Source organism: Ischnura elegans, chromosome 4 (genome assembly GCF_921293095.1).
Source record: "Ischnura elegans chromosome 4, ioIscEleg1.1, whole genome shotgun sequence".
Classification (NCBI taxonomy): domain Eukaryota; kingdom Metazoa; phylum Arthropoda; class Insecta; order Odonata; family Coenagrionidae; genus Ischnura; species Ischnura elegans.
This window is the reverse complement of record NC_060249.1, coordinates 17,901,363-18,034,007: the sequence shown is the minus strand read 5'-3', so window position 1 is coordinate 18,034,007 and position 132,645 is coordinate 17,901,363. Positions and strand designations below refer to the sequence as shown.

Genomic DNA, 132,645 nt, shown 5'->3' with positions numbered 1-132,645 from the left:
TAGAAAAATTATTGGCCCTTTCTAGCCAAGAAAAACATATTAAAAGGCCTAATGTTCCTGGATGAAGATCTCTGTGTCGCTCTTAAAGATGTCTATTATTGATAGTTCAAGCAGTCTAAACGTAGCTCGTACTTTCCGAGTAGCTGCCATCCAGCGGCTGCTATCCTATCTCCTGAATTAGGATCGTGACGTTCTCTGTTCACCCTTTGCGGTTTTTGATGCATTGCACTGCTTTCCTTCGTATTTTATTAAGATAGCGAATTCAGACTTTCTGCGCAACATATTAAGTGCGAAGTGACAATTACGGAGAAGCATCAAGATGGGATTTCAGGCTTTCTCAATGGATAGCTTTCGATGGATTTTTCTCGAGTATTATACCGGCTCAGATGAACGCTTTGGTTATGGACCATCTGATCCTATGTAAATCCCGAAAAGAATTTTTCCTATTTCCAAGATGTAGCCAATTAAATTATAAAGAGGTTCGACGCGACAAATAGGTACATTTGACCGAGATTTCCTGCATCATACGATATGATTACTAAAAAACATTGGTTTCGAAGTTAGCAGAGGTTAGAGTTGTTGTTAATTTTAGTTGTGCAAACAATTCATTTTCCGAAAATATTTACGAAGTCCTTATAGCTTCTTTACATCAAAACTATACGCCATGGTATCGACAACTAAGGGAATAGAAAGTGCTCATATTTTGGGCAGAGGATATTTTGGAGTATACGACTTAACTTAGAAATAAATATTCCCTCTCTTGCTTTTGGTTAAATTGAAATAGGTATCTTCGTTTGACAGATAGAAATCAGACTCGGGAGTATTTTTTATTTTTTTTTTACAGACAGCAGTTACCATGGAAGTCCATTATTAGCGCAGGGAATCAAGGGGGAAGTGCGGTTTGCTTCGTGAACAGACGGAGAGTGCTTGGCGGAAGTTGTAGAGATAAGACATTCGGATGACTACAGTCCGTCTTTTTAATTAGCTAGACAGAAGCATCAACCACGTGCGTCCCTTTCCCAACTGAGGTGAAAAGATTAATTTGGATGAAGTTTCAATTTGTAATCGAGCTGAGGTCATTTGCGACATGAGTGAAGGGCAGGGAAAGTACGGTGGAGATAAACCCGCCGTCGGCATTTACCTGCTCTTTACGAAAGTCGCCAAGGGTCTAAAAGTTAACGACCCACCCGACGGACGGAGTGTTGAACTTGAAGAGCCCTCCTCAAAGCACTCAAGCAGGTATAGGGAGGTCTCTAATGAATATCTTCCACCTCCGGGATTAGAAGCCGTACCCACTATATAGAAAGACAGCACTTAACCCAATATCCTCTAATAGAAGAATCCACATGAATAGAAAAGAATGGAATATTTTATTCTTCCGGAACCAATACGTTCCTTGGCACCTCTTTTTTAATTACATTACTTTAGAGTCAAATACAAATAAATTCCACTATATGTTACAGATGGTTAACATTAATTTATGATCTTTTCTTACTGATATTTTCATAGTGATAAAAAGTAAATCACAAAACAAAAAAAAGATACAGAAATACTGTCTCCTTTGCGGTGTGGTAAAGTCCTCGCCTGCCAAACAGTAGGTCGCGGTTTCGAGTTCCACCTGGGTTAGAGGCCCATATCTAGGGATATGGTGTTTGTGTTGAGCACTATCACTGTTGGATTCCTCGTTGCATAGGCCGTTATTTGCTATTAGAGGACAGTTGGAAATAAATGGAAAATAATTTATGTAAATGATGTGTATAATAACGCATCCATTAATATTGTATGTTGATCATGTTTATACCACAATGGAAGTGAGATAGTTACGAGGCTAATCGTGCTTGGTTATGTAATGATTATTATTTTTTTCAGGTCAACGGGCATTTTAAATAGAAGTTTTAAAAAACTGCCGCCTTTTGGTCCTTTCAAAAATTTGGAATGCCTTTTTTTACGACATAGGAATGATTTGCAAAAAGGTTAACTTAGTAATATGAGGAGATTACATCCGTACAACATTATTAAAATATAAATGCCATTTTCTTCCATTAGTATTCGTATTCAATCATATCTTATAAGTACTGCATTCGCTTTTAATACATTCGTACGTAGGCCCCTTGATTCTATCCACGAATGTGCTAGTTTATTGATATTTCTCTACCTGAAGTTGCTCGCAGGATAGCCAGCGAAACTGTCGTCCAAACGGCAAATGACGTGGAAGAAAACTCGTGAAAAAATGCACAGACTGCATTTTATTATGTTGAGAAGTAATGGATTGCTCTCTACTCATCATCGCACTCAGAACAATTTCGATTATCGATGTAGTCACGCACAGAATGTCAGCATTAATCAAGCTTCTACGCTTCTGGGATCGGGTTGGTGTGGTGGCTAGTGTGTTGGCTTCTCACCCGGCGGTCTCGGTTCAAATCCCGGCAGTGGCAGAGAATTTTCAGAGACTGCCCGATCCCTGCTTGAGTGTTGTGTGGAGGACATTTCAAGCGCAACACTCCGTCCGTCGGATGGGACGTTAAGCCGTGGTCCCCTTAGCGCCTTTCGTTAAGAGCAGGCTAACTCCGACGCCGGGTTTCTCTCCACCCTTCCTTCCATACCCTTCCCTCATGGCGCAAATGACCTTAGCTCTCGGTCGCCTCCTCCAAATACCATACCATACCGCTTCTGCGAAACCAGAGGTCGCGGTTGATACGGTGTTTTATGTTGAGCACTATCTCGGTTGGATCCTTTGTTGCAAAGACCGTTATTTGCTAGTTACAGGACAGTTGGAAATAAATGGAAAATAATTTATGTAAATGATATGTATTACAACCACGGACTTAAAATAATCAGGGTTGGGCACCTGAATTGATCGTTCTTAAGTAGCTTCTGTATTCGAAAGTTTGCTGAAAAAAGATCACTCCCGTACAATCACCACAAAACTCCCTAGATGTTTCGGGCGAGTTACAGTGCTGCCATCTATGAGAATAATTTATCGTCAGCGAAAATAGCGACGACAGATGAAGTGCCCAGTCCTGATTATTTTAAATTGCAACGCATTCATTAATAAAATTGTAATATAGTATGTGGATCATGACATAACAACTAAGCATCGACTCACAAAATGTACTCAAATAGTCCTCACACCTAATGAATTGCATCTTTTAGTGCTATTTCATGTATAATATGGTATAAATTAATCCTCTCCTAAATCATGCCGCGCAATGAATTGAAATAAAAAATATTTATCCATCCGCCCTGGGGCCTTCTCTATGCAGTGCCCTTGGGCCTAACAATTAAGTAGAAGGTTTTGAATATTGCTGAAAACAGACGGTTGGACTCCTAACGTAGGAGGCACATGTATCGTAAAGATGCGCACGTTATGCATGCAAATGTCTCGGCCGTTAAAACGGAGACGTGTGGACTGGCTTTCAAAGAGCCGTTGGTCTCGGGCGAGGGAGTTTAAATAGGGCAAAGGGAACATCTTTATTCCTGCCTCACATCGTTCCCTTGGATTACGCTGGAGGGAAGGTTTTGGGGGACGTTATGCAGATTAATGTCTCTGTTGCTGGTTTTTTCCGTGGACGTGGGAGATCGCGTCTCGCCAGTTTGATAACTTAAGTCAGTCCCATGGAGAGTCCAGTTCACTGACCTCTGACTTCAAATTTAGAGCTCATAATCAAATAGATGGTGGAGGTTAGTCTGATAGAAGAACAATGTATTAATTAAAAATATTTAGTAAAACTCGCTTATAACAATCACGCATATAACGAGGTGAGTTCCCGGTCCCTCAGACTTTCCTATGTTTGTCCTATGTTAGTTTCCCCGCACAAAAAGAGTCAGGATGATACGGAATCTCCACTATTACGAACTATTCTTCGGTCCCTTGGGGAATTATTTCATCTTCAGTAAAGAAATTACGGCCATTTTCGCTTCTCAACTGTTCCATATTTAGATAAACATTTTTAATTTTAATTTATTGCGCTGCGTAACTTGGGAGCAGATTAGTTTATACTATATTATACATGAAATAGCACTAAAAGATGCAATCCATTTGGTGTGAGGACTATTTGAATACATGTTGTGAGTCGATGCTTAATTGTTACGGATCTATCGCTTAATTAAAAACGATTTACAGAATATTAGCCGGAAATCCTGTAATTTATAGTGTAAAATCCTTTATTATGGATATACCAATATCCCTTTTATAATAAAATAGAACGATGGTTCCCTGAAATTCGTTATGTGTGATTTGTACGCTATACATATATTTTATAGCAATTACAAAATTATCCCATAGGGGTCATTCACTTATGCCCGCTATCTCATTTCATATACGGTGGAAACATAACTTACGACAGAGAAGAATCTTCCTCATTCAGGGATTCTCTCTTAACTTTAATAAAATGTGTATGTTTCCACCGACTTCTCTAGTTTGTGACGTCATCAGAGTTTCGAGTCGTTCAGGGAGGACAGCTCTGAGAATGAGTGATCGCTCATGAAAGTGTAAACAGGCGCGCGAGGCCCACGGGTGGCTGACATTCGGTGACCCGCGATGCAGGAGTCGGTGACGTCATCAAGGTACCTGAAAGAGGTTTAAGGCCGCCGATTTCTCGCTGCAAACATCTCGAGAAGTACGTAGGTGAGCGCGAAAAATACGGGTCTCTTTACTTTCCAAGCTCTAACACAGTCGAAAATGAAACAAATTGAGAATTAATGTGAACCATTGACTCTTGGTTACGAAAAATTGTCCATGCGTGATATGATCTCTGGAATTTGCAATTGAAATACCTCAATTCAGGTGCTTACGGTGATACTTGCAGAAATATGCGAAGTATCGTGATTAATATTATATAAATAGCATAAAATATTGGCATAATATATTTGTGTGTATTTATTTACACAGATGGGTGAGGGTACTCAGGTATTCATTATAGTAGCTTGGAAAATATGGCCAATATAATGCTTAGCTTCGTCATAGGACACCTTAATGCGTTATTAGCTAATAATTTCCTTAAATGGGCGAATGTTTATTTTATTACAGCTAATTTGAAACATTTTACGTTCCATAATTTGAAAGATCTATTAGTTTTTAGAAATGAATCACACTTTGAAGCGCTTGGTCAGGAATACATAGTAAAAGTTCACTTGCGAAAATTCACCCAATGGTGAAAAATGGTTACGGTTTTTGTTATATGGTGGTATACGGTTTATGTTATGGTTATGGTTTTTTATGTTATACGACAGAAAGCCAATTCAATATCAAGTAATTACGTTACATTGCCTCCCTATTGGCTAAAATTAGTCTCTACAGAGCTCTCAAGCATAAATGGAAATGCTAGACGAAATGAATTTTTACGACGCTAAAGAAATTTCGTCACGACCGGTCAATCTACGCAATAGTCATCGATGTTACTGCGTATTGAGGCTCCTTGTTTGATCGATAAGAGTGACGAGCTACACAATGCGTACTACGTTCATCCGTCGATTCCCCTTGAGCAAACAGTTTTGTGGCGAAAAAGTGCCTCTCTGGATCCTGATTCTGTTAGTGAGTCAAAAGGCTGCGAAAGAATGAACACGCGATTGCGACTGAGAATAAAAGGCAAGTCCCAGCAGTTTACAAATGGCAGTGCTACTGAATAATAATTAATTAAAATGAAGCTGTTTCCGGAATGTCATTGTGGAATTTTCCCATCATTGGGACAGAATAAATTAAACGCTGCAATTCCATAAAAAATGTTTTATTGCGCGACCCGAGTTTAGTTACGAATTCGGAGTCCATGGGTAAGAATTCTTGGCAAATGAATTATCCCTTACGGAATTTTCACACCTTAACTGTAAAATGTCATCCCGGAACCTCACTTTATTTCAATGTCCTCATAAGAGATAAATCAAGATGCATATCATGACGAACGGATGAAGATATAAATATTGGAATTCGTTTTTCCCTGAACAATAAATATTTTTGATAAATGTTACGTAGATCTAACAAAAGTGCGATCCATGTCTTTTTTTTGTTAACGGGTGGTGTCTTAACAATCACCGCCAAATGCCAATGAAGACGGCTTGCGGTTTAGTTTTTATATGCATATGTATTTATATTGGTTACGGACAGCGTTTTACGTTTTACTCCATATAAATATCGTGTGGCTACGCAGAAAATGGCTTGTTTCATACAGTACTACTTTGGAAAACGTCCATCGCGGAATAGCGACAAACATGGATACGAAAGTGACTTAGTACACACGACCTCCGTCTTCTGTGCCCCAGGGCGGACTTGAGACGTCAACACCTTGTTCGGCAAACCCAGTCTGAGATCTCGGAAGAAGATGGCTTGGCGGTTTTTTTCCATCCCTGCGCGAGTGCTTTTGTGGAGGGCAAGTTAAGTACTGCAGGAACAAGTTACTTTGTACGCAGTCACGCGCACGGGTGCAAAGTTAAATGCACCAAAGGATGACGTTCGCCATGAAAAAATATTTGACTTAGACGGGATACGAACCTGGAACTCCCGATAGCCGGTCAGACGTGTTAACCAGTTCCACCACCAAGCCATTTTCTCAGAGCGAACTTCAGGATGGGTTTTAGCGAACAAGATGTTGACGTCATAAGTCCACATTGTGGCACATGTGGTCGTGCTTACTGAGCCACTGTCGGAGAGAAAAACCCTTATTTTGCCGCTGGTCTGCGACGACGAATTTCAAAGCACTGCAGGAACAAGTGACTTTGTACGCAGTCACGCGCACGGGTGCAAAGTTAAAGACACGAGAAGGATGAAGTTCGCTATGAAAAAATATTTTACTTAGCCGGGATACGAACCCGGATCTCCCGATTGCCGCTCAGACGTGTTAACCAGTTCCAATTTGACTTAAGTCAAATATTTTTTCATGGCAAACTTCATCCTTCGGTGTATTTGGCAATTTAAGTGCTGCACTCATCCCGGCGGGCGGATGAATCACTTCTCCATCGGTCGCTTTTCCTTTTTGGTGGCTAAAATTAGCATAAATCTCGATTAATCACCTTGTAATTAAAAATTAGAAAATATCAAATTTCATCTTAGAAATCATCTTATATTATATAATACCCTAATAAGATCGCAAATTGAATATGGTGCTACTGTGTGGGATCCTTTTGTAAAGAAATACATGGAATTGATGGAACGCATACAAAAGAGATTTCTTAGAGTTATTTTCTACAAGGAGTATAAAGTATACCATTTATACAAAAACCATATACCATATAAAAATTTTCTAACTTTTTATGGACTTATGTCGCAAGAAAGAAGAGTATAGGACTTAAGTTTTTATATGAAATAGTTAAATATGGAAAAGACGGAGCTATTCTCCAGAAATTAAATTTTTATGTTCCGCAATATAAGCCTAAGACACCAGCAAACCTTTCTCATTCCGTTTATAAAATCAAAATATTGTTGCAACTCTCCCCTAATAAGAATATGTTGGGATTACAATACTGTATGTAAACAGATTTATCATGGGATAAAAATGTATTTGTATCTCAGATAAATATCATGATTAAGAATAATATGCCATTGTAACCTGCAAAGTATGCATTGTTGAATTGTATTTAATATTTACTTTGAAGGTTATTGTAATAGTTTAATATAACAGTGTGTTTGTAACTTATTTTTACGTTTTTTTTGGTATAGCTTTTGTAAAGTGTCTTTTGTGATAAGTTTTTTGAAATGTTTTTCCTTGGGTTATTGGGAAAACGTAAAATAAAATAAACAAATAAATAAATACATACATAAATAAAATAAATAAATAAATAAAATTTTCAAATTTACGTTGCAGACAAATGTTGACAAAAGTCAACTTTATACGCAACGAAAATTCAAATATTATATTTAGGTGATCAGGTTGGTGTGGTGGCTACAGTGCTCCCTTCACCTTACGGGTCCAGGCTCAGAACCTTGTGGTGGTGGAGTATTTTTTTGCCATTTCCCAGCTTGAATGTTTTGTGGAGGGTAATTCGCGTGCAGCATATCGTCCGTCGATTGGGACGTTAATCCGTGGTCCCCTGGTTACCTTTCGTTAGGGACAAGCTACTACCGACACCAGGTTGTTTTTTTCCACCCTTCCCTACCCTTCGCTTATGGCGCAAACGACCTTAGCGCTCGGGTCGCTTTCATTCGATCTCATTGCTCTTCCTCCAATTTTTTTTTCTCTCCGGAAGGGGAGAGTAAGACGCTTGTGTGGTAACGAGGGGAAGTTAAGGGGTCAAAGTGAGCTCCCATGACGACTTTTTTTATGGGTCGAGTTTGAGGAGTGTGAGAGCTTTATCGCTTTTCCGTGCGCGAAATGGATTATCGTATCTCAATGCATATGCATCCTGTTCATTTGGAGTCGTCGAGGTGGAGGGGGGAGTTGGATTGGAGGGGTGGTAGGACGGGAGGGGAGGGATGGTGCGAGGCGCGAAGTATTACGTCACTTGACGACGCTAATGGGGAGGGGAGGAGCTCTATTATTTATTTCCCCCCTCCCGCTATCACTAAAGGAAACCGCTTGCGTTTAGATTTTTTTCCTAAATGGCGGAAGCGGACATTCGTTCTTAAAAAATGGAGGAGTAGGAAAAAAACTACAAATCAGTACCCACATTTCCAGAGCATCGATCTGAGTAATTGACTCGGCCTTCCTTCAGTTGGGATGATTGAAAATGCTGTTTCTCGTTCCATGAACACTGGAATAATAATAATTTCATGCTACAACATGTGATGAACAAGGAAAATTATGAGAAGAATAGGTTTCGAGCCAGCAGAATTACAAAATGTATCATGGAGAAAAAATATGCACAAGATAAATAATAACGTAGTCGTTAATAGTTAAGGTGGTACTCAACAATAAAATTTGCACAAAATTTAAAAGATTTAACATCGCAATTAACGGCTGTTTTTAATTCATTCAATTTTCTAATTAATTAAATGACGAAGCCTTTACGGTACTATTTTATGTGTGTGTATTGGCATGGATAATATTGAACATGATGAATCTTGTTCAATATTACCTACACAATTCAATAATACACAATTTAGGTAAGACTTTAGATCGGTCAAAAACAGCAGTCGACTATTACTTAAAATTATGTAGGAGAGGAGGGGGATATGGGAGACAAGTGACTGTGCGTGGTATTACGTCACCAGACGACAGGGGAGGGGAGAGATCTATTATTTATTTCCCTCCATTCTCCTCCGTTGCTGTCGTAAAGGAAGTCGCTCGCGTTGGGATTTTTTCATTTTGGGATGTTGCACCGTGTAATCCATAAATGTCGTAAAATAGAAAAAAATATCCACACATGTGTAAGTTAATATCGTTAGTGCAACATGAAATAAGAGAGAACGGCTTTGAAGATGAAAAAAAATTATTTTATGGAGCCTTAAAAGAGAAGACATGAATACCGAGTAAAAAACTATATACTCATATTTTTACATACTTGAAAAAAATGAAAGTTTTATTAGTGTTTTTTAAACTAAGTTTTATTGCTAAGAATAGAGTGGGAATGACAAGAATAAGATGGCATAGAAATGTAAGCCATCAAAAGGCGTTAGCTGGTGCAAAGCAAATAAAAAACAGTTATACACGGTATGGATGTGCATATGATGATAGTAATAATAATAATTAACTGATTTATTATTCTAGGAGTGAACTCCTTTGGAACATAGAAATTATATACAGCGGTGCGCAATACAATTAATATGGTAATAAACCAATCAGAAAACAAATAAGGGAAGTGATCATATGCATTGCTAACAATAGACATATACAATGTTATAATTTAACAATGAACTGGAAAATAACTGAATTTATAACAGAAAAACGAACATTAAACATACCAATAAACAAATGACACCACTTTTAAAAAGGAAATTTAGCTTAACAAATGAAAAAGAACTAAATTGCTACTACTCACAGAACAAAGGACATTAATCACATCAATAAGCAGATAAATGATTTACATGGCCAGTATTAATGGGTCGCCAAGTCGATAGTAAGCCAATTTCCTAGAATAATGAACGAAATTCAACTTCCTACAAAAAAAAAACGAATGGGAGACTGGGTATAAGATGGTGTGCAATTTAGTTACTTCCCTTTCCGTGATCTATTTCCTGTTTGGCAAATTTTAAGTCTTTCGTCAAAACGTTTTTCTTCGAAATGGACGAGAATATGTGTTCTGTTGTGTTTGTTCTTGTGAGGCAGCGTTTATGAGGAGTGAAGCCGGGTATCAACTTCAGATTTGCGTGTCAACGTTGTAAGTAGCTGGTCTTCCGTGACCTTCCTCCGCTTATCAACAGTTTTCGAAAGTGAGTCAAGATCAAACAAAGCGCTTGGTTGCGTGATATCAAAGAAAAACAAAGAAAAGCATCGTAAATAGATGAGCGTTCTCGGAAGCTGTGAGCCTCGTAATCTAGCAAAACAAAAAGAGACAGACTGGAGGCGATTACGGAGGGGTTATGGGATGCAAAGTTGTCTCGGAAGAGGAAAATAAGACAAAGACGTGGACGTAGGTAGAATATGAAGATATATGTACTGATGAGTCCATTGTGAACGATCCACATGGGGGTTTGACATCTTTTGAATGATTGATCGACGAACGGCATCACTCAGACGAACGATGCCATCTTATTTGCCGTTCGCAATAGAAGTCGGTCGTCGATCATGCGCGACCGTTGTCGGTCGTTTTGTTGATATCGGTCTTGAACTATTTATATTGGTCACGAATGACATCGGTCAAGACTGACATAAGTAGTGACGACGATCAACCCTCATCGCGATTGACTCTTTTAAGCGAATGGTGAACGGTGATCGATATCTCTGAAACGTCCCCCTTGGCACATAGCTAGATGTATGAGTACAATTATACCCTAAAACGTAAAGAAATCACAGCAGGACAAAAATTCCCTAATAAGTTGCTTAAATTCTAAATTTAATACTTTCTACCGTATTAGGCGGATATTGTGCAATTTATTGCTTCCCGGGGCAAGACCTCGGATATGGGCCCCCCCAATATTTTTTATAAGTCGGCGCCCCTGATCGTGCAATGATTTATTTCAATGCAACCATGGGCGCGGAAAATGAAATACATAAAATAATATCCACTCTAAATCTTACCTAAGCTGTGAATCTAACTGCGGGCTTTCCTTAATTTTAGCAAATGTTAAATAATTTAACGGTTAAATGGTGCTTGCGATAAATAACTTGCTTACCCGGAAACTTCTAAAGGCGTTTATACTCATCTCAGAACCAAGAAATCATAAAAATTTAATTAATAAATATTGTTGTTAAATTTTTAATCATAATATTTTGCTACTTTTGTGTGAGCCACGTCTGTGCTCTTGTTTACTCCTGCTACTTCAATTAAAATTTAGCTCTTAGAGAATATTTTTCTCTCTCTACCAAGATCAAGGGAGAAAATATCAAGGTTTTTTGCATTAAAACGTTCTAGAATAGGTCTCATCTCATTCGGGAAGGTATTTCAATATATCTTTAACTCTATTTCGTAAGACATCGTTTCCTTCGTTTGAAGGTGGTTCCCATGGTCACAGTCACTCATCGTGGCGATATTCCATCTTGGGAGTCAATAGAAGAGTTAGATAAGGGCTAAGATAAAATTATGGTTAGAGATGAAATGACGCGTTTATAATTATAATGCTGATTCGATGATTCCCTATGACATTAAAAGAGCGATAGCCGTGCCGTTAAGAGGATATAAAATTTATTACCATACTCATTCGGAAAGATAACTCTTAATTATTGCCCAATAATTTTAGGTGGCTTGATGTGAGATTTCTAATGGTGAGACTCGATGTAATCTTCATGAGTGTGGTAGGCCATTAAATGATATCATGAAGGGATTGCACTGTGATTTTTAAACGATTGGAGTGACGTCACACGAGTAATTTATACCCATAAACTAGACGTGTCTCCATATCTCTTTCAATTTTACTTCTGTAATTAAGTAAATAATGTGCAAAATATTTAATTAAAAAATTGGATTAATTTTTTTCCGGTAGAGCTATTATTTACTTAAGTGAATTGCAATTTCACACCCCGATTTATTTTTAGCTGAGCGAAATGCAATGTCTCTATATTTGTGGCACTTAAGTGAATGAAACGCCGGTTGTTGCTCAATTGTTACCGTGTAATCACACGTTCCTCTTTCCATTCGTATCCTTAGACGCATTTTGTGCATGTGCTGGGTAAAAATGGAAAGGAAACAGGAGTAGAATACATTAATTATATTTTGGATCCCTCCTTTATTTACCAAAACCTGCATGAGTCTTGTAAAATTAATTGTTGCTTTTTGTAATGAACACGTAAGGTGTATCTTTTATCATTCGCAAGACGCACTTAATCATAAGTATGTTTGGATGATTCAAATTATTAATCTCGTCCGTTCGGACACAGTAAAAGTTTCATTCTCCTCCAAAAATTAATCATATTCCTGTCATTTTCTCCTCTACGGTGAGATTAATGGCGGATCTATTGAGGGGGGCAAGGGAGCTAAAGCCCACCCTTACCTTAGGTATCCAATTTAAACTAGATAGAATGGTAATTTTTTCCGACCCCCGCAACTGCTGGAATTTTAACCCCTACTTAGCCCCCCCCCCCCCCTAGTCCTTATCCTGGATCCGCAAATGGGTGAGATAACGGCGAGATTTCTCAAGCCGCTATCAGATATGCCAAAACCACGCTAACCAAGAAACATGCGGCGGAAGCCAGAGCTGCGGTGTAACGGAGTATATTTCCTGATCTTGACCCCGCTTGGTTACGTTGTAAGTAATAATTTATTAGGATTCCACTCCATTCTAGTAGTGTGGTAGCCCAGTTAGTCCAGCGCTCGACTTCTCATCGAGGGGTCTCGGTATCGAATCCTTGGTGGTCATGCTATTTCGCTCCAGTCCGGTCACTCCTTGAATATGCAGCGAACACATGGGATCCACCTCAGAAAGACGTAATCTTTGAACCAAATTGAATACAAAGGACGGCTGCGCGATTCGTCAAAAACTGCCGCGAGCGCACAGAAATCGCTTAGGTACGTTTACATGGACGCGTTTCAGGCGAAGAGACGCCAAAACGGGACCTTTAGCCATTCAGAAGCCTGGAATCCTTCGCGCGAGACGCATCGCCCGAAGTTGAAATCTTCTCAACTTCCTTCGCGCGGAAAGCGTCGAGCTCGCCAAAATGGCTGCCTGCGTGAGTCTTGTTTCTATTGATGAATTTATTGCATCCGAAATTAGGGAGAAATATTCTTACGTCTACAATTTTTTCATTTGTGTTCCAGTTGGAATGGGAGATAAGGAGAACTTTAACATTCCGTCGGGCGCAATGAATCCGACAGGCACAGCGCCAAGTTTTTTTTTCATTTCTCCGTGCCATTAGGCGGCATAGACCCTTGATGCTTAAAGTACCTGTTCGTTTTGACATGCTATATGCAGTATTTCACTTTTCGCATTTACGTAGACAGACCAGTGACGGATTATTCTGCATAATTAAGCAAAATTATGGCACATTAAAGGAAAATAAGTGAATCATTAGATAAAGAAGATAGCAAAATAGAAATCACTGATCTGATAGAATTCACACGCTAAAATGCATTACACATAATACTTAACAGCCTTAAAAGCATGTTGAATCGCACTTCGCTCGATCAGTCCGGGGCCGTATGACGTCATGTAAAATGGTCAATGCAGAGCACGAAAGACATCATGTAAGTGTTCGAGTACACTAATAATGGTGCTTTAAACTTTAAAGGTGTACCACTTAGCCATAATTAGAGTCAATACTGCTTTTTCACATCTGTGCCTGTCAGGCACATTGCGCCTGAACTCAGCAATTCCAATATTGTGCCTGACGAAAGGTTAATTTCTGATGGTTCTCAAAGGTATTCATTTATAAGGCAGAGGAATTCATGAAAAGGTAGTACCTTTACACAAATATTAAACGAATTACGCTGGGAGCCGTGAGAGATCCGGGGGAGTGTGCGCTAGGCTTAGATTGCTCGAGCTATTTAGAATAGATATCTTCCAGAGCGGAACAGAGAACATCTTATTAGAACTCCACTATAATTCCATGTCCGACAGAAATGATAATTTAAGAGAGATATTTTTCCGAACGGATATATATGGGAATTCGTTTTTCCCCTGAGCAATAAAGGACTTTAATAAATGCTAAGCGGAAGTTCGATAGAGGATTTCTTTTTTATATGCAAATGGATGGTATCCTAACACCCCCTGCCACTCGCACACTGTGGTGGCTTGCCGGATAGTAATTAGATGTTGATGATCCGTTTTCGAATTTATTTTCAAATACGGAAGACGTCTCAGGTTTAGCCAAATGCTGACATTGTTTGCAAGTTCAATGAGTGACCACCTACAGCGTTCGATTAACGGCTCACTATTGAAGTCCACTTGCATGAGAAAGATTCATTTTCATCGTGTCATCGTTGTTGCCACGAGTGATGAATGACTCATTAAAACCATTCATTTGAATATCAAACCGCTCTCCGAATGTGGTCATTTTCATTCAAAAATACAGAGAAGTAACCCTCGAGTGAAGCCTTTGGTTAGCCTACAAAATAAATCTCCAAGTTGGCCCATGGAAAACTCGTCTCCCCACCGTGAAGTGTGAAATTCACACGCTACTTCATTCCGGGGTGAGCCCTACCCTCGCCTTTCCAAACCAGATGGTATTGCTGAGTGAGTGGACCATTGTAATCTATTTTCGGCTTTTAGGTTTTTTAGGCGATTAGTAGACTGCCCTCTCAGGATTCTTGCTGAGTAGTTTATTAAAATAAAATTCTATAAGTATTTTTCCTCATAGAATGATCTACCATTACTCCAATAACAATAAATTGGGTTTCGACAGTGGTAGACCGCGTTCCCCTTATTAAGGTGTCGGGATTCTTCCATTTCCTTCCGTACTGGACCTATCTTTACCTTGGAGGAGTCGGCGGGCTTCTTAATCACTATGACACTCCCTCATTTTGCATTTCCTCTCCTTCCTCTTCTCGAGGCCCGGGCGTAAAGGCCCTTAGGCCAGTTTACAAGGTAGATCAACCCATACGTGTTAATGTCTAAATGTATGAGCGCGTGATTGAACGAAACAATGCACCGTATAATCAGTCAACTAGTGCGAATGGATGAACAGGAAATAGAACATTTGCTAATTTGGTTCATGCATTCGTACATGATCCGTTTCAGTCAACCCAAATCGTTCATGCATTCACACATTAACTCCTACGTGTTAATGTATCGTGTGAACAGGCCTTAGAGCCTTATTTAAATCACTAGGCAAGTCCCTTTTTCCGTCGCTGAAACCATCGTCGGCACCGTCCTTCAACCAATCAGGACGCATGGCCGCCAATATAGATTTTAACGCTACGCTTGGCTTTTGAGTGAATAACGGTGGTAAATACGGAAAGCGACAGAATAAGCGATGGGAAACGTGAACAGCCATGTGACCACTGCGAGATGGTCTACGCCCCTTAGTCTGAATATGTGATATTCGGACGACAATGGCTTAATCTGGGACGACTTGACCTAGAGTCTTGATGGAGTTTTAAATAAAAAATATCAGGGGATCACTTAATTCAATATTACCTTAAGAAATAACACTATTAAAATTTTCTTACGATTCGGATTGTGATCGTTAAAAAATATATTTCCCACAGTTCATGATTACATCATGGTACCCAGAATTTTCTCTGTTGCAATCGCCATTGATTTATTACTAAACAATTCACCGAAGTAAACTTCGAACTTCAAATATGAAGTTAATTTCTTATACGTTTATTTATACCAAGACTTTCCGATTTAATGGGATGAAAATATTTTTAAAATACATACTACACAACTTAAGATGGATGAAAATTCCATGTCCATGGTTTGGATGAATTGACTAGCATTTTAATCTTTTTATTAGAATTTGTTCCTTAATTTTTTCTTTTTATTCAGCTTTCTTGGTAGTGCTGAGTGCGGCTAGACTCAAGTCATAATTGTGTTGATACTTACCGCAGGAGTTTGATTAAAAAATCATTTTTAGTAGAGGCGTAGTCGAGGTCGTAATGGCTGTTATGTCCTACCGAGTGGGTTTGAGCTTAAATTTTAGTCAATAGACTTAATTATACCTTTAATGTTCTGAAATATTCGGGAACTATATTTATCTCGTTCCTCCTATAAGTGTTAGAATCGAGGATTTAATGCCGTGTCATCGCAATTACTCTGTAAGCCACATCCGGAGACGGGTTTTCCGGCTTATAGATAATTTTATTCTTGAGGCACAAGTCCAAGGCTTTTATCACCCTATTTTCATTAGATCTCTCTCGATGCGATGTTAACTTAAAAAAGGAGAAATTGCTACTGTTTAAATGAATAAATAATTAGTTAAAGAACCTATAAACTGAAAATAAAAAATTGTTTAGCGCTCAAAAAAATCAATTAATCTATAAATTTGCATGATACCTCGGAGAATATTCAACACGCAGAGTATTTTACCAGCCTAGAATCGGTCAAAATAGAAAAAAAAACATCAAAATCATTATGAACATCCATCATTTTCAAGCCTTTTCTTCCAATCTTGATAGTTTGATTTTTATTGGCCTTACACTCCATATCCAAGTCGGAAATATTCTTCAAGTTACGGGTGTATCGTAAGTTTATTCTTGCACCCTCATCCTTTGCTTTTGAATTTTGAGAACTCATGTTGCTTATAAAAAATAGGGTGGCAAAGCTTACAGCTTCGCCATACAAACAAAGCTTTTGGACCTTTATTTTTTCTAACTTCATCGTTACATGTCATTAATTGCTCATAGAAGAGTGAAAATCGTTTTTAAATTTTGCAAAATCATAATATGCTATTATTGCTCCCTGAATCCGGCTATAAAAGTAAAAGTTTACCAAATGGCTGAGATGCATTCTTTTAAACAAGAAAAAGTGAGGAATATCATAAATATGCTGCCATATTTATGCCAAAGACTTAGTTTCAGAAGCAGAATGAAAATCTTACGTAAATGCTTTTGCATCAGCTTGCATGTCATCAACGGCCACCAATGATCGCGTAACTCAAAAGTCTGATTTTCAGGATTTGCAGAATGACCGAATCAAGTGATATAATGATAATCCTCCGCAGATACATTTGATGAACAATGGGGTTACTTCTACAATCTAAGATGAGCCGTGTAACTTTATCCTCTTTTATTTAGTCTTTTGCTTTACTTTGCAGTTATTACGGAAGCCTGTTAACACTCAGAAAAGCCTAAATTTTACATACGATGCAGCAATGTAACAAGTCTCAAGACCTTCAAAAAATGAGATACGCAGTAATAAAGTTGTTTTATAATTCTTGACGCGCGTAGTGTAACTTTGTTGGTCTTCTTCTGTCTCTTAGATTGTCCATAGTTATTCCGAATGTCTATGTGAAGTGCGACAAAGCACAAATTTTCCGATGCTGCAGGAAAATTCTTAGATATAGTAATGAACATCTGTGGGAGTTCCAATTTCAAAAATGCGTGAAATTGATAAATATTGCCTCTTCATAAATTCTGAAGCGCGTCGTGTAACATTTATGTCCTTTATTTGCTTTTGAGTTTTTTAATAGTAATTTCGGGTGCCTATAATTAGAACTAAGAAGTCCAAATTACTCGATAGAGTAAGAAAAACCATAGGAAATGTCCAACTGGCTGAAGTATACAGCAATTATGAGCAATGGGGTTGCTTCTTAAATCTTGAATCGCGACATGCACATTTTTTTCTTTTTTGCTGTAATCATTGCGTATGTCAGCCAAATCCGATGCCAATAAAAAAGCCCTAATTATAAGATTTCATAAGAAAATATTAAAAATAAATTCGTATATCTACTATATGTAAATACTGTTTGTTTGCGATACTGCCGCTTCTTAAATACTCGTATAAATGCAAGTAGTGGTCCTATATTAGTCTTTTTCTTTGCGTTTTAATTATTAGCAGAGCGTGAAATAAGTGCAGAAATGCATAAAACGTAAGGTAAAGTGAGATATATCTTCTTTACATGACAAATACGTGAAATATGCCCAATATGTTGGTGCTAACATCTCATTTCGCGGCGACAATAGCGCCATTAAATCGCGCACGTGTTTTGGAGGGAGCTCTATTGTTGACGGTAGCCGTGGATACCGGAGGGGATATCGAGTCCAAACGAACTTTTCGGAAGTGCTTGGTTCCTGTTGTGTGCTCGACAGAAAAAAAGGATATAAGTGCTTGGGGGCGAGGAAGTGCCGATATATTAATCTATCGCGACAAGAACCTTTTCTCTTGGGAAGCGTTTTCGTCGCCCCGCGATGGATTGGGAGGAGCGTGAGTCGCACGAAGATTCAGAGGCGAGCTCTTTGGGCCGCTGGTCTTCGAGGGCCACTACAGGCACCGTTCCCAAGGAAGATGTGAAGCCACGCTACATGAGCACCCACGCCCTCCTCGCTCTGCAAGAACTGCGGGAGCACAACCTGCTCTGTGATGCCGTCGTACGCTTAGAAGACGGCACCTCTTTCCGCGTCCACAGGGCCATACTATCCTCATGTAGCTCGTACTTCAAGTGAGTGCTCGGCTTTTATCTCTTTCTCCAAATAATATGTCGTCTCTCAAGGCATACGAAGGGCGTTTTAAGGGGCGTTAAGTGTAACCAAAATTAAAAGTTATTTATGTCGTGGCGAAGAAAAGCGTTCCAGCATTTATGATTTTCATATTATTTACTATTATTTGAGTATTTTACTATTTTTGAAACACGTTCCATCATTTAAATCAATTGATTTGAATCTGAGCCAGGCGTTTATTTTAAATTATGAACCAATTTTTATACATAATGCCATAAAATAATCGCTTCTTTAATTTTCTTCAAGTTTATGATGCTCATGTTAAACTTATTATGCTAGTTTCTGTGTGAACTAAATGATTAATGGCATTAGTCAGCCATTATTAAATTAAATAATGTAATCGCTCTTTAGGAAGATGAAGGCGATCAACGGACAATTTACGCAATAAAGTTCTACCAGAGTCACGAAAATGATCTTTAATATGTGCATTTATGACCGAGTAATTTGCTGTTTTTAAAATTTGTATTCCGTCATTTGTAATAATGGCTTTGGCCTCGGATCAAGCGATTTACATAGAGCTTGAAAACCAATGAGCAGGCACGAAGCAAGAAATTTTGCTTCGAGTGGTGCTTGGGTGCCTATAATGATATTTTGTTCTCAATTCGCACGCATCGGAAAATCTTACATTTATTAATTTCGTTTGTAGGTATAATGAGTAAAGTTAAATTCATCGTTCTTCATTCGCAGCCATCATGAAATGTGACTATATTGAAAAATGGAGTGTAAGAAGACTAATACCCCTGGACTAGTGTTCTCTTCGGTAGATGTATCGCTGGTGGTCCCCGCAAGGGAATTAATTACCCGAGGGAGGGGGTTGCCCCCAAAACCATACCCCTATCAACGTGCCAGCCAATTTGTGTAGTATGCCACAAAATTACCAATCATCCAATTCATTTTGAAGGAAATGGTACTCAAGCTTACGCTTTTCACGTTAAACGCATTAGGCATGCCATTTTTAATCGTGAGTTCAATAAGTTACAACAGTAATTGAATTTTTTTAGCGTTCTAAAAGCAAATCAGAACATGAAAGAAAATAAAACAGAATTTTCTGGAAGTGCATTAATCAGGAACAACTAAAATTAGAATACGACTGTATTTGTTGATTGAGCGTCGAACAATAAATATTTTTATTATAATCGGATAGCATTAACGAATGTTGCCTGAACCTTTGCTTTAAACAAAAAAAAGGTGGATATCGTGGTCAAATTCATTTGAGATAATTACTGCTGCCATTTATGTACTAATAAACGATGAATTTAACTTTCAGCATTACATAAGCGAAATTAATAGCTTATTTAATGATGTTTATTGATTTCATACACTTGCTAATTGACAGAAAGAATCATACGCAACCCTAATGACACCCAAACCCTTACTTAAAAATATTCTGACTACATGCCTTGTTCTAGCCTTCTGTCTTAGTTTCACACATGATATTTATTTTCCGTTTTAAGTGCGTGATTATGTGAAAAAAGATCCAATTTTGCGAATCCCTTATTGCAGGGCCTTATACACGACGACCATCCACTCGGCGGAAGTGAGGGACTCGCTTCTGCCCGACGTGACGTCATCCGCCATGCAGGGAGTCCTTGAGTACGTATACTTGCGACAGCTGAACCTGACGCCATGGAACGTGTGCCAAATCCTGATCACCGCCGACTACCTGTGCATGGACGGAGCACAGAAACTATGCTGCGAGTATATCAGCGCCCACCTGGTGCCCGAGAACTGTATAGGGGCCATGATCTTCGCCAGGTAAGTGATAAATTTGACACTGTAAACCATGCATTTGCCTGAAATGCGGTAAATTTCACATTTATTGTAATGGGAAAAATGTTTGAGGTTCAATTTTTAGTAGAGTCATCCTGGAAGCACATATTCGCATTGCGTTACCCTTTGGGAGGGATTAGGTACGCCATTTTTATCGTGAGTTCAATAATTCACTTCAGTAATTGCATTTTTTAGCGCCCTAAAAGTAAATCAGAACATGAAAGAAAAAAACAGAATTTTCTAGCAGTGTATTAATTAAGAATATCTAAAATTAGAAAACGAGTGTATTTAATGATCGAACATTGGACATTGAATATTTTTTTATCAAAATCGGATAAACGAATATTGTTTTTGGGTATCCTTCTTGGAAGCACATATTCGCATTGCATTACCATCTGGGATGGATAGCATTGACCCAACATCTAGTATCCTATACGTCTAAAACTACGAGGCACCGTGGAGGACACCACCAAGGTGGATGGAACGGAGTGATTCCACACCAGAATGCAGCACTCATCCTCAGGGGCGCAGCCAGGAATTAAGGGTGGGGGGGTTAAGGATCAACCAATACAGGGGTGTGTGGGGGTATGGAATACCCACCAGGATAAGCGGTAGGTGCGAGATTAGTTAATTGCGGAATTTTAACATAAATGGTTGAAAATGTTGAGTTTTACGGCTTTCTGAGGGATATTTTATTAATCCTTACACTATTCTATTAGTAATATCAATCCAATTAAGTAAAATGGATTAAGATTAAAAATTTCTCTGAGCTCTGGGGGGGGGGGGGGGTTTTTCCCCCAAAACCCCCCCCTTCTCTGCGCCACTGCTCATCCTATCCCTAATCAGAAACGCTCTCGTTCGCCGAACTCAGACCAAGTACACAGGACAACAACACGCGATCAGACCAGAAACTAGAAGAGTGCTAAGGATGCGAACATGCTCATCTTCTGGTGCTGTGTCCGTCGGCAGGTCCCTTACGCCAACGCTGTCTACATTCTTTCCTGCCTCCGGCCATGAAGTTTTTCTTTGAAGTCTCTATATTTTCCTATTTTTAAGTTGTCAATAAATTTCAGCCTCCTCCTTCCCCAACTTCTGATCCCTTCCACCGTTCCCTCCAAGGCTGCCTTCAAAATGCCATTCCCTCACAACAGATGTCCCCTTTCCTTTTATTTATTTTATCCATCAGTGTTCTTTCAACGAACATGCTAATATGCAAATAAAACTAGAATTTAGTGATAGATGAACGAAAAGTTTGCGTCGCAGCATCGAGCTTATGTTCGTTTATGAAAAACATGTCAAAACATGCAGATAGACGGTGATAGATAATAATCTTTTCATGGGAAAATATTTTTGTGGCATGACTTCGCGAAGCCTAACAAAGTAAGAAAAAAAGGTTAACGGTGTGTGTTCCATAGTTTATTTTAATGTATTAACGAGTTATAGCAAAAGATTTCACCAAATAGTAAGTATTGACCCTAGAATAGATAGCCAATGTTTTGGTGGTGTCAAAGTGGCGTGGCTTATCCTACTCAAACACCCCCATCCCTGTCACACTTCGCTCCATAATCGGAACAAGTGTTGTCCCCTCCATTACATCCCAACCTCCTTGATCATAATTGCGCTTCCTTTCGGCCGTTTTACCAACTTTTACAGCGCCATACTCACAACCGTTTTAGTTTGAGGAGAAAATTTCCATTTGTCAGCCAAGGGAGTAAATATTTTACAGCTTTTATCTTAGAATCTTCTCTAATATATCACATGACTTAGAATTAACTTTAAAATTTAAATTCATTACAAAGAGTGACCAATTGCTTATCATTTTTTAAATTTAAATTTTGCAATTTTATAATCATCATGTCAGTTTGAGTTTTTATACAAAAAAAGGTGAGGGGGCGTGTTCTCACACTTCCAGCGGGACACGTTTACATATTCCGCTCCATAGCAACTTCTTCCATGCAGAGGCGTAGCCAGGATTTTGGAGATTTAGGGGCCCTTATGGAAAACACTTCAGGGCAAATATGGGTCCTCCCCCGCAAAATGTTGGGATTTTTTGTGTGGAAAACGTGATTTAAAGGACTAAAAAACAGTATATATACTATATTTTATTTATTGAGGCCATCTTATTCGTTTTTGCGCCTCTTTTAAAGGCTGAAGGGGAGGAGGGCAGTTGTAACCCGGAACCCCCCCCCCCCCGTGGTTACGCTACTACTTCCATGCGTAACTGTATATATTTGCATTTTTTATCATAATTATAAATAATAATATTGCGTCGCATAGGATTCATTTCACTACCTCGACAAAGTTACCTATTTGAACGTATATTATTGAACGTAGTTTACAAAAATGATGCCACAAATACACATTTATACTATTTTTAGGCTCTCATTTGAGTTTTATTACTTTATATTTTTCGATTCAATTTTAAATTGTTAGCGTTTAAACCTGGAATTTAAGGCTATGCATCTATTTCATATCCGAAATCCAAATTTTTTTACGCTTAGAAATGAGAATTTTTTTCTTATTTCAACTGCCCGCCATACATCCCAACCAAACTATGCACACTTCCCCTCCGACTTTCTCCTAACAATGATGAGTTGAAAGAAGACTTAAATGAGTGACTCAGGTCCGAAATTTGATCAAAATTGGATAATTTTAACTACTGCCCCGCAGAGCCCTTATGTTAAAAGTTTTTCGAAAATTCAGATAGAATTCGGAAACAAACGCTTTCGGAGATCAAGCCACAATAACCGCGACTATTTCAGTAAAAACCTAAGACGACTACATATAGATTTCAGCACCTTGCAAACGAATTTTATAGCTTATTTTATGAACTCTATAGATTCTGATGCGTTAGAATGGGAAAAATGTCAGTGTTGGCAACCCACATATCACCCAAACCCTCTGCGAATAAAATATCTGCCTACATGTCTCACTGCTGATGTCACACCGTGAAAGAATATCTAAGCTCTGACGACAGAAGAGGCTACCTTCAAGAACGTTTGCAGAGGGTAAGTTCCTTTGTTTCGCTGGACCAAAAATGCAGATCTCTAGTATTGCGAACTTATTCTTGGTAAAACAAAATGTATGTAGGTAGGAGGAATATATCATAATTTAATTCTAGAAAAGGTCAAGAAATACTGTAAGGAATATAAATGCCTAGGGATGCAAAATTCAGAAAGCAAAACGACGGAGGAATGTAATGAGGAGGATGAAAAAAATCAATAGCACTTTTCAATAGCTTACTCATGGGAACAGACAGTATCTCATATAAATCAAAAGAGAATATACCATAAAATAGTAAAGAGCATAGTAACTTGCAGCTGTAAAGTATGATCTCCAACTGTAAAATCAAAAAACCTACCGACCACGGGAATGTGTTAATTCTGACATAGAACATCTGGAATGTAAAAAATTGTGTAAGGCATCAATGATATGGGAGAGAATGTGTGACACAATTGTAGATGTAATAAAAACATGGCAACTGAAGTGGTACGAAAACGGGAACCGAATTTGAAAAAATCTTTAAAAAGGCGTTGCAGGGGCACGAAAAGTGAAGACGAAGGAAAGGCAGAACAAGAAAAGCTGGTTAAATGGGGTACAGAGAGATAAGGATACAAAGAACTGTTGAAGCATCTGAGGCAGGTAGATTGGGAATTAGAAGACGTAGAACATCATAAACCGATACAAACACTAGAACACATTATCTGGGAAAAAATTCAGAGTATATGTTTAGGCAATTTTCAAGTCTGAACCAAGTGCACACGGAAAGCAGGCGATTATGCAATATTGGTATAAGCAGTATGCAAGTTAAAAAGCCCGCTCTTCCTGGGAGATTCAAGAAGTTTCATCTTATCGCACTTCGTAGCGCTGCCGACGACACATCTACCTTCTAGCCTAACGGAAGCGCTCATTTCCCCACTTCTGGGATAAGTAAAAACTAAGTGCTCTTTGAAATTGATAAATGAGATTATTCAAAAGTCCCTGAAGTCGATTTTAACTTCTTACCCAGGGTTTTCGCTAGAACATGTATACATTTGTTGAAGTGATACATACTGCCAGGACTAATTTGTGATAAAAATAAGAGAAGAATGCCAAAAGCGTAAATTTTTAATGAGAAATGGGTTTGTTGCCAATAATTTTGTATCCTTGGGATAGCTGTTTTTTGTACTGCAAAGTTAAGACATTTCGATTGTTCTGCGGTTGTCTTTAGCGTGGATTAAAATCACAGAAACTGTGCATCCACTCAACCAGCACACCAGAGGCTGGTCCCAAACTCGTCGGTGTCTTGCCAAACAGGAGGTGGGAGGTGGGTAATTAAATTTATCACGGCTATTATTCCAAGAAATGAAAACTACGGGAAATAAACGGAGTAGGTATATATACTAACTCAAATGAACAAATATCCGAGCGAACATTATGTTAGGGTTCAGTGAGAGCTTATCATATTTACCTGCACTAAGCGAATCTCACCATATAAAAAAATTGAGCATCTTCATATTAAGTAGCACCAAAGAATAAATAATTGATATCAGCATTCCGAATAATTAACACTGAGAATACTTCCCTCAAATTTCTAGATGTGGTATAATTCATTGAAAAGTCTGTTGAAGTGTTCTGTAGAGCGCAAAAGAATAAAATGGAATTTGAAATAATACATTTTGAAAAAAATATTGCCCAGAAAAAATCGGTATCGTGCGAAAAAACGTGATGAAAACACAACTCTTGAGTGCAAGACATGATTATCAGAACTGAACTGTTTCCATCTGCGCTTTGAGTTTGAATTTTTTGTCAAGGCTCACGTCTTACGGCAATTGGCTCAAGGCTTACGTCCTACAGTCGACCAGGCATTAGAATAGGGTCAGAAGGCATAGGAAGTGAGACACTGCCCTTCAATCACTGCGTGAGCTTTCACTTGCAAATCCTGAGATTTAATGTAGAGACAAGGTGAGAGGGTAGCCTTTTTGGTAGAGCACTGGGGTGCTGATAAAAGGGTCCTTCTTTTTAATCTTCCGGATGCAACCTTCGATATTCCTCAGATAAAAATCCTCGGAGTGCTAGGTGATCCAGTAAAAGGAACTAGCCGTTTACCCTGACTTTATATGAAATTCGCACACATGTGACTCAGTCTGGGGTGAGCACTACCCTCACCAATGCCCAAGCAAACCCTCCGGTATAATCGCTGATTGTGACTGGCAAAAAGATAACATTATTGTTTTATAAATATTATACATGTATTTGTTTCATCATTTCATACGGTATATACACTCTTTTGAAAAACTAATTTCTAATATTATCTTATTTAATCTAAAACTAATAATTAAGATCATCTGGAATTGATTCGTGAAAATCCTCCGGAAGAAATTTACTCCAGTCTTAAACTCAAAAAAGAAAAAAAAACGTCAAAAATTTATGTTATTGTAATCTATACGTCATAAAGGTCAGTCATGCATTTTTGAATTTTTTGAGTGGGACTTCCCTCACCTATCGAAGCCAACCTTCGGGTTGCATCACTTAGTTATCAGAGAGTGACAGAAAGAACCATCTTACAATGAAAGTACCTACATATATCTATCGAGACATCTTTCGATTTCCGGCCTCAGTAGTGGTGAGGTAAGGTCCTCGCCTGCCAAAGCGAAGTTATCCAAGCGCGGTCGAGCCCCGCCTGGATAAGTGGTCCCTATTCTGGAATTGGGTGTTTGTGCCATGCATTATTAATGTTGGAACCCCGTTGTAAAGGTCGTTATGCTCTTTACGGGGAAATCGGAAATAAATAAATAAGTAAAAGAAATACTCTCTCCAAGAAACAGAGGATGATAAATTTCATCGCAGCCGGTCGCAAAATTACTGTGAAGCTAGAAAAGTTTTATCCTTTCCCGATATTCATGAAGGTTTTCCATCAAGTAACACCTCATAAATTGCATTTACTCTCTCTAATATGTATTTTCCGATGCAGGTCGTTCGCTTGCACGGAGCTCCACGCGGAAGCCTTCAACTACATCCTTCGCAACTTCACGGAGGTGGCCGAGAAGAGCGAGGAAATCTTGAAGCTCTCTCTCGAAGACCTGTGCCTCATACTGTGCGAGGACCTGCTCAACGTGAAGTCGGAGTCGCAGGTGTGGGAGTGCGCGCTGCGCTGGGTGGACGCCAACCCGGACGACAGGCGCCAATCGCTCTCCACGCTCATGAGGAGCATCCGACTGGGGCTGCTCGACACGCAGTACTTCCTAGAGAGGGTGAGTCTCTCCTGAAACGTTGCGTTTTCGTTTTACCTGTCACATGCGTTAACCCTCTCTGACCCGGAGCTGTTTCTGGGAGAAATCAAATTTCAAGATTTTTCATTTTGAACACTTGAAAATTTTACTCTCAGTGATAACTACCCTGGTAGCTAAATATTTCGTCATTAAAGTTTACACGGCAAAATAATATTTAGTTTAGATATCTCCTAAAAAGAGCTGAAAATTTAAACATTTTTGATGTTGCTTAGAAGCAACATTGGGTTATAAAGGGTTAAGGACGGATAATGAGGATTCTTCGTTTTTTCTGTTGGCACCTTATGCATTACTAATTAAATTGAATTCCTTGCGCATTATGTTGAAATCAAAGGTAATTGCACTGGTCCAAAATTATTAAATAATTACGGAAAAGTGAAACTAACTTTCATTTCAACATGTCAAACTTCCACTAGGTATATCTCGCCTGAATTGGTTGGACTTATTTATCATGATTAAAAAATATAAACACCGTTGAATACATCTGTGCTTATTTATGTTTTTTTTTCACATTCAATAGGAAACAACCTTAATACAATTTTTCATGAGCTGTTGACTTTTAGAATGCCTACAAAAATTTTAAAAATTTAAATGAAGTTATATTTCCGAAGTTGCTTCCTTCATGTATCACATCAAATAGGACACTTCTAAGACAACTCTAATATACAACAATAAGACAATTCTAACATCATACCTGAGTTATTACTAAAAAATTCCATTGAAATTATGAAATGATGTGAAAAAATTGCACTTAAAAATAGAATGCACATTAAAGTGTTCAGATTTTAAAACCTGCCGGATGAGAGGGAAAAAATGGATTTAAACACTGCCGTTCGCAACGTTCTTAGTAAATATTTTTTGAACCTGGGACTCTTAGATCAGCAGGCAAGAGCTGCAACCACTTGACTACAACGTCTCCCTCAATTTGGCTATCACCCTTATTGCTAAGGTTTATCAACGCAGAATCTAGATAACATTTTCCTGTGTCTATAATTTGGAAATTGCTCCTCATCGTTTGTTTTGAAACTCCTTCTAAAATCGTTTGAAACCCTGCCAGGATTCATTTGGGGATCCGTAAATATCCCGTTGAAAATCTGGTCGGTGTGGAGCCTATAATGTTGGCTTCCTATCAGCGGTTCCGGGCTCACATCCCGGTCGTGGAAGACATGTTTCATAGATTTGCCGAGCCATGCTTGATTGCTTTGCGGAGGGTACTGCGGGCGCCTTTAGCTAAGAGAAGGGTAAAGCCAACACCGGGTTTCTCTCCATCCTTCACTCTTTACCCGTACCTATTGGCACAAATGGCCTAATCTGTCAGTCTACCACTCCAAATACCATAACTCTACCGGAGATACGAGTAAATTGATATAATTCGTTGTATCCGGCGGGACTTCATGGAATCCACTCAAAATAATGAAATGTAAAAAAAAACTTAATAATTCCACACAAATTTAATTTAATTAATTTTTAATTTAATTCTTTAAAATTTAGCTCTCATCGTGGCACGTCATCATGTAGACATGTAGGCGTCACCAGATGATGACGCGCGACGTCCAAACCTTGGTCGTTTAATAGTTAATTTATGTTGGATTATAAAGCTTTTTTTTTTAATTTCATTCATTAGATACACGGTGATACGGTTATAGCAAAATTTTAAAATTAAGAGTTTTGGACTAATGAGGATTAATTAATTATATGCATGTATTGGAATTTTTCATATTATATTTCAATGATGCGGAGCAAAATTCTCTCCAAGAAATATTTGCAAAATAATGCAACATAGCACACACCTAAAAAGCATGAGTATGATGAGATGGCCGCTGCTCATATTCAGGTAATTGGGCCTCGTTCTTGATCGCTGATGACTCAAGGGGTATGAAATCCAGTGCATTTAATATAAAAAAGCCAGCATCTCAGTTGCATTATTTCCGCGAATTCAGAGTCCAAATGTAATTAGGCAGCTTGGAGTCCTCGACCCCCAGGCGTCAGCTTAAAAGCCAGGAAAAAGCAACAAGAAAAATAACCCTTGTGACGGTGGACGTAACAACCTGCGGATTTTTTCGTCACTGAGTGTGAAAACATGCTTGTCTCACGTGTGATAATTGAAGCCAGAAGGCTGTTTTACGGTCGTCATTTCGTTTCACTGCTCGCAGGATTATATTTTCCGCGTAAATGACTAATTTTTTGCTTTTTTTGTTTTCGGGTGTTTTTAGAAATGGCTTGAGTGATTTCTAGAGAATTATGAAATTTATATCATGCCTTTTTGCTCTTTTCCGTCGTGACATTTACCCCTTAGGGTCGTTAGACTTGTTGGGAGTAATTTAGATGCTTTCGCCTACCAAAAAATCTCCTTCAGGGCCGATACCCTTCGTACAGATGAGCGATAATATTTCTCGGGAGTTATCTCCATGACTAGAAAAATACCAGTTGACCTTATAGCTAAAACTTCGGAAACTCCACTTCCTCTTCAGCGAATGACGGGTAAAATAAATCCCCTTAGAATCATCAGGAAATATCTGCCAAAACTATTATTAATAACGTCAGCGTTCATTATTTTATTTTACTTGTTCAAAGTCATTCATACACGAAGCAGGGCGTAAAAAATATGCTGCAGGTATTTTTGCCTAAGCCTCGACGCTTATTTGGGAATCATTCAATTACGCCATTGCTTCCGAAGGGACTGGCAATCATAATCTGTATTTATAGGGTATCTTCATCGCAGCACGAATGCTAGAAATAAATACTTCTAATATAATCAGTAAGAAAGGAATATAGTTCACCATTATAATCACTACTTTGTGGAATCCCCTATTGGATCTCGGGCACTTTCTTTCAAGATCCACGGGACTTGGAATTATTGCCAGGTATACAGTTTTCAAAATTAGAATATTATGAAGGGAATTCTGTTCCCCGCAGTCATTATTTTGTTAGCTTAGTTAGATGATATCCTGAGGGCGGAGGTGAAATCATAGTTCTATTTTAGAGCCTTGATTTAATTTACACATTAAAGTTGATAGATGTTCTGCTTGACGATAGCAAGAATGACTGAAAGAAAGATAATGAAGGTTGAAATACTCAAAAAGGCTGCGCAAATGTTTGAAGGATCGGATACAACAAATTTTTATCCATCGTGGAAACTCTTTAGGTTATCTCCCTTCATAACAAAATATTACCCTCCACAAAACATAAACCATGAGCAAAGAGAGATAATCATACATATTTAAGTGCTTTCATCTGCCAATTAGAGTTCTCTTTGTTGCTTATATTAACTATTAGTAGCATTAAATACTTACTCTGAGCTATGTTATTTAGATTTTCTTATTCGGTGAAAGGTTGTGCCTATCACCATCGAAATTATTCTAATTTACTGCACATACCAAGAAGTAAAGTATGCATTTCTTGATAAGTTAGAGACAACGCGGACGAGACTTGGAAACTTTCTGCTCTCAGAGCCTCTGCCTCTGCTCTGCCTCTACTTTATTCCAATTTCCGCAGAAACTCTTCATCTCCGGCCAAAATTAGTGTCTTGTAACTTTGATAATGATGTTTTGATGGTGGTATATCTCACATCCGTCCCTGCACTATTTTGCTGAAACCGACAAAGATGAACTTTTAGATCTAAGACAACCTCTCGTCAAAAGAATACATAATGCTGAGTAAAAATTGAAGCTTAAAAAAAAACAAAAAAAGCTCTCATTTTTTTAGCATCAGAACGCAGCATGACATACATTGGAGGGACAATAGAATAAAAAAAAATAAGTTTTCGTTTATTAGGGCAGTTCATTGGGCCATTCGTACGATCATGTTTAAAATTATTTTTCAACATATTCGTTTGTGAGCTATACGTTTATTAAATTATAGTTAGCAAAAAATTGTTTATTTATTGAAAGCAAATATGTATTGTCCGTGGTTACAATACTAGGCACGAATTTGGCGGATAACGAAATGGTTCCAGGAAAACGAAAAAATGTGCACGCCGTTGAAGTTTTCCTTCTTTTGGGTACTTGCGGCTTACCCCAAACAGATTAACCTTTGGTTAGTTTAGTTTTCACTTTTTCCAACATTACTTACAACCAAACATAATAGTGCTCTAAGTTTGGCTTTAGCCTTTGCCGCAAATACTTCTCAAATATGCGTTGTCCAAAAAAAGGAAAGAAGCTGAGAAATCGAGGGAGGAGGCATTTGAAAAGTGGTGATACAGTTGAATGATATAAATAAAATAAATCGACCGAATGAGGAAGTCCTGAGAAGAGTTGAAGAGAAGCCTTATGAACACCTTAATAAGGAGGCGGAAAAAACTTTACCGGTCATATCTTGACGAAGAAAGTCCTCGAGGGACAAGTAGAAGTCAAGAATGGAAAGGCAAGACCTCGAATAAAATACATGGAGCAGGTAAAGAAGGGTGTGATGGAGAGGAAATACGACGGTGTGAAAAGATTAGCTGATTGGAGCATTGATTGGAGAGCTACGTCAAACCAATCTCACGATAGTTGAGCAATAATTATTATTCAGTTGAAGTTATTACAAATCCCAATTGTTTCTTACTTCAACTTACGCCTTTATGCTAGCTCCATTTATAACATCTACGTTGGGATGAACAGGTGTCTTACACAAAAAATGTAATGCCATGCGATTGCTTGGATTTAGTCCAAATCTCCTAACGTAGACTTCAAAAGTGCACGTCGCGACGCGTCGTTTACTGGTTCCATTGGAGGATTAAAAAGTTTAGTGTCCGCTGATTTCGCGATAAATGGGAGAGTCGTCTTAAAATAAGCGTATTTTATCCATGGTATCCCTCACTCAATGATTCAACTCGAAGGTTGTTTTATATAGGTGAGGGTAAAGCTCACACCAACGTTAACCACAGGATTGTGAAATACACTTATGCAGGGTAGATGGGTCAGTTCCTTTCACTGGTCGATTTCCCACTTCGAGGAATTTTTTCACAGTGTCCGAAGGTTTCACCTCTGATATGAACCCACGACCCTATGATCAGTAGCCAAATGCTCTACCCACTAGGTTACCACGCTACCACCAATGTATACACTGTTTGTAGTCAATGCCAACTGTGCTCCCTTAGTGATTCATAAGCCTAGCATTAGTTTCAGTGCAGTCGTTTAATTTTTGCACATTAAAAGTACTTTCATTAAATTCATTTCTCTAACCATTCCCTTTCGTTTTCACCTTGGGGAGTTATTTTACTCACCCGCTACATGGCCATAAAAAGTCATTGATTGACGTTAAGAGTGCTAATTAATACTCGTATTCACGCAGGTGAAGGACCACGAGTACGTGGTGGGCAACTACTCATGTCGACCCATCATAATCGAGACGCTTCGCTTCCTGTACGACCTGGAGATGATCACGCAGCGCGAGACGGAGGTGAGCACGCCGCTGATCGCGAGGCCGCGCGTGCCGCACGAGATCCTGTTCGTGATGGGCGGCTGGTCCGGAGGCACGCCCACCAACTTCATGGAGACGTACGACACGAGAGCAGACCGCTGGATTACGGTAAGTCACTCGTTCGCTCTCTTAGAACCATTTTGGGACGAGGAGGTGGTCAGGCCGAGCAGCCAAGCGACGAATCTAACTACCGAACCCAATGGCAGGTGAAACGAAGCTCAAGGGTGGGCTCACCCAAGGGCCGGGTCTATTTAAGTCTTCACTTTTCACCCGCACACCACGGTAGGGGAAGGACAGAGGAAGAAAAGAAGTGCAGGAGCCGCCGCAACGATGAGAGCCCGACAACGCCTCCAAGGAGAGGATATGAATGGAAGGAGTAGGGTAGAGAAATCCCAACGCCGTCATTAGGGCGGCGTAAGCCACAACAAGCGAAACCATAATTTAGCGTTTCTATAGAAATCAAAGATTTTCCTATAAGGAAAAGAAATCCTACGATTTTCCGTAGATTGTGGCAAGTGCAGTGGGCAGTAGTCACCAACACACAGCTCAGTCTGAGTGGCAGTGGCTATGGAGTGGCTACGAGGCTTGGTAGCCAGCCGGTAGCCACAGTCTGGCCACGTCACTGACTGCCCCAGAGTAATAACCTTCAAGGAAAATATTACACTGGTGTAATAATATCCAAGGAGGTAATAGAATTGACTATATCTGATCGATTCCCAACATGTAACATGAGTATTAATGGCTGATCAGTGATCATTACCATTGTACGCGGTGGAGATCAGTGAAACGTCTAGATTTCATCCATTTCTTGTAGCAGCACCAATTAAATCTAGCTACTTACGCCTGGTTAAGGCGTGGAGAGCATGAACTAATAACATTTTCTTCTGAAGTGTTGAGAGTGTGGTGCATTTTGCTATATAACTTAATGCAATAACTTTTAAGGAGATTATTATCAGAGCGAGAATAGAAATGTTGCCGAATTTTTTAACAGTGGGACTACTGGGATTGTAAATATAGATCTCCACCAATGGCATCAAATGAGAAAAGTATTAAATACATTAAAAAACAGATTTTTTTGGGACCTATTCGCCTTTTTTCTCCAGCAAGTCCATTCTTAATGCTGATTATACTACTTTTCAGGTCTAACAACATGATTAATACTAGCCCTACAGCAAACTTGTTTTTTTATCTGAAACCTTTAGCTGGTTTTTTGCTGATGTTCTGGTTCTAAGTAATGATAAAACTCAGTCACTGGTCTTCTCATTAAGTACTACCGCTAATACCCAACCACCATAAAGTTACTTGGACATGAGATGGATCAAAAATTGACATAGGAGCCATATGCAGTGGGCACGGAGGAAAAATTGTCCAAGGCAGTTAGCAAGCTTAAATATTTGATTCCAAAGGAGTACCATATTCATTTATATTATACTTTGTTTCATTCCCACATACATTAAGACATCGAGATATGGGGCCACTCGCCATTCAAAAAAAGTTTATTTAGGATGCAAAAAAAGACAGTTGGGATAATTTTATTATCACATTCAAGGAATCACTGCAAGCCTCTTTTCTGCGATTTTTTGTTATGATTCTGCATAGCCTGTATATTTATAAGTGCCTTCGCAATGTTAGAGAATAGCTCTTTTGAGAAAAGATCGAACATTAATTCCCACCATACTAGGAACAGTGTTGCCCTAGATGTCCCTTATTGTAGGTTAGATAAATGCGGTAATTCATTTTATTACCTTAAAAAGTACTACTATTCAATAGATTTCCCCCTAAGGATAAACACAGGTGAGTGCTCAAATAAAAAAAAAGTTATCAGTAATTTGCTAATAAAGAAGCATTTTATTCTGGAAATGAATTTTTTGATTGTGAAATTGTGTTGTCCTTTGTTGATGTATAATCTTTTGACCTGCCATATTTTATTTTTTGTTTGTGTATTTTACTTTCTTGAGGTCAAATCTGTATGTAAATATAATTCAAATCAATCAACTTATTTATGACGAACACAATTGCAATTGGATTGGTTTAATGCCTTATAGATTATTATTTCGGCGAGCCGGGACTTGATCTGATGAAAAAGACAAAAGACTTTTTTGGGACGCTTAAGTTAATTGTAATGCCTAAGTTAATATAAGATGTGGAGATCACTTTTGCCCCAAGTAAAACGCACCTTTTGAAAGGATAATCTATTTTGTACTGCATTTTTCCGCTTTCTCAAAAACAATAGAGGGAGCCTATCTCCTCCGCGACCATCCACTCCCCACTACTTCTTCCCCCGCATAAGTATTCCATTTTAATAAAAAATTCTAAAATCTCATTGAATTTTTTACCCTTCTTCCCTTCCCCCTACCCAGCTGAGACACATACTAGTGCTTCGCTTGGGTTCTGTGCCTTAAAAATGATTGTTAAATATCTAAACCTGGGGCTGTGTGTGTCTGATTTAAAGTTTAGACCATTAAAAGTCAAGAAATTTTCTTTTACCGCCATGAGAATAGGCCCTCTGTTCTAACTCGTGTCTTTTCTCAATTCACCTCGGCGATGGCGTTGCAGGTGGAGGAAACGGACCCCTCTGGTCCCCGTGCCTACCACGGCTCTGCCGTCATCGGTCACAAGATCTTCGTCATCGGCGGGTTCGACGGCGTCGAGTACTTCAACTCGTGTCGGTGCTACGACGCAGTCGCCAAGACGTGGCGTGAGTCTGCACCCATGAACGCACGAAGGTAAGCATGGCAGCATAACCGCAAAGGGGCTCTAGGATTTGTAAATGGGAAGGAAGACCTGGGCTGGTATGGGGTGGGCTGACTATGCCGACTTTCAGTTTCCTCCTGAAGGCTATATCGAACGCTGGATTTATTCATTATTAACTGTCAGTCAGCAATATAACTATCCCTTAATTAGTATGTACCTGATGAAACAGAAAGGTTTCTATTCTCTCTTAAATTAAGTTGGGAAAACAGAAATTATAAATTTATTATTACTAGGAATTTTATCCCAGAAACTCGAAGAAATTGATTGCATCCCGTATCATTCTTGTATTTTCAATTTTAAGATATATTATAATTTCGTATTGAAAGCGCAAACAGTTTGAAATGGAATTGGTGCTCAACTAGTATATCGAGGAGAAGAGCCTAAAGGTTGGGTTTAACACCCGGTATGAAATCACCTCATCATACTCTCTTAAAGTGCGGTATATTAGAACGCTTTATTAATTAGTAGCATGATTCCGCATGATTGCTTTCAATTCTCTGACGTAAATATTCCTTGTTTATCAATTTTTTCTCTAATTGGAATGAAATTCACCGACAAAAAGTGCTTTCATTTCCTTCTAAAAAAAAAACTAAATGTTCAGATGATGATTCTTGATAGGTAGGGGAAATTTGAGAACATAGTTTTTAAGCTCTGTGAGAATGATAATTATTGAACTGCGGTAAGAAAGCATTGCCAAATGAGGAAGATCATCAGCCCAGAAATTCATCTTTATCGAACACTAAAGGATATGAGCAATAAAAATAACCGTAAACCGGGACAATTTTCCACGTTTTTTTCTTTATAAACTGCTCTCTTGTAAGTTAAGGTACGATAATGGTTTAAAACCATCATAAACCATTAATTTTGGTCTCTACTTTCAAAATGTGTGGAAAATACAACTCAAGTGAAAGTATACACGTTAAAATAATTAAAAACGTAGTTGGCAAAGATTCCCTGGAAGTGGGGCAACTTTACCAACTGATTGTGAGTTATAAGCAGTGGAAATCTCAATAAAAAATGAAAAAAAAGTAACTTTTAACTTCGAAAACTCTTTAATAAGAAGAAAGTTACATAGATATACTCAGGACACTGAAATTGGAATGTTTACAATTCACTAACTTCAATATTAAAAGAAAACTTTGACATTTTCGTCAGAAAAGATAAAGATGCCATGGGTTTCATTGCAAAGAGGGGCAATTATATCGCCTGTGTGATGAAAAAAGTGGCACCTCTCTTGTCTAGTTCGGGCACTAGATGAAGCGCCATAAATAATATTTTTCAAAATCTGGAAAAGTCGTTCCACTTGTCAGACTTGTTCCCCGGTTTACGGCACGCCTGGTATGTTTTATTAAGGGATATCTCTGCTTGTAAATACACCGCCAACAGGCATTTCACCAATTTTCAAATTAATCTTTAATACAGGCCATTAAATATTCATTGCTGCCCACTCCACTGTAGTATCAATTTAATTTTCCTTTTGCTCAATGAAACCTTTCCCCTTTTCCGTCAACCGTTGTTATATCACCTTTGTTGATCTTTTTCGGATTTCTATCTGATATTAAGCAGAAATATTCGATATTTCTTCTTTTACCATATAGAAATTATTTGTGATACTCAGTGCTCAAAGTGAGGATTCTTTTAATTTGTTAATGTAAATTTTATAATAATATCGTACCTACCTATAATATGCTAGGTGTTTTCTGAATGGAAGAAATTCAGCTACTAGTATTAATTTATTTAATTATGTACACGCATTTATATTTAATTTTTTAAATTATTACCGGTATCACAATCAATTAAGTATAAATATCTTAGAATCGAGGACAGCCAACCCTAATTTTATAGTTTCTCTTCAAGTGTAGTCGGAAAAAATCTACTGGAAAGCATTGAACATGGTGAGTAAGTATACCCTGAGAAATTAAGGAGAAGGAAGTGGATGTTAATGAATTATATCCTTAAAAGGAAAAGAATGGTCGGAACCACGAAAAAAGAAATGCAGTCACGCGAGCGGGAAGAGGGAAAAAGGAAGCAAGTTTTTTAATACGCAGATATTATTTAAATCGAGCGATAGAAAAATTAAAAATCTCGGAGAGGAGATGGACAGCGTAATAACGCGATTATTAGCGTTTTCTGAGATACCCTAAATTTGAGGCAGTGTACCAATACTTTAGCTACCAAGACATTTTCTCCTCTTCAGCGTGTTTTTGTCCTTAGTTGTCGAGGTGGTAGCCAAAATGAAAGTGTAACTTTGCAAAATTTTACAGATTTTTACTGTAGGCGATCGACTTGTTTTTGCATGTGATTTGCGAGTTCACATCATGAATAGCCTACCTCTGATCCAGTTACATATAATAAAACTGTAAAATTTTACTTGAATGGAGGCACTAAGAAAATTTCACATTCAAGGGGAGGTACCCAAGAGTTGGCGTTTAAACGTCGCAGTTAGATATAAGGTGGAATTTCAAGAGATATGAGTTTATGCGCAAACGTCTCATAGACCTTAGTTTTCAAGATATTTCAGCCGAAATTACCAGTAAAGATGATTACAATATAGACTTTGATTATAATGAAATGTGAGTCAGTTATTTAATTTTCCGGGAAAAAAATAATTTGAAAAAGTTGTGACCCCTGAACAGATACTCATCGAGACCTTATTGTTAAGAGTTTAGTAAGAGTGCAATGTTAATAATCTTACACTAATTGTGTAGAGGAAAAGGTTTTCCTGCAAAATTACTCTACTTTCAGGAACATCATTAATACTGATTGCTATTATGAAGACTTCTGGGATGAGTGGTAGATGCTCTGACGGTTGCCGATTTTATTCATGTTCTGATGAGATAGCGTCGCAGGCCGGATGCTGACGATTTATTTCTGCATATACTTCTTTGAATAAAAAAATTAATTCTTTTTTGGCCCAAAGAGCCTATGGTAAGCCAAAAAGTACATATGAATATTTTTTACAAGATTTCCTGACAGAATAGGAGTTTTAAGGTGTATGCAAGAAAATATGTGCGAAATCTCTTGCTACTGCTTGACGTACGAGTTATAGTGGCTCGCTAGAGTGTTAACAGAAACGAGGCAAGCAATTAACTTTTTTGAGGAGGGAAAAAAACCGTCAATATTTCGTCATGAGTAGCTTAAGGATTAGGAGACGGATAGAAAAACGGAAAATACGAATCTCTTTATTTCTTCTTATTAGAATATTTAAATAAATGGTTAACAAGCCTATTGATGCTCTCGATTTTGACTGCATTCGTCCCCCTTCGCATTACCAAGGTGTTACGTGAGCGTAGCTGTGCTCGAAGAGATAATCTACGCACTCGGAGGCTACGATGGCCACCATCGACAGAGCAGCGGTGAGAAGTACGACCACCGCCTCAACCAATGGACAATCATCGCTCCCATGAACATGCAACGCTCTGACGCCAACGCTGCCACTCTTAACGGTAAGTGTTCACAAAATAGGGACATTCAGGTTGGGTGAATGATCAAAGCTCTCGTTCACTATGGTGACGGACCACTGCGAAGCATATTATTCTCAGTCTCCCTGAGTGGAAAAAGTTGAGTGGGTGCTAAGTTAGGGATTTTGAATCTTATAGAAAAGAAAAATTGGCCACCTAGAACCAATATTTCAGCTCCCGCCAATCAGCGACGAGTGAGAGACTAGTGTTCGAAATAACTGCTCTTAGAAAAGACTAAGCGCTCACGTTATACTGCTACGAAGCGGTTGCATTCAGGGAAAATCGTACAGCATTAGTAACAGATCTCTGAGCGATGTTACTGGATACTGTTATTGTTATTTGATGATACTTATTGTGAATCAAATACCAAAGATACTATTCGCTCTCCTGAGGATTCTATTACCACATGATGACATATCCAGAATCTGCTATAGGCACGATGTTATCCAGTACGTAAGGACTGGAGAAAAATGCTTACTATTTTTGCTACTTCGGTTTAAATTTGCTCAAGGTTCACGAAGGTTGGCTTGGATATGTGAGGGTATAGTTCAGGGGCGGACTGATCAGGGATGTGTGGTGGATACATGCACCGGGGACTTCTTCCCAGCGAGGCCCCAGGGTCTGTACTATAATTGTAGAAGCACATAGTTGCCAATTACCCAATATTCCAAAGTGCCTCGTGAGTTAGTGTTCTCTAAGGCTATGATTCAATAGTGCAGGTTTCACTTCGTTTAAAAAAATAATTAAACTTTCAATATACATTCGTGTTGAAATACTGCTAGCTTTTTTGGTAGACATAAATAAAATTATGAATATTTTCATTAAGCTATTAGGAGAACTGAAGACAAAGTTACTTCAAATTTTAAAATGTACTCCTTTAAATGAGAAATTTGAAATTCCAATCCAAAAAATTCAACCTTTTTTTCTAACGGGGTTTGCTTTTGGGATCCATAATTTTTGTTAGGGTTTCAGAGTTCTAATAAATAATTGTCTAACTGATAATGCACAAATTCTTCCCTAAAAAGGGTAAATCAATTTTATTCATCATCCTCGCCTGTTCCCATTCCCATACGGTTTCTGTCCCTTCATATCTGCTCAAGACTTATCTATCTATTACATCCGATCTCATCCTTGTCCATCCTAGCTAGGGAGCATCCCTTCTAGTATTGCTCAACTTTGAATCCTACTCCAGCCTGATAGTGAAGCTATAACATCCCTTATACCCGCTTTTTCCCGGTAAGCAAGTCAAAAGCTCTGCGTAAGAGCTTTGCTACTTTTGATAATAGCTTTAAAAAACTATTAGGCAGTTAAAAAAATCTCAGTAAATATTTTAAGACGGTACATTTTTTTATTTTATTTTCAATTTATTACGGGAGCCAATTTATAATTTAGGATTTTAAATAATTGTTTTTGATATAAATTACTTTTGGAACAACGTCCAACTTATAGCTGCTATTCAAAATCCCGTATACCTATAAAAATGCTAATCCTACATTTAAAATATGTAAGCACTATTCAAGGCATAAGCGAGGACTAGCCACCGGCTTACCTTTACGGATTCATCTACAATAGTGCGAATATCACACAGGGGAAAATTCAATTGCCTTCAATCCCGATTAGGACAAATAATTATTCTTTGGTTAAATTTTTAATGTATATTGCAGAATTATTTTACTGGTTTAAGAATAAAAACTATAGGATTCATTTTTTTAGATAAAACTAAAATTTTTGATTATTTGAGTGCCAATCACTGTCTCCTCTATTGTTATATTGTTTCGTGTGCCCATTGCAGGCCAAAAATGGTGATTAATCTACTACACCAGTTTTTGTCTAACTATGGAAAAAGTTCTTCTTTGAGTTAAATATTGCAGTCGCACTTCAGCTTTAGTAAAAGTTTCATAAGGCCTGACTTTGTAAAATTGAAAGTAAGGGACTGAGTCCATGACCTAATAAAGTAACGACTTTTAAATTAGTGCCTCGAGAAAGCCGTTGACGTTACATCGCCGCGTGCGATATTAGAAACGAAATACGGCCTCAAAACATACGCCGTCTCGAGCGAGGAAAACATGAATTTATTGAACGGTTAGTGAGACTCCATGATTAGATAGTTAACAGGAAGAAATGGAGAAGAATATTTCATGACCTTTTTTTTTTAGAAAGTATGCGTTTATGAACGTTGTTGCAAGAGCAAGTTAATTCTTGCTTCACTTATTAAAAGTTTCACCTCGATGCTATGTAACAATCTGTCGGAGAGGCACTATGTCCACCTTAAAGCAGTACTTGAATAAGGCTCCAAAGTTTGGCTAACTTAATAAATAATTCATTTTGGTCAATTTTATACGCACAGCTCATAAAAAAATCCCTGAAATTAGTATGAGATGCGTCATATTTGGAATTCACTTGGAATAATTTCGGTTATGGAAATTCAAAATCAACACGCCAGCTTTTATTTTTAATAATATGAACATGTTTGTATATTTAAGAAGAGAGAACTGGCAAGCAATTGTTGTTGATGGAGGAAAAATGTAATTCAAAAACTGGGAAAAAATCATATGCATATACTTGCATTTCATTTTCAGTGCATATCATGCATACTCATTGCATTATTTGTTGCAGGGAAATGTAACACAAATAAAGAAAAACGTATAAATTATCAAATAAGATTATGGCCAACGAAGCCTGTGTATGCTAAAATGTGGATTAGTATAGTATGCAATATGATAGAAATGGGTAGTGACTGATCATGCTTACGAGAGAATAGGAGTAACATTGTTCAACATTAGAGCCATAAAGTAATAAAGAACGTCTTAGAAAATATGACTGACTTAATATGCATGCAAGAGGAGAAGAATATTTTGATTCATATAGAAAAATTTAGAGAAAATAGACACATCTCCTGTTATGCCTCTTGTAACAGAACGTTGCCTTATTCCGGCAATGAGCTTTACTTATTTTTAACGTTTTTTTCGGTTTAAATACATTGAAAAAAATAGCAAGAAAGAATAAGCCGAGGAAATTAGCCCATCGATGGGTTATTACTTGCCTCATTTGAGCACTTGGCGAAAATAAAATGGGGGAAAACATAATAAAAGGGCTTTTCTTGCTTCAAATCCGACATTTGAGCTTATCACAAGAACCTTTGCTTGGGTCATGTTCAGTATGGCAATGATAGGAAAATTTCACCAATTCACAATAATTGAGTGTAATATTTTATAACCTGCCGCATTAACGGCTACGAAATTCACAATGAGTACCATGCGGAAAAATACCCCCGACCGAGAATGAACCAAGGGCTTTGGTATCCTGGCCGCTGCGCAGATTAGTAAGGTATCCTTGGGGACTGTTTGGAAGAGGACCCATTCAATCTCCCAGAAGTGCTCCCCTTGATTTGAGCAAATGCACAGCGGTACACTTTTTGCAGAGTTCGTTCAACTATAATCTTGTTTATGCTGTGGATGGTTTTAAATAAAGCAACAGACGAAGTGAAGTGCCTGGGAGTTACGATAACCACGAACCTCTCGTGGTGAACACATATAAGAAATATTTGCGGAATAGCACTGAATAAATTAGGATTCGTCAAGCGTATTGTGAGAAGATTTTCGGATGAGAAAATAAAAGAAAGATGCTATTTCGCACTCGACCGACCGCACCTTGAATATACAGCGAGCATTTGGGATCCGGTGCAAGCTTAATCTGTGATCATGAATAAAATACAATGTCTTTAATAACTGCGACAGGCATAGAGACAACGTTACCCAGGAACTAAGCGTATTAGGTTGGGAGCGGCTGGAGACTCGTAGGCTGCCCGATAGGCTTAGATAGCTTGAACAATTGAGAATATGCATATTTATGAGCGACACGGAGAGCATAATATTAGAGCCCCACTATATCTCCAGGTCGGACAGAAGCGATAAATTAAGAGAGACATTCCATACGCCTTTTAGGCGGCTTGTGGGGCAGTATGTAGATTTAAACAAAGCTTGATTGTTTTCATTACTTTGAATGCATTTGAGTTCAGAGTGACCCCTTTACTCTCAATGTTTGCAATATAGGTTTTGCATATGCAATGGTTAGAATTGAATGGTTATGAATTAGGTATGTTGCAAGGTGTGTCCAGAAAATAACGGGTACTAAATGTTTCAATTTCATGTGAGTTTGGTGAGTCCGATTGTCAAAAAGCATTTGTAATATGCTGGTATACATGCCCCTGAATTATGACATAATTTTCAGCTGTATTAATTGATTACTTTTTCTGTGGAAGCCGCTAATGCTAGACTTGTTTTTACGAGCTCGGAAAATTTGGCTCACACTAATAGCTTGTTCTTGAATTTAGGCAAAAAAATGCTGTATGCCTCAACCTTCATATTTGCCAGACATGGCTCCGTGTGACTTTTTCCTATATTGAAAAAAATAAAGAGAACCTCAAAAGGGTTTTACAAGAATAAATGACATTAAAAGGAATCGCTGTTGGAGCTAATGGCTATCAGAAGTTTGAGAAGTGTGTTGAGGATTGGATGAAGGGCTTACCCAAGTAGAAACTGTCTAATGGGGGCTATTCTTAAGGCGGCAACATCAGTATAGACGAATAAATATTTTTTAAACTATAATCATCGTAATTTCCTGCACATACCTCTTGTATAATTTTTGCGCACGGATAAAAATTTTGGAACACTGCACTATGCCATATTTTTTCTTTGAGATCTGGATCGCTCTGCCCATCAGCGACGCGAGCGGCGACTTTTGTAAACACATTTTAATGCGCGGTGTGGGGACAGCAGATTTAGTGGCCGATTAAAGAATCCTCTTATATATTTTCGAGACGCTATCCAGATTCCATGATTCTCATGATGATTTTGCCTAGGTTCTTGGAGCTAGGTGATAAGCCCTTGGAGTCCAACCGAGGTGGCAACTTCTGGGAATATATCGTTCAAAGAAGCCTTCACTATCAGTGACGAACCTCATGCACCTGCATGAACCTGCGCTAAATCCGCGTTTCACGGTATCTCTTATGATTGTGTTTTGGTTTTTTTCTTTGTTCTCAGGCAAGATATACATCACTGGAGGATTTAACGGCCAAGAGTGCATGAACACGGCTGAGGTGTACGACCCAGTGGTCAACCAGTGGACACTGATTGCTCCCATGAGGTCCAGGAGAAGTGGAGTCTCTTGTATTGCCTTCCACGGGTGCATCTATGTAGCCGGTAAGCACACAATCGCTTAATCTTCTCGTTACTTCTCTAATCCATCTAAAATACCTTGCGGTTAACTCTGTATTTCCGATTTTGAGAGAAAATTTGGATGACGTATGATTCACTCATATACGGGCACAGTTTGGAATTTCAATAAATTATCGTAAACGACGTGCAAGTAGCAGCTCATCTGAAGGGCGGGAACGGTTCACTTTCATCCTATTATTGCATTGGCTTTGAGCAATAAATAATTTAACGAATGACTAATTTGAAGATGCAGCTCACTATCCGAATGTTTTCATTCGGGAATACAGAATAGTCCTCAATGGGGGCTGGCCCTGGAGGGTCAGTGTAATTTTCCGAATCCGGGATCCAATTCGGATGACGTCACAGATTTACTCAGATACGGGATTTGTTTGGAGGTTCAATCAGTGCCCATCTATGGCGAGCGAGTAGCGATCCACTCTACGGCCTCAATTTGACAGGAGAGGTTCGTTTCAATCTTTTTATTATTAGATAGGATCGCAGGATTTCTTGGCGAACTATTTGCAGGAATATTTATCGGGTTCTCCATCGGGTCAGGTTTTCCATCGCCAACGTTTCGATGCCCAACTGACGCATCGCCATCGTGACATATCTGCCCGGACGATAATATAAGTCGATCATCAATATGTTGGGAAATAAAAAATGACACGGGTGAGATTCCGAGAAGAATTCCTGCAAATTGTAATTTTTGTTTCCTCAAGTAATTACTCCAGGAACGGTTCATTTGAAAATTTAATAACTCTCCGAATGTGATCATTTTCATTCCAAAATATAGAATAACCTCAGTGGTCTACAATGAAGTATAAGCCGTAATTTTAAGAATTTAGTAAGGCGGCCAAGTTTATCCTCACAGCTTTCATCTAGCCAATAAGAGCACGTCTTGAGCTCGACAGCTGTCAGTGCAGCGTCTCGTCAAACTGAAAGTGGGTGGTAGGTAAATCAATTGACAACAGGCCATATGTTGAAGAACTGAAACTACCTGAAAGGCAAAGTCAAAAGGGCATTTAGCTAAAATAATGAAATAGCGGGGTGAAAATTATGTTTAGGCTTCACAGAAAGAAACATCTCACACCTTATTAATGAAGTTAGTAGCTTAATATTACCTAGCACCAAATAGCAGTAGAATAAGGAATGAATAACATTCTGAGTTGATCTTTCCATTCCATTCGGGTTTTTTCACCGCGTTTGTTCTATTTTAAAGACAACAGTTTCGCTGGCGTTACAGTCAGCGTGAAAAAACCCGAATAGAATGGAAAGATCATCTAACCAACGCCGCGAAAATCTTCGAACCTACAACATTCTGAGTTGGTAACACAGAATAATACTTGTATGAAGAGTCTTTTCACGGAGCATTACAATTGTTCTCGGGCTTCCATCCGGTTGATTTGCTTGTTCAGATGATTCAGACAGCCAACGTTTCGCGCACTAGTTCCTGCCACCTTCCCCCCCACAACACAGTGTGTGTTCTTCGAAGTCGTTGGTAAAACGCCACGAAACAGCCAAGGGTGAAGTCAGGTAGAGTTCCGGTTTTAGGTTAATGTCATTCGTCTGTGCAATTTTCACCATTAATGGAATAATTGACTTTTTATGCACGCATTTGATAAGAAAACCTTATTTCTTCCTTCTCGCAATACGAAGAATGATCCAATTTAACGGCACTGGGGAAGTTGGGGAAATCTGTATTATATTCCCATTATTAAATTATAAATCGCTTCGGTGTATTACCAGTTACCCATTACCGCCGATCGATCGACGGGCGTAGATACGAGTTCAAATATCGAATAATGATTCTTCCCGCAGCAAATTTCATCCTAGTTGTATCCGTACGCGTAACAGCGTATAAAGCTAACTCTTTCATGTAGTGCTTAATCAACCGCATAGTATTTGAGCTTAAATTTTATAGAAACTGTTTTTTTTATCAATTTTCATTTCTTCTCTGCATTTGACCATGGCCCTTCACAGGCGGTTTCAACGGCATATCTCGGATGAGTAGCGCTGAGAAGTACAACCCGACCACCAACCAGTGGCTCGCCCTTCCCGAAATGTACAATCCGCGAAGCAACTTCGCCATGGAAGTGGTAGACGACCTCATCTTCGCCATCGGTGGTTTCAATGGCAGCTCCACCATCCTTCTAGTGGAATGCTTCGACGAAAGCCTCAATGAGTGGTAAGCACCCCTTGCACCAGCCGACGAGTAGCTTAGTGGGAATTTTGTGTCCAAACTGTTGAACCACTCCATCTGATTGATTTTTGACCACCTTCTTATTTCTTGGAGGATTTAATGGGATTTTATTTTGCAGATCTTCAAAGGTTAGGAAACACGCATCTTTACATCCAACATGCGCCTATATATCAATTGTTATTATTTCTTTATCGCAAAAATGCTATCGAAATTAAACAGCTCTATGACGTTGCAATAAGGTCCATTCTCTCCCATCTAAATCTCCCTCATTTCAACTAATTGTTTCACCTCTTTGGAATATTCTTCAACCATAATTTACGCCCTTATGCATAATTGCATTTTTCGTGCACTCTCAAGGTTCGAGGCGGCTGAGTTGAACCTGTTCCGCTCGGCGCTGTCTGCGTGCGTGGTGAGGGACCTGCCCAACTTGGGAGATTACGTGCACCCTCACCGGGACCGCGCCGTTGAGGAACGGCGCCAGCGGCTGATCGCCCGCGAGAGGGCGCGGGAGGAGGCGGCGGCCGCGGCGGCTGCGGCCTTTGCGGACGACGAGGAAGAAGAAGAGGAGGCGCGGATGCAGGATGCGAGGCCTGACCGACAGGATCCCCCCCAGGTGCAGGTAGGCGCATTTGACCGTATGCGGGTGGGCTTTTTAAAAGGTATTTTTGGTATGGTAATCGCAGGGGAGAAGTGGTTAAATAAATGCATATATTGATATCTCTCCGTGTCAATTCCACACAGATTTATTCGGTAAATCGTGGCCTATTTTCAACACTCCCGTGTCATTACCAAGAAGAAATACTCTGTGAATTGAAACGCTTGTTATTTTAACACTGTTAATGTTTTACGAATTATGATATTTATGTTTTCAATGAATAACTTGAAGTTTGTTTTTCGAGAAAATTTTTTATAAAATCATGATCATTTCAACGTTCCACGTAATCGTCTGGTTTACAGTTGAAGTCATCTTCTTCCGGAAGAAGTTGACTTAATTATGAACCATCGAAACTATAATTCATGATTTAATAAAATTTCTTTAAAAAAACAAAGCTCAAGTTATTCATTCAAAATGTTAATAAAATTCCACAAAGTATCGGGGGACTCCACCAGCTGATATCAAATGTTGTTAGGGAGTGGTTGAAGCAAGGAGAGAGGCAATTTTTGAGAAGAGACAGAAAGGGAAAAATGTTCAAAGTAGGGAGGTAAAAAAGAATACTGTAGCTAGAATAAAATAAAGAGGCTTTGAAAACAAACGTCTGACGTTAAAGAAATTTTGTTACGGCACAGCAGCGCTCAAACGGCAAGAATACACCGAATAAATCTGTGTGGAGTAGACTAAGGTACGAATATGTTTATTTAACCCATGACCGTTTCCACTAAGATAGCTCGCACAAAATGGAAGATGTGCGAAGTGGATACCCAAAGAGCCCGGTGGCTATCTTGACCGTTAAAAATAGGGACATTTAGCATAAAACATTTTATGACTTAAACACAATAGTTCAGTTTACAATGTTAAGTAGTAGTGCCTTCATTTCTCTAATGCCATTTGTAAAAAAGATTTTTATGTCGCCCCAAGTAGCTAAAAATATTTTATTTCTTATAAAAATTAAAGGCTCAAATTTTTAATTCATGCCATAACTTAAGGCCGTCCGACTGACGACCATTCGAAGATACGACCAAACTTGTTTTGAAATATCCCTTAAATGAATTCTTTAAAAATTCCACAAAAATCGCACGCATATTGCGGCTAAGTGTTCCTATCATGACAGCATATTAAGTGGTTTCTTCGCAAATTTTATCCGAAATTTTTTAATGTCTTAATTAATTTGTAATAATGCCATTTTTATTGGTTGCTCAAAGGATTGCACGTTTAAAGTAGGTACATATACTTCACAGAGCGATTCTACAAGAGTCGGCACATCAACATTATAGGCTGGATTATGGCTTGTAGATAGTATAAATGCATGTGCACGGGCACACATTGTGCATGTCGTGTCCGATTTACAATCAATCCTACCAACGACTGCATTCGGATCGTTTCCTGCGACGACGTGGTCAAAAGACAAATGTGCCGTTTAAAAAGGTGTGAAGAAATTTTTAAGTGAGCATTTAATACGGCTATAAACTAAATATTTCAATTTCAAAGTAAAATAGTCTTCATGTCTATTTTCATTTTAATTTTTTTTCTACCTAAAACGCTATCAGCCTTTCAGCACTCATTGAAAATAGAAGCACAAAATTTTTATGAGACATAAAACCTGCGCAACCTGGATGTTTGGTTCTTGATTTTAGAATAATCTCTCACCAGGCACTCGGGTATTTACATGGGACGGTCAGCATAAAAGCAAATCACGGTAAGAGGCACTAGCGCTCCGAAAGGAATTCCTGCCCGCCCGCCATGGCCAGTCCACCCTTGGGTATTTAGAGGAAGTGATTGACAACTGAAGGCCATTGCTCTATCGGGAAGGTAGGGTGGAGAGAAACCCGGCGTCAGCGTTAGCCTATTCATAGCGAAAGGGATCTATCCGACCATGGCTTAACGACCAATTCGACGGACGCACTTTATAATCCTTCCACAATGCACGCAAACAGTGATCTGGCAGCCCCTGTAGAATCTCTTCCACAGCAGGAATTGGAACCCGGCCCTACGATGTGAGAAACCAACACTCTAGTCGCTACACCACCCCAATGCCAAATGTAATTTTATTCTGAGGCGATGACCGAGAGGTAGGTGCTTAATTACCATATGCATACACAATCGGAGATCTGTTGCATTTTCAAATGAACGGATTCATTTAATTATTCAAGGGAACAACGGTGACACAGTGGGAACACACTGCTCCCGTAGGCGCAAACCCTTAAACTAACCTATTGCTTCAGCGCCATCGGCGGACACGTGTTGAAATTACAAACGTGTCCGTTTTTCGCTAAAACTGTGATATCATCTGAATTTGAGCCCAAACTCGGGAATACAGGATATCCCTCAAAGTCTCATGCGTACATAGTTTGCTCTATCTTCGAGTGGTAGCTCCTCGGGAATGCACGTTTAGTTCACTGGCCCACTACAAACTACAAATCACCGATATAAACAAAAGTTCTTCTCCAACATACGAGAGTGAGGTGAAAATCTCTCCGGCTGGCAATGAAAGATTGACCTCAAGTTGAAAATGATTTGATGGAGGGAACAGGGTCATCGAAAACTTATACCAACTTGCGGTGAATCTCCTCATGTGCCAACCCGTCCGAAACGAAGAACTTTATGGCCGTAAGATATCGAATTTTATCCATTTAAAGACTTACCGTGCCGACCTTAGTATTGTAGAATTGGACTACAGTGCTCGTCATTTTTAATACGTATGCTTATTTCGTAACACATCCTTTCATGCGAGGAATAGGTGCTTGGTATCATTTTAAAGAATGAATATTGCTTTTGCTTTTTTTCGTTTTTTTATGACGAGGTTAGATTTAGAGATTTACCTTTTTGTCAAAAAATTGAAAAACCACTGTTTTTCAAAAGGCGGATGGCATAATATTGCGCTCGTATCGAAAATCGAAGGATTTCACGTGACGTAATATTACGCCCATAGCACGTAAATTTTTGACGAAAAACTCGCCAGACGTCTTCTACACAAATTCGTGCAAACACACCAATCGAGAGAACAGGTTGAAACTTACCATTCGAACTACTGAGACACCAACGCACATACCCACGCAGAATACAAATGCTGTCGTGATTGGAGTGCCATCTCTGTGTCAGGCCGAGAAGGTTTCACCTCGAGTAACTTACATTGCCATCGAGAAACTTACCATCACGTATTATTCATAGTTCTGTGGTTTTTTTTATTCTTCACTTTAGAATGTTTTTTGCGCTGAATTATCCCAACGGTCAATAGGTCATTTAACGCTATTTATATCCATAAACCGGTCTAAACGCCTATAGCGTTTAGTTACATAATAATGATAAATATAAATAACTTTTCAATTCCACATTAATTTATAAATATATGACTTAGATTTTTAAGTTGCTCGTGATCATCTGGTGATGTTATCACCAGACGTCATCATCATATGGGATTACAATTTTTTTTACTTTTCATTATGTTAAGTCGATTCCATGAAGTCAAGCCCGAGAGGACGAATCAGTTCTATTAGTTTAAAGTATACCGCGACTAGCCACGGTGATAACTTTTGCGGGAGTCACCCGCAATGCACAATCGTACGAAAGATCCACAGCGAAAATACATCCGCCTTGACCGGGGTTCGGGGGCTAAAGCACTCGACCAGAAATCGGGGGATCCGGGTTCGAATCCCGGTCAAGGCGGATGATTTTTTCTCTACGGATCTTTTGCACGATTGCATTGCGGGTGACTCCCGTAAAATTTATCACCGTGTATAGTGCCGGTATACTTGGAACTAGTCAAGAGTGAACACCTCTATGTGTTCTATGTCCGGGCCTGCTCTCCGGCTGTGGCGCTGTGCGCACGATATGGTCTGCTTGTGGCATCATATGCTCAGCAGTCCAGCTACACCTTGTCCGGTAATGCCCAAAAAATATCCACTGGGAAGAATGACGTCTTGGTAGTGGAACTTTAGCAACAGACCACCGAAAGGCCTCAGTATCCCTTATGCTGTATTGGGAATGTTTTCATTTTTTAATGTCTCTCTTTTTTTCTCTTGATAATAACGAAATATACTTTGAAATAAATCTGTATGTTCATCTTGAAAATAATATATTTAAATCGTAGCTTTACAGGATAAAGCTCTTGACCGGGAATCTGGGGATCCGAGGTCGAATCCCGGTCAAGGCGGATGATTTTTTCTCTGTGGATCTTTCGCACAGTTCCATTACCAATTTTTTTTCGAAAACATTCATTGAAAGTCAATTTGCCAGCTCACACTTAAACCCTTTGCACTCACTCACCACTAGGTGCAGGATGTTGATGGAGACGATGAGGAACAGGCTCAGGGGCCGCAGATGGGTCTGATGGACAGGGTCAGGGACATGCCCATTGTTGCCGTGAGACCCGACGAGCGAAACGGTGGAAACGACGCCAATCACGACAACAATGAAAACTTGTTCGGTCCGGGAGTGTTCGTCGCGTGGCTTGCGCAGGACGGGAGGCGGATAGCGTTGCTCGGGCCCGAGGAGGGGGAAGTCGGCATGGTCGCCCTGGCGGTGGACGAAGAGATGGCGGGCGAGGACGCTGACGACGAAAGGGAGGATATGATGTGAAAAGAGGGAGGGACGAGAAAATACGCACGCTAAAGTTGTCGAAAGAAGAAAAAAAAACAACACAACCCGTCCGGTCAAAATGAATGAAATTGGATGCAAACTTAAGAGGCGCGAACCATCATTTTACGATTCAACCGACAGAAAAAAGATTTCCCCGAACATAGTAAGATGTGGTTCAAGGAAAAATTACGATTGGCACAATATATTTACGATAAAAAACTGAATTCGGTCTCTCTACCTCTGACCAGCCAAAATCAATAGAAATTGATATTGAGTGAAGCACAAACCGATTCGAAGGTCGACGGGGACAAAACGAAAGCAGGATCCATCATCATCCATCGATTTAACCGGCAGAAGACAATCCTCCTCCCAAACGCCGCAACATGGGATTCAAGGAAAAAATTTTGATTAATATGACGTGCACACAATATATTTATACATTCAAGAACTACAGGAGATAAGTCCTCGAGGAGTTCATTCCAGGCATAGAAACACAACAAAAACTGTTATTGAATTTTTCCTGTATCCATGAAACTTCACGAACACAAATCTAAATCAATCACAAGGTTGAATAAAGTTTGGCTATCCGTTATATTTGTCCAGATTATTCAATTGTGGAGCAACAGTATGTCATAAGTATACTGCTAGGGTATAGGTACATCATGCTGATCTACCTATAGGGTATGGGGTAGAGGTAGATCATGCTGATCTACCTATACCCTATAACTTTCTATTTATATAAAAATTAATCCTCGCAAGGATAAATCCAGAAAAACTAGCCTGTCCATTCAAAAGATGAGCTGTAAAAGATGTGATTTTGATACCCACTCCCAAGGTAAAGTCAAGAAATCGCGCACTGGCCATCTTGAGAAACAAATCATAGAGTAATATGCGTTAAATACATGAGATATCTTTCGACTTTGAATTTTTTAGGCATGCGCATTGCAGATAAGGTTGCGATTTGGAAGGTAAATTAATTAGATCTCAGACGTGACTTTTTAGCTCAAAATGCACGATTCTTTCTGTTTACATTAGTGCATTTTCTCAATAAAAAATAAAACATCGGCCATCGACGCCGATCCAGACGGGTTTCAGCTTGGATTCAACTGCTCACGTGTGTGACGCATAGCGACCATCGTTCTATTGTTTTCAGTTTTGTGTTGGAGATGCTAAGTTGCCTTTTCAAATAACTTTGCGACTGGCCCAGTCAAGCAAACTCGGAATGTTTCGAGCGGCGTCGCTGCAGGAGGTGGGAACCTGAGGCACTTGGGATGTGGGACGGGGAGAGACAGAGAGGCGGGCGTTGCCACATTTGCTCAAAAGACTTTTTCAATGAATTGAAATACAATAATGTCTCAAAAATACTCTTTCCACTTGGCAACCCAGGTAACTAACTCAAGAAGCGTACACCACGGAGGTCTCAAAGCGAATGAATTTCCCTGAGGAAAACCTCTTGTCTATCGCATTTTGGTTGGTTTTCAGGAAGACACGTGGCCTCCGCTATCACCCCTCTAAAAATCTGGGCCAGCCTCTCAGTCGCAAAGATATTTGAAATGAACTCTTAAAAAGTTTATATTCAACCAATAAGTCAAACAAACGACATTCCTATCTATTCTAGCCAGATGATGATACGCTGTATCGAAACCGGTCGCAATATATTTTATTTTGTGAAACAGCTAAGTGTTTTCTTAACCTTTGTGCATCATGAAGGAGTTTCACCATGTTACGCCAAACACCATCGCATCTATCTATTCTAGAAAAATAGATTGTAGGACAACTCCAGTGACCACTGTGATCAACTGAAATGCCAATTTATTAGCCTTTATTGTGCACCATAACATGTAGAATCCAAATCCATCATTTATGTTTTCCGCGCAGTTAGTAGAAAAAATGTAGTTAGGACATCTTTGTGTCAGGAGATAAATTCACCCAGTCCGTTCCGTTCTTTATATTTAACCACCCATGATTCCGATTGTTTTCATATTTTTATCAAGGTGGAATGCATAGCTGAAGCAATATTCGGTGTTAATAAATTTTGAGTGTGGAACGTGCGATAAAATTGAATTTTGTCTCCCTGTATCTTGGTTAAGGAAGCAATTCATCAGATGCTACATATGGAGTATGTTTCTCTATGGAAGCGAGGCTTGGCCGTTGACAGCGGCAGAGAAGTCAAGAGTGGAGGCATTCGAAATGTGGTGCTACCGAAGAATGATGAAGATAAAATGGATTGACCGTGTGAGTAACCAGGAAGTGCTAAGGAGAGTGGGAGAAAAGAGAAGCCTCCTAAAAACCTTGAGCAGAAGACGGGACAACTTAGATGGCCACATTTTGAGGCACAACGGCCTGTTGAAGAAAGACTATCGTAGAAGGACAGGTGGTAGGGAAGAAGTGCAAGAGACGGCCCCGAATGAGTTATATAGGGCAGAGTATAAAGGAACTAATAGAGAAGAAATACGTCGCTATAAAAAGGTTAGGGGATTGGAGAGAGAAATTGAGAGCTGCGTTTAACCAATCTTAGGATTGTTGACTAATGATGGTTATGTATCTTGGTTCCACCAATTGAAGCCAATAACCCCAGATCATGTGGAAACCACGTGGGACCACCACCGGGCGCCTTCAGAAGCTTTTTTTTTTTACATCCAAGGTAGTATTCAAGAGCCCGACTTAATCTGGAGTCGTCGCTAAACCTCGGTGGTTGAGATCTCAAATTCAAGGTGAGTTTGAGTGTGTATTTTAGAAACTATTTTCAAAGCACTGCATATAACGAGTGACTTAGTACGTAGTCTTAGTGACTTGGAAAATATTCTACTTGCCTGATATTCAACTTTACAGAAGATGGCTTGGTGGTGTATCTTGCAGCATTCCATGACCGGCGATCGGGAGATTCGAGTTTGAAACCCGGGTAGGGCAAATAATTTTTTTGGCTGATTTCATCGTTGGTGTATATGGCTAACTTCAACTCAAATATCTTTGGCACAAGCAACTGAGGTAATGTTCAGTCATAACATCATCATCATCTGTCAACAATACTAAGATTGGTTTGACGCAGCTCTCCATTCCTCTCTCCTATCCGCTAGCCTTCTCATAGCGACGTATTTCTTCTCTTTCACATCCTTTATAACCTGTCCTATGTAACTCATTCGGGGCCGTACCTTGCCCTTTTTCCCTTCCACTTGTCCTTCAACGATAGTCTTTATCAAGCCATCGCGCCTCAAAATGTGGCCAACTAAGTCTTCTGCATAAGGTTCATAGGAGACTTCTCTTTTCTCCCACTCTTATTAGCACATCCTCGTTAGTTACACGGTCAATCCATTTTATCTTCATCATTCTTCGGTAGCACCACATTTCGAATGCTTCCACTCTTGACTTCTCTGCTGCTGTCAACGTCCAAGCCTCGCTTCCATAGAGAAACATACTCCATGTGTAGCATCTGATGAATTGTTTCCTTACTTCTATGCTTGTATTCTCAGCTGTAAGAAGATTCTTCTTTTTGTGGAAAGCCCTCCTCGCCTAAACATCTAAGTATAAATATAGTCTTATTAATATTTATGAACTTAAGGAATAGCATAAAAAGTTATGAATTTGACGGACCACATCTCATTTAATAGAAATTTCGATTAACAGCCCTGATTTTAGCGTATCTCCGTGAAATTCGCATCGCTCTGACCATCAGCTACGCGAGTAAATGCTGTTGTAAGCCCATTTAAATGCACAGAGGGTAACAGCACACGTAGAAGCCGACTGGAGAATCCTTTATTGTAATAATCGTGTAAAGAGGATTTAGGTACTCCTGGCTACGCCAAGTCTGTCGCCTCGGGGGGTGAACGGCGAGAAAGGCGATGGGACGGTAGGAGAAGGAGGTGGGTTAGGAGGTTGCGCGTTGAGTGCTTCTCTTTTATTTTTTCCTTCTCATCTTTTCCTCCTGAACTCCTCGGTCGGCCGCATTCAACCGCCGCCACCCCCGCACACCGGGTCCCATTCACTCACCCCGTTCTCTTTCATCCGTCTCGGGTCGCGTGGGCGGCTTGACTGCAGTGCGATTTTTCACCAAAAGCTCTACGACGAACGGAATAATCCCCACGGGATAACCGTAATGCTGGGCTCACACGTTTAGCCTGACTGCTGTAGCAGCCAAATGTTGGAAAATATTACGCTTGACTTGCACTTTTGGTCAAAAATAGAGATCCCAAATAAATTGAGTGGCACTACTCATGCCCATCGCCGAAATTTTACTTCCTCTACCTTTTTAACAATTTTATTTTAACCCTGGCTCACTAAACCTTAGTAATATTTACAACGTGCTGAATTAAAATTCCAAGGTTTTGGAAAATGCATTTTCTAGTAAAAAATTATATATTTTATAGTATTTTAAATATGTTTCCCCAGCACCTTAAATCAATTTTTTTGCAATAAATCATAGTATAAAGAATAATTAAAAATAATTGCAATGAAACATGCATGACTTAAACTTTGAAATATAATTTTTTTTATAAAATTAATTAAAGTGGTTTAAAGCACAAAAATAACCTAATCGGAAGGCAAAAAATAGCGTTGTCAAAATGACGAAGGTTTGATGACCACGTCACCCTGAGCCAAGTTTGGTAATCTATGGTTAAGACCACACACATGTAGGGGGGTTGCATGGTAATAAATGCATTTGTTTACTTCTAAGTCAGAAAATGGTGTAATCACCCTTTAGTAAAGAAATTAAAACAATGGAAATATCACCGTTCTCATTGCCTTTTCTTAAATTCTATTAAAAAACACTGAAGGTAACATTATCATCGAAGATAAGCTCCGTAAATTATTTAGAACTTTAAGTGCTCGGCTTCAGATGGAATAAAAAATATAGAGTCAATTTTTGTCCAAGAGGATATTTTGCGCCATTGAATTTGTCACGGAACTCATTAGTCAAAGTAGATGCTGATTTGACAACACATGATAACACCGAGCACCTATTTATTGTGCTTTTACTCACCACGTCAGGCACGTAGACAGGCTGCAGTGTGTGCATAGGAAGCATACGAGTTGCCCCTGCTGTTAATAAATTGCGTGTAGCGCAGAACTATAAGTTGCATCAAGTCAGCGATTTTTTTGCTTACATAATATTCAAAGTTAAATCGGTAGTTCTTTCAGAAATTTTGAAATGTAATTATATCGAGAAATGGGCTTTCTGAGGTTAGATATCCCTGGCAAGTGGTCGCCTAAGTAGATTTATTACTATTAGTCGCTACAATAGTAAATATTTACGAGGGACTGAATCCCCCAAAACTACCTTCCTTCTGGCACTTTTCTACACCGCACATTGGAATGGATGTTTAAAATCAGCCTGACGGCAGAGGGGTCCAAATTTCTCGGGAAAAAGACCAATAAAAGCGGGTTATATCCGAATTTCATGCTCGTGATGTCTCACATTGAGAACCTATCAAGTTCATAATATTTCATTAGGTATTAGTCTCAATTTGATTCGAGTTGTGATGATTTTTAAAAGGTAAGCCCTCCCCGAATGAATCCTCAGGAATTTTCTCTGACTGCGGCCATATGTTTGGAAACAATTTCCCCAAGAAATGTTGCTGATTGAGCAAATAGTTCCAACCCGGAATTACAGACCTCATTTAAATAAGAATTATTTCCAAGTATATTATATTACCAAAGTGTATTATATTATTCAAGTTCATCCGTGCAAATAAAAAATGGATTGAAAATGGGATCACATTTCTTTTTTTTAATTCTCTTTTTACATGGAATCTTAAAAATAAGTCACCCTTATATTATCATTTTACCAGCCATCGCCAACTTCAAGAGGTAGTCGAAACGAACACTCCACGACCTTAACCCTTTCTCAAATAAGTTGATGACGACATCAACTCTTGCCGAGCAAATGCAGGAGTATCAGGAGTATACGTAACTCCTAAACTTCATGCATTGACTGAGTCCCTTGTAGCTCAAACTCTTGTGAGCAATTCCATCCTAAAATAAGTGATTCTCTCCGAACGGGTAAACGAGTCTAAATGACGTCACCAACTCAATGAATAGTTAGCGGCAATTTTCTCTTACATTTATTTAAAATTATGCTGGATATGGAAAATTACTTTTCTTCGTAACTTCTCTTTCCTTCTAAACACCGGATAGCAATTTCGGTTAGTTAGACTCTCTTCTACACAAAATTCATCTAGGTCTACATGCTATCCCACGAGCCACTTCAACAGGAGTGGGACGTGGGGTGTTAGGACACCAGCAGTTAGCAAATAAAAAGGAAGTGCTCCAGCAAAGTTCCACTAAGCATCTATTAAAGTCTTTTATTGTTCAGGGGAAAAAACATTCCTCATATCTATCCGTTTGGCACTAAATATTTCTCTACTTTATCTTTCCTGTCTGGCATGGAAATATAGCGGGGTTCTAATATGATGTTCTCTGTGTAGCTCTGAGATATATCCATCCTAATAAAGCAATCTTAGCCTAGCGGGCAGCCTCCGAGTCCCTGGCGGCTCCCAGCCTAATTCGTTTAACGTATGTGTAACGTGTAACACTTTCTGTACGCTCGAAGCGGTTTTTGACGAATCGAGCAGCTTTTCTTTGTCTTTTATTAAGTTCGCGGATGAAATATTTCTGTTAAAAATGTCCGTTGACTCCTATGGCACAATAAAGAACTGAAGCACAAAAAAGGAAAGGGGAGTCTCCAGTCGGCCTATAGATAAGTTGTCACACCCACCTTCCATTTCAATGGGATTACAAAAATCTCCACTTTCTTCGATGGTAAGTAGAGTCACTGGCGCAGCGAGGAGGGGGTTTGGGGGATAAAACCCCCCTCAAAGCTCAGAAATGTTTTTAAGTTTAATCCATTTCACTTAATTGGATTGATATTACTAATATAATAGTGTAAGGATTAATAAAATATACCTCAGAAAGCCGTAAAACTCACCATTTTGAACCATTTATCTTAAAATTCTTATTAATCTCGCACGTACCGCTTATCCTGGTGGGTATTCCATACCCCTACACACCCCGGTATTAGTTGCACGAAAACCCCCCCAGCCTTAATTCCTAGCTGCGCCCCTAGGCAGAGTGATCCTAATTTTTCGAAGAAAGAAGCTATAATTGGTGATATATATTTCGTAATTTACATTCGGTACTACGTGATATATCAAATACAGAACTTTTCAATTCTTCCACTCGCGGTTATGATTATTATACAGCATATATTGAGCATAAATAAATTGCTCTGTATAATCCAGCCGCGCTGCGGACATTTTTGAATGCAGATAAATGCGGCCAAAGTGAAAAAATTAATCAGGCTCCAACGGGACGCAGTAGTGCCTCCTTCGTACCGTCCCCTTGGACTGAAATAAAGTTTTAGCGCGCGCCTTACGTCATGCCGTCTACTTAGTGTGCGGCGGGCGAGATCCACAGGCTGCCCTCGCGTCATATCGTCGGGCGAGTCATGCGGGCAGGCGCCCAGCGCCAGCCAATGGGGAGGCGCCTACGGAAGAGGGGTGGGGGTGATGAGGGGGGTGAGGAATAAGGGGTGGACGGGAGAGGGGGTGGGATGATCCGTAAACCACCCCTCTCGCAGTCCGAAGATGTAATACGTACGACTCGTCAGTGAGGCGTGGGCGTTCTCCAAAAGGAGTGGAAACCGTTAGGAGGGAAGGAGAGGGAGCGCACAGGTCCAAAGAAACTACCCCTCCCCATTCCGAACCCCTTGTTTAAAAAAAAAAAACACCCTCCTACCACCCACCTTATACCTGTCCAGTATACCAAAGTACTTATGCAGTTTACTCATTTTCCTTTCCCTCCCCTCTCTCATTATTCTGATACCTAGTTACAGTTGGGAAAAGTCTCCATAACGCACGTCAGGTAGGCTCGCATTTATTAATTCTTTTGTTTTTTTTTTTAATTTCTCCTCATTTTATCCCTCCGTCCCCTGTGTTTTAGTGCGATCGTGTATCTGTTTTGGGAGTGTGTTTTATTGAGTTTTTCACACTCCCTCCGTTCCGTTCTCCAGTCGCGGCAGAGAGGAGACGCTTCCGGCAGCCAAGAGACGCCAACGGCGAAGTAGGTACCGTGTATATATGGGATCGCGAATAAAAAAACAGTATCGTGTGTGCGTCATGGACCTAAATTTTCGCCTCTCGTGGGGGCTTAATGTCTAAATTCTGCGGACGAATCCGATAGGTCGCGAAGACGACCGATCTACTCGTATAGGATCGTGATTCCCATCCCACCGAATTCTTCGAATGACGCACGGGCTGAGAAAAGACAGTTGAAGGAAGCTGGGCGAGAAGTGGAGGAAAACCCTTGCACCGGGAAGTAGGTGGGAAAAGTTCGAAAGGAAAGTTCAATGGATAACAAGTGCAGGAGTGCTTAATTGCGTGAGGTTAGTTTTCTTTTTTTGCTGCACTTCTTTTTCTGTCGTTCGCTCCGTTCAACTGGGGTTACCGCGTCTATTGCTTCATTCACGCGAGAGAAAAGGCCAGGTGAGGGAGGGTGGGGTGGAGTGGGAAGGAGGAGGAGGAGAGTGGGGGGTTGAAGGGGAGGGGGAGAGGGGAAAGGGGGCGGGCCTCTTAAAGAAGGCGCGGAAGGCAAGGGAGCGAGCGCCGTGCCGCCGTCAACTGTTCTGCCGCGCCACCCGAAGCGCAGAGAGCAGTAGCAGGGGCCGTTGGAGATAGACAGACGGTCACACCGGGTGCAGTTGCCGCCATCGCCGCCGATACTTCTCCGGACTTTGGCGGAGACTTGAACGGGAGACGAGCGAGACAAAAGAGAAACGGGCGGAGGAAGACTGTGCTGGCGCTCCGAGACTATTTGAGAGAGAGGACTGCGACTTTGGCCGAGAAGCACGTGAGTACTACCCAAAATGGCATTTCACATACATCACGTTTCCCTCTTTCTCGTTCATTTGGGTAAAGATTACTGATGTATAAAATTACACGTCACCCCGCTCGACCGGCCGTATTTTGCATCTTACAAATTTTAAGGTATACAGTTTCCAGCATTTTCTATAGTGTTTCATGTAGGTATATTACAAAATTAAATATTACAAAATGATAGCCCCCAAAAAATTCTCAGTCAAAATATTTTTATTAATATACAGGGGAGTTTTTAAAAGAGAAAAATCAAATGGAAATTTTGATTTTTTTAAAACACTGGATTGCCTTAATGTTTAAGATGCTGATATATGTTGAGCGCAGTAAACTCTAAACGCAGTAAACTATCGCTAAACCAGAAGCCTCGCACTACGCGAAGTTATTTTGAGGATGTCTAAAGGTTACACCGGGGATTTGAATCAGGAACCATTCGAAAAGTAGCAAAGTAGCCAAGTCCTTCATCCAACAGATTACCACGCTCCCCTGTGTGCATTTGTACAGTGAGCTATAAATATACTTAAAATTTCAGGATGATGGCTTATGTTTCAAACAATTAAAGCGCTACGGAAAGACGATTAGAGCGGAAGTGATGATTTATCTTAAACTACGACACACGGAGAGGACAATAGCGGGATTACGAGCGAAAATTTTTCTCCATTAAGAAACTAGCTGAATTAAAAACTAGAGATCGTTGCGTTCACTCATTGATTGAACCCAAAGTCTAGTTTGATAGTTGAGGATGGAGATCACCACAGATTTAACCACAGGTGTGCGAGTGTCAGGTTAAGGGGGCCTTAGGTCCATTCCTTCGACCACTCTTGGGCAGTCCGAGGATTTTATTTGGGGGTGTTTTCGAAATCCTCCACCAGGATTTGAACTTGGGATACATCAATAATCAGGCAAGTGCTCTACCCTCTTGGCTAACATGCTCCTATATCGAATTGAAACTTCGTGGAATAAAGTGGAAATTCTTTGTTAAGATCGTGTCATAAACTGTTAAATCATACCAATACTTCAACGATATCTTTTTACTTCGCGTTTCTGTTTTCCTTTGCAGAGTGGTGCGTTGTCGACATTGCGTGGGGTTGTCATAAACTTGTGAAGAGAGTTGTTAATCAGGTGGATTTATTACATATAAGATTCAATTAAAGTTAGCCGGAAAATTTTCAAAATAATTGAATTTCACTTCACTATCGATTTCAATACATTTTTCGTTATTGCCAAGTTCAAAACCAATGTTTAGCCTTAGGACACCCTCGAAATATATCCTTGGAGGTTAAGGTGGACGGTGAGTGATAAGGTTTATTGTACTCAGCATAGTTATGCAACTTATCCTGAAGATAAAATAAGATGTATTGAAATCGGTCGGGAAGTGGAATTAAAGTATTTGCGGGTAACTGCTAGTCACTATTGATATACTAAGACTAACGTAGGTATCATGGCGAGTTTTTGGGATTAAGTTTGTGAGACTTCCAACGGGCAATCGTACTCCACTTCATTACTTTCAAATTTTCGTAATTATTTTCGTTCCGCTATCACTGATGACATATATTGATTCTAAAAGGCAAGAAAGAACGGCTCCTTTGATGAGACGATGCTTTCCCTATCCCTTCTTAAAATTTATGCATACTTTTATAATGTTTAATAGAGAGGGGAATACATTGACGAAGCTCCACTCCATCTTTTAGAAAAAAAATTTGCATCGCGAACTTCATGCTTGGTGTTTTTTGTCCTGAAGAAGTTTTAACTATGTTGTCACTGAAACCACATTTTAAAATCGGTTTTAAAAAGTATCCGCAGCGCAACGATGGATACTGAGCGATCCATTTATTATAAATATTTTCTCTACAGTATTTTATTTCGCGAGAAATAGCGTGGAAAATTTATGAATTTGAAAGCAATATCTATCATCAACTTCGGGTGAGCCCTTGTCATTCATAGTTCTCTTCGAATCATCTATCATTTATTTTGTTCTTCATTCATAAAATATCTTGACTAATTTCAACATTTAAAATGAAATCATACAGAACGTAGGCAATACACTTATAAGATTTTTAAATCAATCCTTTCTAAGGCTTATGAGATGACTATAGCACCATTTTTACTATGCAATCAGGATTTGCCATCTTGTGAAGAATTTAATTGTTGATGATTGCAGAAGCATGGATTTTATCAATGGATTTTATTTTCAACATTTACCTAGTGGTATAGCGATCTTCGTGGCAGTTTGTCATTACATTGACATTTGTTTTTTAGTTGCTATCAATATCATTCTGACGCTTATAGAATTCCTTCGCGATTAAATTGAACAACAGCGTAATGATTACCTTCGTTTCAACGGCATCTTTAAATTTTAACAGTAAATTACAATTTCTCTTACTAAGACAAGCATTGCCGTAAGAACCAAAGTAAAGAAATTCCGATTTATAAGAGAAATATCCACTAGATGTACCACAGGAAACCAAAGGCCTTTATCGACGTCCAATCGACATTAGAATATTATATTTTGAATTTTCACAAAAGTTGCATGTAATAAGTGGAACTACAATAATCCTCTGCGTTCTTGTTTCAACAAAGGAAAGGAATCTAATATTAAGAATTCACATAACTTTTACAGCATGACCAGATTACGACGGCTGAAATAAAACTTAAACGTCTTTTATCATTATCGCACAGTGTAGAAATACGCAAGTCGGCAAGAATAGTTTAGGGTAGAGCTCACCCCTGACAAAACCAGAGGTGTGTGAATGTCTAATATTCAAGGGTTTGGGAGACTGTCTCTTTCCTTGAGCCACGTTGAACCGCTGTTTTATTTGAGGGGGGACAAAACCAAATTATTTTGATTCGATACTCTTCGGTCAGCATCCAAACGCTTAACGCACCAGGCTGTCGCGCTCCTCATCCTACGAGACGGAATGGTATATAAAAAGAAGGTGTCATAACTAGTCTAAAATGGAATAGCATGGATAGGGAAATAAAACGGAAAAATATTAATTACCTTTGAGTGTGATTATTGGAGTATTTTTTCAATATTGCCGAATATAATCCCAGGGTTGAGTAGTTGAGTAAACATGTGTATTTAAAAAATATATTTATTAATATTTTGTGTTGTATTTATTAAGTAAAATAGAACTTAAACATTTTAACTCGTTTGATGCCATTTCCAGTCAATTTGTATTTATCTTTGAAGGTTTACTATTTTCACTGAGGAATCAAATACGGGTTATGAAAGGTTGAATGCCTTTCCATCGTTTATGATTTGCTCTCAATATCTGTTTTGTAAATATCAGTCTTTCTCATTAGATTATCGCTATAATTTGCCTTCTCTGTTATTCAAAAACCTTTGATTTTAAATAAATAAATGGGAAAAGAACAAAAATCCTTCAAAACCTTTAAACCGTGGTGCAAAAAATATGCTCGTGGCAGGAGATTCCTTGCAGAACGTTATCCCCTATCACAAGTGTAGCAATCCGTCCGTCAGGTGGGACGTTAACCCGTGGTCCCCTTGACGTCTCCCTTTTAGAGCAGGCCGATTCTGACGCCGGCTTTCTCTCCACCCTTCCTTCCCTATCCTTTCATAAACCATACCATTTTAGGTAGGCTTATGAAATATGCAGAAATTTCCATGCCAATAACGTTGAAAACTACATGAAGAGCATTCAGGTATCTGAAAATCGATATAAAAGAAATTGATAATGTGTAATAACATCCAATAATAGTCAGAATGCCGTCAAAAAATCCTATTATGTTGATACTTTGATAGAAACACACCTTATTAAGCATCTATAAGATTAGAATATTCAAAAAGCTGAGTTGCGCGAGTGAAAAGAGAAATTGTGGCTGTATTACTGAAGTGAATTTCAGCTTCATTTATTGTCCACTTAATTTGAAAATCTATTTTAGAAATAAATGGGTGAATTATTATTGTCCATTTTTTACCTCCAAATGTGCATTTCCAACTTTAAAAAATATTTCATGTGAAGAAGTATTGTCATACGAGGAATATAAGGCAGGATTTGGGAATGAGAGTTTTAAAATCAAAATTCTATCTAATTTAATTGCCGGAAAAAAATTCTTGGGAAAGTTGGTAGTTCGTCATTGGTAATTTTTGTACACAACGCGTAACCAAGCGAGAAAATGAGAGATAAGTACAAAAGTTTAATTAGTGTTGTAAATAGCGTTATCAAAAATACAGCCGAAATTGAGCATTATTGGCAATTTAATAGCGAAGTGCTAAGGAAATTTGAGAAGTGGAAAATTTAGATTGAGGAGATGAAGTAGTTGAGGCATAAAGGTGAGTGTTAGTTCCACAAAGCCGACGTGATAGGCATGAGAGTGTTTAATTTTATCATAAGTTATAGAAAAAAAATAGCTGGCAAAGGCAAACAAGTTTTAACGTTAGAGATACGACTTAGGAACAGAGTGGAAGATATTTTGGTGTTTCCTTTGCATGGAACTGCAATGGACCGATAGAAAAACACGCTATGTCCTCGAATTGATTGGAAACTGTGGACAAATAATTAATAGTACAGTTAGTATACAGTAAGTACTACAGTTAGTTAATGGAATAATAAAAAAACAATTTTTCGATAGAGAAATTATTTTTTTAAATAAGAGACAACCATTTCATTTGTGGATTATTTATTTAGCATTTGAATATTTTATTGGAACTTATTGAGACCATCCATGATTTGGCAACACTGAAAAACCGTTGACTGGCCATCTGAAAGAAACGATTCTCTTGAAAAACTACTCAAGTTTCAAGAATAGATATTATATGTTTTTATCATTACGAATTTTTATTTTTCAAAGTACTTTAAGTGTTTACGTTTAGATCCTAATGAAGTTGTAATTAAGAAAATACTTTATGCGATTTTTATCATAATTTCGTAACAGTATTACACGTAGCTCTACGGCATAAGTGAAAAAACCTTTGTGCGAAATCTGCTACTATGACAACGTCTTAGGGTGCAGGATCAATTTTGAGTGAATTTTAGAAGCTCAAGTTTGTGCTGCTGAGACGGATATTGGCTGTCGAGGAGGAAGAACAAATAGAAATGGGGAGATGATGATTTATTCGCTCTATAAGAGGATGAGAATAACATTTGTGCATAGCGGGTTACTCCGTAAAGTTATCACCGTGGCTAGTCCCGGTGTACTTAAATTAATAAGAGGAGTTGAAAAATGTCGAAAATACACTGGAATCATGTATGACATCGAGAAATAAATGACTCGTCCATGAATGTGAGAAATATTCATGATAAAATCAATCTCATATCTTAGAGCTTCATAATGATATATTATAATGATTAATTTTTGCTATATAAATTGTTTCCTCTGAAATTGGTTGCACCTCCTACACTGCATTACTTCAGAGTTGCTTCGGAAATATCGTAGTTTCTAAACATAAGATATTATTCCAGTTTAATTAGACCCTAAATGGAATAATTTTTTACTAATATTTGATAGATGCTAATTTCTACCAACTAGTCTCGCCTAATTCTTCCTTTAATGTCTTCAGGGGAACATTTGCGGAAAAAATGCAAATATTTATATTATTATTTTTACTGATTTCCGTAAAAACAATTGCGCTTTTTGCGTAATAATTTCGGAAAATCTCAGTTAAAGTTATCGAGTTAAAATCACTTTTGATCGCGATTCTTGCCACTGCATATTATAAAACGCAGGTTATGACTAAAATGAAACCAATGCATGGTAAAATAACTATTTAGTGTTAGATCATACAAATCCAATGAAACCAAAACGCTAGTAAATAAATTAGCAAATATTAAAAGTTAACAGAAAGGAAATGCTAAAATTTTAGTCAAAACAAGATTATTAAATGAGAGCGAGGCGATAATCGACTCAAATGTATGAAAACCTAATGTTTTTATGTATAGAAAGGTTAATAGATCCTGTGATTTCTTTGCTATCTATCTCACTCAATGATTAAACCCTATGATAAGTGTGAAATAGATAGTTCAGGGTTCACCTCGATCTAAGCCACGGGTATTTGCCTTACGCCAGGTAGCACCTTGCATTTCCATGATGGTATTAGAGGCCGTGACTCTTAAAACCGTAGCTTAACTCTCCACCTTGAGGGCCACCTCGCTCCGAATGTTTGCTTTGCAGTGTGGTCAACACTTACTTCTTATACGTCGTAGGACGTCTATTGGGCAATAAAGATTTTTAAACTATAGTTTTGAAAAATTGGAAGAACGCATTTACTTGCAATCTTGCTGCCATGGTACCACTTCATTAAATTTCCGGTTGTTTTTTTTGTATTTGTAACCACGTTTTTTTCCTGTTTGTTTGTTTGGCTGTCCTCGTGACAAAAATAATTTAATGATAGTTTAACCAATTTATCGATATTCATTGACTGAAACTTTTCAATACAGATCAGAATTAGATCTAAATGCATTCTTGTTTTGGTCTGAAAAGTCTAATTAAGATTTTGACATTGATAAGCACCACATTTTTGTTTTATAAATTAAAGTCTAGTGTAGTCGAAAGATTTATTAAATATAAAGTCGAAATTGAGCTTTATTGACCATTTAGTTTTGAAATGCTGAGAAAATTTGAAAAGTAAGATGATGAGATGGAGTGGCTGCGACATTTCTAAGAATTATTTTTCGACTAGTCTTTCATCTTTTTTTTTACAATTTACAATTTTACAATTTAAGCATGCGACCCTGACCAAGGTGGGGAGGTTAATTTTTTTGTTCGAGTAAAAACTTGGGTTTTAAATTTTTTTTAAATTAATGCAACATTTCCACCTTTTTCTCTTTATATTGTATAAAATCTTTTCAGGCTTGATTTTGTGGAAGTTTGCTATATCCATGATAAAAACGAAAATGATAATTTCCACACTATTTAATTTAACACTCAACGACCGACCATGGTTTCAACACTTTGTGTCATTTTCAAGGTTTTCATCATGGTTTTTCTCTTTGCTCTATTCCTCCCCTCTTAATCTATCAACCATCTTTCTATTGCATATTCACATCTTCCTTGTCATTTTATGGAGTTATTGGCGACATGTTTTTTCACAGATGTGAAATAAAGATCCTTTACATGTCCAAATTAACGACTAAATTGGATAAATGACGCATTCATTCTTTGTTACATCCTGAATTTCGATACGCGTCGATTTAAAAATAATAGTCCTTTCAAGTGGAACATTCAAACGATCTTTCATTCATGATGGAACGGATGCAGCACATCTCACCTGAATGAACGAGGCATTTTTTCAGTTATTTTGAATAGCATTCTTGGCTCACAATTGATTTAAATTTAAGAATTTATGGGTAGTAAAATAATTTGATTGGACTCGAATATTATCAAAGTTTTTCCAATTTAGAAAAACATGATAAATATTGCGAATATCTATTCCATTATTTATGATTCATATATTCATATATTTATTTCAGATTTTCATTGATTTATTGATCTAAGTGCGCTTGTACCCTTACGTGTTTCGTCAGTATTTTTGTTTTATCGATTTGCGTAGTAATTGAATACGATATTCTCATACCTCAAGGAAAAACAAAAGTTTTTTTTTGCGTAAATGTTCACAAATAAATCGAAAACCCCCTTAGTGTATGAAATGCGGGATCAGTCTACATGTAATAAGTTATACTGAACTTTGAATCAATCGGGGCAAGATAAACAAGCTTATTTCCTTCGGGAAATCTTCAGCAAGGGATTTACACGGGATGGCTGCGGAAATTTTGCGGACAGGGCAACTAGATTTTCATGGTGCTAACGTGATTATCACGTAATTTTGTATCTGTAAAATGTTGAGTTATCATTTTCTCAGAAAATATTCGCTATTTGAGGGATTATGACGATATTTGAACGACTATACTTACCTAAATGGCAGCTCTAGTATTAAAAAATTCCAACATGTTAACTTAAAAAAAAATGTCTAAAAAAATGCGCGCCAGAGGTGATAAATATTTTCATATTTTAATATTGCGACTTGTATTTTTGGCTGCCTTCGTTTCACCCGCCGTTTATCGCGCTCGAATGGACTTTAAAATGGCTCCGGGCGAAATTCTAAAAGTTAGGAACAGGTCTATGATACGGGTTGGACGGTAGGATAAAATGCCTAATTATTCAAATGCGAGGTCATATTTTCACTCTTGCGCTATTAGTTTCTATTTATATTTTTTAACCCTGAAGCCTCGGCAGAGCTTCCTGCTCTTCATAATTATTTATACAACTGTTATGATTTAAAAAAATCTTTCACTTGCGAGATATAAGGATACGGCGATTCTTAAAGTTTTGCTGTGTTTGTGTAATTTGAAATATTATTGATTGATTTGAATTATTGCTATTCTCTTATACATAATGGTACGACTACAAAAGGTAGATAACAAATATATACGTGATGTTAGCATTGAATGATAAGGCTGAGAGGGCTTGGGCAAACATTAATGTTCTTTAATTCATACTTTCCGTTTCACTTCAAAAGACAGGTAACTTCAAGTTCGCATTTCCTAAAGAATTCTCATTCCCACTCCTGAAGAATTCTAACGAAAGAAAATCGCTTCTTTTATTATAAAATGAAATTAATTAAGATGTTCTTCGCCTAAATCGTATACGCATATTGAAATAAGCTAACATTATTTCATTAAGTTAAATAGTCTCCGAGACTTTTTACGGAATTGCATTCGCCAGATCTTCAATTTTCAATCATTTTCAAAAATCAACTTTGTTTATCGTTCATTAAAAGTGCTTATATTTTAATTTGAAGGATTTAGGGAATCGCTAATTGCTCTTCACTGGACTTTTATGGCTCTCCAGTGAATTTTAAAGTGCCCCCAAGCGTATTCCTTCCTCATCCACCCGCTCTGTTCATCCACGGAGGAAAATCCGCGACTGCTTGGGCGTGAGTCAGGATTAGAAATGAATTTTATGGTCCATATTTATTCCATTCCGTAGCGGCGTCTTTGATCAGCTTAGATAAAAGTTTTTAAAGTGATGGAGAGATACCTTGCTCAAGGAGATATTTTTTCCATTTTCTGAAGCATTATCAAAACCAGTTAATTGCCTCGCTCCCATTAATATCGTCAGTACTGTTGTACTAATCTTGTTTTAATTTTCATTACGATAGCAACTGCCTTTCCCTCAACTACCCAATGGCGCTCCAATGAAGAATGATTTCATGGTGGCGTTACAAACCCTATATATTCTATATTTATTATTACCCTTTATAATAACTATCTAATTGTATTGTTTATTTATGGCATTCACTGCAATATTGATTCTGCAGTGACTATTCCTTCAAATTACTGTATCGGAGAAATTTCATTCTTCTCTTTTCACTTTAACTTCCGGGATCACAGCACCGTGTTCTCGCAAATTGGCAGTGTTCCAAACTAAGTATTTCAACTGTCCGGAAATGCATGAACATAGCTTTTTCCGCTAACGATGATTCGGATGATCGTGAGCAAAAAACAAATGAGCAATGGGAACAGGGCATATGATCGCTTGGAATAATTTGATCCCTTGCGATAACACTATTCGGTACTATATCGAATTCAAGAGATTTCAATTAATTAGGTAAATGAGTCATCACAGCTTCTCTACAAATTGAGTGGCACCCCTTATCCTCTTGGATATAATTTGACTGTACGTTGTTGCATATTATTTTATTTGTCGCACACCGGAAGAACAAATAAACTCTCTTCTAGGATGCTGTTAACCTCATGGGAAGTTTAAAACGATTTAAAAGAAAGCAAGGATAACGGTAAAAATCACATAATTATAATTTCTTTACTATAAGGCGATGAAACCAGACATCTGGAACGAGACTCCAGGGCGGGCTCGCAAGGATACACTCCCGGGGCAGGGTCTATAAGCGCGAGCTTTTCACCTCTGCACCGCAGAAGGGGGAGGACAGGAAGGAGAAAGGAAGGAGGCGCCGCCGCGATAGGAGCCCGACGATGCCTCTGGGACGGGATAGGGAAGGAAGGGATGGGATGAGGAATCCCGCACCGTCACAAAGGCGGGCGGGTCCTACTACTAGCGAAACCAGGAAAACCGTTGCTGTGCCAGCGATTTTAGAGAATTATTCTTTGAGGAAGAATAATCCAACGATAAAATCGCAAGACGATGAAAAAAGACATCCAAAAAGCGCATTTTGCATATTATTTTATTGAAAAGTAAACAATTTCGTTTTTTTACCATGTTACCCTGCTTTATGTGCATGGCCTTAAAATGATATGCGACTGAAGACGAAGTGAAACTTCGTTTAAGATCATAAGGGGTGCAACACCATTGGTTTGAATACTTTTTGACCCACAGTGCATAGTTCAAGCTTGGATGGGCCGTGGCAGCCTCGTTTTGTTAGAGTGTAATGCCGCGGTGCGGTTTTCTTCATTTTGGTTTCTTTTAAGCAAGAGGGACAATATAAACATTTCCTTACATTACAGTTTAAAAATATTTTTTACATATAGCATGCGTAACTTCGAATGGGAAAAAATTTAATTTTAAAAACCTATGTGCAATGTGAAGTTGTCGTTTTCTCTACAAAAATACAATGAAATGCACCAATCAAATATTTTGCTCGTGACGAGATGAAATAGACAACCGTTTCGCCGTTCTCATAGTTTTCACATGTTCTTATTCAATATTTTGACCTTAGGAGCTAAAGGTTTACGTTTAAAAAATGTTTAATGATTTATCAATGTTGCCAAATAGACAAGGAGTAAAACGCTACATGATACTCATTCAGACTTTGCCAGGGTAATAACAGTGTGATTTTAGTAATTTTAGAAGGAGAGATATATTTATTCTACTAAACTACTACAGTATCTAGCATATTTCTCATTATCTCAATGTCTCATTACCCTATCGAGCTTCGGCAGGATTTTGTATAAATACTTCAAATTCAGCGTTCTACCTTTTTTGCGCCGATAGTAGAATGTAGAGTGGTTGGCTGATAATCGTAGGGACCGGTGCTAAAATTCCAAAAAAAGCCTTCGGTAAATCATAAATAAACACTTCTTAAGAATTGGTGCGAGGTGGATTGGAGTAGGAAAGGTAGGCCTCTCTATCCTAAATTTGTGATATTCATACGGCTAATTGTAAGTCTGGGGTGAGATATACTCCGACGTATCTAAACAAAACTTCGGCATGAATCACTGAGTGTGCACGATCAAGCAGGAAACCGTTTGGCGTGTAAAAGTTTCCGTAAGGAAATTTGGAAATGGGTGTGCTTCTTTTCCCGTGAAAACAACTTCAATAAATTGCTTTATGTCTGGAATGAAAAAATAATACCGAGAAATATGCTAAATATTGTAGTAGTTAAGTAGGATAAATCTATCTCTTCTTTTAAAATTACTAAAATCACACTGTTATTACCTTGAAAAGGTCTGTGTATGACATTTCATTAGTTTTTCCAAATAAAAAATAGAAGTTGATACAGATTCGCCAATTTATTACCTTTTCATTGGTAAATCATATATGCCTCTATTATGAATATCTAAATATATAATATGTATTTAAAATGTTTCTCCCATTAAGAGGTTTTCCGTGTTGTATTACTTCAACTTTTTAATACATTTTTCCAAGCATCAATGGTGCATATCTTTTAGCCCGTGAACAATTACAGCAGTTCCACGTAATGCAAATTCAGTTTCAGTGCATCCAGTGGTAGTAATTGGCGATCGCATTGGTAGGGCTATTCGAATTTTAGCGTAAAAAATAGCTCCGTTGAAAAACAAGACTAACTGCTTAATGTGCTTCCTGGGAACTACCAACTTGTTTTTGGTATTCGTTAGCTCCAGCAACCCGAAGAAATTCCTTGGCTACAAAAAATATGCTCCTTAATCACGGAAAATGGTTAAGTCGTAGAAAATTTTCTTTTGATATGAATAGAGTAGCTATTAAACACATGGTTTCGTCATAGATTCCTTGTCTTTGCCGGAGGCATATTACGCCGAATTGGGTCTCTTGATTTCACCTTCCAATCTCTGGTGTTAATTTGCTTACTCCCATATATGCATATTTGACCATACAATGCGGTGTTTCTGAAGGCATTAGGTAGCATTACATAATTACATGCAATTAATTATTAAAATATTAAAAATGTACCACTTTAATGTAAATTGCAACCAACCGGTTTAAATATTATATTCCTGAATCCACAACGGCATGAGCATCAGGCAATGCTATCAAATTCTATTTTCCCAATTAGACTTTTATGAAAATAAAAATGCGAGATAGGTAGATGGTTGAAATAGGTAGTGTCTTAGGATCATATAGAAGAATATGGCTTCAGTATGGGTTTCAAACAACATTTAAATAATATTGCACTAGAGAGTGAGATAATCTTCGGTGGAGAGTAATCAATGTGGTAATTTTTGAACTGAGAGTTTAAATAAGCTTTCTTTCGAGTGGAAATTAAACAGGGATCTTTAATGCTAATAAGGGCACAGACTGAGGTAATAAGTAGAATATTTCGTGTAAAACAATCTTAACCTTCGATAACTTTGAATTGAGTACCTTCAATAATAATAATAATTTATATTTGTTTTCTTAACGATGGAAAAATAATCTGTTACATGACAGGCTAGGAAAGTTTTTTTTTCTGGAGTACATTCTGGATAAATGGTCTTAATGCAGAAACCATTGATCCTTCACATTCAAGGGCTAAACTTTTGTTGAGTCGAGCTAGATTAAAAAAAACTGTGCAAGAGTAATTATTTAAAATGCTTCTTTCATTGAACAGCGACATATTTCAATAAAAACATGAATAAAATCAATCTCACTATTTTTAATTTATGATGACAATGAATATATTCGGCATTTTTTCAAGTGATGGAAATGTATCTCCTGCTATTTAAGCAAACTTGCGGTACGAGACGCGACGTGCTCAATTCCATATTAAAAAGACGCCATGAATCTCATTAGAAACTTAAGTGGAGAATGTTTTTAGCTCTTAATGATCGAAATAGTATCTGAAATGCTTTTACACTAATGCGGTTAGAAATGGATTCCTTGGGGGTCTACCGAAATTATTTATCTTGGTAAACGTTCACACCCTTTTTTCGAAGCTGAAATTACGCCACCATTTTGGGTGGACCAAGGTGAAAGTATTGTACTTGGTTACGCCCTCTCCCCGGTAATTGGATTTTCTCTACGAATGAGTAAATTTGAAAACCAAAATTATTAAGTTTACAATGCCCGAAAAATTAGATTGTATTAGTCTAACTTTGTCGTCTCTTCTTTCTATTTTTTGTTTCTTTTCCATAACAGAATAACTTTTTCATGACATTGGCATAAGTTGTAATATCAATGACTACTTTATTAGCCATCTACATAATCTACGAGAGTTATTCCTTTTTAGGTCCGATCGATAGTAAAATTAAAACCATAGAGGAAATTAAAAATGTTTCATTTGAAAAACTAAGCTGCATTAGTTCATCGGTTAACACTAGCATCCTTCCTTGACCACCTTCATCATAAACGTCTGTACGGCCTGCTTCAAAGTTTATGAGCCAGGTCCATACTTTGATTTCACTCATGAAAGTTTCACAGTACATGTTATTCATTCGTTAATGAATTTCGGCAGGCAGAATTATTGCTCACCTCAGCATGAAGAAAGCAAACTTCAGTAAGGAGTTCACTCTTGGCGGAATGTACTATTGTTGAATGCATGTTTAAGTGCTTTCTCCGTGTTATGAACTCAATAGCGACATAACAAGGTTGAAAGAGATCTCCTCATAAAATAACGGGAATTTTAGTTTTTTTTTAAATATTCATTTATTCGCGTGTATAAATGCTGTTGCATTAAGCAAAGTCCCCACTAGGTATTAATTAAATTATATGTTCAAAACCAATTCTTTCACTCACTCCACGTTTTCACCGATTCTTGATGAGCTGGGGCTTCCGTGGCGTCCATCATCTTCGATGTCTTCACGATCATCTTGGAAACGCTTATACCACTCGTACTAGTAAATTCTTGGTTTACTCATTAAAGGCTCACTATAGGCCTTTTTTAACATTTAGATCACTTGATTTCACATTATTTGGTGATTATTCTTTGCTTTCTTATCATTCTATTACCCATTTCTTCGACTACCATAGACAATGTAGAAAATGAATGCAGGTAAAACCTTTATCATACTTCTGGGGCGGGTATCCACATAATAAAAAAATCGGCAATCAAACTCTCCTTACTAGAAAATTTTTAAAATTCCCGTAACTGTTTTAACACACCGTTCTGTTGCTAGCGGTTGCACAATAGGTATGGACTGCGCATACATTTGCGCAGGCCTCAATGGGATTGGTTTTGTGATTTTAAGTTCGCGGAACTTGAAAAAAAAACCTCTTTGTATATCTGTTTCCGTCGCCCTGCAGGCATTGATGGCGTTGCGCAGGTGTTCGCTGCTGTCGAGGGCGCTGCCCGCCCTGCCCACGCCGCCCCTTGCGGCCCTGCTCCTCCTCCTCTTCGCCTCGTCGTCCGGCTGGAGCACGAGGGGCGGCGGCGGGGGCGGTGGCTTCGGCGACCTGCTCATGGCGTCCGCAGCGGCCGAGAGCGTGAGCGTCCCTTCGTCCATGTCCATGGAGAAGGCCGTCAACCTGGCCACCACGCTGCAGTGCCACCAGCGCAGGTACAAGTACCGCGTCTCCAAGAGCGACTCCATGGGCCGAAAGTGTTGGGACGACATCAGCGTCATGTCCTGCTGGGGAAGATGCGACTCCAATGAGGTACGGAGCAACGCTGTTCTTTCATTCACTTCATTTGCATGTGCTGCCCCGTGTTTCACAAGGAAGTGTATTCGGCCCACATTTCTTTCATTTTATAGATGAATGATGGAAAGGTTTATGTTTGTTAAATGTAGATTGCGCTCTTATTTCGTTCTCTTCGTTTGCATGTGCTGTCTGGTTTTCCTCATGGAAGCCTATTTGGCCTACATTTGTTTATTTCATGGATTATGATCGGCAGGTCATTATTTTACCCATTTCTTCTAACAAATTTAAATCTCTAAGCTCATAAAAACACGTCCAACCTTCGGCGACCTTTCTTTTCAATTCGCTTGTGAACTGCAGATTGCGCTCTTTCTTCTTGACACTCTCAGACGGGTGAAACAAAAAAAGTAAGTTGGCGCCTTATTCCTCGATTTCAAGATAAGATATTTCCATCTCATGAGCACATTTAAAAAAAATATCACGGTCGTGCGATTAAAACAGAAAAATTGAGTAATGTATACCCAAATTTAGAGTTGTCGTTAGGGTAGGTTACCTTTGATGTGATAATGGTGACGTCCGATATCCCACAAGGAAGATTTATCAACATTGCTCACTCCATGCGTAAATGACCTCATCTCTCGAATTAACATTACTAATTAGCATTAAAAACGGTTGATTTTCTAAAGACGCTGTCATCTAAAGTGAGATTGGTAAATTAACTGACCGAGAAATCCTATAATCGGAAGAAAAAATGGGTAGGATATTTTTACTAAGATTTTGAAACGTGCGCTAGCATTACACACCCTATCTCATAAAATGTTGATTTTTGTTACCGTTTTGGGCGAATTTCAATCGGTTTTCAAAATTTGTAGACGAATGCAATGTGGTCTCTTTAATCTCAATTTTTACAGAGTAATACTTACAATCGTGAGAAATAGTATTAAAAGATTTGAATGTTCATAGGTCATATCATTACGGGTACACATTTGAGTTGATAGTCCTAATAAAAGGTTATTTATTGATAACATTAGGATCCCACTGGCCGCCAGAGACGCTATTGGCGACTTATATAAGCATGTATTAATGCGCGGTGGGTGGCGACGCATCTAGAGGATGACTGAGGAATCATTTAGTGTAATATTCGTGTGAACAACAATGAGAGCTCTTAAGTGCGCCTGTGAGCATTGCCCCGAAAAATTAAGCAAGAATTTTCTTCGAAATAGCGGAAAAGTCTTTTTGACGTCATTTCTTAGTTAAAGCTCCCTATCACTGTAATTTTTTAGGGTACGTAGACTATTTTATAAATTATTCGTAATCTTTGCGTTCAGTTTCACTTTTTTACTAACTCAGGTGCAAAATATTAATTTTTGAGTGAGTGATACTTATTAAAATGATTGTTCTCTCTACATGTATAGGTTCTTTTAATACGTGTGTCTCGGAGATTCCAACGACTCCAATTCTTTTCGATTAGACGCTTGATAGGAAGATGAGGTTGAAAAACCTTACGCAATTTGTATTTGGGTATTAAGCTCTGCATTTAAGTGTGTACGCTGGATCCTAGATGTTTTTTTTCAATCGGCTGTATTGTTTCTAATTATCAACTACCGAACCGCGTTGGTTGCGGCAATGCGGTTTTGTAGTGCGACTCCTCAATAGTCGGTCGCCCGTCATCAATAGTGCATTGGTGTGGAAGATATGCTTGCTGAATGTCACGACAAATTTCGTTCGCCCAATGGGGAACGTGCAAAGTTTTTTTCTCAGCTTCTTTAACGCATGCATCTCAAAGAGAACCTCTAATAGTACTGAAATAAAAAATTACAATGGAATAGTTTTGAATATAATGAAACGTTTGATAATATTCAAATATTATGTTAATAGATATAATGTATCGGCTAGTGGATCTAAGAGGGTTAAAAAATATAGACACCCGTTTTTCCGTCTTTCAATTCGTCGCCTCAGCCATTTTAAATTTACTGATACTGAAGAAGAGTATCTAAGTAAATATCAAACAAATTATCTATTCCAATTTTAAAATTTTTATGGCTTAATGTGAACGTTTTGATGACCAAAACGATAATGCGGGCTAGCGTGAATATCAGCAGCATGAAAACTAAACTAAAAGCTCATTAAAATGGGCATTGTTCAATCAGCATGTTCAATCGAAAAAGAATATAAAAAAATTAAAATAGATTAGTTTAATTAAAAATTTGCCTATTATTTTTAATATTTTTATATAAAAATTACAGAATTATCTACGCAGTGAAATATGTCTCCAAGTTTTAATAGGTGTTTTCAGATTAACGGTTATTATTATTTCCATTTTTTAAATATTTCTCGATTTAAGTTTTTGATTAAAAGTTTAAATTTCTCAGCACTTCAAGTTTAAAGACTCATCACTTCAAGTTATTTAAATAATCAATATTAAAAGACAACGAAATTTTATTTACAATCATAGTTCTAAAATTTATCTTTTCAATTTACTGATAGTTAAATAATATGGGGACAATGAAAGGTATTTTGAATAAATTTCATGGAATCAAGATCATCGTTGATTCTTGGAATTTTAAATCATTACCGTTCCAAAATTTGTAAATTTTTATTGTAAATTTTAAGGGCACCCTTTCATTTTTAGTTATTTAATTATCGCTTCACTTGGCCTATGATCTTTCACTATTGTGTGGAAAATTTAGGCAATTGAAAGTTATTCTGTAATATATTCCTTAATAATTTTGTGAATTCTTGGAAATTTAGAGTCTATCACGAGATGCTTTAGAGATGGTTATTTTGAAGAGTGTTCTTTTCCCATAAATCATTTCAATTTCCCTTCACTCGTTGAAAGACGCGCTTCCGTCGCGGCCAAATTTTGATTCTATTCGAGTAAATATAAAGCTGACTGACAAAGTATTTGGAAGAAGCGACCGACAACTGAGGTCATTATCGTCGGGCGGAAAGGGTAGGAAAAAATGATGGAGGAAATATAGCGAAGATCTTAGCCTGCTCTAAATGAAAGGTAACAAGGTGACTATGGCCTGACGTCCCATCCGACGGACGGAGTGCAGACTGGAAGTCTCCTCCACAAAGCACTCACCACCGCCGGCATTCGAACCCTAATCCACAGGGTGGGAAGCTAGCACCATTACCACCACATCAAGCTGATCGCCTTAAGCTTCCCTAGTGTATTAGGGAGTTCGGTGCAATAAATAGGCGGGTGAAATCTCATCGCGTTAATATCCGCCATCGCAAGCATCCATGAGGAGACCATGCCCCCTAATCTTCCCCGACCACCCTCCTCTCTCTCTCTCAACCCCCCCACCCCGCGACTTGCCTACCTATGACGTCATCGACACTCCAAACAGCCCCCTCCCCCCTCCCTCTCCCATCTACCTCTCACACCCCCCCTAAACCACCCTCCCACGCGGACTTCATCACGGAAAGATATTGAAGGAGGAGATTTTGAACGCAATGCCTACGAAATATAGGTTAATAGGCTCGATTATAAATTTTGGCTTATTGTCCAATGTAATAGAGATTAACCCTCTTTGCTATTGCCAACTAATTGAAGCTTTGCCAGCGAGAAACAGTAGGGGTATCGATCAACTCCAGTAACAAAGGACTCAGTCAGTATTTATGGAAAGTAAGTGAGCCTTCCTTTTAAATATTTCAAGTGAAGCTCTGTATTTTGCCTGTTCAGACTAATTGTTCCATAGTTTTGAGGCAACAGCTGTAAAAGATTTTTCGATTGTCGTTTTCCGGAACCGGGGGCATAAAAAAACCATCCAAGTTCTGAACGCGATAAAAGAATACACGGAATTCAACCAAAAAATAAATATACTTGTGCTTAAATGTCCGAAAAGCTTCAATCATTTATTGAAATTCTACAAGACAATAATTTGAAGATAATACAAATGATTAAAAGAAATATGAATGAAAAAAATTATTTTTATTTTGAGCTAGACCATTCAAGTTTTGGGTAAAAGCTGATCTATAATGAATACTATACAAATGTTTTTTAGGTTCACAATTTGGATGTATTTTTAAGGCCGTAGGACTTACGTATGACGGTAGGTCGACGCCATGAAGGCAATCTTACGTCAAAGGAGGAGCCGTCTATGAGCGGGAAGGGGGAGGTTGCTCCTTCCGCCATATTAATAAGGTCGATGGGCGAAGCCGAAAGACAGAAGACTCGGGTGACGCGACGTGTCGTGTGGCTCACATCCGCTATATTTAATCGTCGCCAGAGACGTCTCGATATCAAGGAAGAGGCGATTTTGAGGGCGTGGGAGGGTTTGTCAGGTGTTAGGGCCAAGGGTGAGCGGAAGGGGTGATGTTCGTCTATAATCCCTCTCGAATGCCATGGGACTAATGCATGCTGCCGATAAGCTCATAGCTTGAATTTGCAAGCATTGATTATTTCCGGGGGAATTTCCGATGAATTGCTCAACGTTGCTGTGGTGTATATCTCCATGCTAACCCCAAAAGAATATAAAAAAAAAATGTTTTTAAATTTAAATATTCAGTGGACAATGGATTACAATTCAGCAACAACAGCTCAGATAATATGGCAAACCTATTTGCAAGGCTAGTTAAAGATTTTTATGCTATTTTAATAAACGCTGAACAAGTCACGACATTGGAAGTTGTCGATTCTCCATTCGCGGAACGTAACTTCTGCACGCTTACTTCATCCGGTGGTGGCGGAGGTAAGCATGGGCGGATCTAGGGGGGCGGGGACGGGGGCACGTGCCCCCCCCAGACCTTTAAAAAATATGCAAGATTTTTAATACAGTCCCAAAATCATTGCGTTCGTTTCGTATTACGGGGTATCCTTGTACCCCCCAGGACAAAATCCTGGATAAGGCCTTGCTTGTGCCCCCCAGAAAGAAATCCTGGATCCGCCCCTGAAGGTAAGGGAAATGCTGATGTTGCAGCATGAAATACTCTAGCCAGGTCCATTTTTTCCCGTAGGCTTATTATCACCTTCACTGTGTGCCCCTCTCTTTCCTTTTGGTACACTAACACAAACCTCAATCTTGCGCACCCTCCTCAGATAACTGATTAAATCCAGCCAGCAGTAAGTCAAACTCTTGTGACACACTGAGTCCTCAGCGAAGGTTTTATTATTTTTATGTAAAAGTACTGCCAAGCAGCACTTGGAGAAGCAATATGAAAACATAGCCGCTCTCCGATCGGCACGATAATAACGCAACACAAGAATCCCGATGACGAGTCAAACAAAACCCATACTTGGAAATGCACGCAGCTTGCTGTGAATTGCGATTGAAGCTTCTTGGCCCATGCGCAGACAGCGATATTCAGATTTAGGGTATCAACCCATTTTTTAAGACGGCGAGTGGTCTGTAGCGATGTATTGAGAAAAAGTTTACAGAATAGGCACAAGGTAAACGCATATTATCATTCTCGAATCTTCTCCTCGCGGTCCACAATGTATTACTCACGAGCGCGTGTTCCTGCAGGAAATAATGGAATTTGAATTAAACCCGCAGCCCTACAGTAGGCAACTCTAACTTGCCAAGTGGCCGATGCACTTAAAACCTCCCTTCCAAGTTTCCCCACCGGAGATGCAGAGTGAAACAGCGCGGCGCGGAACAAAGTGAGGCGGCAAAATTCATGTGTATTATTAGCTAGCTAAAATCGATCGTCTAGACTCGATTTTTATCGATGTAAAAATGCCGAATTAGATTTAATCGAAAATCCGAGTGAAATAACCGACTGTGTGATTTTCGTTCAACGTTCCGTAGGCCAAGCGGCAATAGCCTAACTCTACGTATTGAGTTCCAATTAACACGGAAAAATGACTGAAGTTTTGCATTCTTGAAGTTTTTTTATTACGATATTAACGTTTTACTTTAAGGACCATTATGAATATAATACGCCGAAACGAAGCTCATATTTGGTCCTTGGGAGGTATACCTCACCCTCTGAAATGCCGTGTGCAAGTTCCTAACACCGTCTTTTTAAGAACCTTCCAGAATGTATACTCGGTGCTACAATATACAGGGGATTTCAGGAGGAATATGCAATACTTTAGGAGGTGGTAGGGGAGAAAACTTGAACATTGTTTGGTCCATAAACATTGTATCGCATCTTTTTAGTTACTTAGATATGGCAACGCAAAATATTTTTGGATTCACGTCACAGTTAGCATGAAAACGGTTTTTCTTTGGTTTCCAGCCTTTTCGACAGCTTATATAATGCTCTACCTTTTCAAGGACATTTAATAATTCTGGTTAGGAGAAAATGTGCGATTTTAATCGTCGAAATAATTAATATTTGAGTTTTCGCGCCGTGGAGACTATCGGCGTGGAAGACGGCGTTCGCCGCATGTCGCGAAAAATGCGCCCGGTCGCCTTCACCATTGAATTTTTACTGTCGGCGCCCATGACTAGCGGCGACACTAACTTTATTGGGGTTACTTCTTTCCTCCTTAGTACGTGGGACATACTGATGGTGTCAGAGCACGTAATTTATTATTCACAATAATTACCTACGAGCGTGCTGCGGCCGCTCCCAGAGGGCTTCCCCCGCTCTTTACAATGCAGGTCCACAGAGGGATAGGCGCGTTTCTAATTTTAAAATGTCGAAAAAAAAGGCAGGGTCTTATGTAGAAATTTAATTGGAATGTTCATGTACAAATTGAGGTCAGAGGACCTCTTTAAACACAACAATGGAAGTAATTACACTATCCTCTTTTAAACGCACATGATGACTCATACTTACGTATCAGCAGGAGACTTGCATGTGGAATCAGCCGCATTTTGATAAAAGTTGTTTAAAGAATGCGAGATATTGTTGCAAATGAACAAATGTATCAGTTTTTGCGCCGTTAACGTCAGGATATTTACCGGTTTTTGTTTTTTTTAATTATTTAAAAACCAATTTTAGGAAACAATAGCAATATTTATGAAGTAAGATATGCCGCCGCATGTTCTCTGATAAGTTCTGTGCATTTTGGTACCTCATTTGTAGAGTTTGGTTGCGTATATGTTGAGAAAAAGGTATCTATACAGTACAAATAATATAGATTTTATATTTCACACGTTTCCCACTTCTCTGCGTCCAAATATCCCCATAATCTCATTATCACATCCACCTTATAAGTGGAACGTCCAGTTGGTGGAAATCATGCTCTCATAACAAAACAAGAAGATGAGCCCTTTGAGCTCACGTAAAGTGTTCTTGCCAATTTAGAGACGCAGAGAATATTTGACTTCGAAGAGGAAGTTTACTGGAACTAGATTGAAATTATACCGGTGATGCGAAATTATGCGGAGAGAGTGTACAGCCATATATAGTGGAGTGATTGCACATTATTTATGCTTGCGCTTTATTTTGCTTTTTGGCGGCATATCGTCAAACAATCAATCGTTTATAACGAAGAATCACCACTGAACTGATACCATAGCGTAGGAGGATTTAGTCAAATTTCGCTGAAACTCGGAAAAGTAGTTTAACGAGCTGAAAATTGGTGAAAATGAAATTTGGGTATTATTATTCAAAATCCCTAAATTCCCTAAGAATTCCTCCTGAGAAACTTGTCCCCGCCTAGGGAAATTTGCCGCCTTTTTAGATTGCCTAACGCACATCCCTTTAAACGCCATTACTTCGTATGTCGGAGTGCCAGAAATACCAAGTTTTCTAAAACCTGTTTACACAACAGTACACAAAAAATTTTAATAAATCAGAATACAGTGACAATGGTATAAATACTTTTAACACTTAGCGTACTATGTGCGTCATATAACGCCACGTGAAATCCTTTGATTTTTGCTACGGGGGTAATATTACGCCATCAGTCTTTTGAGGAGTCGTAGTTTGCCATTTTTTAAACAAAGTGGTACTAAAATTTAAATAAAGAAACGAAATAGGTAAAATTCATTCCTTAAATTGATACCAAAAACATTTTCCTCGCATGCAAGGTTAGTTGTTAACAAAAAACCAATAAGTATTGAAAATGGCCGAAAAGTATTGAAGCGTATGAGGTCACCAAAGAAGTTAAAACTGACCTCCGACCTCTTCAGTTAAACTAATAGAAAAAAATCCAGCTAAGTATTGTGGAGCACATTAAAATTCATTGATGTTTGCAATTTATTTTTCTCTTATCCATAAAATGTGCACGTGTTACCCGGCATGTGGTGTGCTGAAAAGCGCTGATGCTCGCCCACGGTGACTTCGAATGTGATTTTTGGATCAATGCTCGTGCATAATCATTTATAGCTAATTTAAATAACCATTTCATCTAAAGCACTTTGAAATATAAAAAAGTATTATTCTCAAACCGCGAATGAAACCCTTGCCGCTCAGTAGATTCCTTGAGGAGCTATGGAGATTTCCTTAATGTATAGTTTGGAAATTTCAGATCCTTATTTTCTCTATATCCCGCGAATACCGGGCTAATAATTCTAAGGGATAACTTAACATGATGGAATGAATAGAGTAGGGAGGCAAAGATCAACCTAAGGTTGGGATAATTTATTTTTAGCGAGGAAACCCCATGATGCGTAAAATCGCAAATGCGATAAATGCGATATGGATGCGATGTGCGCAAATAAATGCGAAATAGATGCGATGACTGGACTTCTATGATATTTTTACGCAAATTTGCCTTTTCGACGGCAAAATTCGTGCATTTTGTGCCGAGCGCAGTTTAAATGCTCCGCCGACACTCACCGCTTTAAGCATGTGAGCGACTGGCCAGCTGGTAGTTGGCTGGGACTCAACGTGGCCGCGAACTACAAGTGGACGCGGGCAAGCTATACCTCCGCCACTATATGAATAATTCCTTAATATATTATTGTTCTACAACATAATTATTTAAAATATTCTGTATTTTGCCATATAACTGTGCTTCACTACATTTTATCGTCATCTACCTCATTATGAAAATAGAAAAATAGACGTCACAAAATGCGATAAACTGTCATTGAAAGTGCGATAAAATAAAAATGAAAGTGCGATTTTCACGTATCTCTACCCATGATGTATTATGCTCATATATATACGGGTAATAAAATATACGATGAGGTATAGCTGCATTTAGCGGCTATACCTCGAGCATGATTCATCATACTGATTCAGGATATGGTACTTAACGTTTTTTCTATTTTCCAAAATTAGGTGGTTGTGTAAAGTTCTATATTATTCTCCAAGTCGGAACATATGCTGTGATAACGGAGTCTTACCTGACTTCATCCAGAATGATAGATGATTACGGAAAGCTTTTCCAAGGATACAAAACAGCTGAAGACATCATGACATCAGCCTCTGTTGCAAGTATCGCAACTGCATCAGGAATGGACTTAAAGAATACACAAGAAAAAATAAAGCCGTCAAATTATTGGCTAAACACTTTGAGAAAATAAAATAGTATAAACGATGTAATGCCACTAAGGCTAATAATGCTAGTCCATACGCACCGCGTCTGGGACAGTTGAAGCCAGAATTTAGCTAATTACCTACGGCAATTCACACATCACCGAAAATTTACTTGAAATGAGAAAATACGTGAAATTCTATTAAAATAATAGTATATTTGGTTGTAGAAAACTTTCGAATTGTATCCAAATATCGTATCGTGGTCGTAGCCTCATCCTTAATTTATGAACTGGGAATGGTATTCAAAGTTGTACGATTTCCAGTGTATTAAAAGGGAGACCAGCTCTGAAGGTCCTCAAGATGGCCAAATGCGCTAGTTCTTGGGTGTATCAGATTTACGTTGTTTACATCATCACTACCGTTAGATTAATCGTAATTAGTATTTTTTCGTGACGTATAATTCCATGGGAACTTACATTTTTTTCTTAAAATTTTCAGGTTGTGTAGAATAAACGCTAGGTTGTAATTACCATTATCTCAAGTAAACATTTTACCTTCGAGTAAAAAATAAGGTAAATTTTACTTGTTGAAGATAGACGTAATTGTTAACTAGAGTCTATCATTTATACCCAGTGTACCCTATACTGTGCTCTTAGCCAGATCGCGTATAAAGTGGTCACGATAACAAAAACTGGTTATACAATTTAAAATGGAAATATTCGGGTGAAAACAAAAGGAATAAGTAAGTTGTTCTAAAATTTAACGTTTAAAACCGCGTTATTTCCTTATATTTATTAAGTTTTTACGAGAAATGATTGCGATTGTTACCGAAGTAAAATTTTATCCTCAAAATAAAAGTGCTGCACTGCCTTACCAACAACCTACTCAGCAAAAAAAACTGGTAAAGGTTATTTTCCAATGTTTGAGATTTAAAACGCATGCTCGAAAGCGTACAGTTTAGGGTGCGAAAGTTCTGGCTGAAGTATGAAGGCAACGTGCAACCCTGCTCATTCTTATTCTATTACTTTGACATAGCCATTACGATTAACTTGGAACAAAATGTTTAGAAATCTTATACCATCTTTTCAGTAGATCAAAAATATCGTGCTTGAAAGTAAACAGACTTGATTTGTGTGAAAAAAAACTTTTGCGCAAAAGTTCTAAACTGGTAGACATACTAGGAGACTTTTGGATTTCCTCAATTTCAGATTTTAGTTTTCACTATCATTTCGATTTTAATTACGTTCCAGCTTCAAATTTGTGATCAATGTTAAAACTCAGAGGCTGCCTCGGAAAAAGGAAGGACGTAAGGATTTACAAAAAATTATATTCTTATTGGGTCCTAATGATCATCATACAATCATACACTTCCTTGACTAGGAGGGTAAAGTTCACCGTGAACTAAGGCAGAGGAGCGTGGGCCTCATAACTTCAGAGTATGATGTTATAGATTTCTTTTCCCTGGCCGCATCGCACTTCGAGGAATTACTTAAGGGAATGTGTGGAAGTCTCATCAATGATTCGAACTCGGGAACCTGCAATCAGGTGTTCAATTTAAGAGCTAAATCCATTATGCTACCACGATCCACTTTTCTTAGTACATGCATATACAGGCCGAATATGTTCCAAACCTAGAAATCCAAACGCATATTGAGGTGAGAAGGGAAGACATCTTCGATACCGGTTTTTGAAGATCTTAGGTAGTTATTGATGGGGATGAGATCGTGTGCTAACCAACCAAAGCCTAAGAAAAAGTGTAAATTTAGAGAAAGAAATAGCTATAAATGTAAATTCAAGACGTGACGAAAAATTATCTTCACAGCCTTGGGAAGATTATAGAAAAGATAGCGTTGACAAGACGTCATCTATCGTTGTTCTGAAGAATTAACTGCTGACTTCCGCACGCACTATCATTTCAGTAAATAGTGAATGAAACGCATAAAAATATAACTGCGACAATGCGCGTTCTAAAAAAGTCACGCCTACCCTACCCGTGTATGCCAAATCGACCTAATCTAACGCCAATTTTCGCGTAAATATTTTGTTTGAATGCCGCCATTCACGTATCGGTACTGGAATTCTGGAATTGCACGCTCCCCGTGAAAGTTTGCCCTCTGTTCATTCTCCGTTACACAACACTGTGTCTCTCTCCGTCATAAACTAAGACGCCACACCGTATCTCTCTACGTTTTTGAAATAGTAACTCACGAGTTAGGTTAATGGCACGATTTGGCCAAAACTAAAAGAGCTCCGATAAGCCTGAAAATTGGTTTCACAAAGTATAACGTTGTCTAGATTAGAAAAATGGAATTTTTGAAAAATCTATTTTGTTGTCACCCAAATGCCCCTTCACAGCTTTGCCAACTGATCCAATGTTTCCAATTTATATTAGAAGCATATGGTCAGTTGGCAAAGCTGTCATAGATAGAAAATTGAAAATTTAGTGATTCGAAAAAATTTCCTAGGGTTTTAGACAATTTTAGAGGTGGTCGAAACACTAATTTTTCTATTTTCTATCTATGACTGTGTTGCCAACTGCCCCTATGCCTATAATTTATGGGGCATTTGGGTGTCAACAAAATCGATTTTTTTAAGACGATCGCAAAATCAATTTCGGAGATATTTTTCCCGTATAACTTGGAATTGGAAAAAAATTAGAATTTGGTTTTCCTTTCTTCGGACGTATTCAATTTAGGTAAATAAATACCTTCTACTTAATTGATACCCATACAGGCAGACTGGTGTCCCAACTCGTCCCACAAAACGCTTATCGATGAGGGTAGTGGAATTGTTGGATAGGATGTAGAATACTCCCATTATTTGGCATGCTGAGGAAGGGAACGCTTGGGAGGGATTTGAAGATTTCCGGTGGATCGTCTATCATTTCTAAAACTTCCCAGAATTCAATGCGGTGGGCCATTGTGCGGGTGGGATGTCGCGAGAAGGGACATGATGTCGCCAGAGATAGGCCGGGCAGGTGGGCGGGAAAGGGTACAGGGAAGAGGTATGAAGGGAAAGCGGGCGAATAATGCATGAATAATGCCGAGGGAGGATGAGAGAGATTCGCTCCCGCTAAGCCAAGCTCACCGCAGAATAGACATCCGGGAAGACGGCATGGAAATTCCGTGGAAATGATAGAGCGCGCATGAAAAAAGGATGTAAGCATTGCCGAAAAAATGTTGTCCTTATCGAATCCTGTTGACAATCATGCGTCAATCGACACTTTTTCACTGAATTCCACCAATAAATAAGAGTGAGATAGGCATTGAGACTGATGCTTGTAGGAATAAAGTAGTTCTCTCAGCCTCCAGAGGATGATACTGGCATAGGTCTCATGATATTCGTGAAAGTAAGTTTTTTCAAATTATCATGTGAAGTGCTAAGGACTGGTGGCCTTTCGATTTCGTTAACAAAAATCATCGATGAAAACCTCGTAAAACTACATATGGAGTAAATTCTGTTCGAAATCACGAAAATCATGGAGCATTAGGGATGCATAAATGCAATTGAATTTTTATTCTTTCGCTCTATTCTTTAACTAAAGTAAGGAAATGGTTTTTTTGAATTATCATTATCAATTTCATTTAGAGCACCCATTACTCCAAAAAAGTCATTAAGGAGAAATGATTTTTTTAACCTTCTTCTTCAGATATTTTCATCCCCTTCCTTGGTTCCCTCTAGGATTTGAAATTTGTGAGGGTTTTGTGGGATTTCGCTAGTGTTGTAACCGGTATGATGAAAAATACATTCGTGAAATCATGAATCGATTTTTGGAAAGTGGGTGGCAGTTGATATCATCGGATGGAAGGACTCGCCGTCGGAAGGAAACGATTGGATTTTCGGCGGCACCACTTGCGACTCACCTGCTGATAGGGGCGGCAAAGAGGAGTTCCCCGTAACGCGGGCGAAATATATTCAAGGGAGTTCTTTGCTGTGGGAAGTGCTTTTTCTGTTCTCAAGGGGAAAGTCTTCTTCAAGGAGTGACATGAGTGTCGTCGGCCGTTAAAGTAGTCGTGAGTGCAGGTAGAATGAATATATAATTCTTCATTCCAACTAGCTTAACCTTTATTATAACGATATGATTAGATAGGAACCCCCAAAGTAGAAGTATGGTAAAATATTTCTTTCGCAGCTATTGAACTATCCCAATAAATACCGATATAAAATGTTGATAAATAATTAAGTGCTTGTATGGTTGTATGAGTAATTGGATAAATGCATGAGGACTTGAAGTAACATATAACCCCTCCGAGGCATACACATATAACAGGGTGAGTTGGAGTATTCTTTGATGAACCGCAATTTGAGCATTCATTTGTTCAATCGTATTCGAGCTCTCAAATAGGATTGAACAAATGAATACTTTCGAAAAAATTCTAATTCACAATGTTCCTACTTGAAGAGAGTATACTAGATTAGTTCTTTATTTTCAAATTTTAGCATTCACTACTAAATTCTTACCACAAATGGCTTGAAGGGCTACCGAAATTATTTTTTTCTTTTCAATCCCTTGATGTTTTTTTTACCACTCATTTAACGGGAGAAAAAAAATCACTACGTTTCTAATCAAGGATGTGTAAATAATAGGAGTTTGACGTAGGTATTGCCATTTGTTTAAAAAATAGTGAAGTATCTCATATGTCATTTGTGAATTGGAGGAGAATAATTTTCTCATCTCAGGAGTTCACGAAATTTGTGTAAGCCCGGGAAAGGATTCATTGTAGATCTATCCTTGAGATTCTGCGAATTTTAACTCTCTCCTGAACGTTTTACATCTATCTTAATTCTTGATGAGATTTTCAGAACATCTTGAGCTTATTCCATAATTGCTTCTTAATAAAATTGAACTGCAGGAGAAACAACTAATCGCGGTAATTTTTTTATTTATTAGAGCGCATTTAATTTGGCAATGTATACGTCTATTCTTCTTCTTAACTACGCAACATTTCAAATGTAGTTAAAAATACATAATTTCATCTCGTAATTTTGACGTAGAATGAAAAATGTGAGCAAATCATCTAAGGAACTGCCGCGGCATGCCGTTATTTGTAAAAAGGTACAGAGTGAAGCTATCCTTGAGCTTATGCAATTTGCAGTACCATACTGTGCATTCTACAACCGCCAGAACTATCGGCCCAAAATGGTGGCTTCCGATGGCAAAAATTATTTTGTTCTACAGATCCTAAAGTTATTATCTTTCTCCAACATCGTAATGTAGTACTTAGGTTACAAATAAAGTATTTAAATATATCAGATTCAGTATAATACCTCCAGAAGCTGAAGAAGTCTCTGGTTCTATTAGTATCCAAGTAAGATTATCCTGGGGAATATAGAATTTATTTTCGTTCTCAAACATCGTAATGTACTATTTACGCTATAAATAAAGCATTTTCATATCTCAGATTCAGTATGAAACCTACAGAAGCCGAAAGTCTCTGGTTGAATTAGTTTCCGAGTAAACTCATCCCGGGGGATATACAATGCATGGGCCTCCCCGGTATGCAACCATTGCAACAATCGGAGAAAAATGGCGGCTAGGGCAGCGAGCATCATGAACGTTGTAAGGGTGGTTGAAATTTACTTTTTCCCCATCCTTTTACACAGTGTAGTTTGTTGATGAAGAATTTTGAGTGTGTAATCATCACCAGTGGTTAACAATCACAGTGGTCACATCCTTCTTAATCTATTATCCATATATTTTGTTCAATGTCTTCCTTTTACGTTCTTGCCATTTACATGTCCTTCGTCAATTATCTTTAGTATCTTCTGGCTCTAACCATAAAATCAACACTGCTCGTAAGCCATATAACTAGAGGATAATCCCCAATTTGAAATATCATATAAAAGTTTTACCATCCGAAAATTCCTGAATAACGTCAAAATATGCCAGATGACACCTCAAGGTGATAATTTAAGTCTAACCGTGCCAATGAGGTTCAGTGCAAAATATAAGTCAATATTTCAGTTCAGATTTTGGATGTGCTGTTATGAACAATTGACTTTTACGATATTTATTTACAAAAATTCATCGACCGAAGTGGTGATTACTCATAAAAATAAATAATGGATCAATATTTAAAATAATGTATTTATCATAGAAAATAAATATTTTTTTATTTAAACAAAAAAATGGAGACCCTGCTTTTGGGAATACCCTCGTATCTTTGTATTGTGGTGCGTAAACGCTTAAAAAGCCATTTGTTTGAAAAACATACGTGTTTATTCTCATAAAGCTTGAATTTTGCTGAAGCCTCAAGCTATGAAGCCATCATATCCGCTAATCCCGAGGGCAAGGGAGAGATTCAGCGAGTAACTCCCAAAACAAGCTCCGAAATTCTCACATTCTATCCTTTTCTGCAGGAATATGGATTGCATTGCTTTTCATGAATTAAACAACGAATGCTCACTTCATGTAAGTGTGCTTGTGAGCTTTATGACTTTGACATCAAGCTTGGTAACGTGAGAAGCGGGAAAGGAAACTATATTTCACTGAAGAAGGATGAGGTGTATTTCGTGTTAAAGCCTCTTGCTGAAATCATACCTTGATGTTTTTTTCCCGTGATTCATGTCATCAGATTACGTGGGCATGGATTAGCCGATTTCAATGCTGGTAGGCGTAAAGTTAACCCTCGAAAATCCTTCCGTGCCGATTATTTTGGTTTACAGGATGAGGGAAAACTTAAATGCTTACCGAGAATGTGCAAAGTTCGTCGCAGTTGTCGCTTTATTTCCCGGAGTGTGAAACAACAGCTTGGATTAGCCCGTCGCTTGACTCGGCGGACCTGACAGATTATCCAAGCGTATTCGGAGAATCGTGACTTCCAGGAATGCTATCGCGGAAAACGCTACTCTTGTCGACTCGAATTTGGGTGCATCGTGTTTAAGTTACGTAAAGTACAGAAGAATGTATTTTCAATAAAATGCAGTTTCAGGCCCTATTCTGGAGATTGTTTTTCAATTTATTAAAAAATATTTTAAACTTGAAAATTTTAATTTTATTTGCTTTTAAGTGCACAGCGCATTTCAATAATTAATGTAATCACAAGGTGCAGTACATTTGAAATTGTTCACAATTTATTGTTGTTTTTCCAGATAACTACAGTGCCTTAGTGTTTGATGCAGTCGAAATTTTTAATTTAAATTTGATTGATTGCATATACTTAACAGCAACAACAACTAGGTGCAGGACAGTTGGTGTTGTTAACTCCTTATTGTTTTCGTTCTCAGATAACTGCAGTGCAGTAGTGTTTGATATAGTTGAAATTTGGAATCTAAATATAACTCATTGCACTTAACAGTCGTAAAAACTAGTAAACAATAACAACTCTATTAAACCTGACAATTACATAAAATTATTAAGAATCTTTTCGCATTTAAAGGTAAATAAATGTGTAGGAAGTACAAAATATTTTTGAAATGGATACAAGTATTTTCAGTTTCATTTCATTCGTCTGAATTTATCAATATTAATATTCTCAATGGTCAGCGATCTCATGATACCTTAATGAATAGAAAAAGTTTTTAATTAAACGGAGAGTTTCACCGTGTTTTAGTGGCGGAATCCCGACGGTTTCAACAATCTCTGTCCTATTTGTCCAATTTGCCTTTGGGATTGATATGGAAGTGTTAACATACGCGGGGGTTTTAGCATCAAAAAGTCGGAAAAAGTTGTATATAAAGTAGTTTATTCTTTCCATTCATGTATTTAAATCTGAATTCCGTGAGATTAATAAAACGAAATTTGATCGTAATTCTCAGAAGGTCCAAAATTTAAGGCGTCGTTAAATTGCTAGTTTATGTTAAGATTTATTCTCTTTTCAAAATTCAATTTTATATAAACGTCTTTAGAAACTAATCTTGCTAGTAACCATCATCTGAAATTCTAAATAACTTTCAACCATTAGTTAAGTCAACCTAAATGCTGATTTGGAAGCTAGAGGGTGGGGTTCCACACCGAAATAAGCATAGGCGTCTTGAGTTTCACACATTCAGGGGGCCAATTTCTTTCCATGGATCACCTACCACACAGAGGATTTTATTTAAATGTGTACGTAGGATTTGATTTTGGGACCCTCCAAAAGGCAGGCAAGTGCTCTACTTTTCTCAAAGGGTAAAAATAGATACACAGATTTATTGCTTATAGCTATTACGAATTGAAACAAGATATACATTATTATGAATACAAGGTAGTTTGCCTCGAAAAAAATATCACCTTTTTCGCTATGAGTAGATCGGTTTAAAGGCAACGGATTAAAAATAAGGGTAATGAAATGTATCTCTTGATTTTTGAAAACCCTTAAATAAGAGGCAATAAAATCAAAATTTGGAGTGAAAACTTTGCGAGGATAAAATATTAGACAAAATGGCGATGAGTTTTAGGAAATTTTAACCTAATGTCCTCCTCATAATCCGTCTAGAATGATGCCCATAGGCCATAGAGTTTACTACTAGAAAAATATCTTAACTTTTTACGTTAGTTTTCATGAGAACACAACTAAGGATAAGTAGCAAAAGAAGTATTTTCATGAATATTGACAATTTAAATTCAGTACACGAGAAACTTTTAAAGAATATAGGTAGCATTAACCAAATGGATTAAAGGGAAACAAAACAATGCAGGAAAAATTTCACAGTAAGAGAAGCTATTCTCCATTTCCCGCCTCCAGGGCAACGGCAAGCTAAGTCTGTTTATCGATAATGAGGGTCAAATCGTTCAATATACATTTCTACAAACAAATGAATGAGATTTTGTTGCACTAGGAGCATGACCTCTAAGAGAAAAAGTTATTTATTATTCAAATGAGACGATAAAATTAAACAATTAACTCATTACTTATAGTCAATTTTGCTACGCAATATAAAAACTACTTATTTCGGTGTAAACTATTTGATCAATTACGTTTTGATTGCATTAAGAGTACAGTCATACTTGTAAAATGAAAAAGTATGAATAAATTTTATACAGCAACAACCTGTTAAAAATGCATTATTTATTAAGAGTTGAATGATTATTATCATAAAGTGGTAGACGATAATTTATGCAAATATGATTTGACCTAGTCATAATGTCATCAACTTTGAAAAATAGATCTGATTGAACGATACATAATATTGTGCGCGTCAAAGCGTAAATGGATAAGGGAATGTGGTGGACCGTAACGGAAAATGTAACTAAAAATGCTTAAGTCAATTTAGAACAGGTTTTATTTTCCGTCCGTGAATTCCAACAAGTTGGGTAACTACACGGTACATGTTTGCGTTCATTCACTCGTTCGTGCATTTAGGCATTTATTGGTGCGTGTTAGTGTACCGTGTAACCATATCTTAAGAAGTGAAAATCACATGGTACGTTTTACTTTGACGCTTTATTTACGATCGATTATGATTTCGACACTATCATGTCATTAATGAGGCAAGAATGATTATAGGATGGCATAAACCACGTTCAGAAATACCAACGAAATATTTGCTTCCTATTTCGTGGTTCCCTAAATTTGTGAAAGGTGAAAACTTTCCCCCTTTCAGCCAAACTTTCATTTATTTATAAGAACGGAAATGGTTATTAACCTATCAATCCGTAATTAGGTCTCATCAAACTTATACATTATTTATGTTACTACATGAAAAATATCTAAACTTTTGAAAAAGTTCGGATGTTTTTCGATTACTAAATTGTGTGGTCTATTTGCATAATTATGGATAAATATACACATCAAGGGATAAAAGCCCTTAAATTTTTTTATCCATTGTAAAGGACATTAAAATTGAGAGGGTTATTACACATTGTTGTACAACCGCGAACATAGAATATGGGAGACCGGGGCATATTTACGCTCTTGATTTATGTATTTTTTCTCAAATATAATTTGATATAAAAGCACACCACGAGAGAAAGCAATTACTTTCTTACCTTATGGTATATTGAATATTTTTCATGTACCATCAATTACCCTATTAAAATAATTTTAGTAATAAAGTCAAGTGCGGAAACTTACCTTGTATATGGGTCAAGTATACGCAGCACATGAGGTACGTTTACGCAGCACCTGAGGCACGTTTTCGCATCATGATAAATTAGGTTTTGGGTACAAAAAAGGGGCAAATTCTTGTACATCAATATCAAGTAATACCCAAAACTCGTACAGAAAAACATACAAAAAAGGAGGTTAAAATCTCCTAAAAATCATGTCCACGGAAATTGCAACTGAAAGAGATAGTAAAACAATTAAATGCATACAATTTTCATCCACTATGTGGTGCAAGTTTTCAATTTTTTGTTTTAAAATACCTTGATGATCATGATTTTCACTTGCTCCTGCACCTCACGTACGCGCTTGTAAGGCCCGTTCATCTCGTCTAGTACATATTACCAATTGCTATCTCTTCCTCTCTCTCGAGTGATTTAATGAATTGCTTTCCCTCGGGGGCTGATCCTCCGATGGACCCTTGGGTTCCGAGAATCCCTTTGCAGCTCCCTTCAACCAGCCAACCATCCCCTCTTTCATCCCCTCCCCATAACATATATATATCCCCTGTTGATAATGTTACACGGATACCCAGAAGGGTCCCTTTTATCTTTCGCGCACCTTAGGGGAGGAACCTTGGCCTACTTCCTCCACTCTACCATCTCACCCTAATCACCGCCCGCACCGCAAAAATCCTATTTTTCTCTCTCTCATTGAGCTGCCTATCATTTGCTGCTTCCCACGCGGAGAAGAAAGGCGCGCCTAGAAATTGGGCGAAACTTGATGAAATTAACGTTAGCACTGTTTTTGCCGTAGTTTAGAGAAATACCTTTATGAACATTACCTATTGTAATCATAAAATTGGCTTGCTGCAGCCCTTAATTTTGTCCCCATCCCATACCAGTTCTTTCACCTCTCTGAGGCTCTTCATCCCCGTATACTTCTTGATTTTTTATTTGTTCTTGTCAGCTTCTGTTTGAAATAGGTACTCAAATTGCGTTTTGCTTTATGTCTCTTAATTACTTGACCCCACTTTTCCCAATTTTTCAATGTGACTGAAATGAAGAAACCCATTAAAGTTATTTTTATCAGTGAGTTCCTCTTCAATTATAACCTGCTTGTAATCAGTGCCTTGCTTTACTATCTTGACTTTTCCATTTCACCTCAATAGTCACCAGCACTGCTTTAACTCTTGTTACACCCCGTTCACATTACAAATGTCAACATGTTCAACATTAGGATCGTAGCCTCAAACCAAGATTTAAGGTGTTAGACCTCTTTAAATAGTTTTTGACCAAAGGTCATAGGACCAGGGTTTTTTTCCCAGCCATGCATGCATATAAATCCTCCATACTATTCAACTAAAATATAATGATTTGATTTTAATGACCAATGAATTTAGATGACATGATTTTTTGATGATATGCATGAATTAATTATTGCCAATAATCTATTGATAATATTGATAATAATAGACATTGAATTCCCAGGAGTTTGCTTGTGGGTAAGTTTTTTCTGTTGTCGTTGTAATTTCTAAACATAATTCCCAGCTAATAATCCACTTCATGACAATATTGAGCTATTACTAAGATGCTAGGTTGTCATCACTTCAAAAATCTAGATTATTATTTGCATAGTTTTCTGTGTATGTTCAAATATATATCCATTTAAGTTTCGAAGCCTAAATGACGCTATGTCGTTTGCAGGAAGTTCTTGGAAATTAGCAAAAAGTCTTTACTAAGAGCATTAATTTTTATGTATCAGTTTCATTTGATATGCATGTATAATATGTAGTGAAATTTACATTCTTTAATGCCTTTTTCTTTTGTATGTACATATTATGAATTTTTACAGCTTATAATCTTATCTCGTAGAAGTGGGTCAAATTAACTGTCTTAGTGATAGGCGAGGGTAGTCCTCACTCAATTTAAATTCATAGGTGTGCGAATTTCTCACGTTTAACGTAGGGGTTAGTTCCAACCACTACATTTGGTTGAATCTGAAAGATTTATTGTTCAGCCAGAGACCCAACGCTCTACCCGTTACACTTCTTCTACTTCTGCCCTGCAAAGCTTCTCATAAGGTTTTCTCGATATGACTACTAAAACTTCGCTACTCATTGTAAAATTTTAGGTTTTTCCGGCGTATAGATTGAAGAAAAATTTCTCGGGATTCCCATCGGGTTGGTATTGGATGACGGAGCATGAAAGATGCATACGCCTGTTTTATCCGCTAAAGTCGGCGGTAGCGGAGCATTGCTTGGACCTCGGTCATAGGATGGACTTTAAAAATACGAAGGTTTTGTGCCGCACTTCTAACTATTGGGATAGAATTGTAAAGGAGGCAATTGCTATTAGCCTTGAGGAGAAGAGCTTAAATAAAGATAAAGGCTTTCAACTGCCTGGAATGCCATTATTAATCGCTACATCCGCACTCAACAATAACGGCAACCAGGGGTATCAATAAATAAATAAGTACCGTGAGAATCAAAAGTGAACCCCTGAAGACGATGGCAGACTCAGTCATTGAAACGTTGGGAGAATTAACCCAATACCACACCCGGTGGGAATCCCGAGAAATTTTTCTTCGCTAGTCATTATTTATCATATATCCTCCCAAACTTATTTATTTTTTCATTTCCTCTCTCGAAAGGTAGCTTTGCGGATTACCAAATCTAGGAACCATAATTGACTGAACAACGAACATTTTCGCCTGTTTCTGTCTTACTACTGCACTGAGCATATAATATAAAGTTTCTAATGAAAATGTATCATCACTCAGGGTTCTTTCCGAATTTCTAATATATTTTCCCTTTCATTTAATGTGACGTATCAAACCTTAAAAAAAAGCAATGTTTGTTATTGAGACATTAATTTTTAAAATTAATGGCATGAGAAATTTAATTAACATTCACAAAAAATATCATCCCCCAAGGTTTGAGAAAAGAATACAAAAAATTCTCTTCTGAAATTAGTAAAAATAATATGACCGGAGAAGAAGAATACAAGAAAAACAGAAGGTGAGATTAATATAAAAATTCCGAGCATTCGAAGTGGTCGATGTTTTATTTGTAATTACCTACCCCGTGAGAAATGATACCAGTTGAGGCCAAAAGAATTGAATGAAATGAAATAACTTTGTTTTATTCCACACTTTATTTTGAATAGCATGACCCGGGTTTCGACACCTAGTGTTATCATCAGGTGATAACACTAGATGTTGAAACCCGGGTCGTGCTATTCAAAATAAAGTGTAGAATAAAACAAAGTTATTTTATTTCATTCAATAATGAAGCAATTCCACAAAATAACGCCAGAGACCGTGTCTTATAGTGAGAGGCCAAAATGATTTCGAATTTCATTTCGTAAGACCTGAAGTGGAAGAAAATCACGCTACTATCAGGGATGATTATGATATCAGGGATTATCAGCATTACTAGTCGACAATCCTGAAGTTTGTCTGAAGCAGCTCTGTATTCAGCAAATCTTTTCACATTCGAGTATTTTTTCTCTTTCGCATTCTGAAGTAAATTTTGAAATTCATTACATTTATATGCGCGATCAGAGGTATTATTTTTCCATTCTTGCAATTGACTTGTCTCTCGGCGATCACCTTCATCATGCCGCCATACCGCCTCGAGATACCGCCGCTTAAGTTATTCCTCCTTCTTGATTTTTTTCTCTTCCTTACGTTTTACTCTGCTTCGAACTTCTTCATTTCTTACTCGGAGGATTTTATTTACAATTATTCTTCTGATCCTTAGGCGATATCACACCTTTCTTGTTTAGCATTATTAATCTCTATTTCCTAATGGATTGATAATAGTGTAAGTTGATTCTAAATCGGGGAAAATCATGGAATTTATAGTGATTGTATCATCAAATAATTAAATTATGATTTCACCCAATATTTTGAAATAAATTTTCTTTCATCTGAAATTGGAGACCATGGCGGTGGTCAAGAAGGTGTATCTTAGTTACTTAGCCCATTAGTCCAGGGAAAAAATAGAACGCAAAACACTAAATGCATAGTCCAATAACGCTTCTCCACGTCACACTTAACCTTTTCCTCTCGGAACACAAAAACGCATCTGTTAAAAACTGTAGCAACAGTAATCTCGGCAATATGTATACATATTATGATTACATTTAGAACACTATTTCTTGATTAAAGCGCTCGCGGATCATGGTGATTAGAGAGAGATATTAGGATATATGAATATAGAGAGATATGCCGCGTGATGTATTAGAAATTTCCCTGACATTTCGTGATCGACTGGTGGTCACTTCTTCAAGGGAATCTTCTTCTGGTGCTGGATTTTGGTTCTGCTGCCTTTTTATTTCATGTGGGAGAGGTACTATTGCTTCCTTTCGACCTAAAAAAACGTAGGAAGGGCGCGGGGATGAGAGCACTATTGTTGGTTAGAAAGGAATAATCGTCGTACATCGTACGTTAGATTTAGTGCAAAATTTAGTGCAAATATGAAGGGGATGTGACAGACTTTTTTAAAAAGTAGTTTTGGTTTGGCTTTCAAGTATTACAACAATTTTTTTCTCAAGGTTTTTTGTCCACTAGTGAATTACCTTGAGCAATTAAAAGAACTAGTATTTTAGATTTAGTTTTTTTATAATAGTGTATAGGCAGCGGCTATACTAACAATTACTTAATGTAACGATTCTATCAAAATTTATTCAATCTATCACTCTAAAAATACACCACATATTAGTTGATGTTACGATAAAAAATAAAACACCACCTAAATTATATTTTCAATGTAAAATTCTAAGTTACCCCTCATATTTATGCATAAGTTTTAATTACCGCATCACCCCTTTTATAGCTGCCATTTTATGACTGGATAAAATGAAAGTTTGAGCGAGCCGAGCGACCGTTGATGTGTTTTTGTTTCTCTGCCTCCGCTTCACCTCATCGCTTCGCCTCGGGTGGCGTTGCCAATTATTACAGCGCGCTCGTCCGAACGAAAAAGGTTTTCAGACAAATAACTCCCTCCCACACGTCATAAATGGCCACTTCCGCCTGCGGCTTGAAATTTCGCTTTTTATCCCCTTCCTTATATAACAGGTGAACCGCGGCCGTAAATTGACTTGCTTCGTGCCCAATTCATTCGATTCTCAGGTTGCGGTCTTCCGTCACCAGATGGCCTTTCATCCCTAAGGCCACATCGATTTATTCGACCCTGTGGTAATCTAAGGATCATAGCTTTGGGCTCTTTTGCAGCTACAGTATCTCGATGAAATTAGGCAGAAGTCATTTTATGTCTTAACTTCCGTGGATTGGAAATATTTTATCAGTTTAATTTCGCCGAAGTGAGTTCGTCAGTCCACCGGTAACTATTTAAAATTTTATGATGGCGTTAAGGCGTCTCAGCAATTTTCAATTGATGTCACGCCGAAAATTCTCTGATGGAATGGAATCTGAGGCAGTTTTTCCAAATTAAAGAATTTTGCAAGTGCAAAGGAAACCTGTAAAACAATTTAATTTACATTGATCAAACAATGTAATTATTACGGTGAAAAAATAAATTTTATTCGTGAAGGAGAACGGTTAAATAAGAAAATGATGTCCAAAATTTTATTTAAATTCCCAATAATTATTATTGATATTTAATCAGCTAATCGCTCATCTGGTGAAGGTTTTTTTTTGCCGCAGATAACGCCGTTCGATTGCAATTTTCCGTCAAGTATTTCAAGTTAAGGTATAATACTGTCATCAATGGTTAGCGTATTACTGAAAAAACCTTGAGGTCATGAGTATAATGCCTCTAAAATTTGAATTCTTCTGTATGCATCATTTAACTATGAAATATAGAATATATTCGTCGGTCAGTCAGTAAAAGGTGAGAACTTACGAGACGGTGTGAACGTTTTGAATTGATATAGTAAACTTACACCTCGTCGTTTACTATATCGATAACATCTTTGATATTTATGATAAACAATGACAGCGAGAGGGTGAAATACGCGAAAATCTCGTCAAGACTGGATGTTATACATCTATTATCGACTAAGCTTCCTTAGATACAGCTGTTTTGGTTGGAATTAATTCGTTCGAGAATCTAAATCTTGCAAGAAGGCATGCCTTGTCCTAAATCATATCATCATTTCTATAATTTTTGTAAATTTAACAGTAAATATGAAGGATTACTTTAATTTTTTTTTCAGTGAAAAACTTTGCTCCTAATCGTAGGATTCCCCGTTCACATACCTTATGGAGCCTTTGATTCCTCTAAATAAAATCCTCGAATTGGGAGGTACTCAGGAAAAGAGCTTTGAAATGAACTTTGTCGACGAGGAAGATAGTTTGGCGGTGTAACTAGAAGCATACCTGACCGGAAATTGGAATATCTCAGTCTGGGTTTACCTAACCCAGTGGTGACGTCTCAAGTCCACACAGCGGCAAAGGAGACGGAGGCAGTGCTGACTAAGCTACTGTCGGAGAAATAATAACCCCACGATGTCGTTATTCCTCGACGGGCGTTTTCCAAAACACTGCATGAAATAAGTAACTTTTCACGCAGTCACGCGCATGGGTGAAAATTCATATACACCAAGAATAAAATTCGCCATAGAAAAATCAGATTCGATTGATTCCCAACTTAGTCAAATGATTTATTTTTTCGGGGACCACGCGTTGTCACGTGACTTCGTAAACTTATTGAGTGGGTTGAAAGTGAAGTGGTACAAGTGATTTCTCTTTTCTATACAGAGTTAGGTACAGAAATTAGGTATAGAAAACAAACGAGATCAATTAGATACCCAATAGTGCATTTGCCTTTCCACACGATGTCAGCACAGAACAGAGACTCACTTGTTTCCCTTGGCTACCTGGTTTTCGTGTATTTATTCTAACAATTAACTTTACCTAACTCTGTTGAGAAAAAAATCACTTGTACCTCTTGGCTTCCTACGCACTCAATTGTTATATGTTTTGAAGTTTTAATGTGTTAGTTTATATCATATGGCTTTTACGACTCTAAATATGACTTCATCAAATTGTTACTATGAATCCTCGATGGAAAAAATAGAAGAAGAAGCATTTCCGGGAAATTCGGTGAACTTCGGGGATACTTTTATTTTCTAACTACGGGCCGTAGGAAATTTCCCTGAGAGCGAGGTGCTGTGCTCCACGTCCAGGCGACAGGAGATGAGGGCATACTTTTTCATTTTCTTCCTCTTGGGATGGAAAAATATTTCGAGGCGTTATGGGAGAAGATAAGGAAAGCAGGGGTAGTGGGCAGGGGCCCTTTAGTTTCTGCCTTCCCCCACTCCGTAGACCCCTGGGTGCCGGGTCTGCTGCAGTCAAGGAAAACGCAGCAACAACGGAGGGGGGAGGGAGTTGAAGCGGGGAGACCTTTTGCCCCCGTTTAGGGGGGTTGGAGTTTGTAACGCCTCGTGTAGGAGGAGTAAATGAAAGCAGCGGATGATTAGAAATGATGGGCTCATGGCCCTTTTTCCGGTGAAAATAAATGACCCCCTCCCATTCCCCCATAAGAACTCTGCTCGTGATAATGAGAAGATGTTGCGCGCGAATTCTCCGAATTGAAAAATTCCGGACTTATTATCGGATAATATGTTTCAGCAAGAAATTTTTCGGGTTACCTGGTGCGTAGATGTATTGTAGTTAACAGTTTAGATTGACGCTCGGAGAAAACGACTATAATGATAAAAGCATAACAGCCATTTGCAGTGTCCCTTATTATTTTTATACCAGATATTAGTGTAGTATTGTTACTCTGTGGCCTGGGTTCTGGATGGTCCTGAAATTTTTGTTTGAATCTACACGTTAGGATGAAATATTTATGTTGCAAACCAATTCAGAGAAAATCACTGGTGTCGGATCACTTGTTTAAAATATTAATATTATGGTGTAGACATTTTCAGGATACCTTAACTTCCAAAACTGGTCTACTTTATATACCTTATCACGTATTTAAAATACACCACTCTCAACATTTTCCCTATCTCAAATTCGATAAGTTTACCTTTTCCCTATTACATATTTTTTCAGATATATTTTTTTCATATTAACGGTCTAGCAAATATCGAATTTTGCTTTCCCTGAAAATTTGAGGATAATATCATGTATTCATGGATTAAATATACCTGCGCCACATTTGAAAAATTCGTATTTTTTATACAAAATTTACGAGTGTGCTGCGCCCGCTCCCAGCGGGCTTCCCCCGCTCTTTTCAATGCAGGTCCACAGAGGGATAGGTGCGTTTCGAATTTTAAAATGTAGAAAAAAAAGGCAAGGTCTTATGTACACATTTAATTGGAATGTTCGTCTACAAATTGAGGTCAGAGGACCTCTTTAAACACAACATTGGAAGTAATTACACTATCCTCTGTTAAACGCACATGATGACTCATACTTACGTATCGACAGGAGACTTGAATGTGGAATCAGCCGCATTTTGATAAAAGTTATTTAAAGAATGCGAGATATTCTTGCAAATGAACAAATGTATAAGTTTGTGCGCCGTTAACGACAGGATTATTTACCATTTTTTTTATTATTTAAAAAAACAATTTTAGGAAACAATAGCAATATTTAGGAAGTAAGGTATGCCGTCGTATGTTCTCTGATAAATTCTGTGCATTTTGGTACCTCATTTGTAGAGTTTGGTTGCGTATAAGTTGAGAAAAAGGTATCTATACAGTGGAAATAATATAAAAGATTATACAATATATTCAATGCAAACATTTTCGCATACAAGTCTTGTATTCGATATTTGGCCTGACGAGTGCAAAGTAGCACCTCACTCACTTTTTCATACGAAAACCTTCTCACAGCACGCTTAACGAATCGTAGCTTTTTTAGAGCTCTGACACAAATGTTCCTCACGACTTGCTGAGTAGGAAGTTGACTGTAGAATTCTTCAATGGTCCTAGTCTCAAAAACTGAGAGAGAAAGTGTATTTGTGTGAGAAGTGTGAAGTGGGGGATGGGTTTCCATGGAGATCAACAGGTGACGAACGGCGAAAGAGGGGAGGAATCGAGGGGGAGGGGACCGCAAGGAGTGGAGGGAAGGAAAGGGGGGGGGAAGTAAAGGGACTGCGGAGAAAAAGATCACAAATGGGACGCGATACGTGAAATATGGTGGAGGTATTCAGCCGCCCCCACTCCCCAGCCTCATATCTCTAAAAAAGAAAGCTGAAAAAAACATACAAAAATGATCCCTTCCCTTATTAATAGGAGTCAATCGATTTTACTGCTGAGCCGATTACTCCTGCGTTGGTGAGTTATGAATGGGCCGATATATTTTAAATAAACCAGGTATCTTACGTCAAAGTAGGCTCCTATATCAATAGCTTAAGGACAACATCATACAATAATTGTCCCAGAAGTGTCTCAAGATTGCTTTGTGATCGAACAGGAACAAAAAAGAAGTTTCAGTTTTGATGGATAAATAATTTAAAATTATCTACTCTCCAAAAACTTTTTAAAACTTTTTTGGCTAACTCTTGATCCCTAATAAGCAGTAAATTAAAAGATGAATCTATAATTATGTTCGTTGCCTAAATCAAAATCATACTCTTGCGATATTTCCATAGCCATCGTATCCATCTGCGTTCAAAGTGCTTTAACTTCACTAATATTTCTTCGCAGTGTTTTTCAGAGTCTTTCCCCACGTACGAGTCGAACCTAACCATCGACTACTAATGCGGTCAACTTCGACGAGTTATCCGAGCTACACATTCATCATCCAAATCCGAGGGACGCTACTAACACTACTCAGCAATATTAATGCACAATTATCGTATACATTTACCTTAAAGCATCATATAATGACAATACTTTTACTGTTGTAATCCTAGGATTTTAAAAATCAAAGTAAGGCCATTTATATTGCAGGTATATACATTGAAATTGATCAAAAATCAACGCCTTTCCCAGGCATTATAGGCGGCAATGACCCCAATATTATTGAATTATCGTATTTTGACGGCAATTGCAACATAAATTTGGCAACAACTTAGGCTGCCGTTTGGTGATTTTCCTAGGTTATTCTTATGCCATTACTGTTATGATATGACATTTTTACTTTAATTATCTTCGTACCAGGATTAATAGTGTATTTCTCCACATTTTTATGTAAAGAAAAGATTGATACAGTGAAACATATGTACATATTGGGGAATTTTAATAACATTTCTCTAAACGCACAACCTACCCGTATGTTGAATTTTGAGAGTTTAATTTTTGAGCGGCCATCGACAGAACGGCAGTTAGTACATTATAGGAATGGAATATCTTAAATTTTATTGGAAAGACCGTTATCTCTTTATAATACTTTGTTTATCTCGACAGATCTCTCTCAACTAATGAGTTATTAACACCAAAGGATGAAGTTCGCCATGAAAATATATTTGACTAAGCCAGGATTTGAACCCGGATCTCCAGTTTGCCGGTCAGGCGTGCTACCAGTTACACCACCAAGCCACTTATTCAGAGCGAACCTCGGGATGGGCTTTAGCGAACAAGATGTTGACGTCAAAAGTTCACACTGTGGCCTTGTGACTTGTGGCTTTGTGACTCTGAGGAAAAGGCTTGGTGGTGTAACTGTTAGCACGCCTGACCGGCAATCGGGAGATCCGGGTTCAAATCCCGGCTAAGTCAAATATTTTTTCATGGCGAACTTCATCCTTTGGTGTATTTAACTTTGCACCCGTGCGCATGACTGCGTACAAAGTCACTTGTTCCTGCAGTGTAATGACTTATTGCCTTTTTAAATATTACCCACGGTTGATTAAGCCCTAGAACTACTGCGATCGAGTCTTCTTGAAATTGTCATCATCCTAAGTAGTTACGGAAGTAGTATATACTTGTGTGAAAGTGAAAAGCCGTTTTATAACTATTCTAATTTTATAATGGGAGAATACCTTATGATTTTCATTTTTCTCATGAATTTTCCATTTTAAAATTATTGACTTTCATAAGATATTTCCTGACACTATCAACTGGTGTACATAGATTCACGGATAGAAATAGATTTTATGTATGCCGTAGATACCAACAGAGGGAAATTCTTTTGCCAGCATAAGTAACATGAAAGTCTTGAGTCATTGAATATCTGAAAACTTGGCATATCACTAATCATCTTCAAACTTGTAGTCAGTATACAGTCAATATATTTGTCGTTAATAACTGCAAGGAGCAAATTTCCAACATTTTTCGTTTGAAACAAGGCTATTATTGTAAATTCTACACATAGGTATATCGAAGTATTTTTGCCGTGAGTGCCAGGGTTATTACTGAAGGAGATTATCCATAAAATTTTGAATATTTTATATCTCAAGGTTTATGTTCAACTATAGAGTAAAATTTTAAATATTTTTTTCCTGGATTATGTTACCCGATGACAACAAAGCTCTGTTATGATTTATTGGACCAAACGAAACTGGGAATGATGTATAAAATATGGCAGCATTTTATTTATTACATAGAAGAATTATATATCATCGTATCCTCTTAAATGTAGTGAAACGTCAAATGAAATTAATTACAGAGTTCAAAAGTGGCAAAGTTATTGTAAAAATAAGATATTTATCTAAGAATGAAATGTCGTTCTGCTTATAAGATTCGGGTGATCATATCATTTTTTCCGGATATAAATCGAAACAGGAAAATAGCATAATACAGAAATCATAAAGTATAATAAAAATGACATTTATCAGAACTTTTAATAGTTTATTTTGGATTATTTTCTGACAGATTTAGATTCATCTGAGATGAATTCCATTACTACGCTTTCTTTTAGTTGTCATGCCATTTCTCCCTAACAATTGATCGAAATTGCTTTCCTTGGATTCATTGCCTATTGATTGCCAGTAATTGTCATGAATGAAATTATTATGGCGGAAGCATTTTTCAAATTTGTTCTTCACATGCCTCTTATCAATCGATCCATTAGGACTTTTCTGCTTGCTGAAAACAAACGATACGTAATTTTATTGATTTTAGATAACACCCATTAGATTAAACTTAACTCATTGAATTAGTATATTTATAGAACTCCACACGGAATTTCAGAATTTTTCCTTGTAAAATCAACGTCTTTTATTATAAAAGGGTTACAAATCTGTGCAAAAATACTATAAGAATTTCAATAAATCAGATAGCATGTAAAAATAAAAACAAACCGTTAATATATAACAACTATTACGTTGCGAAAAGCATTTATAAAATAAACGAAAACATGTAAAATAAGATGTAATCAGTGATGTAAAGAGAAGGATCGTATTAGATTAGAATGGATACTTCCTCAGCTGAATAAACGGTAGGGTCATAAAAGATAAGGGCAATCCAGAAAATGACATTCTTGAAGTAATAAAGCCGTCATATTCCGATAATATATTTAAATTATTGGAACTATTTATAAAACGATTAATTCAGAATATATTTGTTAAAAATCTTAGGATTGTTGGACAATACTGTCTTTTTCAGTGTTCCGTTGCTGTAACATAATAATTGGTTGAAATTTAAATGCTAAATTGATCGAGGAAATCCAATTTGACGCGAATTCAGGAGAGGTCAGTATTTTAGAATGGCTATTCTAAATGGTATTGGTGTTAACCAATCATACACGCACTAAGAAAAATGAATTAACATAATAATATACTAGCTAAGGCAAAGTTTGAATATTAAAAATAATGGCATTGGTTTTATCTCCCGTGGGAATCAAACATCTATGAGAGATGAATGAGCAGGGATCTTGGAATAAAAAAGAAATCCTTTTGGGAGTTCCTTGTTGGAAGGTCCCCGAAGACAAGAGGAAGTCGGGGGCGGGGAAGGAGGGTGCATCAATCACGGGGCGCGTGGGCGAGACATCTGGCGGCCGAGCGGAGAACGTCTCCGGTCGTCCGTGATCGGAATCGGAAAAGAGGGTCGAATGATGTTCGGGGGACAGCGGCGGCGGCGCTAAGAGTTTGACACGGGAGGAAAGGAAGGAGGCCATTAAAGAGATTGGAAGCCGTTGGACGTGTCTCCCGCGAGACGAAAGGGCAAAGGGTGCCCGGACACTCGTCTTATCACTTCTTCCTGGAATACTATGTACTTACACGGAGACGTATCGCATAGGTTGAATTCTCATCCATTTCACACTTCATTTTATCATCATTTTTCACTTCGTACTATTTTATCTACTTAATTCTTCTTCATTTTAATAATAGTATAAACCACGCAAAAAGCCACTCACGGATTTTCAAACTCTGCATTAAAAAATAATCATTATTAACACTGCACAAGGCTCCCAGGTAAATTTCGTAGAATATTGATTTAAGGAAATGAAATTCAATTTGTACTTTCCAAACTTCATCATTATTAACGCAAACCATCGCTTTGATACAGTTATATCATCATAGATATGATAGTATCGAAATAAATATACTTATGACATTTATATTACTATAGCATATGAATATAAATATGACTTATTCAGAGACGAACGAAAAAAGTGAATTTAATTGTATGTAATCTATTCTTATTACGTACAATCACTACTGACTGAACGGCACCATCCATACGGGCATCTTATATTATTCTATGAAACACGTCAATGCATTTGTAAGGTTTGTATTGATGCAAACTGATGATGGTAACATCCGGAAAAGGTGGTCATCCTGAATTGATGGGTTGAAAAAAATTATAATTTCTATGCCTCAAGTCACCATATGTACTTCGATATTTTCTTAAATGTAAAATATTAATTCTTGAGGTACGAGTAAATTGCAGAATTCGTTTCATAAGGTTTAAATTGCAACCTCGTTACTTTTGATGTAAATGATTTTGATCTCTTGGTATTTCATATTTTTAGCAAAATTAGGTTCAATTTGGCATTATTATATTTTATGTTAAGTTGTTTTCTTGAGAAAAGTGGAGGAAGTGAGATTTTCGAGGGCACTTTTTGTCAAATAGGAGGTTTATCGCATACCGTGGTCATCGACGTAATTTTCAGGTAGATCATTGCCGAGCTACTGCTGCGAATTATTGATATCTATATTTTCCTGAAGATTTCAAGATGATAGCAAAATGCTTTTCAAAAAATTGATCAGTGAATAAGACAGAAGATGAGCAGTTTATCGAGACTTGTACGCCCTTTAATAATCTTTCAACTCCTCAGTCTCTTAGTCCTCGAAATGTCGACGCACACGATAAATTTGTCTTCAGAGTAGCAGTAAGAATAAAAAGGCCCGTAATTTTCCGTTTTTCGATTTATAGCGCTTCACGGACTACTCGCTATGAAAAATAACTGGCCTCTACCCTTTAATAGATAAGTTGATGTCGTCACGGGCTCATGCTGGGCGGGTTACCACTTCTCAGCATCCTCTCCGTCTTCCACTTCGGCAACGAGTGGTTCTTTGTTGTTACCACTATAGTGAACAATTCAATAATTCAAAGAAAAGATTTTCCTAGGTAACTAAATGATCCGGAACTGTAATGACGTCACCAACTCATAAATTATGAGCGTCGATTTTCTCCTTGATTTACTTTCACCTTACCATAACGGAAAATGAGGAGAAAATAGCTCAACGAAGTGAGGGAAATAAAGAATATATTAGGTGCTGTCGTTTGAATTTCCCAAATGAATGATGATCAATAACATGGCAGATACATACTGCGATATCCCATACTTAGTAATATGCATATAAAGTAAAAATTTAAGTATCGTATGGTGTTCTTATTTAAAGTGAGAGGGGATGGCTGAAAGTTTTCACTAAGCCCAGTATGCTCGGTCCCTATTTTAGTGCTTCTTGGAGGGCACTCAAGTACGGCACTTCGCCCGTCGGATGAAGCAAAGTCTTTTTGTTCCCTTGACGCCTTTTATTAAGGACAGGCATAGGCCGACGATTGGATTCTGTCCACCTGACCATCATTCCTTACGTATTCTTTCCCCAATTGCGAAAATGACCTCAACTATCGTTTCCCTTCTTCAAATGCCATAGAATGCCAGTGTAAGTAACTTGTGGAAGTTTAATGAATTTTCATTCATTATATGATTAAGAGTTTTTATGTTTTAGTCGCGTAAGACGTTTGAAAAAACTACACTCATATCTGCATTGAATCAAAGAGTCTCGTCGGGTCGTCTTCCAGGAAGTTTTCACTCTTTCCACTCGTCGCTTTCCTCCCCCACCTCTTTCTTTCTGTCTCTCTCTCTCCCCGTGACCCCTTATCATCTTCCCCCCGGCGGACGCGTCAACTACACGCCTTTCTTTTTACTTCTTCTCAGTGGATTTTGGGACCTGAGGCCGTATTCCTTTTCCGCCACCCTCCCATGTCGAGGTCCAGGAGACCGCATGGAGGAGGTCCCAGTCAGTGGCGTTGAAGCTTGATTTTTGTAGCCTCTTGAGGCACATTGCAATCGGTTTTCAGAAATGCCCGCAGCACGGTGATATGTGAATAGCGATCAATTTTATCCCAATTTCAATAAAATGAATAGATTTTTTGTAATTCACCAATTTTTCTGGTGGAATGCAACATTTTTTTTCATTTCATTTACGTTGAAATGAGCAAAGATGAGCCGGAGACGATAGGGATAATTTTTCCCAATATTTGCAATGTAGTATTTCCGCTTGCAAGTAAAAAGAGCGGAGGAATTGAAATATGAAACCATTACGAATGTAAATTTCGGTTAGCTGCCCTAACTATGGTTTGTTTTCCCGTGAAATTCGAATGGCTCTTCCATTGTCGACATAAGTTCCCATACAAATCCATTGAATTACGCAGTTGTTGATAGTATATTAAGTAGCCAACTGGAGAATTATCAAAGGCAATATTCACGTTTCTCTTTCAACCCATTGAGCACCTGCCTTAAGAGGAAACAAGCCCAAAAAGATACGATTCTTCAAACGTGATCCGGGAAGGAATTTGATTGGAAAGTTAAAGATTGGTGCCAATTCTCTCTCGTCATATCTAATCATGAATACACTCCGATCATATGGGATCCAGCCCAAAAAGATCCGTAACATAAGTAAAAGAAATAGAAAAGCTGCGCTCTACTTCAAAAACTGCAAGGAGCGAACATAGCGTGTTGCACAGATTATACGTAAATCATGCTGGGAGACGTTAGAGACTAGGAGGCTACGTGCTAGACATACATTGCATGAACATATAGCGAAACTTATCTTTCGTAGCGAAACGGACAACATCGTCTCTGTAGATCATTCTAGATTCTCAGTAGATGTTTCTAAGTCCAACAGAAACGATCAAATAAGAGGAAAATTTTTCGAATGGATAGGAGTTGGAATTATTTTTCCTTCGAAAAATAAAGATCTTTAAATAATGTCATGTGGAACTCAGTAGTCAAATCATTCAAAGTTTTCTTCTTTTAGGCTGATGTCCTTTCACCACAGCCATATGCCAATTGAGGTGGCTTACGGGGGATGTATAGCGATTTGCATAATTAAATGAGTAGGGATAATTTTAATTTTTTTACCATATGTAATTCTTTGGGATTTTTCTTATTCGAGAATTTAAAGTCCTGCCTAAAATATGTTTTCAATGCTACGAACACAAAATAATTTCACAATTCACAAATTTCACGCACGAAAATTGACTAGATGTCACATTCTAAATCAGGAATTTTCCACCAGGAGAATTCTTTTGCAATTTGTTTTGCATTACCATGAGCAAAAAGAGAGATAGGTCGATACAGACTCAAGGCTGAGTGCTTGGCTAAGATTGTTTGAGATTTTAAGAACAGGTATTTTTCATAACGAAACGGAGGATATCGTTTAGAACCTTAATATGTTTCTAGATCTGACATAAGCAATAAAAAAAGAGTGATTTAGCCCAACGGATGGCTATATGAATTCATTTTTCCCCCGAATAATAGGCTGGTAGAAGAGACTCATTCGGTTATGCAACATGCGTCAAACGTCCTATGCGTATTGATGCCCTAATACGGTTATTGAGGCTGCTTGTGAGATGCTATATTTATTTGATTGAGGGCATGAATCACCTCTTAAGATTCTTTCGCTCAAACCCAACTCAAATAAAGTCCGCAAATAATGCAATAAAGGATTCTCCATTCGGTCACCGAGAGTGATTGGCATGATTTAAATACCTATTTAGGGCTCTTCGGTAAAAGAGTGAATTAATTCTTCTTTTGCGCCTCAAAAATTGTTTTTACCCTCCGGTATGCTAAATCTCCCATCATCACCGCGCATAGGCATTCGCTTTCTCCCCGAGTAAAATGAGGTTTTACGGAATGTTGGGTGGGAAATCCCTTTCTATTCGTTAAAAAAAATGTTGCCGGCAAGCAGAGAGTAATACACAGGTTTTGGAATATTTAAATTTATTGTCAAAAGTAACTCAGAGGCTACGTACTAGTCTCATATGGCTTGAGCTCTTGGGAAACGATACCTCTCATAGCGAAATAGGGAGCATCATCTTAAGGCCTAGATTTATTTGTTTTTAGGTCCGAAATAAACAATGATTTAAGATAGATATTATCCTGAATGAAAAGGTACAAGAACATGTTATTCGCCCGAACAATAAAAGAATTTAGCAGGGACCTAGGAGGAACGCGCACTGAGGTCTATCTAGGAATCTTGGTGGACACCAGTGCGCGAATCTTGCTTTATTATTGTTCTTCCTTCTTTCTTTTGTAAGCGGCTGGTGTCCTAACACCTCCCGCCATCCGCTTGTTGAGGCGACTTGTGGGATAGGCAGTAGATTTGAAGCTTAGCAGTCAGCTGATTCACTCATCCCCCATCCTTTTGTGTCTCTGGAAGAGCAGCGAATGTATGGGGATTATGAATGGGGTCGAGGGGTTAAGGATTAAGAGGAGAGTGAAACGGCCCATAGATCGGAGGACTCCGCGAACCAAGGAGTTGATTCTCTTACGTACCGGGACTTCACGAGTAAAATATAAGTCTGATATTTCTTTCTTTTCGAAGGCCGCAGAAAAAATTATCATCGGAGACAAATTTGAGTCCTGTACTAAATGCCTTCTTTCCACTTTTTTATTTGAAAAAAAATACCATTTGACACTGATACATTTTTCTAGAAATCTCCAAGGTATACACTAGAGTACTACCTACACGGAGGAAGCACTTATCATCATCACTTGCGATTCATTCCGAAATTGAATCCTATTTTTAGTGGACAGTGCATCTTGTTTTAAAGAGGAAAATTACTATTAACAAACAACAGGTTGACACTCACCATTTTGGGTCCATGGAGCAGGCAGCCCGATGACTCCGTTTCGAGCTTGTATTTCTGCGCTGCGTTCAAAGAATGACCGCCTCTCACTTATTCATTCCCGTCCAAAAGGAATAAATACGTAAATCATAAGTTAATTCGCACAACCAAGAGGTAGCACGGCTACACCTTGACGTATAGAAAAATACTACTGCATCTAAAATATAAATTTTTTAGTCTTAAAATTTTCGGAAAATGAGATATAAAATCTTAATATTATATATCATAATATTTAATTGGAAATTTTACTCTCGGTTTTTCTTCTTCAACTCGGTATAGGTATGCCTTAATACTCTTAACTTTGTAAATAACTTTTATCACAATCCAGTACGATATTTTAAAGGGAAATCTTAAGGTCTGAAACGACTGTTACAATAGTTTAAAGCACGAATCATATGAAAGTCGATTCCTCAGGCAGCCGCTAGATATGCTATCACCCGCCGCGTATTTAAATGGATTTTAAAAATTGGCAACTCGCGCCGCTGAAGGAAGAGGTATTCGAATTTCCTGATAATATATGATCTATCACAATGAATTTTCAAACTTACTTACTAACAAATTTACTTTATCTCTTTACTTACAATCTAATGCATATATTGAAAGTACAAAGGATCGCCCTCTACTCATCGCCGCGCTGAGTTCATTTTCCAGAACCAATTAAAATGCACCATATGGTGATTACAAATATAAGTTTTGAAACATATTTTGGCTTAATTACCTATCTGGTCCGAGAGAATTTTCAATAAATTTGTGCATGATTGGACAACATTTAGTGGTCGCTCATTGGGTTCAAAGTATGAAAATAAGCAATTTTCCTGGAGAAAACACCACGTTTTTCCCTACTTTATAGGAGCTTAACCGTTTTTATCTTGATCTGCCGCAATCAAGATGATAATACAAGGTTTTAGCTATGATGCGTCGCCAGCAATGTCATTTCTGTTGAGACAGCGTGTGAGAGAAAGGTTCAATGGCGGCAATGGAAATCATTCGAGGTTGCCTGCTTTAAAGGGACGTGGCTGTTGGATGGATGAGGGCTCCACTCCGAAGATAATCCCTTATGGCATCAATTGTGTCTTTAAGCGATAGCAAAAGTACGGCAGAGCGGGCTGTTATAAAAACGTGTTGATCCTCTATGCCATAGGCTCCAACTTCAGGAAAGGGGAGTTTGAAAACGACCATTGATATCTTCGGAATACTAAAATAAATTAATACAATTTTTTAGACTGTTCTAATGGGGGTTGGTCAACTCACAGTTTTTCTCTTCTTTTTGAGCCAGCTTCGCTTATTTATATTACTATCATCAGAAGTAAATTTATACAGCAACAACTGACAGTTTAAAAAGTTGGAAAAAGTTATAATAAAATTGAACTTAAATCAAGTTGGAAATGAAAATAACCTGTGGGAATTATTTGGATCAAGAATATCTCCCATTATAACTACTATTTTCTCTATAAATACATTGTGGTAACGTAAAAAAGCTTCAACAGGAAGGACCACGTAGTCGGTCCGCCCAAAACTGTAATTCCGTAACCGTTGTTCCGATATATTATTGGACGCTTCCCTCTTTGGTGTCATTTCAAGAACCGAAGCGTTATCCAAGAGTATTATCTTCGAAGTGGTCGGCATCATTCGCATATTCATCAGCAATGTGGGTTTGGGAACTCTTCGGTCGTTTCTGTCGAATGATTTTCGGTGACAAGGAGGCCATCTCGTCTCCATGAGTTCCCAAGGGGTGAATAAAGAGCGATGATATTTGAATGGAAAGTGAGAGAAACTGGGCTTCCGGAGGTTTTCCTCCTCTCCACCAAAGGAGGAAAAGATGACCTCAAGTGCTCCCCTACCCCTTGTTCCCATCCCCCCACTGCCTTCAGCTGACAGTTTTAACGGGCCATTGGCGCGCGAGGAGTGTGTTAAGGAGACGAGGTGGGACATAAAGACGGGGATTTTCTCGTATTTCTCCTTATGGCGACTTACTGCGCCATTGCCCACGATTTATTCCGTCAGCACTTGTATCCACCAGCTCTCCATATCCCTGTACCCTTTGCTCACTCCCCGAAAATTCTCGGGAACGGCACCAAAAAATACCCCCCCCCCCAATCCCTGCTTCCCTTCCATCTTCCTTGCTTCTCGAACGATGCGACCATTTTCGGGCATAAATCTATCCCGGGGTCCCGTGATTCGCTCTTTACATTATTATCCCCAATGTTTTTCGGTTGAAAATTTTACAGTTAGCTTGAAAAAAGAAAGATTAATCCCAGAAAGCTGCTAAGTAAGCAAAAACTAAGTTTTCTTTGTCTAAATATGAACTTAAGTGCTGCTTAACATAGGCTGCCTGTTCCATGGAACCAGAGTGAGCGGCACACGCCCGCGAGGCTTAACAAATTACTAATCGTTAATTTCCTCTTCAAAATAAAAATTTCTGCACATTAAAAATTAAGGATTCACTTTTAAAATGGCTCACAAATTAAATGTTAGTAAGCATTTACCCAGTGTAGGTAGTACAATCTTCGATGAAGTCTAGATAAATGTGTTATTGTCATGTAGTATTTAGTAAGCATTTACCCGGTGAAGGTACAATAATACAATCTTCGATGATTTCTAGATAAATGTGTTTTAGTCATATAGTATTTCCTTTTAAGTTGCACACTACGGAAAGTTGACTATGAGGAAGCTAACACCTAATACGTTTACCCAGGATGGGATTTGCCTTGCAAAAGGTGGTGTAACTGGTAGAATACCTAATCGGCAATCGAAAAATCAGGGTGCAAATCCTGGGTAAGCCGAATGATTTTTTCATGGTGAATTACATTATTGGTGTTAACTGCACCCATTGATTCTCGTGAGTACGTGCAAAGTTACTTGTCATATGTAGAGCTGAACTTCTATGTTTTTAAATTTTGTTTCAAATTATCTGTATTTTGATAATTGTGCATATTTACCAAAAACCTTTATTTATCTCTCATTGTATGAATAACGCAATTTCTTCATAAAAACTAAATTTGAATTTATGAATGATAACATGTGCCTGAGTCACATACCTGGATATTTGGATGGTTGTTGCCCATCCGCGGTTTATCATTTAATGTTAGCGATTCTTCGGTAGCATCACGTTTCAAATGCTTCCACTCCTGACCCTCTACTGCTATCAATATCCGAACCATGCTCCATACCGAAATATGATCCGTATGTAGCATCTGATCGTCTCCTTTATTTCTTAGACATCATTTTTAAGTTCATCTAACTTAGAAGGAAAGTGTCGAAGGGAATGACAATATTTCATTTATTAATCAGATAAAATGAAAATAACCTTCACTCGAGATTGAGCAGGGCATTTTAGTATGCGTTCCGAAATTTTAAATTCTCATGCGAATAAATAGATGCTCTGGTGTTCATAAAGCATTGAAATGTCTTTTCATGAACATAAAAATGACATTATGCATGCTACACACCGACATGATGTTGAGAATCGACCAATCCAGACTCTATGCGTCTTTTGAATTGATTTTATTCAGTCGAGCAATGTCTTTAGCATTTCAGTTCGAAGATCTCTTCAAATCCACCCACGCTTTCGGGAGCCTCTTCCTCACATCCGTCCCCCACTTGTATCTCCTCCGCATTATTGTGTCTTTCTAGCACTCTCCCTTTATCCTCATTCACTCCTTCGCGCTTCCCTTTAGTCTTTGCGTTCGCTTCCTCCCGTGGATCTTCATTCATCTTCGGATCCATTTCATCAATGCCCGCCCACCACTTCCCTTCCGCGCCCACTCTCAGCCTACCCCCCTCCTACCCTTCCTCCTCTCATCCACCATCCTTCATTTACCTCCCTTCTATGTAGACTTACTTGGATGAGACGCCTTTTCACAAGCGGATTTGCAGTGAATCATGGGAATCGTAAAATTACTGTAATCAAAGTTGAAGGCATAGTAACAATCCTCTTACGAATCGTGGTCGTAGTATTTTTTTATGAAATCATATATTCCTTTACATTTCCCCATTAAAAATCAAGTTTAGATGGGTGACGGCTAAAATTATAAGTATCTTTTCATTGTTTAGCCGAGCTTCATTAATTAAAATATTTTTAAGGATCCTAAGATCTATCAAACAAGTTAACCATCGCAAAATTGATGAATGAAATACGTGAACTATGTACCTTAAGATGACTACCGATGGACCGGTATTAAACAAAGATATTGCAGATACCTATTCCTGTAGTACCAAATATTCCGCCCGTGATAGGTCTTATTGTTCTATTTTAATTAATTTCATTTACTTCAGCATTGAAAAAATAAAGAATTACAAATTGTATTGCAAAAATAACATTATGTATATATATACATAAAAATATTACATAACCACATAACCAAAAACAACCACAATAACAAAAAATAACCACATGTATTATATATACATAAAAAGGTACTTATTTATTCCAAAGAATTTATAAGTTCCAAAATATTCATAAAAAAATCAACTAAAGCCTCTCCTGCTTTGCTAGAAATTCATCTCAATTACCATTCTCCATTAAGATGAATTAAAACGGAAAATTATTAATGGAACAGAGTAACTGATACTAATAATAGGTATTAGAGTAGCGATAATCATGCCATTCAAACTTCTTTGCTTGAATTTCGGATCCTAATAATTTATTTCGGCCGATTATTTTTTTAAAGGGCTTGAGCGTGAGTTTTAAGTCGGGGTAGTGATGGTGGTATTATAGGAGTCGACAGACAGAATTTGCGACCTGAGGAGAGGGTAGGGAATGAAGTGTGGTGAGAAATCTGTCGCCGGTATTATCCTGCTCTTAACGAAAGGCGCCAAGGGGACAACGGCTGGAATGGAAGTGATGGAATGCTGTTAATAAAGTGCCCACCACAAACCACTTAAAGGCATGAGGAAGGAGGCATTTATTATTTATCGTAAGAAGTGATTTACACATACCTGGAGTATGTCCAAAATTAGGCAACCAGCCAAGCAATTCACCACGTTAGCGTCAATTAACACTAAAAATAAAAACAACAACAACACGGGAAAAATATTTCCATCCCTTCTCGTAAAACCAGTTAAATAAATATATGTTAAAATTTATTTCTGAAAATTCATTCAGAAAATCAAAATACCTTGTAATAAAGTATCTTACCTCTCCACGTCAACTCCAAAAGGATCTTTTTTAATTTCGCTGTGAATATTTGTAAAATTTTATTTAAAAAAATGGTATAAGAACAATTAAGAGCAAATATGACTGTTTTCCGCATTATAAAATGAAAGTAATAATGAAATATAATGTAAAAACCCACCTCCTAAGACGTCCTTGCAGAGCAAAACCGGGTAAAATAGAAAAAAAACAGGAAAAATCGAAAAAAAATTCGGAACTTTCCGCAAGGCAAACAGGCGAAGACTGTTGACTGACCTCTCCCATACCCTTACACCGGTGGCTGGGGCTCAGGGTGGAATATAATGCAAGAGGGAATAATGACGTAACCCTTACGTCCTCAGTCACTCAGTAGCGACTGCCATGACGTAGACGTTACGTCATTAGCGCGGAACGTGAGTAGGGTATAGGAAGTTTTCAAAAATCTCCGTCTTGTGCCCCAACTAACGCCTACACTTATTGCTACACAAACTCAATCTTGGAGTAAAGCCCTTGCCTACCACACAAGAGGTCGCGGGTCAGTCCCTCGCCTGGGTAAGTTGTCACTATCTAGGGCATGGATATTCATGTAAGTTTCATTGCTAAGTTAAAAACCTCGATGTAATAGGCCAAAGTAGCTGTTTTGAATGAAACAGGAATAAAAACCTAAAGAAATCTTCGGTTTAATTCTTGAATTGCATTCCAGCGAATGCATTGGTATCTACATACAACCTAAAATGCATGAAGCATCACCTGAAGCACCAATGCAAAAAGAAAATGGATCCACGCACTCCTTCAGGATGAGTTCAAAATGTTGGTATTGGGACAGGACGACTGATACTCGGCGACTAGGTCAGAGGGCGCGTCGCTGCCCGGAAATCATTTAGCGCTGTCCTTCTGAATGCTTGGATAGTCACTTTGTCGCAAAGGGAAACCAGTCCAATTAGAGGCGCCAACCAATTACTGTGTAATTGCATTATTGCGCAATAACCCGGCGTATGAAATTACCAAATGATTCGACCAATTAAGGCGACCACTTCGTTGTCAGAGCGTCAACCACAGAATTCAGCGACTCGAGTTTATCTGCGAAAGGGCTTGGGGGTCCTTGAACTGTGCATTTCGTTTAGAAATTTTTCCCTCCGAATGGTTTCCATTGCAGAATTTTTAGAGAATAGAGACAAATGATATATTTTTATGATTATACCTCAAAATACCACTATATACATTTATAAATATGACCACGAATTTCTTCGCAACATTTATTTTTGCTTGCGTTGGTCGATAATTCATTATTGTGTTTATCAACTAGAAAAATGTTATGAATGGCTATTAATAATGGATAGGACCTATGAATGGAATAGAGAAAATTATTTACACGCTGTAATGGTAAGAGTTTATAAAAATTATTTCTTTTACTCAAAATAGACTATTATCATATTTTTTACAATTTTATTTTCTCATTCATGTAATCACATGTAGGAAAATTTTCATACATAATCATGTAAGGGAAAGTTTAGAAACGTCACCTAAATAAAAATTTCTCAGTGAGGTCGGTACTACGAAGGCAATTTCTGAACAGGCGAGTGACATTTACGAACTTTAAAGTAAATGGCGATGTTTTTTTGGAGCTGTGTAAAAGGCAACATAATTACAGAAGATTATATACATTGTCGAAGCTTAGGTTGGTTAATAATTAAATTATGTAGACCAAAGAAAAGTTTTTTGCCATTATACTGCGAATAGCATTTACTTGAACGGTTGCCGTACTGAAAGGTGAGAGGAAAAGACCACATTATTACTCCGAGTGTTCGCAGCTACTCTACTACTCAACTCTACTACTATGCAGTAGTAGAGTTGAGTGAAGATCTGCTCCAAAATAATCATAGTATTATTGAATAAATTCATTTCAGCGACAAACTGGCTAAATATTATTTCTCCAAAGAGAGGAAATATCCTTTTGCCAATCAAAGTTAGAATGAAAAATATCTACGACAAGAATTTTTAATTGTGTCACTCAATCATCAGCGGGGGCAAGAACATTTGTCAGCCCCATGAGGGATAAAAGTGATGCCAAGTCACATCGAGGCTACGTCATCAGTTAATATTTTATTGTTTCAGGATAGCTTTCGGTGGCTTCACATCTGATTCCTCCCTCCACTAATCATTGCCGAAGACCATCTAAAAACCGGTTTAGGAGGTATTTTTCCTCCTAATTTTAATTGGCATTTGGATTTATTGTTTTAGGAAATATACTCTTTTTATGTTGTTGACCAGTTTATGCGAAGGATAAAATTCACCATGAAAGAAATCATTTTTCTTAGCCGAGATTCGAACCCGTTTTCTTAGACTGCCGGGAAGGTATGCTACGGCTTACATCATCTAAATACCATCTTCTATGGCGATTCTCAGGAATGGGTTTAGCGAACGAGGTTATGAGGTCTGGCGTCCATATTGTGGCATTGGAGACGGAGGTCGTGTTTAATAAGCCACAGTTGGAAAAAAAACCTTCGTCGCTATTCCGTGACGCTTGTTTTTAGAGATGCTGCATGTTGCTGGTAACATACCTTAACCGGCAATCGGGAGATCCGGGTGCGAATCTCGGCAAAGCTAAATGATTTTTGCACAGCAAATTCCAGCCATGGTGTAACTTTGCACCTGTGCATGTTACCGGACACTAAGTTACTTGATATTTGTAGTGCTTCAGTGTGGTGTACAATCATGATGATGAATTATTGCATGTAACAATTATGTGTTCTCTATTTCTTCATTCGACAGATATCCGACTGGCGGTTCCCGTACAAGAAATCCTACCACCCCGTCTGCATGTACGGTACGACGAAGGTCCACGAGGTAGAGCTCCGCTTCTGTGACGAGGGAGTCGAACCGGGGACCGAGAGGTACGCGTCCTTCGAGGCCAAGTCTTGCGTCTGCTCCGTTTGCAGCTCGTCGACGGCGAGCTGCGAGGGCCTTCGCTACAGGGGCCAGAGGAGCAGCCTGCTCTACCTGCAGGGCGGGAGGGTGTGATGATGGAAGGAGTGGGGGTTTTGGGGGGGGGGGGGAAGTCAGGAGAGAGGAGACAACAATGCCATCTATTAATCCTTCACTGAAGAGGACAGGAATGAAGAAGAGCGGAGGGAACGGTGTGAAGAAAAAGAAGACGTTGAAGACACAAGCGTGGATGAATGGGCGAGCTGGCGAAACGTGAAAAACGACTGGTTAATTGCCGCTGATTTTATTTTTTTCGGGAGGTTCCGCTGAGATTTGGCGCGAAAAATCCTACTTCCAACAGTTCTTTGCTTCTCTGTAAAAATAATAATTAAAAAACTTTAATTTGGGTAACTCGACTCAAAATGAATAATGTTAAATAATAGGGATATTATATTATTAATTAATCAATTATAAATTATTATGAATCACAGGGAAAGCCTGAAAAACTTGAAAAAAAACTGCTTTATTATTGTGGATTTTATTTATAATTCTCTACAGAGGTTCCGCTGCGTCTTTGCCATAGATCAAACATTTTGCTATTCTATTGGAGAATAAATCCCCGTCCGGGACGAATTAACTTGGGTTAACTTGACTTATTTAAAATCATAGCAATCAATACCGTCTCCCTTCAATCACAGTACAAAGAGCATATCGACCATGAAATGGTTCTTAGAGGACTCACAAAATCTTTCAAGTCTCTCGGTGAACAGAACTATCTTCATTATTACTGGTTAAATTTTCCTTTTTAAACCTTTAAACCTTTCCTAACATATTTCTATCTTACTACGATTAACACCATATTTTAGTTGTTCTGAACCAATAGGCGTTCTTTTTGAAGTTTTAAATCCTAGTTATGCTAAGTTATGTCAAGCTAATTCGAGGTGAACAAGGGTTTTCGCTTTCACAAAGGAGAATCTTCAACCCTAAGCAGTCAAATTACGCATCATGTAGAAAAATAGCTCTAGGAACTACTAATACCTATGAATATAATTGCAATCTTTCGTTCTCCAAAAAAGAGGGAAAAATTGCAGTTCCAATATCCAGTAGGCTATGTAAATGTTTCACCATATCGATGAAATTACCTCAACCTTTATAAAAAGAATTCATTGTAAACAAAACGTATTCGTTCATGGTCAGTTTCTTGCAATTGATTTCGATATTGAAATTTATAAAACAGGGGAATTTATCTTTTTTATAATATGTTGAAGGCGCGTATTCCAAAGTTCATGACATGTTCCTAAAAGGCGTAAATCGCCAAAAGGTGGGCTGGGAAAATCATTCAGTGTTTCAAAACATAGATCATCAATTATTCAGAGGAATTCGTATGGTTCGTATGACATCCAGTGCGATGCATTCTGTGGATAATTAACAGTATATCCTTGATATTTAAAACGACTAAAACGCCATTATTATTCAACTAGGGTATTTCAATCTCAGTTGTTGCTCTAGTTAGCCATTGTTCCGACACTGGTGGTTCCGACACATCATAAGCTTTATCTATGCCGAAACTCTTATGTCATAACACTCATAAATTTATGTTTTTATTAACATAAATGCATTTTTCAAATAGATATCTGAATTAAAATTCTGATTAGTATCTGATTGGCTAAACGCGGATCCAGCAATTAAAAAAAACAAATTTTGAATGAATATTACTAAAAGTCTGATTGATTTTTTCTGAAGCAGATAGAATGAAACAATTTCACTAAATTTACGAAATTGAAAATTGACACAGCTCCATTTCTCGGTGGAACCTCCTTAAATATAATCTGATTACTTAAACATCGACAATTTGAAGGCATTTTTTTCTTTTTGTTATATGCTTCCAATCCTGTGGTGCGCGAAAAGTTTCCAGCCTTAATAAATTAAGCCTATTGATAATGATTTTAAAAGTTGCTGTGGGCCATTTTCTCATCGATTATTTCGCGTCCTATAAATATACGTTTATATTGCCACTCCAGTGCAGTTCTAAAATGACTACAATATGTGGAATTCTTCATCTTATTTTCAACAACCTTTGTCATGCCTGACGGCGAATTTTTTTCCTTTATATTAACTTCTACTCGTACAAACCAGATAATTGTACATTTACGTTCACATTTTCTCCTTTTATGCATGAAATTATTTCCACTTACTTATTGAAATGTATTAAGCATACGCCTTCTTGTAAAAAAGGGGATTAAGAAGGCTGAATGCATATGACACATCGTGTATAGGGAAAAATTACGTTTATGTAGAAGCTTAATGTGTATGTAATGGGATTAACTATGATTGGGATAGGTTCTCATGACTTCACGAGACCAGATTAAGTTTTAATAAAGATTAAAAAATGGCATTAGGATCTCGCGAATTGAAGAGGATCTAATACTTATACTTCTATATTAGTCCAGCTTCATTGAATTATATGAAACCCAAATTTCATTGAATGTTCTGTTTATACTAAACGATTTGATAATTAACCTTTCATTACATCCATGTATATGTTTTTCTTATTGTGTCTATGCTATCAAAGTGTTGTTCCCATTGAATATTTTAATATTTAGAGTTTGCTGCGAAATATATCGACGGCTTGACGTGATTATTTTTTTAATCCTTAATTTTCTAGTCAACTCCAATATTCATTGATTTTTTCATCGGTATAACTAGGTTACTTTACTCTAAAATGCGTTGTTCTATTATGTGAATGAAAGTAAAAGTTAAGTTCTAACTTCTTCACTGATTGGAAATTTAAATCAGTTATCGTGCGTGTTAAAACGCTTAATCCAACTGATACGTATTTCATTAATAAAATGTATGTTTTCCTTTACCATGATGGATTAATTTATTGTGATATGATATTATTTAGGTATAGAACTGTATTGAATGTGCAGCTTTTACTGACGCAGAGGTGTATATGCGTGCTCAATAGAATCTTTAATGCGTCACACTCCGAAACTTTATGATGATCTTAAAATTATCATGAAATCCAAGAAATAAGCCTAATTACATTGTTTGACAAAAACCAAAAAGGACCCCTCGAAATGCACGAATTGGTTCAATTTATAACTATATCCTCAAGTGATCATTCTCATTGGTTTTCCAATACTGTGAGTCAGTCGAAAAATTAGTATCCTTTCGTTGAAATGAAATAATAATAATAAAAAATACTTTTCCTACAGAGGTAAAAACCCGGAGATACACCGAGTTTTTTTATCAAAAAGACTTCTTTAGAGTTATTTCTATGTTATACACCTCTAACTCCAATATTCACCAGAAATTCTGTTCGCTCAATTGCAAAACAATGTAACGCGAAGAAACTTAAGCCCTATTCGACGAGAGGGACATATGTTCGTCAAAAAATATTCAATCGAATTCACTCCAATTTTTGTCGAAGTACCAATACTTCCAAGATTTAAAACTGATATCAATCCCGAATATTTTCGCAGTTTTAAAGGGAGCCGGTTCTTTTATCGACATTTAAAATTTATCGTCAACTGGATCGTACCAAACGTTGATAACACTGTTGAATAAGATCATATAACTTAACGACTCACTGAAATTAGATTGGTCATTTGCACTGTGCAAACGGCCGAATCCAAGTCTTAATGATGAAGAGGTTCCAATCTAGGGTTCAATCAAATTCAGGTTTAGGCTCTTTCCTGATTTTATTGCGTATCAATTGTTTTTCTATGGCTTTTAATTTTACGATGAGTCATTGCTACCAGTGAGAATGACACCCCTCTTTTCAAAATGCACGGAGTTTCATCCAAACTGATTTCTTTTGGTGTTGGGAATCCATGAAAATGCCTTATCCATTTTTATATATGCTATGTTCGAGACTCAACTATTTTTTGTGCTGCTTAATGTAATTTTATGGTGAGTTTCCTCCACTTAAGCCGTACACATTCATAGGAGGAGCTTTTTTTAGTTTAATTCTCAACCGTAAAAATGCAATGCCCTAAAAAAAGTAGTTGGTTTTTTTATATGGCGTTTGTCATTCAGATAAAGTAATACCATGGATAATGTAAGAATAGATTTCTAAAATTTATTGCCTTTACAATGTTTAATGTTGCTGATCTTCCGATAAAACGTCTGAGAGAAGTTTATATTAAGTGATATTGTGTTGAATGACACAAATAATTATTTAATTTAGTTGAAAAGTACAGTATGGAAGAAATGGAAAACGGAGAAACTTTCTTTCGAAAAATGTATTTTACAATGGTTTGGGGACCTATCGTAAGATATATTTGTAACGCTATATATATATCTGCATTAATAATTTTTATTGTGATGTTGGATATGGAGTGCTTTTCATTTAATGTACTGATCTACAGTGTAATTAAGCGTGTCTGACTTGAGGTTTGACGTGGAAAGGTCAGTCTCTTATTCTCCTACGAGCTAGAAGACTCAAGAGTGAAGTTTCATTGAAAGGAATGAGGCTATTTGGATTATAACAGATTTATTTTCGTTGAAATAAAATTAAAATACAACATTATGGATCTGTTTTGTCTTTTCAACACTCTTCTTAGTGTATTGGGTAAATTGTTAGCTTAGATTTAAATGTATCATCAGTGTCAGCATCTGAAATAAAGAATTAGTCATGCAGATGATGGGTTTATGTTGAAGAAATATTGCATCGTTGCTTGAAATTGTAAGTAAATAGATTTAAGAAATATTCTTCCCGAATCTTTATAACCAATTAATCCAAAGAATTATTTGGCTCTAATTCTTAGTCCATCAGTAGCTTTGGCGCCTTTTTCACCAAATTATCCCAATAAATAATCTCTGTCAGAAAATCTTTTCTCTTAATATGAGAAAAAAGATATTTGAAAATGATTTCTCATCAAGGATATTACAATTGTATTCGCTTTAAACATACCAAATTTTTGCAAGCATTATACGTGCCCTTTATGATAGATTTTTAAGGTCTCATTTCATAGCTTTGGAATGCATAAAGTTTGAAAAGAAAACATTTATTCTCGATATGGTACCTTATCGTAGAATTTTGTTTTAATGTGTAAAGAATAATACACTTGGACCTAATCAATAGTCGCACCTAATTTTTTTGAGTATTTATAATGTAGTAGTAAATTCTAACTGATAAAAAAACGGTAGTTGCTTCAATAATATAAAATATATGTTCTAAATAATTTTGTAAAATCCATAGCTAGCTATGAAGATTTGTGTTTATGGAATTGAATAGACCACGTGATTTGCGATATAAAATTTCTTACAAATGAAAGAACCACAACAATTTCCGGTGAAATAATAATCACATTCAATGGATATATCCAAGAGTTTTTATTTAAACACTATAGATATACTTTGTCCTTTCTAAAGCTGGTGAAAAACATCAAATGGGGAATATGCATAAACATGTGAAACATCAATAATTGCGATAACATAACACACTTCAACGAAGATAAGAAGCGTGCAATTACTTTTATGGTCTACTTTACACCTACCAGCAAAGTTTACAATACACCCACAACTTAGAATATACCTGAAAATTCCAATTCCTGGGGAAAACAGATATCTGCAGTAATTAGGTTCTGCAAGAGTTTGTCCTTGGACAGTGATATTTTCATTTAATACGATATGCAAACGAAAATTCCCAATTTACGTCCACAGAAAAGTGGAAATGTGTTTTCTGCAGCACAAATTCGTTTTACTACAACGCCATTGATGCATTGTTGGAATATCCCAGGCAACATCCTCATTTTTTTCTTCTCCCTTCCTCATTTTTAGTTTATATTAAAATAATTGGTAGCGCAAGACACATAAATCAAAATCCTGATCATTGCAGTGCATTCATCAATTTGATGCTTGTGCACAAACCAATTTAAGGTTTGTATACTAAAAGTACTTTTCATGGATATATTGAGATCGTTATACTTTTAGTTCGCAAGAAGAATCTTTCTTATTTTTTTTCCAAGCAAGTGTTCACGGATTTTATGAGCTGCCACCGGGTAAGTACCGTACCATGCAGTACGGACGCCAACGAGACAGATTTGCTGATGTTGAACATCCAAAATGAGGTAAGAATGTTATAAATGTGTACTTAAATGTGCTTGCTTAATTTCATGGAATACTGGCGAGACATAGAAAAAATATTGAGAAAATACGGGTAAAAATATATTAAAATAAGCCATATGAAAATATATGACGAATATCAGGCGCACGTGACTGGCGAATGATCTGTAATGAGAGGTTGGAGTTCAAAGATAGGTCAAGGCAAAAGATTCTCTTTAAAGCGAATAACTTTATTTTTGTATACACCTTTAAAAATATCTGTCCTTAAATCTTTACCAATCTTAGTAAATTAAAAGATACTGGTAATGTCCCACAAATAACTCAATTTTACTTCACATCCCGTCTCAATATATTCTGGTAAATATGTTTTGAAACCGATGGTGAAGTAAAATTAAAGTGTTTGTAGAAAATTGCCGGTAACTTTTATTTTTATATATTAGAATGTTAGAATTCTTACATTTCAAGCCTAAAACAACACCTTAATTTACCAATCATAATATTATCAGTATATGTATGTATATTGATTGTAATAGGCCTTGAATGAAATAACAAATCCAAAACTCAATTTTATTCATCGCCGCTAGCGTAGGGCGACTCATTTTTTCCCTTATCGGCACCTGGGGGGGGTTCGTAGCAGCATTCAACAATCACCACCCACACATTTCTCCACCCACCGTGCCTGACCCTTAAAAACCCTCTGTTACCCCTGCGCCGAAAATAAAACGGACACCCGCCCCTGGGAGATATCCAACCACCCCCGTATCGCGTTAGAGTTCTCATCAGGGCCGGCAGGGATGCATAAGCACGCGCCAGCCTCGAACGCAAAGGGAAGGGGTTGCTATGGGGAAGGGTGGGGGTGACACGGGTTCTGCGAAGGCCACAGTGGAATGGGGAGAGAGGAAGAATGGGAGGGGGAGGCATGGGAAAAGTCGAGGAAGTTGGGGCCGTATCTCGTGAGAGTTTGTCGAACTATAAAACCGACCCTAACATCTTTCGAGGGTCTCACCACGTTCATTTACTCGTGTAGAGCAATTTTAATTTTAGAACACTATGGGAGGTAGCCAAAAAGTCCCCAGCTAAAGAGTTGACTTTTAAATTTTTACAACGGGTTCGACTCTACCGATGATATGGAACGCTTTGAAAAGCAGCCGACAATTGTTTCCGCTTATGTTGACGTCATGAGAGCAAAATACATGGGAAGACTGTTAATACTATGCAAAAAATTGTGTGCTACAACTTATTTTTTCAAAATGATAGGTGTCCTTCATGTATTTCTATCTCCTAAACACAAAATTAATTCTTAAAACATTTAATTTATGGCAATGTAACGTATAAATATTGTAATATATCCTGTAATATGTAGTATGTGTGGAGATGAAAGGCTAGATCAGAATATCCTGAATATGGCATAGCTATACCAGAAATCTCTGAATGATCGGATGATGGACAATTTGTGCTAGATGCTTCACCATGAACACATATGTACCTACCTCATCAGGAGAAAAGCAATGAGAAGGAACTATCTAAATCTAAGGAATCTAAGGAACTATGGGGTGAAAGATGGGGTGAATGATTGAATTCAATGATGAATCATTTCACTGTGTTAATATTTCCTCATGCTATTCGAGCAAACTTTTATTTTACTTCAACAGGACTTGTTTTCCATGCAGGTCCTACTTACTGACACAGGTATTATTGAAATTAACGGAGTATATGTATATAACTCGCTTTGCTCGCTGGGGGGGATCTGCCCCCCCCTAGGCCCCCCCGAAAAAGGCCTGCGGCCTGTTATGCTCACTGTGGGAGGTATTACACTTTTTGTTTGCTACTTGTTACTTAAGGATCGTTTACTTTTAAGCTGGCTAGCTTAGGTATAAACAATATTTCAACTTTCACGTAAAACGAGCGCATGGTACGTAGGCTACAATATGAATGTAAATATTTACTAAGAGAAACGTTTTTCTGAGGGGCTAAAAAAGTAAAATAAATTTCTACGAGTTTCTCTAACTTATTCAATTCAAATACAAAAAACGTTGAGACCACGTTCCACTGTAGCACCCAATGCATACGTAATACCAAAATATAACCACTTTACGCATCACAATGAAAAACACGTTTATTAATTATTTTCCAAAAAACTCAACCAAATTCTTGATATACGAATAAGATGTGACAGCTGTTCCCCTTCGTAAGCGAATTACTTAGGGACTGAATATCAATATCTAGAAACAAATGCGCCTTAGCATGAATTGGGGCTAGTATGACGAATTTTATCGAAATATTATTGATCGTGATCGCGAATGATTTCACTTCAGAAATACCTCTATTTAAAGTTTTAATGAATCGGGATACACAAATATCTCAGCTTTAATATCCAACGCAATGCGCAATAAATCTGGTGAGTAACGGATCACAGTCTTTGGTGTACAAGACATTGTGAATGTCAAGATTTCGATAACTTAGTCACTCAAGGAAACGTGATTTTCGCAAGAAAATAATTGAATAAGAAATACCTTTATTTGCACTTATCTTCCATATTGTATTATTCACTGCCTATTCACTCCTGCAGCTCACGGATAACATTGTACATTAAAAAGAATATTAATGGAAAAAAGAACGTAAACAAAAATAAAAAGTTATCACCATCACAAAAAATGAAAATAAAATCATTTTTACCTACCTATAATATGTAAGACTTGTTTAAAAGTCTTTCTACTACAATCGTGTACCGCTAACAAGATACGAACTATAGTAAACAGCACGAATCATATTTCTAAAATGGCATTTAGTGCACTTGTTAACTTTGAAATTAATAACCACCACAAGTTCGATGTAATATACCAAAAACAACAACTAATTTCCTACTTTATATTTCTCCGCTTTTCATTTGAATGCGCTTTGATTTAAACAGATGTTTGTTCTTGCGGAAAGAAGACGCAAAGAAATAGACACTTAAAATATTACTTTCTTAATTTCCTTCCTTATATTTATCAGTTTTTCGTTTGAATTCCTTTATCTTCTTTCCCAATTTAGCTCCTCTTGTTTGCATAAACAAATATGTTGCTATGATTGTTCGTTTGTATGACTGCCGCGCCGTGGTGGCCATTTTGAACTAATCCCCATAATCAATTTTATTTAAATAGACAGATAAATAATTGGAAATTTATTGTTTTCATAATTTTTCCTGGGGTTTCAGACAATTTTAGAGGGGGTCTTCATAAGACTTTTTGTCGTATCTCGTCTCGTTCACCCCAAACATTTGTATGAGTGAGTGAATGAATGAGTGGTCGTTAGGGGATTTTATGATATATAGATGAGTTTCATCAAACTTGTGGATGATACGATATTAGTATCATTTTCTATACGGAGTATCATTTTCGAAATCAGGAGGCAGAAATAAGTATTGAATTCCTATTTTACGGAAAAAGTTGGCTTAATATTGCAAAGTATAATTAATAATTCCACAAATTTAAATACAAACTTGTAAATTGGTTATATACGACTTCCATTATTGGTATTTCGGTTCTAAGATACTTTGCAGCAGCACAAGGCTCCGAATGCAATATAATAAAATATGCATTATTAAATAAATTACCTTTAACTGAAATATTTGGGAGATTGGGTTGGTGTGGAGCTTCCTAACCTTTGGGTTCGCGTTCAAATACCAGCGCACAGTGGGCGGAAATCGAAAAAAGTGTGACAAAATCCTAAATTTTCACTATTTTTTTGGTAAAAAAAATGGTACAGTCCGATAGAATAATGTCCAAGGATTAAGGAACTATGGATATTTCAATATTTGGTTCACCCATTAAATCATTAGAATCCGTTAAAGACGAGAAAAAATTATAAAAAATGTCAATTCTGAATTTCTGCAAAAATTGAGTATTTACTTTCGCTATTGAGCCGTTAATATGGTTTTCCATAAATTTCAACGCATATTCTGTAAAAGAGTAAACCTTTCCTAAGAATTACACGGGATAGTTTATTTGTTTTTATAAATTTTTCATATAATAATTAAACATTCAAAAGTGCATTGTTTTTGGACTATTTTTTACATAAAGTGGAAAAAAACTTTATGAAGGCGACGAGACTCGATCTTAAAATTCATATGGAAATAAAGACCTGAATCTTGACTATATGAACCAAAAGAAAAATCTTGCTCCAACTTGCTACCTTGCTTGTTGATGGGATATGTATAAAAAGTCAACGCTGCCGCCCGGCCCGGCCGCGGATTACCCTGATTTGGTTTTTGCTCCAGGGTAAAGCAAATAATGGTTCCACCACTATTATTTTACCCCAATTGTTAGGAAAGATGTGAAATCTAAAAGTAAAGGCAATATTTTGTCCAAAAAAATTTCGTACTCTCTTGTTGCACATAGAAAGTAGAAAATTCGCCGCTGCCGCCGGTCACCCATGAGCCCTATGAGGACGTGTGACCATACGTCGGCAGAGTGCTTTGTTCCCTTATTCGTACTTATTCTCACATACATATGCACAGGGAATTTCCCGCACTTCAGGTCCCTTCAAACTAGAAATGCCTCCGACCTTGAGGAGAGGGAAAGAATCGAAGCAGGCGCGTCAGTGCACACGACCGACAGACCGCAATTGTTCCTTGGGGCGGTACTCCGCTTCCACTACTAGTAGCTCTCTAAGTAACACCTCTTGACTACTCCAGCTTATTGTTCCTTCAAAATGTGGGGCTCTTGAATTTGGTGTTTGGGGCTAGGTTGTTTCTTTGAAACTCGCCGCTATTTGTTTTACCACCGCAGCGCACGTGCATCGGTTAATGCCCTCCAAAAGATCGCTTCCCTGGAACCATAGACCTGGAACACGCTAGTGAGCGAGTTAGCTGGCGATTTACCGGGCGGTTTTCCCAAAAATTCACACGTTCTATTGTCTTAGGTAATGTCTTGCTTCCTCAGTTTTACTCATACGGTCAGTCTAACTTAGCTAGTAAGTGTTGAAACATCGACGTCTTTTAGCCACAGTGACTACTGGCAGAGGAGTTCTCCTAGGTGAGCCCATCGATTGGTTACCGGTTGTCGAACTTACTCTAATACAGAGAGGTCGTACACGACGGAGGGAATACATTAATCGGTCACAGGTATGATTAACACCACTAGTTTTAGAAATATTTTATGTCGATAAGACAACGTTAGAAAATGTAGCAATTCTTTGTGGCTTGTAGATTTAGAAGCTTTTATCTCCGACAGGGGAGAAAATGAAGAGGAGGAAAGTGACTCGAAAAGAACTGCACGATGCTATGTGCCAAGGAATGGTGTAGACGGTAGAGTCGAAAAAACTATTGGCATTCAAATTTATATTAAAAAATTTAGTATTGGGGGAGATGCAGAGATAAAGGATTTTTTGGGAAATTAGCGACTTCTAATTGATGAAGATCGTTTCCGCGAGTATTGCTCTTCCACTGCCGCCCTTTATGTGGAGCACTCTGAATGGTATTATATACCCCCAACTGTGCATAAGATTCTAATACATGGAGCGTGTATTGTAAACGCAGCAGTGCTACCCATTGGACAATTGTCGAAGGAGGCCCTTGAATCGAGGCACAAGGATATTAGGAGGTTCAAAGAGCAGCACTCCAGAAAATTTTCCAGTGCAAAATTTTATTTTTCTAAGACTTCTTCTATCTTCGGACGCAATAGTAACCTCATCAATCGATTCGAATCACGGAAATGTGAAGGTACCTAAGGGAGCTGGAACCTCCTTCTGATTGACGAGAACGCAGAGTCAGATGGAGACGAGATTGATTCAGGTAACGAAGACCTATAACTGTATTTACTCTGGTATGCATTATTTCCATTTCATTAGTCATTCATTTCAGAAACAGAAATATGGTTTTAACTTCTAATGAAAATAATCGAAAAATACTTGCATTAATTTCCGTGGAATACATTGGTAAAATCCATATCCTTAACATTACATAGATACCACGCATCTATACATTGTATGATGTATCGATACATCACAGTTAAGTTGTTTAGGGTTATGTATCAAAGTTTCTAAGTCAGTGATCGTACTTGTATGAATATAATAAGCATCTAACATGCAGCGCTTTTAATATTAAAATTAGGGAAATTTTACTGTTTCCGCCATTTTATTTTAGAGAGGCCCCTGATTGTTCTAGAGCAAAACTAACATTAGAATCGGATGAAGGAGGTCAAAATAATTAAAAATCGAAAAAATCGCAGATCTACGTTGAATAATAATAATGGAGATATTAGTTTTGTCAAGCTTTTTTCGATTTCCGCCCACTGTGCAGCGTCTGCAGAGCATTTGAAGAGACTGCCCGATCCCAACCTGAATTTTGAGGACACTTGAGGACCTTAGAAGCCAAGGGGGATAGTGCAAATTTTTTTGAGATAACTGCAGATGATGGTAGCTGGGGTACTCAATATTGTTGTAACAAAGGGATACATCTAAACCACTGAATCTATATGTATATTCTTATCAGTGATTCATTTGTAGTCCTTTGCCACAACA

At 37.9% G+C, this 132,645-nt stretch overlaps 2 protein-coding genes across 2 annotated transcripts; both read left to right on the top strand.

Moving 5' to 3' along the window:
- Positions 1-18,156: 18,156 nt before the first annotated feature.
- Positions 18,157-51,516, top strand: LOC124157108 (kelch-like protein 10). The gene is made up of 10 exons (XM_046531602.1): positions 18,157-18,560; positions 20,122-20,373; positions 26,342-26,621; positions 31,932-32,168; positions 34,617-34,786; positions 38,091-38,260; positions 43,318-43,476; positions 45,472-45,676; positions 46,049-46,310; positions 50,619-51,516. The coding sequence occupies exons 1-10, from the start codon at positions 18,310-18,312 to the stop codon at positions 50,922-50,924; spliced, it is 2,292 nt and encodes a 763-aa protein (XP_046387558.1). The 5' UTR covers positions 18,157-18,309; the 3' UTR covers positions 50,925-51,516.
- Positions 51,517-59,507: 7,991 nt separating this feature from the next.
- On the top strand, positions 59,508-120,171 carry LOC124156833 (thyrostimulin beta-5 subunit). Its single transcript, XM_046531335.1, has 3 exons — positions 59,508-59,765; positions 74,162-74,512; positions 119,920-120,171. The coding sequence occupies exons 2-3, from the start codon at positions 74,168-74,170 to the stop codon at positions 120,166-120,168; spliced, it is 594 nt and encodes a 197-aa protein (XP_046387291.1). The 5' UTR covers positions 59,508-59,765; positions 74,162-74,167; the 3' UTR covers positions 120,169-120,171.
- The last annotated feature ends 12,474 nt before the right edge of the window (positions 120,172-132,645 follow it).

Bases quoted from the DNA above. Each gene is read 5' to 3' on its own strand.
- LOC124157108 (XM_046531602.1), top strand. From the start codon at position 18,310: ATGGATTGGGAGGAGCGTGAGTCGCACGAAGATTCAGAGGCGAGCTCT. The intron at 34,787-38,090 runs GTAAGCATGGCA...CGCATTACCAAG, and splicing joins GCACCCATGAACGCACGAAG to GTGTTACGTGAGCGTAGCTG. The intron at 43,477-45,471 runs GTAAGCACACAA...GGCCCTTCACAG, and splicing joins CGGGTGCATCTATGTAGCCG to GCGGTTTCAACGGCATATCT.
- LOC124156833 (XM_046531335.1), top strand. From the start codon at position 74,168: ATGGCGTTGCGCAGGTGTTCGCTGCTGTCGAGGGCGCTGCCCGCCCTG. The intron at 74,513-119,919 runs GTACGGAGCAAC...TTCATTCGACAG, and splicing joins GAAGATGCGACTCCAATGAG to ATATCCGACTGGCGGTTCCC.